Raw genomic sequence first — 143,206 nt, forward strand, 5'->3', positions numbered from 1 at the left:
CCTGTGATGTTGGACTTAACAACCGGATTAGGTCATAGTACCTTTTTGAAACCAGGTCTTCCTCCTGACTCCCAAACAGCTAGCCTTAGTGAGATTTTCAAATATTTCAAACGGGTCTGCTGGCTGAGAGACAATAAATGATGATGCGTTTTATCTTTCAGTTGCTCCTGTTGATCCTGAAATGACCAAAGATGCCAGGCACTTTAGCTAAAATAGACCCTGAAGACATCACTGCAGGTAAAAAGCAGAGCCAGTGAATAATACAAAAAAATAGTTTAATATCATTGACAAAGACACTGATATGCAGTTAATGCACCCACATTTTACACACACTTTCAAGTGCAGTCAGAAATATCACAAATATACAAAAACAGCCTGTAAAAGTACACGAGACACCAAACAGTTTCACAGAAGAGCCAACCGCACCTAAAGGCAACCGGGATGGTTTTACTGACAGCTTTCTGAAAGGAGAGTTTACGAGAAGCCCTTGCAGGCAGCACAAAGACATGACTGCTGCCATATTAAAGGAGCAGTCCCCTCATTTTGATTCCAGCCCTTTAAAGGAAAACACCAAATCTGTTTCCAATCAATCCATAGCTAAGAAATGTACACATATACACACAGATCAATAACCAATCTATAATCAATCTTCTGTGCTTGCTGTCAGCTGGAAACCTCACATCTCCGTCTACAATATGAACGTAAACACATTACGAGGTTTTCACATGACAGCAGACTCACACTGGCAGTGTGTTGGTCCAGTTAGAACTGGTTTGTTTTGGTCTAGTCCAGTTTGATCCGGTCCGGTCTGGTTTATTTTCTCGGACGCTGAGAGTCTCTCAATGAGTCTCAGTCCAAGAAGTGACCCAGTGTTTTGGGGACTTCCTGTTTCGACATGAGGAGACCTGGTCCTGGATCAGGAATCCGTCAGCATCCATGTGCTGCTGTTGCAGGTCGTCTTTACCCATAATCCTCCCCTGATGGAGCGCCACCGCCCGCCACACCCCCTGACGCACAAAGAACCCACACTGCAGAGAAAAGGAAGGATCAGAGACCTTGTATGTCCACAGAGACACAGAGGCAGTGAACAGGTGACACAGGTGAGTTTGCTGGGAAACCAGTGATCTGCTGAAAGGCAGATTCATACTGGTGCTATTTTGGGGTGATTTCCCATAATTCCTTGCGTTGACAGCAAACTGAATATTTTTTGGTTTAAGGAGTCTGTCGGGATTTGTGTGTGTGAAATTTGATTTGATTGGCTGCAAAAATCTAGCAGGTGTGGCCACAGACACATTAAAGGGTGAGCCCGCTTAATTTTTTTCTGCTGTTTTCCCGTTAATGTGTCCTTTGTGGCTCCTTTCAGAATAAAAGCTCCATCAAATCTGCAGAGAAAAGCCAACAAACACAAGCCATCACATTTTTTGGTGAGCTGATCAATCAGAAAAGGTAGAGCAGATGGAAACAGGAGGTTACTGAAAATCAAATGGTTCCTGAGGTTCTGGATGAAACAGGTTTTATTATGGCAGATGAATTTGTGGGGATGTCGTTATTAGTAAAAACCTAGAATTGATCAAATTTAAGACAAAATTTCAAAGAACCTCAAAGGATCAGTGCTAACTATTTTAAGCAAGTACAAACTTTTTAACTTTGATCGACTCAGCACTTTTCATAGTCTCAGTAATCAGTTGGTAACCCTTCCACCTCTGGTCCTTACAGCCGGGCTCTCTGGCTGGGGTGCCCCAGCCTCAGAGCTCCTCGGTCAGCCTGTCGTTCTCAGATGGCTGGCTCTTCATCTGGGCCTTCTGGGTCTTTGCCTGGTATAGCTCCCTGGTGCTGGCTCTCCTGAAGAACCCACACTGAACAGCAGGGGGCGACACACAACACTTTACAAAGATAAAGCTCACGATACAGATGAATGATGAATGGTGATGAGTAGTGATGAGGTGACGCTGCTCTGGAACCTAAAACTGGAACATGGACTGGAGCCATCTTTCAGAAGCGGACACTCTTGAATTTTCAGAGATGGTTTGTATTTCCAGCTCAGGAACAATGATTTCACTGGAATCATTTAAGACTTTTTCTCCCAGTTTCTATGCCAAATGAACAATTTAAAGACTTCCTCTGATCAAAATCATCTTTCAGTTTACACACAAAACACCAGACAGCTGAAATTAAGCTGTTATTATAACAATACATGAGTACTGTGGAGACGTTGGATAATATCCACTTGTAAAAGGTTTCCCTGGACTATGACGTTATCTGCTGCTGTTTCTGTATGTTAACACCCGGGTTACCTTCCAGAGCAGCAGACAGATGAGAGCCAGCAGCAGGACACCTGCCAGGGCAGACAACATGATGATCCACAGGGGGGCGCCAGAGTCCACCTGGAGCCCCAGATCTGGATAGATGTAGACCTCAATCTGCAGAGAATACCTCAGAGATTCAGCAGGAAACTGCAGCCACATACAGCGAACTGTGAAGGAGGGTGCAATGGTCCTTAGGGGGCGCTAGCTGCAATCTGTTACCTGTGAGCTGTGAGACTCGATGTTGACGGTGGGTTTGTTGGTCTGCAGCTTCAGAGACGCCTGGCCTTGAACCAACACGCTGCTCGCATCGCTGTAGTCCTGAAACACAACAAGAAGCGATAACTGGCCATGAGAGGATGGAAAAAACAAAAAGTCCTGATATCTGAGCACAGGTGTCTGCAGGTTTGGGGACAGAAATGCTTTCTGAGCTCACAGGACGTCATTCTTTGCATTTCAGAGGTCTTAAGAGTTTTCATGCAGTATTTAAATGATAACGAGGGTTAAGTTCGACAACACTTTTACACACAGACAAAAAAAAAACCTAGTTTAAAAAATATAGAGCAAAAGAAACCAAAAATAGAAACTATCAATCTAAATAAAATGTAACAAATAGAATAAAAATCACTATCTCTGTAGTTGTGATGTGGATGGTTTAGTCTCTTTAAGCTCTAGTTTTGAACTCTTCTGGTCTCCGTTTGCTTCTTTAGCTGCCAAATGTTTGCATGTTTGCATTTTAAACTGGCAGGAAGTGAACCAGAAGAATGAAAGTGGGCATTAAATGAGGGTATAAGACTGGGGCTGCCCTTTGTACCTCGATCATGGTGGAGTTCCACAGTCGGGCTTTGATGGTCAAAGTCGCCGAGTTGTTCATGCTGACGAGAGGACAGACGAACTTCACGCACCTCGCTCCACGGACACAGTCCTGCAACACGGTTTACTGTCGTTACTTTGAAACACAACTGTGTGTCCTCATAAAACTGTCCTCATGTTCTTCAGAAGCCCTCAGTTTTCTAAACCATGTCAAAATGTTCCTCAAATTCTCCTCTCTCCTAAATGTCCCCACATTTAAAACTGTCCTGTCCTCCAAGATCGTCAACAAGCTTGTAGAAACAGTGTGTAAGTAAGTAAAATTTTATTTATATAGCACATTTCTAGATAAAAGATCACAAAGTGCTTCACAAGGTATAAAACAAAAACAGACAAAAGTTAACAAAATGCAATTCTAAAAAGATGTTTTTAGCTGTTTTTTAAAAGTGATCACTGAGTCCGCAGATCTTAAGTTCTGAGGAAGAGAGTTCCACAGTCTGGCGGCCACAGTGGCAAAAGCTCCATCACCCTTGGTTTTCAGCCTTGTATGCTGAATAACAAGTAGGCCCTGATCACATGACCTCAGGGACCTACTAGGGACATAGGGCTGTAAAAGTTCAATGATGTAGGCTGGTGCTTGTCCTTGAAGAGCTTTAAATGTCAGAACTAATATCTTAAAATGGACTCTGAATTCAACGGGGAGCCAGTGCAGCTGTATCAGCAACGGTGTTACATGAGAGTACTTAGATGTTTTTGTCAGAAGCGTTGCTGCAGCATTTTGGACAATCTGCAGGCGCTCCAGGGAGTTTTTGTTTAGACAAGTAAACAGTGAATTACAGTAGTCCAATCGTGATGAAATGAATGCATGAATAACAATCTCCAGTTCAGTGTCCCCATGCTTGTGTCTGTACCAGACTGTAGCGCTTCTTCTTTCTCTGAAGACGGAGGACCGTTGGAGTTCTGTCAGTCTGCTCCTCTTCCTCGTTTACTTCATCCAGATTCCTCTTCATCTTCTTCTTCTCCTCTTTTGACAGCTGAACCAACAGGAAAACAGGCTAACTTTCAGAGACAAGTTTAAAACCTTCAGTAAACAGTTCAGATTTAATAGGCCTTTATTCTGGAAGAACGACTTTTATTTTGAAATGAGTGTATGAGGCTGATGTTGCTATGGTTACCGTGAGGTTGAGAGGGTTAATGATGTTGCCGGGTGGAGAGCAGCGAGGCTCTGAGGTACCGTTTATTTGGATCTCTGTGAGGTACAGCAGCCACTTCCCATTGGTGGCTTCCATCGGCCAATCAAACTCCACCTCCAGGGTGCCCAGGTGGCCCAGCGGCTTTCCCTGGACATGCACCTGATGGAGAATACCCGTTCACACCTGACCTGGTGAGGGTCACACAGAACTGTAAATGTTTTCAGACTAACCTGGAAGGTCAAGAGCAGCAGGCTGCCGATGTCCTCTGTCTTCTTCATCGCCACCTCACCGATCACATGACCACTGAAGGAGGTGGGGCCTGACGTCGAAATTCTGTCGGGGTACCAGATGAAAGGTTACCATGCCTTCTACATTTAAAATACTCAGAAGTATGGCTCTGTGATGGTGTTTCTGTGGACCACTGTGGCCCTTCTTTTCACCTGTCCAACACTCCCGAGTGCAGTGTGTTGCACTCTTCATCCTCTTCATACCTGCCTCACTTCCTTGTCCCCCATTAAGCATATAAGTACGGGGCGTCTGTAGCTCACAAAATAGGTCACCTACTAACTGGAAGGTTAGTGGTTTGATCCCTCACTACCTTGGGCGAGATACTAACTCCAAGTTAATGACTCGCTGCCCTTCAAGGCCACCTGCGTCGGCTAGAGGACTGTTTACTTTCACTTAACTGGGTGAAAGGACACTCTCTCAGCTGAACACACACACACACACACACACACACACACACACACACACACACACACACACACACACACACACACACACACACAGACACAACTGGACCAGGGCAGAGATGCTGCAGGACCAGATGCTGCTGTCTACACCGGGTCACTCTTACCCCATTTACCCAGCCCTATTGCTTGTCATGTCTTTTCATGGTGTTACAGTGTGAAGGCATAGGGATAGCTCACTAGGTAGCGTGGTCGCCCCATGATCGGAAGGTCGGTAGTTTGAATCTACCGAACGGCTACCCTCAGATACCCCTGAGCAAGGTACCATCCCTACACACTGCTCCCCGGTGCGCCTGCCCAGTGCCCACTGCTTCACTGAGTGACTGGGTCAAATGCAGAGAGAGTAATTTCCCCACGGGGATCAATAAAGTATACATTATTATTAGATTCATTAGAGTTTTTGTTTCCTGTTCTCATACTGATCCCCTACCAGGAGCTCAGTCTGAGTTCTCTGTTGTTCTCCTCCACTCCCTATTGTGTTGTACATATCATTGTTTTTCTTCAAAGCTACCTGTTCTGACCTCTCCCCGATGTGATGTTTGTGTAATGTATGTACAGTAACAAGGAGTCCAATTTCACTGCAGCGAACTGCAAGTGACAAATAAAGGCTTCATCATCATCATCATCATCATCATCATCAAGTTGCTCTGAAGATGCTCCATCTGAGTATGAATGTGTGTGAATGTGAGCTAGAACACACTCAAGTGTTTGTATGAATGATGCGAGTTATATAAAGCACTTTGAGTAGAGCCAGTCTACCAGCATTTACATGGATGTAAGACATGCGTTTATTGATACTGTCTGTTATCTATGTGCTGATGTTCATCATCTTTTTTATTAATTTTGACGCTGTGAGCTGAGGTCAACATTTTCGCTGTGCTTCGGTTTGTTCCGTGTGTCGACTCACACTGGGGCAGGGTTACTGTCCTCGTCAGTCTGGATTCATTTCATAACAAAGAGTCGTCACTCAGACGTTTCGTCTGCCCTGGCTGTGAGCTTAAAGCTCAGACGGGCCACCTGATGTGCATCTGTACTTACAAACTGAGTGATGTCTGCAGCAAATACTCCACCACCATGGAGACGGAGATCGGGGACAGATCCCGCTGCTCACTGAGCCTGAAGACACACAGAAATCCCACTCAGTAACCTCCAACAAACACAGAGAGAGAGCAGCATGTGGTGAAGGCCGTACGTGGACAGCTGCAGCACAGACTGGATCTCTCGTGTGTCCAAACTGATCTCAGATGGCTGAAATTTGATCAGAACCTGAACCTGAAACACAGGAAGAGACAATACATCAGAAAGAGCTCAGCAGGGTTACTGCAGTACAGACAGCAGCAATGCTAGTGCCCTGGGTCAGCAGTAGTATTCCCTACCTTGTTGTTGCTTCTGAAAGGGTTCCCGAGCTCACACTGAAGAGAGGTCCCCTCCACAGAGCACTCCACCACTGCCGAGGCGTCACCCTGAAACACAAAGAAAAAGGGGTGATATGGTACTACAAGGTCATTAAGGTAAGATGGGGCCTGATTATTTAAGACCTTGTATGTGAGGAGCAGGATTTTGAATTCTGGATTTAACAGGAAGCCGATGAAGGGAAGCCAATACAGGAGAAATCTGCTCTCTCTTTCTAGTCCCTGTCAGGACTCTTGCTGCAGCATTTTGGATTAACTGAAGGCTTTTCAGGGAGTTTTTAGGACATCCTGATAATAATGAATTACAGTCGTCCAGCCTGGAAGTAATAAATGCATGAACTAGTTTTTCAGCGTCAATCTGAGACAGGATATTTCTAACTTTAGAGATGTTGCACAAATGGAAGAAAGCAGTCTTACATATTTGTTTAATATGTGCGTTGAAGGACATGTCCTGGTCAAAAATGACTCCAAGGTTCCTCACAGTGTTACTGGAGGCCAAGGTAATGCCATCCAGAGTAAGAATCTGGTTAGATACCATATTTCTAAGATTTTCAGGGCCGAGTACAATAACCTCAGTTTGATCTGAATTAAGAAGCAGAAAGTTAGCGGCCATCCAGGTCTTTATGTCTTTAAGACATTCCTGCAGTTTAACTAATTGGTGTGTGTTACCTGGCTTCATGGATAGATAGAGCTGGGTGTCATCAGCATAGCAGTGTAAATGTATGCTATGTCTTCTAATGATGCTGCCTAAGGGAAGCATGTATAATGTAAACAGAACTGGTCCTAGCACTGAACCCTGTGAAACACCATAATTAACCTTAGTGTGTGAAGAGGACTCTCCATTTACATGTACAAACTGGAGTCTATTAGATAGATATGATACAAACCACTGCAGTGCAGTACCTGTAATACCTACAGCGTGCTCTAATAAAGTCACCGTGGTGTTCCACTTTAGATGGTCTGAGCTCTGCTCTACCTTTGTTTCTACTCCAGAGTAGATAAGTGATGGTGGGATGCTGATGCTCAGAATGGTGTTGTGAGCGTCCTCTGCTGGTCGACCTGTTGATGGTGTATTGCTGACGTTAACCTCCAGAAACAGCCTCTTGATGGTGGAGTTGAAGTACAACACCTGAGTACCCTCAAGCCTGAAAACACACAAGAACACAAACATTGGCCAAACTGCAGCAGCTGTCTTAGTTAATAATCACCTGATAGACTCACAGACTCTAAGCCAGTCTTCTGCTCTTTTGTCTGTTATTGTTTATTCTTAATGTTTGTACAGTTTTTGTTAAAAGTGAAATATTTGAATTTTGTTTTAGTTTTTCATTATATCTCAGTTTTTATTGAGTACCTAACAGTTAGTAGGAGACACTGGCCTTCAGGCCTTCTGGCAGAACACCTTCAGGGAAGTAAGTGGGATATCAAAGTCAATCATCAAGTAAGTCGTTGTAGTGAAATGTGGTCTGTGGCTTGGCCACAGGGAAGGGGCGGTGCATTGGGTTAAGGGGGCGGTGCCGGACGAGGTTGGCCAGCTCTGCCCTATTTCAGTAGCACGCCAGGACATGGAGAAGGAAGGAGCTGAGAGCAGACAGCTGCACTGGGATCAAATGTGCTAAAAGGAACGTCAGCCTGAAAAGGCAACTTGTAATTAAAACACTGTGAAACAATGAACAGCTGTGTCCTTGTATTGTTGGGTGAATTAACACTAACACATGTTACAGTGGCCCCCAACTGCCCAGCAGGACAATGTCAGTCCCCTGACCCATCCAGCAGAGGGGGCACTGGCAGAGATGGTGGCAGTGCCAGACTGAAGTGTTGGAAAACCGTGGCAGCGCTGTGACACTGGCTGAGAACCAGCTAGCAGCAGCCCCAAGAAGAAGGCCCCGTGGCACTTCCCCGTTTCGACTGTCCGCTTAAGGACAGCAACAATGCTCTTCAACTAACCTCTCTCTTCTTCGCAGTCACCACAGGTCTCGGCGACAGCGGAGGCTACACCTTGCTCACTGGGAGTTCCACAAATATCGGGACAGCAATGCTGGTGGTGCAGGTAACCGGGACACATGCACCAGGAGTACCCACTGATGGAGGTGGAAAAAGTGTTCCAACACCCTCCCCCAGTCTGGTAGAGACATTCAGTGTGCCGGTAAGGTGCCAGTGGGTCACCTTACCAGCAGGTCGGTGGACTTGGGCTGCACACAGACTGTATAAAACCCCTGTGATTTGTGTATATAGACTGTTCCACGCACCCCCTCTAGCTACTGCTAAGATGGTACATTCCTCCCCTCCTGGTTTTGTTTTAGCGCTGGTTCACCGTGGTAGCGCTGGTGGAGCTGGTTTGTTGCACTGAACATGTGTCGTGCGTGTGCGTGGACGATAAGTAAGTGCCTTGTATTTGTTCTATGGTTGTAACTCATCCTGTACTCTCCCATGTATGTTGTATGATGCTTGTATAGAGTTTGCCAGTGGTTTGTGTCGCCACGAGATACTGTAGTTACTCGTGTTGATTTGACCAAAATGGCGCCACCCTTGTGGACTGAGCTGCCCAAAGTAAAGATGAAGTCGATCCCTGTGCAGCAGCCCATTTGTGTCCACCAGGGGGTGGTGTTTAGTCATTTTTGAATTAGATTTTTCTGTTCAACCCTTTCTGTATTATTTAGACCAGTTTGATTTACTTTAATTGTTTGCTAATTGTAATTTCTGTTATTTTACAGAACCACACATACATATACTCACACGAATTCACTTCTGAAGATGTTTTGAAATAAAAGGAACCCAAATTATCATTGCCGTGGACCCTCTCTTTCATCATATAAGTCACCTGCGCCTATCCTGCTGTAATTTGCCAGTTTATTAAGCACACACATGTCCAGTTCACAGACTCTGGTCCACCAAACCCTGGTTTGCCCGGAGCACTGGGGGAAACAGAGCATGGGGACATTCCTAAATATCCCATAGTGCTGCTGGAAATTAAATATAGGGGCAAAACCCACCTGCCTGGCACATTAGATTAGATGAAACTTTATTAATCCCTCGGGTGGGTTCCTCCGGGAAATTCAGTTTCCAATAGCACAGCACCGACAGAAGTTACAGAATGTCCCTTAATTATTGGGATGGACTGGCCTGGGTTTGTGTTGGGATGCACTGATGACCGTTACTGACATTACTGACATCGTCAGTGGTGACGAGGGGTGAGTGAGGTTGTTTAATGCTGACTCTGATGAGGAGGAAACAGCGGGCCTCCAGTAATTCGCTCCACAGAAATGTTTCCACTGAGCATCGAGTGTTGACTTGTGACAACACTCGATGCTCAGCCTGATGTTCACATGGTGCGCCCAGGGATGGGAACTGATAAGAATTTAGCGATTTCGATTTCATGATTGATATCACTTATCCATTCTATTCCTTATGGATTCTCATTGGCTCCACCATCAACGACAACACATTCATACAAATTAATTACATGCTGCTTGGTCAAATCAATCACTACATCTTATTGCTGCTAAAGGAGGGTCTGAAGCTGCTGAATCATGGAGTGTACATCTGTAACAATGGTACTACAGTCTCAGACCTGTACGTGTAGTTGCTTTATTTTCTTTTTCAAGTACAGTGGATTTCTCAGTAAACAAATATAAATGAGATATAAATAATGATAAATAATAACAAAGACTTTGAACCCCAGTGAAGTACAGAGCTTCTTCTCTGCTTCATCATATCTTTAAATTGGCTTCTGATCACATGACCTGATGCTTCCTGCTGAATGTTTCTGTCCAACCATCTTTTGTTGGACTCTGAGCAGTGTGTGTGTTCTGTTCACTCACTCGGGGAAAGCTTGCTGGCTCTCATCGGTGAACCGAGCCGTCATCTGCAGGTTGCTGTGGCAGCGGTTATCAGAACCACAGGCCTTCTGGATGTGGATCTGAGGGACAAGGACAGCATCGGTCAGACCAGCAGCGGCTTTTCTATAAGAAGGTTCTGATGGGTTCTGACCTGGGTTCTGATGGGTTGGGGGGTCTCACTCAGCACCGGGAGGCGTTTCAGGTCCTGCACGTTCTTTTTTTTCTTGGGAAACTTCTCATACAAGGAGGCGTTCAAGGAAAACACCAGAGGCTCCACTTTGTCTCTGATCATACTCTTCAGAACATAAGAATACAGAACAGAAACAGAGCATCAGCTCAGTGCCAACATGACGTGGACTGCAGGAGCTTCTTTGCAGGATCTGTCCAGGCGGACTGATGTGAACTGGCCACTCGGAGCTGAGGAAATCAGGCTGAAAGCAGGTGGTGATCAGCAGGAATGTGAAGTAAACATGAGTCAGAGTCAGTGGACTGAAAGTATGAGAACCAGCAGGCTCGCTGACAGACTGAAACAACATAACAGAGAGAAAACAGGACGAGAGCCGAGCGAACGCGATCAGAAACACAAACAGAAGACATGAACGAACGTGACTTTTGCTTCGACCTGCAGAGATTTAACCTGCCTACACACCACCTCAGATGCTCGCTGTGGTTTTCCTGATGAGCTGTGGTGGAGAAGCAGGATGTGGAGTCTGTCAGCAGCCGAATGAATAACACGGCAGCAGAAAGTCACGATGACTTTGATCATTAGAATCAGTTAGTCATATCTCACACAGCAGAACATCCTTCATCTGACTCTAATTAAAGGAAAAAATATCATTTAAGATCTTTCATGCAGAAATGGAGGACCACGTTCGGTCATTGCTCTGGTTATGTGGTGCGCTGGTTTGGGACGATTCTCAGAGTGAGCTTGTTTTAAATAAACGTTGACTGAGCTCCGACACTCACTGCTCACATCGACACTAAATCGTCTGTTTCAGTGGACGTGCGCATCAGATTTCAGCATCCTGTAGGGGGTGCTATGCCTGTGTTTGTCTCACCTGCAGTCCCACTCTCAGCGTCCTGCACTGCTCCCGTGGCATCGACAGGTAATCAGAGTACACACTCTGCCCGTTGTCACGAAAATTGAGGCGGGGCTTGACACTAGTGATGTCAGCTGTCAGTGTGAAGAGGATGGCTGTGACACAAAGATAATGGTTCAAATATAAAACACACAGGAGTAAGATAATCACAGGTTGTGATGCGATTTATTTGTTGACCCCTAACCCTGACATGTGACAAACTCCAATACAGTCAGTAAACTGAAGTTTAAGACTTTGTTCTGTGGGCGTGGCTGTAGCTCAGGTGGGAGAGCAGGTCACCTTCTAATCAGAGGTTTGGTGGTTCGATTACATGCCAACCCCATGCCCTCCGACGTAGCGTGGATGTGTGTGTGAATGGTGGATAGAAAAAAGTGCTTGTGTGAATGGATGAATGAGGTAAGTTGTGTGATGTGCTCAGAGTAGCAAAGCACTCCATCTGTTTAGCATTCTGTGCATTTTAGATAAAACTCTAAAATATAAGACTGTTTTATTTTCTTTAAAGTTAAAACTCCGGGAAGGTTTTTATGAAATCTAGTAGGACCAAGAATTGAGCCTTGAGGAACTCCACATTAAAATTCATAAATAAAGATAATCTACATTTTAGACTGGATTTCAATGCACAAAATTTCATTTCTGATACTTTAGTTTCTCTGTCAAAATATTAAGAACAAACATGTGAGGTAGCATCAGATCGTGGGAGTTTACAGCCACAGTCAATAGCTTAGATTGAAAAACATGCGCTGAACTAAATTTAAATGAATACACTGCCCAGGTAGCGCATCAGAAGTTACTTTTACAACATCAGCTTTGGTGGGACATATCAGTTTCATTTCATTCAAATGAAAATAACTCCAGCAGCGTTAGCTGATATACTGTAGAAGATGGATATTTAAAGCTTCACTCAGTCATTTTTTAAGTTATTTAATAGAATAAAAGAATACTGTATTCATAAACATACATACAGACAAAAATAGTGTTATTACATCATCCAAGAAACTGATGCATTCTCATAAACGTATAATTGATGTATTATTATTATTTTAGTACAGTGGCTGGGAGGGACAGCTCCCTTCTGACTAATGTTGGGGTTTTAAACATGTGTCCATCATCAGTCAGAAGTGAGCGTCTCTGACTCACTGACTCGTATCAGACTCTGTTCACAAACTTCTACAGCCTCCTCCAGAGTAAATAAAGGTGGACGCTTCTCACTCGGCATTGACAGATATCACTCTGGATTACTGTCATCACACGCATTTTTCTGTCAATACTACAGTTTGGGGTTTGAGTTGGGGTTTAATTGTAGCAGAAAAGGTATCAGATGTATTACTGACAGTTGGCTGAAGCCTCATGAAGCTTCTGTAATGGAACAGGACGTCTTTAGAGGAGATCAACTTGCAGGAAAAAAACATCTTTTTATTAATTTGAAATGATTTTCAGTTTCAGTTGATGTGATCTGCGATGACTGATGAATTAGTCTTTTTATGCTGGGGTTTATCAATAGTTTATCAATATATTTATATTTGTAGACCAATGCTAAATTAGCCAATACTTGAATGGACTCTGGTCTTCTCTTCCTGTGTGTAGTCGACATATTAACAGTTATCAGCTTCTCTGTGAGACAGAAGACACACACACACACACACACACACACACACACACACACACACACACACAAACACAGACACACACACACACACAAACACAGACACACACACACACACACAAACACAGACACACACACTGAGAGAGCGAGAGTCTCAGATGTAATAATATCAGTTTTTGTAATGTGATTTATCATTCAGAGAAACACTCAGGGGACAAGAGGACACACAAGGACATGGCATGATGTCATCTGTGCATGTGTGTGTGTGTGTGTGTGTGCGCGCGCGCGCAGGCGTGTTATAGCAACAGTGTGGCCTCAGCTCTGATTGGTCAAGTTAATGAGACACAATAAGGAAACACACACTCAGAGTGTGTGTGTGTGTGTGTGTTGATTAAAAACTGGAGCTAATTGACAGCAGTGTCCTGTCAATCACACACACACACACACACACACACACACACACACACACACACACACACACACACACAGAGGAAGCTGATGTCATTAGCGACTCCTGCCTGTAACCTCTCGTTAGCGGCAGTGTGGTCGATTGCTGTGCTCGCTTAGACTCTCCTGAGGTGTTACCTCAGGTCACCTGACCCAGGTGTGTGTCTACAGGTCAGAAACCACTACGGACTGTTTCCATGGTTACACATTGGTGGGCTGAGAGTCACTGACACTCCACCATCTCACTCCACTGCCCGGTGCTGAGAGTGATGCGAGATGCACAGTGAGAGTCCTACGGGATTATTGGTGAGATTAAATTAAAAATGTAAAAACTTAAGTTTTAAATTTACTGTGAGCAGCTCTGTTAGATTCCTTTGAATGTTCTCATCCAGGCACCGCACAAACAACCACCGACCTCCAAAAGTGAAAAATGAACCCCTGCAGTTCCTCTACTGTCCAGCAGAGGCTCCAGCTTGGAAATAAACATGTTTACAGCCTGATACAAACAGTTTTGCTCGCTATAGCTCATTTTCCCCTTCATAACACCTGTACAGGGGGAGGGGGTTTGTAAAATTCAGCTATTTAATTATTTTGAGGTTTAAAATTCGCGTTATTAGGGGCGTGGCTGTAGCTGCTAGCCACTTCCTGTGATCGTGACGTGAAGCTGACGCTGTGATTTTGTTTGTGACCGTTGCGAGTTGCGCCGAACCGAGTAAGTGGAAAAAAGTGGAAAAAAGGGTGTTTTTCCTGATATCGATATTTTTGACACTGGTTAGCAGTTTACATTACAAAGCTGCAGAAAAACTAGCTAATCACTAGCAACTGCCACAACTAGCTAAACGTAAGCTAAAGTGGCAGTTTTTCGTTGTTGACGCTGTCACCGCTACGAGATTTCGGAATGGCACCACTTACCTCAACATCCAGTTGTGAAAGCTGCGTCAACCTGAGCCAAAAAGTGATCCAGCTGGAGCAAAAGATATCCACGCTATACCAAATCCAGGGGGCTGAACGCGATCTTGACACGATCCTCCTTGGCAAAGCTCAAACCACCGCTACTAGCGCTGAGCTAGCCGACACAGTGCACCACTCAGCTGTTGTGTCCCAAGATCCCGCCAACAGTCAACCCAGGCTCCAAACTTGTGTCGCTGGTGTTTCTGCCACGGACGAGAACTGCTGGTTTCAACTAGGGGCCAGACCCAAGGCTCTGGTCAGCTCCACTCCACTCCAACCAGCGCCATGGACCATGGTTGGGACGCGCGGTGGCTGCAGAGGGGCCAGGAGGATCCGTCTCTCGCACCCTCACCCCTCCGGTGCGGTAGTGCTGGAGAATAAATTCAGTATCCTGGATCCTGTGGACTTTCCTCCTCTGGCCGCCAGCCCTCGCCATCCCGCTGTGTCGCTGAAGTCTGCACCATCTCCACCACTACGTCCCCGGAGCCGTGGCGGGCAGCCCGGCGCTGTGGCGCAAACTCGCCGCGGAGAACTGTTCTTCACCCCGGCTCCTCGGAGAAGAGGACCCACGGCGCAGCTACCTGGGAGTCACTCACGCGGTCCGGCTGGTGCATCTCCATTTGAACACCCCCGGTGCCGTGGCGCAGGCGTCTCAGATGGCCAGCAGTCCCCGGTGGCATCTCCTCTCTCCACGCTGGTCCTCGGAGATTCCATCGTCAGGAACGCTGTCGTTCCCGGGAGCCACCGTTGTCGACATCGTGGACAGAATTCCCAACATCCTGGCGTCCCACCCACAGGCCAACCGGCTCATCATCCACATCGGCACCAATGACATTCCCAAACAGCAATCTGAGCTGCTGAAGCTGGACTTCCTCCAACTCTTCAGCCTCCTTGGTCAGTTGCAGGTGAGTGCTTTTATCTCCGGGCCCACCCCCACCTGCGGCAGAGGGATAGGCCGTTTCAGCCGGCTGCTCAGCCTTAACACCTGGCTTTCCTCCGCCTGTGTCTCCCACGGCGTGGGTTTTATTAACAATTTTGATGCCTTCTGGGAGAGGAGAAATCTTTTTGGGGCAGACGGACTCCACCTCAACGCCTGGGGACGCCGTTTGCTGTCCGCCAATTTGGTATTTGGCGTACAGCACTCCCGCACACGGCCCTGTCATTACCCCAAACCGACACTACCTGCTGATCTGTCCGCCACTGACTGATGTCCCCCTGGTCCCAGCTCCTATATTTGTTCCACTTTTAACAGTAATACACAAAACTCTGGACTCGGACCTCTCTCTCCCACAGTCAACACAATACCCGTAATAATCACAAACAGAGAGCAACAGAATTATCATAAATCCAGTAACTCCAAAAACATTAATAACCTCCGGCCTCTTCAAAAATCTCAGACTTCATTGAACTCTACTGTCAAAAATCCACCAGTCTCAATCAGTATGGCACTTTTAAATGTCCGCTCTCTGTTGAATAAGTCTTTTATTATTAATGATTTAATTTTAGATAATAAACTTGATTGTTTATTTTTAACTGAAACATGGCTGGGTTCGGATGCACCAGTTGTTCTCACTGAGGCCTCCCCACCAAATTTTAATTTCTCTTTTTCCTTTAGAAGTGGTAAGAGAGGTGGTGGGACTGCATCTTTAACCAACAACACACTCACCACCAAACAAATTTTATTTGATCATTTTACCACTTTCGAATTCCACGCTATTGTTTTTAGCAGCCCTCCAGTTTTATCTGTCACAGTTTATAGACCACCTAAAGACAGTGCTGCTTTTATCAAGGAATTCTCAGAATTTTTAACAAACATACATTCAAAAGATAACATGATAATTCTAACCGGTGATTTTAATCTGCACATAGATAATCCTTCTGACCCTACATCAAAAGAATTCTTAAACATTCTTCATTGTATGGATTTTACCCAGCACGTCACGCAGCCGACTCACAACAGAGGACACACTCTGGACCTGGTCATCACCCATGGGCTGTCCACCAGTGTGTCCTCTGTTGTTGACTTGGCTGTCTCTGACCACTACTGTGTGTTTTTTAACATCACCGGTTTTATTCAGCGGGAGACCTCGGTGCGAACTGTGAGGAGGCGCTATCTAACCTCTGAAGTGGCTGCAAATTTTACCAGGGTTTTAGACGAATGCCCCCCTGTGATTCTACCTGCACCCTGTGATTTTATTTTTAGTCATTTTAACCTCAAACTGAAGAAAAGCCTTGACTCCGTTGCTCCACTCACCACCAAAAAGATTAACGTAAAACATGTATCACCCTGGAGAAACGAAGAAGTCAAAAAACTCAAAAGAAATTGCAGGGCAGCAGAAAGGAGATGGAGGAAAAATAAAAATGAAATCAACCATCAAATACTTTGCAAGCAACTTAAAATTTACAATAATACACTAAGGAATTCAAGAAATTCATACTTCGCCAAAATAATCAGTAATAACAAAAATAATCCCAAGGTCCTCTTCTCCACCATAGATCACTTATTTAACCCTGATTTTAACAGCTCCCAAAGACTCCCACAGACTCACTCTGTGAGCAGTTTGCAGACCACTTCAGGGGAAAAATCAACACCATCAGATGTGATATTTTATCTTCTCGTGTTATGATTTTAAACACATCTGAAGGCTCGATTGTACCTGAGGAGACACTGGACAGCTTTGTCCTGGTTAATGCTGAGAACCTTAAGAAAGTTTTCTCCACAGTGAGACCCACCACATGTCTTTTAGATCCAATCCCCTCTCCACTTTTTAAAACACTTTATGGATTTTTTGAAGCTGAGCTTTTATACATGATGAATTGCTCTCTTCAGTTGGGTGTCTTCCCTGCTGACTTTAAAACGGCGGTGGTGAGGCCCCTTCTGAAGAAGAGCAATTTGGATTGCAATGATTTTAATAACTACAGACCTGTATCCAACTTACCATTTTTAAGTAAAATTTTAGAAAAACTTGTTTTTACTCAGATTAATGATTTTCTGAATGATAGACAGATCCTAGAGATATTTCAGTCTGGATTTCGGGTGAACCACAGCACAGAGACCGCTCTCCTAAAGGTTTTAAATGATCTTAGATGTAACTGGGACGCCCAGAAGCTCTCAGTCCTGGTGCTACTGGATCTAAGCGCAGCCTTTGATACAGTAGACCACGCTATACTTTTAAACAGATTGAAACACATGGTGGGCCTCTCTGGTGCTGTACACAACTGGTTCACTTCCTATCTCTCAGACAGAACTTTTATGGTGTGTATGGATACATGCTCCTCTAAGATCCATAAAATGACATGTGGTGTGCCTCAAGGGTCGGTTTTAAGCCCTGTACTTTTTAATTTGTATATGCTCCCTCTTGGCGGCGTCATCAGGAGGCATGGAGTGAACTTCCACAGTTACGCTGATGACACTCAGCTGTACATCTCCGTGTCTCCTGATGACACCAGACCAATGGATGCCCTTTTTAACTGTATTCTAGATATAAAATCTTGGATGGCAGAAAACTTTTTACAGCTTAACCAGGACAAAACTGAAGTTTTAATCTTCGGTCCTGAGGCTCAGAGAGAGAAACTCCTGTCTAAATTACAGGCATTTTCACTATGTCCTTCACTACAAGTGAAAAACCTGGGTGTTATTCTTGACTCTGAGCTTGGTTTTATCCCACATATTAAACATGTAACCAAAATTGGATTTTATCATCTAAAAAATATAGCCAGAGTCCGCCCTATTCTCTCTCGGGCCAACACGGAGATGCTGATGCATGCTTTTATTACCAGTCGCATTGATTATTGTAATGCCCTGCTCTCTGGTCTCCCCAAAAAGAATATTTCACCTTTGCAACTTTTGCAAAACTCTGCAGCTCGTGTGCTGACGAAGACCAGAGGGCGGGCCCACATTACACCGGTTTTACAATCGCTGCATTGGCTCCCCGTGTGTTTCAGGATCGATTTTAAAGTTCTTTTATTGGTTTTTAAATGTCTTAATGGTCTTGGGCCTTCTTATCTTTCAGATCTGCTTTTACCATATGAACCCTCACGGACCCTGAGGTCCTCTGGTACTGGCCTTTTGATTGTCCCTAAAGTCAGGACACATACTCACGGAGAGGCAGCTTTTCAGTGGTATGGTCCTCGACTGTGGAACAGCCTGCCGGAGGAGCTCAGGGCCGCAGAGAACGTTCATGTTTTTAAGAACAGGCTCAAGACCCACCTTTTTAATTTAGCTTTCACCTAACGCTTATTTATTTTATGCTTATTTATTCTATCCTGTTATTCTATTTATATTATTAATTTAGTTTTACCTAATATCTATTGATTGTATTCTTATTCATTTTTTATCTTCTTACTCTGTTTATACTTATATTTATATTGTATCCCACTCTTATTTATTTTATCTTTTTATCCTGTTTATATTCTTATTAGGTTATATCTCCAGTGTTTCCTCGGAGGGGGCTCTCTGCACCGGGGCTGTGATCGACCGTGGCTGCTGGGGCTCTGTGGATCCTCTCAGCCTGGCTGGGGGGCTTCTTTGCCGCCCTCCTGCTGTGTGCCCAGCCTGGAGGCTGCGGTCTGTGACCGGCTCCCGGTGCAGACGGCTCCCTGTGATAGTGTTTCCTCACTTGGCTAATGCGTACCCAGCCCAATTTTACTCTTTAAGTGTGTGTGTGTGTATATGTGTGTGTGTGTGTGTGTGTGGGGGGGGGGGGGGTGTGTGTGTGTATCCATGACCGTTTCTGTTAATGAGAGTGCGGGGGATGAGTGGGAGGGTGGGGTGGGCTGCTTTTAACCATGTAAAGCACTTTGTGCTACAGTTTGTTTTGTATGAAAAGTGCTTTATAAATAAAGATTGATTGATTGATTGATTGATCTGAGACTGATCAGATTTAATGTGTGGGTACATTTTTTGAAAAAAGTAATTGAAAGTCTTTGACTCACTGATGTTGTCTCTGTCGCTCTTCTCTCCCCTGTTGAACATGTAGAAGAAACACACTTCCACCTGTATACTGAGAGAGTCAGGCTGTTAGCATGTTATCATGTGTCTGTGAGCATGTTAGCTGATGGTAGCTTTGAATCTCACCAGAAGTCACAGCTGTTCGGGTCCACGATGGTCGGAGAAACTTTGAGTGTTTTATTTAAATGGATGACCGGTCGACTCCTGAGGATCAACACATCAGTCCATTAATAAATGTAGTTATTCCTAAGCTCTTAATGCTAGCAGTAAGTGCTAATTTTCAGTACTTCGAGGACTTCAAAATGTACTTTAGATGAGCACTAGTTAGCACAGAAATTGGTACCTGAACAGAACAACAGCATCATCAAGAGACCCAACCAGCAGGTCCGGGTAATAGTTCCCATCAACATCCCCGCCTGCAGAAAGGGAGTAGCCAAAAGTCCCGAACACAGGGGAGACCGTGCTGCCTCGGATCACCTGTACAGAGGAGGAGGCGGGGTCACAGGTGTGTCTGCACACCAATTTAAAAACCATCACTGTCAAAACTTGTCCGGCCCGTGAGGACATGTCTGCACTCTGATGGTTCAGAGCTGGTTTGAAAGTTGTCCTGGGAATGTGGGTCAAACATAGAAAGGACCGTGTTTTTGTGAGACCTGGCTCGGCTCTGTAGAGATGCCCTCACTGCTTCCTGTCCAGATCATCACACTTCCTGCTTCATGAAAAGGAGCTCCGACTGCAAAGTCTGGAACAACCAAAGACCCGTCACCATGACTACTGATTACTGATCACGAAAACACCAGCATCACGTTGAGCCCTCACCCTGGAAGCCATCCTGGTTGAGGTCTCCTGCAGCGGCCACAGCCATGCCGAATGCCGACCCTGCCGGCCCCTTCAGCACTAGGCTGGGCTCAGAATTGAACCTCCCTCCTACGTTCACGTAGACATAAACTGCCCCGCCCACCTCTGCCTGACGGTGGAAATAAAAAGGAGCGCCCACCAGCAGGTCGTTCCACCTGTGGGACAGAAAAGCAGCTCAGTGTGTGTTCCTGAAACATGTTCCTCAGGTTTAGATTATGGTGCTCTGTTGTTCCCACTGAGTCGTTGTCATGAGAAAATTTTACTAAAGGTACTGACCGTGTTGCCTCATTGTGGGTCATGTGACCCAGAAACCATTCCTCACCCGTCATTATTGAGGTCTGCAATTGCCAAGGCGTTCCCAAAATACGAGCCCATCTGTTGACCGTGCAGCTTCTGGCGAATCATCAGTTTATCAGAGCGCTTGACAGCCAGCAGCACCGAGCCATGAGCGTCTTCCATACGGTCCCGAGGAGCTCCTGTTCAACAACACACCAATCAACACATCTATCAGTAAATCTATAGGTCAACCAGCTGCTTCCTGATTGGCTGCTTTTTGAAAGTCTTCACCTGTTACGATGGTTTCATCATCCTCAGACAGAAGGCGAGGAGCCTGAGCAACAGAATATCCTGCACAAATACACGTTTTACATTCAGCTTCAATTCTTTAAATGTAGGAAAGATTCACATTAAAAGCATACATGTCTGAACATTTATTGAAACTTCACAATAAAAGCAGCTGAAATCTGTGACACACAGACAGATGGATACATGCGAGACCGATGGAGGACTGATCCAGAGGAGATCTGCTTCATTAAAATAAGTCTGCCATGTAAAACAGTAACACAAAGCACGATTCAGATCCTGACTGATCCGCACGTCAAAGTACCGGCTGCTCGTCCATGAACGTAACTCTGCACTTAGCTTGTGAGGCTGCAGGTATTTATTTAAGTCAAAGGAAAGAGCCGGACTCACAGCCACCTGTGGCGACAAACACTTCCTGCAGAAACCAGAATTACACTTTTTGATTTCAGTCGTATTAACGATATGAAAGCCGGTTTGAGGCGTGCGTTTCTGAATGAAGACACACAAACAGAGAGTTTTCACTATGGACTCTTTTCTGCATCAGCGTGTGAATAAAAACCTGAAACACTGCTCACAGACAGCTAAGCCTGATGAGAGCTTCTGCTCTGCTCTGTGTTGAGGAACATTAACGTGTCTACAGGACACCGTCGCTCTGCTCCACCCTCATTAAATGATTGTCTCAAACCGCATGTGCTCATTGCAAACCTTATTTAGGCACATTCGTGGAGCTGATTTAAATACTGTCCTGCCCTGAGGAGGACACATGTGACCAAGCTCAGATCTGAGCTATTTAAAGAGATGGCACACCGATGTAGATGTTCCTGTGCTTCTGGTTGGAGAAGGAGCTCTTCTTGGTGTCAAACTCATCGTCAGGGTTCATCCAGGAGACGTGGACGTTTCCTACAACACACACGCACCATGAACTACATTAAATGCTTGCAGAGCTGAGATGCTCGCTCTGAATTTGGGTGAAAAGGAAGAAAAACATCAGAATAGAATAGAATAGAATAGAATCACCTTGCCATTCGAAGCTTCCAGGCGAGCCAACAATGACTTCGCTTTGAGTGATGGCCGCTGACATCCCCATCCCGCACATGACCTCACCAGTGAAATCACCCAGATGACTGAATACAGACAGGCAGCAGGTGAGGAGGCGGAGCATCACTCGTCACCTGTAGTGTGCAGTCATGTGACCTACCTGCAGGACTGTTCGGGGTCCTGCCAATTTGAGTCGTTCTCGTCGTACTGCAGGTCGTTTCCACGGAGGTAACAGCGGCCAATCATTTGCCTTAAATTGAACGCTCCATAGAGTTTTGTGAAGCGGTGACCGCATGCCTGCAGAGCAAACACGCCGCTCTTTAACTTCAGACCAATAGGAAAATAATCAGCCAATCGGAGCACAAACTCACCAGGACACGCCCCCCAGGCCGGCCCTGACTGGCTACGGAGACGCCCAACCACATGTCCTCGACCAGTTCATCAGCATGGATCTGGGCTGAAACACATCATCACAGGTGAGTCACAGACTGTAGGCTCCGCCCACTGACAGAGTAAAAGTAAAAAAAATAAATAAACTTTTGAGTGATTTATTCCACTGACTCTAACCCCACACGTCCTGTTCTGCATGTATGTTGTCCAGCAGCTGACAGAGCGGGTCGTATCCTGCACACGTGAGCTGCAGCAGTATAATAGCACAGCTCACCTGGACCTGTCACACAGGTGTCACACACCCGCCAGCTAACTTCAGCCGCGAGAATCAGCTCAGATCAGCGAGTCGCTGATTCATGACAGTTTCTCTCCATATAAACATTGCATGTGTGTGTGTGTGTGCATGTGGGTGTGTGTGTGTGCGTGTGTGCGTGTGTGCATGTGTGTGTGTGTGTGTGTGCGTGTGTGTGTGTGCTTGTGTGTGTGTGTGTGTGTGTGTGTGTGTGTGTGTGTGTGTGTGTGTGTGTGCGTGTGTGCGTGTGTGTGTGCGTGTGTGTGTGTGCTTGTGTGTGTATGTGTGTGTGTGTGTGTGCGTGTGTGTGTGTGTGTGTGCGTGTGTGTGTGTGCTTGTGTGTGTGTGCGTGCATGTGGGTGTGTGTCTGTGTGTGTGTGTGTGTATGTGTGCGTGTGTGGGTGTGCATGTGGGTGGGTGTGTTGTTGTTGTTGTTGTGTTTGACAGCAGTCGATAACGCAGACAGCAGCTGTCACTGCTCACTGAGGGATGGAGTTCCCATAATGCACCAGGACACTGATAGCATCACCCATTAGTGCAGCCAAACAAGCTCAGGAAACGGGTCGCTTCCTCCTGAGTGCTGACTGTCAGGCTGAGTACCTGGTCTGTGATTGGCCGATACAAGAAAAAGTAAATAAACCAGCCAATAAGGTTAAGGACACGTGTGACTCACTTGGATCTATGAGCTTCATCCTTCTGCAGTCTGACTGGTTGGCACTGATTGGACAGGTGTACACTCCTCCTGTGTGATTGGCTGGAACATTTGGCTCCGCCTTCTCTCTGGGGGCTCCGACTAATAGCCTGTCAGGATGACACAGACGGCACAGTTAACGTTTGAGATTCTGGGTGGAATAAATGAGGAAACGTCTGAAGGACACACACAGAGGACACGGGTTGCCTTCTTCTAAGGAGCTTCAGTCACGTGACGTGAATTATCTGAGGATGAGAAAACCGGCCCAGCCTTCCAGAGACAGGTCGGGGGACTCTGTTTGTGTCAGTGCCGTCTACATTTAGTCTCACAGTAAAGTTTTACTGAAACAAACGTGTCCTCCCAGCTGAGAGCTCATTCACAGCAGCCTGACCTGACTGTGCATCTGTACCTGTTTAACTACTGCTGTGGGGACCCACCTGTTTCACAGGTCAAACCCTATCAAACACACACATTTTAAGTCTGCCTGTCCTTAGGCCAGAAACATCACTACCTGCTTAACGTGTCTCCCAGAATCACCTGACTATCCATCTAGTGTCCTCAAGAACCCATAAGACCATGGCAGATGGCCCCGCCCCTCCCTGAGCCTGGTTCTGCCGGAGGTTTCTTCCTGTTAAAAGGGAGTTTTTCCTTCCCACTGTCGCCAAAGTGCTTGCTCATAGGGGGTCATATGATTGTTGGGTTTTTCTCTGTATTTATTATTGTAGGGTCTACCTTACAATATAAAGTGCTTTCAGGTGACTGTTGTTGTGATTTTGAATTATTGATCATGAGTGTGACAATCACACAGGGACACACCTGGGGGGAGGGGGGGGGGACTTCCAATCAGAGAAGACATTGACCTCCCAACCCCTGAACACTCCATGGAAGCTACATTAGAGTGTGTGTGTGTGTGTGTGTGTGTGTGTGTGTGTGTGTGTGTGTGCGTGTGTGTGTGTGCGTGTCACTAACAGCTAATCCAATTACAGAGTATAAAGAGACAGTTGTCATGGTGACTAGAGACAGACAGCTGGGTGACCTGTGTGTGACCGCCTTTCAAACAGAGACAGGAAATGTGCAGCTTTAGTGTGACCTACACTTCCTGTTAGACCCCCATCTGACCTCAGTTTACTCTCACACGATGCTCTGCAGACAGAAGCTGCGTGCAGAGACTTCAGCTGCTTTTATTTTGAAAGTTTAAGCTAAAAATGTGTGTGTGCAGTGTGAGGCTGCACCATGTGACCTGCCGGCATCTGCTCGGACTCACTCTGACGATAAACGGCGCGCTGACAGACGTGGGCGCTGTCACTCCTCTGCTCCCCGACATTACGGAGCCCCTGAAAACCTCCTGAAGTTCCACCTTTCTTAATACCGCCTCGTCCTTTATCTGCTGTTTGTGCAGACTTCAGGAGTTTTCAGACACATTATTAACGCTGCGGGGCATTCACCTGACTCTGTGTGTGTCTGACGCACACACACAGAGTATGGTGTGTGTTTGATGGGTCCAGTGAAGGAAGTGGAGAAGTCGGCCAGAATTCGGTGGACAACAGTCACCTGAAGCCAGACAGACCACTCCATGAAGCCAGAGAGCGGACAGAAATGTTACCCACGATGACCACCAAATGATCCAATATTTTAGACGTCCTCACAACTCCAAATGCCACGTTTATTATGCACACATGAAAGTGTTTCTGTGATATGACCTCACTTCCTGTTTTACTGCTGCTTTGATTAGCTGTGATAGATTTGGTTCTAACTGATGAAAAGTGGAAACAATGTCGCTTTGAACTCTGCTACATCAAAATAATCCAGCAGTTCTTCATCTATAGAAAAGGACCCACACAACCCCACTCTGTTATAACACTGGTGTTAATGGTCACTTTGAGGACAGTAAAGATCTACTGACCTAAGGTTCAGTCTGAAGTCAGATCATTTACCCGGACACACCTAAGAGCAGAAGTACAGCTAGCACACACACACACACACACACACACACACACACACACACACACACACACACACACACACACACACACACACAGATGTGTACTCACAGGTAACTCTCTGTCTTCAGGTCTTGGTGCAGAGCAACAGAAAATCCAAACAGACTTCCTCGTTCGCCCATCTTCAGCAGTGGAAATGATGTGTCGAGGTTAAACGCTGCACACACGCTGATACACACAACCAGCAAAATGCACACACCTGTTGCCATGGAGACACACACCTGAGGCGATGACAGCAAAAACAGCAGAAAAAGTCAGAAGTGAGATGAATGTGTCAGTAAGTTACCTTTAATGTCACATGGGTTTTATTCTACCTGGCTACATCGTCATGGTAACTGATGCTCAGTGGAAGACGTATGAAATGTGATTCTGCTGAGCCGTACCTTTGTCATGTCATCAAATGAGGCCTGAGTGAATCTCTCAGAGCGTTAAAATGCTGACTGTGGGTCTGGATAGCCATCCATCTCCTTCATGCAGACGACACTGTGTTATTGATGAGCCTCTTTATACCCTCACACTCCACCGTGAACTTATCCTGCTGCGTTTCAGGATGTTTTTGTATAATCTCAAAAAAGCTGAATGGGGTTTTATTTGGAAATGTAATTCACAAAGGTAGCATGATTTATAGCTCATGAAAATCAAAAGTCAAAGATTATTGGAGTCTTTTATTTGAAGTTTGAATCTCTGGAAGCAGGATTGATGCTGCTCAGCTTTTTCTGGGTTATGTTCAGAAAGAGTGCAGCTCATCCAAGCTGGAGTTGGTGGTGGTCGCTCTGCTGTGTTTGATTTGAAGTTGGTATGGACAATGAGGAGCACTTCAGCATTCCACCTGCTCACAAGCTTTATGGAGATGCTGATTTCTTTTTCCAGCAGAGGTTAGCAGGTGTCCACAGCAGCAAAACTAAAGGAAACGGTTTTCTGGTCACCCTGAATGCCACAGAGAATCTACGAAAGTCACTTCACCCAAAACTTCAGTTCACGATAACCAGAACTTCAGTAGCACCTCAGCAGCTACGATGTTTTCTCCTCCGTGCTATCGTTGTGTTCCTTATCCTTTTCTACTTCCTTGCAGCTCTTTACTCTTCTCTCTGTGTTTTCTGTTGGGTTTATGTCTTTCAGTAAATACTGAGAAACTGTCATTTCTGTGAACTGCAAACAGTATACCTGTACTGACTGTATTTTTGCTTTCACTTCAGGCTGTTCGTTCTGGCACTAATGAAACATTAATTACATGTAACAGCGCATTAAATATGAAGTGTTTTTATGCTCTCTTCTATTCCACACAGACACTTTACTCTCACAGCATCTTTACCCAGCAGACCTACAGTACATTAGCTTTAGATATGGAGTATTTTGACTCTGTGGCACTTCATTACAGTGTGAGGATACCCGTCTAACCCTGGAATGAATTTACTGAGATATTAAATTTGCTGCTGAATAAGAGAAATCTGGTCTGAAGTCTGTCCCTGTCAGATCAAATGTAAAGAAATAAGGGTAGAGGAAGAAATTCAGACCTGTTGCTCTTCCTGTTGGCTCGTTGGTTTGTCCTTTGCAGGTTGTCAGTTTGATTCCCGCTCTGCTCCGTCTGACTTCTCCTCCGTCTGCTCACCGACTGATCTGCACACGCTCAGATGCCTCCCTCACTCACTCCCTCATTCTCATTCTTCAGCCATGCTCACTCGCCCTGAAATGAAATCATGTCTCTCTCTCTGTTAACCACACCCCCACCCTCCCACCCACACACACACACACCGACACACACTATGTTTGTCTTTCTATCTTTGTGAAGACCCATGTTCTCATGTTGCTTGTAGAGGTCTGAAAGCCTGATCTAGAACCAGAACAGAACCCTGAAATTGGTTTTGAAGGTCCAAGACATTCAAAACCTGGAGCCCTCAAGCCCATGAAACCAAACCAAATGTCCTCACAAAGCCTAGAACTCACATGAATAGACATATGAGCACCCACCCATACACAGAAAGTCATAAAATGATTCAGGTTGTTTGGACATTTGAGGGCACCTTGATTCTCGCTGCACACACACACACACACACACATTCTGGGTTTATTTCCTGTCTTCGTTGCTGCTTCCTGTCTTGCTTTCGTCCCCTTTTTCTGATTTTAAAAACACAGTTAATGACACACACACACCCTGCATACCAGAGACCCATGCAGTAGGAGAGCATGCTCTCTGCTGAGGAGCAGTGCACCACTGAGAGCACCACAACTTGAACCAGCAGTCTCTGGTCCAGGTTCTTCTTCCTCAGGACATGGAGGAAGTGCAGCCACTGCTGGGCCTTCGTTACCAGGGCGATGGTGTTGTGGGTCCAGGTGAGACCAGTGGAGATGTGGGTGCCCAGAAACCTGAAGGTGGAGACAGATTCCATCCCTTCTCCCTTTATATTGAGAGGGGAGTGGACCTGTCTGTGCTTCCTGAAGTCCAATAAGAGTTCTTAGGTTTGAAGGACTTTTACTTCTATTGGACAGATTATCCAATAGAAGCAACTGCACCACAACTAGAGATTGATGAGATACAAAACAAATGCTATGGCAAGGGGGAGCCAGGACATCAGGTCAGGGGGAAGAAATCATGATCCCCATCCTCCGAGACTGGGTACCAACTGGTGCCTTGACTGTGAGAACATCTGACTCAAAAGAGAGGATCATTGCAAAGCTTGAAACCTGGACCCTCCGTGGTCGATCACTAAGACTATGTAACACACCCTCTGAAGGTCTTCTAGCCTTCCTGTCGTGTTTGGGTCAAATCTGACTGATTTACAACTTAAAACACTCATAAATATTGTTTTTTACATCTGCCTCGAGGCCTTATGACATCCTCCACACTATGCACTTGAACATATAACAGTGATGGTCACCTCTTTCATTGAATTTTGATTGTTTTAATCAACCTTGTTACATTTGTGATGTTCCTGGTCAAAAGTACCTGCCATAGGAAATGAATGGGAATCCACTCAACCCCTCCCCCATTGACTGAGCGACCCCCTGAATGGTATTTATGGTAATGTCTGCAAAAGGACTGACACTTTTAGTTACACACTTTGCGTCCTACACTCAACTATTTCCAACACATTCTCACTCCAGTCACTACATGGCTGGAACATGTATTACCGTTCTAATGGACTTCATCCATAACCCTACGCGTAGCATAAAAAGCAGACAGTCACCTTCCGCGTTCCTCAGAAATGCCGTGGGACGTGAGAAATTGTCATTATATTACGCCTCAGGAGTGAGAATGGGCTGCTGTTTCAGCTAACGCTCCTCTGCTCATATTGCTCTGTTTCCACAACGCCAGCTCAGTTGTCTCTTCTCCTTCTCCTGGTGTGCTACTGGTTTTAGGGGTAGGGGAGGCATAATTGACCAACTGCCCACAGCTGCATCAAGCATCTTCTCCTTAGCACTGCCCCTGAACCCACTCTACCACCCTGCCACAACCACACCCTGCTGCCACAGTGTCGTACTAAGCTGGAGCCAGAAGAGCTCAGACGAGTAGAGAAACATAAGATAGATCTAACATACTCCGGAGCTTTGTTTCTTGGTTTTTCAGTTGGTTTCTCCAGCTTGTCATCAGCAGTGTTGGTCAAGTTACTTGAAAAAAGTAATCAGTAACTAATTACTGATTACTTCCCCCAAAAAGTAATCCCGTTACTTTACTGATTACTTATTTTCAAAAGTAATTAATTACTTAGTTACTTAGTTACTTTTTAAAAACATGATTTACAACCTGAATAGGTGATAAAGCGATAGATCTTTCAGCACAATTCTACTTTTTCTGCATAATCCATCATACAAAATGTAATCAAATGGAAAAAGTATCTTTTTAAAACTCGTTTTATTAATTTTAATCTTTTAACTTTATGCATCAAGCAAACATTAAATTATATGCAACATTCTCTGACTGGAAGAAATTTGTTTAACATTTAAACCTTTTTTCTGCACAATCCAGCAAATAAAATATTTTTTTGTGTTTACACTCAGTCTTTCAAATCGATGCAAGTGAAACACAGCAGAAAATAAATAAAATCAAAGACTCAGCGGTCCTGTTGCTCTATTTTCACCTGTATAGCAGGAGTGGGGCAGGCGGAGGTTTGCCCTGGTGCAGGTGTGCCGCAGGGGTCAGTTGAAGAATCCACAAGTTTCTCTGTGAATTTCCCATTACGTTGTAGCGCACTCGGTGCTTGCTTGGAAGTTTAGGGGTTTTTTTCACTGTAAAAAGAAGTTTTCTTCCCACGCAGTGAGCAGCAGACGCTTTTTGTCACTTTTTATGGAATCAAACGCAAAGTAAGGTCAGTACTTCCACGCTTTAAACGCTGCATGCTCATACTCTCTCCCGCACTCGATATATTATCCATTGTTGATCTGCAGACGGCTGTTGTCACGAACGTCGCACTCGCTTACGTCACTGTCATGAGACATTCTTGCAAAAAAATCACGGTTTTAGTAACGCAGTAACGCAGTAACGCAGTAACGCAGCGTGCTTACGGGAAAGTAACGGTAATCTAATTAGCGTTTTTGCAATAGTAATCCCTTACTTTACTCGAAACTTGAAAAAAGTAATTGGTTTACAGTAACGCGTAGAGACAGAGCTCGTTAATAGGGGTGGGTTTTAATAATCGATTCATCGATTAAAATCGATTCTGGCTTGGATAACGTGAAATCGATTCATTAAAATCCTGAATCGATTTTTTAATATAAATTTATTTTGCCCGAAACGCCAGAATCTCAGGTGAAACCTCACAAAATTTCTACAACCTCTCTCTCTCTCTCTCTCTCTGTACTTCAAGAACAGTTTCCCGTCTAAAAATCTGTTTTCTGCATTATTCGCTTGCTTGTTACGCACAAGTCTACTGTTGTTTACAGAGCTGTCGGCCGCTGTTTTGTCCTTTTACTTACTTCCGAAAAGAAAACCTAATTTCTGCCGTTCAATACTGAACAAATTTAAACTTTTTAAAATTATGCAAAATGCACAACGCTTAGCCGTGTGTCTAATAAAACCGCTGTAACATCAGAGGTAACGTTCATATGTTGAGTAATGGTTTTCTTTCGTTTTTGATGTACTGCAGAATATTTTTATAAAGTCCCAGGCCAGGAAAACCACCTTCATGTTTTTCTGTGTTTTATCTTCAGCTACTTTGACACAAAGGCATCTGCTGTGATGCTCACACCTTTGATAAAGTCTTGCGTGTGTCAGCTTCCTTTTTATAGATACAAAAATATGTAAATGTACTGATCTGAATTATAATATTTCTGACTGTCAAAATTTCCCAGATTCAAATCGAATTTAATCGAATCGAATCGAACCGAATTGAATCGAATCGTGGATCGAATCGATTCGGGACCTTGTGAATCGGAAACGAATCGATTCTAGAAATCAGTGACGATACCCAGCCCTACTCGTTAAGCAGGCAGGTGTGAGCCTGGTTGCTATAGCAACTCCACCCAGTGGCACCACACACACACAGACATGCGTCTCGCTGCTGCTGCTTTAAATAAACAGAAAAATGACCCCAAAACAAATGCTTCCCAAGAGAAAACTACAAGTCGTTTTGACAAAATTGTCAGCATCAGCAATGAGCGCCAGCACCAGCAGAGTCCAGTCTACAAAATTCTCTGTTTTCTTGCCTGAGGATGATATTATATGGATGTAGTGACAGTGTAAAGACAGCCTGTACTTCTGATTTTCAAACGAATTTTGGGAGCCATTTTAACATTGGTTTCTATGGAAGAGTTACAGGGAGGAGGGTGTGTATTGGTGGCATTTATGAAGGAACCATAACATTTATTACAATAATAATAACATTGGATGGAAGAGGACAACGATGGCTATGTTTTGAGGGTAAAATGGTGGCTGTAGAGCAAACATGGTGGACACAGCAGCAGTTTAAATAGAAGATTTTAAGATAAATTTTCCCCCTGCTCCCACTCTAGCAGTTGAGCTGTCTCACTCTAAGCTCCAACATTCCGTCCCATACACACCCATTATAAACTCTGAAACGGGTGAAAAAAAAAGAAATGAAACTTAAAGAGGAACTGAAGAAAAAGTATGAACAATATTGAAAAGATAAATACAAGTTGAATAGTTCAATGTCTTGGCTTCATTTTAAAGTTTGAATGGTGGCTCTAGATCAGGGGTCAGCAACCTTTAAGACCCAAAGAGCCATTTGGACCCGGTTTCCACGCAAAAGAAAACACTGGGAGCCGCAAATACTTTTTGACATCTAAAATGAAGATAACACCGTTTTTTACCTTTATGCTTTGTGTGAACAACTAAGGTGTGTTGCTTATGAAATCCATGAAGTGCTACAGAGAAAATTACATTTTATTTATGTAATTAACACATTTTGAACTCTTAAAGAAATATAACCAAAGGAAAGACACCCAGCTGAACTAAAATGATCCATGTAGCAAACAAAAACTGTTGTGAGCCGCCACCCTTATATCGCCTTTGTGCTTTTGGAGCCTTGACCTGACTTTTAAAGCGGCACCCGCAATCACGCCTCGCCGCCTTAACGTCTGTGCTATCTATACTGTTGTGTTGGTGTGTGTCGGGCTGTGAGCTGAAAAGCTACAGCCGGCTGTATGCGTACAGCAACAGTGTGTGAAAAGTGGTCAATAAAGAGATGCTGAAAAGCATGTTCATGGAAACATCGTCGGGTCTGCCGTGATATGTTTACAATGGGACTTCTGCTCCTGAACCTCTGTGCACAGCGTCTGCAAATCGGGGCTGTACAAAGTCACTTTCATCTTTACGCCGGACTGTAAGCTGTCATCTGTGAGGCGTGAGCGGTGTTTGTTTTTAACATAGTTCACGGTGGAGCTGCTGACATAATGTGGATCCGAAGATCCATAATTGGCCTACCTGGGGTTGAAAGTCTCGATAAATGCACGGCGTTTCGCTGGCTATACCAGCTTCCGCGAGTGTGACACTTATTTTGAGCGATGAAAAAATAATAGAATATAATTATATTTTTATATTTCAATATCACAATAATCTTCCAATTTAGAACTACAAGTTAAAAAAGAACTAACATAAGTAAAATACACTTCAGCTAAATACTTCTAATTTATTTTCCCAAACCACGTGGAGCCGCACTATAAGGACTAAAGAGCAGCATGCGGCTCCGGAGTCGCAGGTTACCGACCCCTGTTCTAGATCAACGCATGTGGAGGTAGATACAGTTGAAAGAGGAGTAAGTTGAGTGAGGATTTGAAGGGTCTCCCCATTGAAATACACTATAAATTTTTGTTGAATAAAGTTGAATAATTTAGAAAATATAAAAGTTAAAAATGAGAAAATACAAGCAGTCATGTCCAAAAGAAGAGGAATCTAACAGTGGTTGAATGGTTTATCTAAGTTGAACGGTGTTGAAGGAGATAGATGCCGAAAAACGTACGGAATATGAAAGTAGAAGAACAATACTGTGGATGCTTAATCAGCATCCACACTAACTGTTCTGCGTGTATATAAAACAGGTCCGCGGCTCCGAACCGTAGTAAAGGGACCTCTGGCTAATACGTCGGGTTCGTGTCGGGCTCGTAGCTGAAAACTAGCTTTACTTTGTTGTCTGGGTCAACTTTGCTAGCGAGAGACAGAGAGAGGCGTTGAAAGGCTGCTCCAACGGAGCTTATTGTTTCAGAGGAAAACAGGAACACGGTGTACAGTCGAGTCTTAATAGCTTACTTACAACTGGGCTCGTCAGGCACTCTTCTTGGCTGCCGTGGTTGTTATTATATTTACATGCTTCCAGCTCCCGTTTCTGCTCGGTGACAACTCGTACTTTTCCCTTTTCTCCCTCCCTCGCTCACAGACACATCACGGGTATGGCAGTCCATTCTCGCTGCAGCACGGACTACACTGCCCATCAGGCTACATGCTTTAGGGCGATGCCTGTAACACTCTGCCTGTTGCCTTCATATTAAATCATTTTTTTGAGCAATAATTTTTAAAAAATAGTTCTTCATGTCTTCATGTGACATGGGACACAAGATTGAGACACAGACATTAGAGCCTCTTAATGTGTTTTGTTTGAGTTTCCACCGGCGTGAAATTACCAAAAATAGAGAGAGCATAGCCGAACATATGAAACAGGAAAAGACCGCTGTGTAATCCATTTATTTCAACAAAGTAACTGTATTCTGAATACCACCTTTTTAAACGGTAACTGTAATGGGATGCAGCACGGTGGCACGGTGGTTAGCACTGTTGCCGCACAGCAATAAGGTCCTGAGTTCAATTCAACATCAGGGGTCCGTTCTTCGTACCTCGCTTACTACATCCAAGATCAAATGACACATCCAAGATCAAATCATCGCGCTAACTTTGAGCTCGCTAATCCGGTTCTCCGAACACACCTGTTGTTGACGATTAGTATAGCTGGATGAAGTAATGTGAGATCACTGGGTGGCTTAAAAGGGGCTACGCATCGATAGTAGAAACATTGATTGGCAACCCTGTGATTGGTCGGCGAAGATGTCGAAGGAGTGCGCTCAGTATTTCACGGCAGCAGAGCAAGAACTCTTGATTGAGGGATTTCAGGAGTTTCAGAGTCTAATTAAAACGCAGGGGAACACTGCAAATGCTGCAAAAGCAAGGAGAGAGGGCTGGCAGAAAGTTGCTGACAAATTAAACTCGTAAGTGATCCATGATACTACATTATATCATGTGATATCATACAATACCACATTATATTATATGACATCATATCCTCTTTCACATTAGAGCCACAACAGGACCCACTAGAACATGGGAACAAGTAAAAGTGAAATATAAGAATATTCTACAGAATGGTAATATTTATGACTTATATTGCTTTTAGTCTCTTGAAAAGAGACCCTGAAATAATCTGTTTGTTTGTAAATAATACCCTCACGGGAAAATCGATATCTCTCTATGAGCACACTGTTGCGCTGAGCTAAAGGATCCTGTCTATCCCGCAATATACGCTGAATTCTGAAAACTCTCCTTATCAATCTTGCACCTTCCGCAATGGGTTGCTCGCGTACAAACGGACAGGACATGGCTGCGACAGACTTCCCAAATCCACCTTCGCTTTTATAGCCGTGGTCTCTCATCTTGATTACACGAAGTAATTTACTATTACTTCTCTAAAATATGAATTACATCTGAAATAATCAAATACATGAAATAGAATGATTAATAGTACATTTCCCTTTTTTTTAGGAAATGACCTGTATGTATCTGTATGACATCAATAAAAGAATCAAATACTGCATTATCTTTAGTTACATTGATAATATTTATTTATGGAAAAACAGTGGAGAAATATCGCTGTTGCTTTCGTATAACTGAAGTGGACATACCTGAGTGGCCGCGATCTAATCCTGTTTACATAAAGTAAGCCTGCTCCCAAGCAGGTTTACGCTTACGGATCTGTTGCTATGACAGCAAGTCCCGGATGAGCTTCGGAGAACCGAACGATCCAAGATCACGCGAAATCGTCAACAATCAAATCCAGCTAACTTACTTAGCGAGGTACGAAGAACGGACCTCAGGCCGGGGTCTTTCTGTGTGGAGTTTGCATGTTCTCCCCGTGTTTGCGTGGGTTGTCCCCGGGTACTCTGGCTTCCTCCCACAGTCCAAAAATATGCAGTTAGTGGGGATAGGTTAATTGGTTAATCCAAATTGCCCATAGGTGTGAATGTGAGCGCGAATGGTTGTCTGTCTCTGTGTGTTAGCCCTGCGACAGACTGGCGACCTGTCCAGGGTGTACCCCGCCTCTCGCCCTATGACAGCTGGGATAGGCTCCTGCGACCCTGGAAAGGATAAGCGGAAGCGGATGGATGGATGGATGTAACGGGATGCAGTTACTCATATTTAGAATTTTAAATACATAATGGCGGTACATGTATTCTGTTACTCCCAACACTGAATAATAATAAGAGTAGTTATGTGCAATAAACATTCACTCATTCTTTTATTTAATTATTAAGTCATTTCCTTTTTTTTTGCACATACCTCTCTTGCACTTAAAAAAAAAACACTTTAAGTTACTGTGTTGTGTTGTGTTGTGCGCAGTGCCAACGTGGGACAGTTTTTTATTTTGTTGTACTAAGTATGACTGTGTAATGACAAGAAAGATGTATCTTATCTTATCTTATTGTATGGTACGATATTGGCGCCTTCAGGCGACTGTTGTTGTGATTTGGCGCGTTATAAATAAAACCAAATTGAAAAAACTTGAATTGCGTTGAATCAGGGACCCTCAATGACCTTTCCCTGACAAAGGTTTAACCCTCCACCCCTGTGCTAATGTACTTATCTTACCTTAATCATAGATCTGTACCTAGCCACCAGCTACCATATCATTTACATTATGATTTCAGGAGCCGTAAAAAGATGTTGCTGCACTTTAGTTTTACCTCTGAGTTTCCATCCAAAGTTACAGCAGAGTGCACATTTTCATTTTTAGAACTTCCCCGGGCAGACTGTGGCCCTCGTTATATTCAATTCAATTCAATTCAATTTTATTTATATAGCGCCAAATCACAACAAATGTTGCCTCAAGGCGCTTTATATTGTACAATAGATCGCACAATAATAAATACAGAGAAAAACCCAACAATCATATGACCCCCTATGAGCAAGCACTTTGGCAACAGTGGGAAGGAAAAACTCCCTTTTAACAGGAAGAAACCTCCGGCAGAACCAGGCTCAGGGAGGGGCGTGGCCATCTGCTGCGACCGGTTGGGGTGAAAGAAGGAAAACAGGATAAAGACATGCTGTGGAAGAGAGACAGAGGTTAATAACAGATATGATTCGATGCAGAGAGGTCTATTAACACATAGTGAGTGAGAAAGGTGACTGGAAAGGAAAAACTCAATGCATCATGGGAATCCCCGGCAGCCTACGTCTATTGCAGCATAACTAAGGGAGGATTCAGGGTCACCTGGTCCAGCCCTAACTATATGCTTTAGCAAAAAGGAAAGTTTTAAGCCTAATCTTGAAAGTAGAGATAGTGTCTGTCTCCCGAATCCAAACTGGAAGCTGGTTCCACAGAAGAGGGGCCTGAAAACTGAAGGCTCTGCCTCCCATTCTACTTTTAAATACTCTAGGAACAACAAGTAAGCCTGCAGTGCGAGAGCGAAGTGCTCTAATAGGGTGATATGGTACTACAAGGTCATTAAGATAAGATGGGGCCTGGTTATTTAAGACCTTGTATGTGAGGAGCAGAATTTTGAATTCAATTCTGGATTTAACAGGAAGCCAATGAAGGGAAGCCAATACAGGAGAAATCTGCTCTCTCTTTCTAGTCCCTGTTAGTACTCTTGCTGCAGCATTTTGGATTAGCTGAAGGCTTTTCAGCGAGTTTTTAGGACATCCTGATAATAATGAACTACAGTAGTCCAGCCTGGAGGTAATAAATGCATGAACTAGTTTTTCAGCGTCACTCTGAGACAGGATATTTCTAATTTTAGAGATGTTGCTCAAATGGAAGAAAGCGGTCTTACATATTTGTTTAATATGTGCATTGAAGGACATGTCCTGGTCAAAAATGACTCCAAGGTTCCTCACAGCATTACTGGAGGCCAAGGTAATGCCATCCAGAGTAAGAATCTGCTTAGATACCATAATTCTAAGATTTTCAGGGCCGGGTACAATAACCTCAGTTTTATCTGAATTAAGAAGCAGAAAGTTAGCGGCCATCCAGGTCTTTATGTCTTTAAGACATTCCTGCAGTTTAACTAATTGGTCTGTGATACCTGGCTTCATGGATAGATAGAGCTGCGTGTCATCTGCATAGCAGTGAAAATTTATGCTATGTCTTCTAATGATGCTGCCTAAGGGAAGCATGTATAATGTAAATAGAATTGGTCCTAGCACTGAACCCTGTGGAACACCATAATTGACCTTAGTGTGTGAAGAGGACTCTCCATTTACTTGAACAAATTGGAGTCTATTAGATAGATATGATACAAACCACTGCAGCGCAGTACCTGTAATACCTACAGCATGTTCCAATCGCTCTAATAGGATATTATGGTCAACAGTATCGAACGCTGCACTGAGGTCTAGCAGGACAAGCACAGAGATGAGTCCACTGTCAGAGGCCATAAGAAGATCATTTGTAACCTTCACTAAAGCTGTTTCTGTGCTGTGATGAGCTCTGAAACCTGACTGAAGCTCTTCAGATAAGCCATTCCTCTGCAGATGATCTGTTAGCTGTTTGACAACTACTCTTTCAAGGATGTTTGATATGAAAGGAAGGTTGGAGATTGGCCTATAATTAGCTAAGACAGCTGGGTCTAGAGATGGCTTTTTAAGTAAGGGTTTAACTACAGCCACCTTGAAGGCCTGTGGTACATAGCCGATTATTAGAGATAGGTTGATCATATTTAAGATCGAAGAATTAATTAATGGCAGGACTTCTTTGAGCAGTTTTGTAGGAATGGGGTCTAAAAGACACGTTGATGGTTTGGAGGAATTAATTATTGAAGTTAACTCAGAAAGATCGATTGGAGAAAAAGAGTCTAAATGAACATCAATGGTACTAAAAGTAGCTGTAGATAATATTACATCTGTGGGATGATTATTGGTAATTTTTTCTCTAATGATAAGAATTTTATTAGTGAAGAAGTTCATGAAGTCATTACTAGTTAACGTTAAAGGGATTGTTGGCTCAGTAGAGCTCTGACTTTTTGTCAGCCTGGCTACAGTGCTGAAGAGAAACCTGGGGTTGTTCTTATTTTCTTCAATCAGTGACGAATAGTAAGATGTTCTGGCTTTGCGGAGGGCTTTCTTATAAAGCAGCAAACTATTTCTCCAAGCTAAATGATGATCCTCTAAATTTGTGACACGCCATTTCCTCTCCAGCTTACGAGTTATCTGCTTTAGGCTACGTGTTTGAGAATTATATGAGAACTACTTCACTACCTGCAGACTTCTAACTCGCTCAATCACAAATGCTTCTTTCTAAAGACCTAAATAACTGGTTTGAGATATGTGTGTGTGTGTGTGTGTGTGTGTGTGTGTGTGTGTGTGTGTGTGTGTGTGTGTGTGTGTGTGTGTGTGTAAACTAAGAATCAAACAGCTGAATTGATTCAAACTGAGGACGAGACCAAGCTCACCACCCATGGTCCCCAAATGCCAGACAGACAGGAACATACACACACACACACACTGTTAAAAGATTTTTATATGTATTATGCTCTATTGTAGTTAAAAATCCCTAGGTGTTTAGCTTCATTTAAAACTCCTATTTCACTGTGTTTCATGACAAAGCTTGCATGAGGAAGCTGCCACAGGAAGCCTCACTCTTGCTGAGTTTGTTGAAATAAGTTTGACCAGTTCCTGTTTTGTACAACTATCCCTTTGTGAAAGTACGTTGCAGCAAAGCGTGATGTTGTGACAGTTGAACGTATATGTTTTATGCTTATCACCTTGTAAGGAGTTATTTTTGTACTCACAAGGGGTGCCGCCCCGACATATGCTACGTAAGAGCTGTCTATAAATAAAGAGGGAACTGATGTCTCAGGGTGAGTCTCCACTGAGATCACCCATGCATATACATGTTTGAGTTGTGTCTTTCTTTGCTTGCTGAAATGATTCTTTGACACACACATTTTATCTCTTGCTGCATCAACATGAAACACAGATTATCTGATGCTGTGTCATGGATACAATAACCAATCAGACACACCAACAGTTACTGACAAAGAGCGACTGATCAAAGGGTTTAGGCGACACCTGTGTGATGAGAAGCACGTCAGCGTGCACAGGGGACCACCTCCATGTCCCTCCCCTCCCCTTCATATCTGATGAACAGCTGACATCCTGCCTCTAAGAGTTGAACTCGTGCTTTGTGTGTGTGAAAGTGTGAAAGCAGTTCTCTGACAGCGTTGTGTCTTTCAGGAACACGGGTGTATTTAGAGTTCACTGTTTGGACTTTGAGGAAGTTTTGACTCTAACCAACAATTTAAAATAATTCCAAGAAAAAAGCTTTTTTTGTTTTGAATTTGAAGCTCATTACAGACAAAATGGATCCAAATCGGGAACACGTACTCAGACTTGAAGGATTTCTATTTGCTGCACTTTCATGCTCACGATTTCTGTGAAATCAACGGTGTGGATCATCTCTGAATCTGAATGTTAAACACAAACTTTCATAGACAACATGAAAGCAAATCCAGGCGGTGACCAGCATCTATTATCAGTCCCATCAGTTTTATGTCAGACAGAAGAGGTCAGAGAAGACTCCATTAGGGTTCCTCCAGCCGGCGGCGCTGACTTATCGTCTTATTCTATAAATGTGAAGCAAAGCGAGTTTGTCTCTGAACCTTCAGAGGCTGTTTTTTGTCTATCAGCACAATCAGGAGGAGAGTGCATCAGCTGCTCAGGCTGGAAACACCACAATCAGTGATCCACCATCTCCATCATCATCAGTGCTCAGACTGCATCAATCATCATTACTCAGTGAACTCTTTCATATGCAGGACGCAGACTCGGAAAAACAAGCCTGAGATGTTTTCACAGAGGCTGACTCATGGAGGGGTGGGTTTGAGTGCTGCAGGTCAACCCAGGTGGTTACTGAGGGGTACCACCGCGCTGACCATGGTAACGGTAACAGTGTGTCCAGCGTGTGAGGCAAGCTCACCGCCATGATGTCGTAGCATCAGTGTGAGTTCCCCATGAAAGATGAACCTGCTGGGTGTGAAATATTCTTCCAAAGCTGAACACGCTTGCACCTGGCTGCAGTCAGGAAGTCAGCCGACGTGGAAACACCTGCATCACATTCAGGTTTCGCTCTCTAGCACTGACTGGAGTGTGAAACACATTAAGCTGCTGATAATACGCAAAGTGAAATCCAACACTGCCGAGTGGAGATAAGCAGCCAAACCATCGACCGTGCGTCTCACACACTTTCACCAAAGAGCCAATCACAGCCTTTGCTCCTGTTTTTGAACTCATTTCCAGCACAAAGGAAAACACTCTAAAACAAAGTACACAGTGCATTCTGGGTAACGGCACCAGATCTGCGGCAGCATTACCAATAATGAGCGCTGCGCCTAACAGTGACCTCTAACCTCCAACCGGAGCCAACGAGTGACAGTGACTCACAGCACAGTAAACCCCGTGTGACGGCCGATGCGAGACCATCCCGAGAGGCGCGGCAGGACACACACTCTGCTGTGATTGGATGGTGAGCCAGTCTCTTGATGACCGTGCGACTTCCTGTCAGAGTCAGACAGGAAGTCCTTTCTGCAGATAAAGAGGAAGAACAGGACCCTGATTACTGTTTGATAAACAAGGGGAGCCTGAGCCATTCCTTATCTCACTTCCATTTGGAAGCACGATGGGAAATCTGCTTCAAGTCAACGATGTTTGTTCTAATATGTGGGGGAGCCACAGCGCCACCTACAGGACAGAGTTCACACCTCACGCTGTAGAGTCTGGAGCCTCAAACGATCCAGCTAACTTCTCATTGGGCTATGTCACCATGGTAACTAATGCTGCAAACCTGCTCCAGATTACAGATGAAATCTCAACGTGCTGACCAATCAGAGCTCCTGATGATCCCTCAGAGCTCTGTGTGCAGAGTTAGTCGGTTTCTTTCTATTGGCTGGAAACAGGTTTATTCTTCTATGAGCGTTAATAACGGTCACTGTTGTACATTACTCTGTTCAGTTACACTGCTGTGCTAATATGGCACAAAGCACTTTAACATTTCATTTGCACAATGTTTCTATTTAAATGCAATTATTGTTTAATATGTTTGCAGAGTCAAGGAGCCGTTCAGGACACATTTCACTGTGTGTTGTACTCACATGACTTTGCATGTGACAAAGAGTGATCTGACCTCAGATCAGATTTGCTCTGGTTTTTATTCTTTCCTCTCGGAGCGATAAACTCCAACGATGTTGCAGCTCAGAGAAGCAAAACTCAGACTGTCTGTGAACATTCCTTTAATCAAACACTCGATTGTAGCCCACCGGATTGTCCGTGTCCGATCGGACAGTCTGCCCTCTCACGCAGGCGGCGGTCCTCCGTGCATCCAACATGTTAAACTTTATGCGTTAGTCTGACCAACGGAAGCGTTAAAAACTACACACACATTCATTCAGCCTTCGTAGTCAGAACCTTTACTCATACACTCACTCGTCTGTATTTAATCATTCTACTTCAGTTTTATTTGTAAAATCAGCTGTCCGTACACCCATGCTTGTTTGTGATTGGTCAGATGCTGTCAGCTACACCCTTCCTGTGAGCGTGCAGGGAAGCCCTGGGTTAGCGTCATGCTGACCTCTGAACCTGACTTTTGACTTTAAGGTACATGAGCTGGGTCTGCCAGCCTGGTTGAGCAGCACAGGGCTCTGCAGAGCTACAGGTGAAGTGTTTTACTGACCCCCAGTGGACAAACGCAGGAAGTACATTTTTAGTCAAACAGGACTAAACACCATGAACAGTTTTAGACAAAGTAAGATTTTGAAGGCTCAGTGTTTTGTCTCTCAGCTGCTGCCATTCTGGATCCTTGGAGGAAGGTCTTCATCTTCTACTTACACAAAGATCAGGGCCGTCCCGAGTCACCTGACCTAATGGGTGGGCTATCCTCAGATCCTGGCAGGAGGCACTCGTGCATCGCTTCTTGAATCCGAGATGATGTCTATGGTTCTGAACAGGTGTACAACAGGTATCTACAGACTGGTCTGGCGTCAGGTCTGAGCTGGTACAAGTGTGCAGAAGGCATCAGCTGCCAGTGAGTCCAGGAGCTCCTCTTCCTCATGGAGAGTCAAAGGAATTTGGAACCAGAGAGAATCAGAATCAGATGGGACAGTTTAGTCTGGGAACCAGAACCAGAACCCAGCCCACAGTCTGATAAAAGGTTACAGAGGTATGGAGCTTAAAAAGCAGCTTCAAGCTGAAAGATGCAAAATATATGCTTGAAATAAAAAATAAATAATAAAATGTTCATCTGATACTTTTATTTTGAATAAACTGAAACAGCTTCCCTCACAGAGAATATCACACAGGACCTTAATGTACAGCACAACAGAGGAAATGAAGGTCACATGTTGCAGAGACCCGTTTCAGGCTGGCACACCTGCTGCAGGTGTGTTTGTGCACCTGAGCTAAAAGGCACCCAAGAACCATCCCTGCCCCACAGCACCATGTTCATGTTTCAAAATAAAAGCTTTGAAACTGTCACGTGCCTACATTTTTTACCCCTATGTATTGGCCGGTGTTGTCACATGACCCTAAACCTTTCTCCTGTGGCTTGCCACCCATCACAGCCCACAGGTTACTAACCATTAATGGGACCTCGAGCACCGTTAGCGTGAAGACCCTCAGGTGGTCCCGGTGTGCACGTCTGCTGATTCTTGTGACTTGTGGAGAGGCAACTAACACTTCACCGTCCACTTGGTCCTTCAGGTAAGCTAAAAGTCACACAGACTACCTGAGATGGTGATCGAGTCAGGACGACAGCAGCAAGCACACTGAGGTATGTGCACCTTCACTTTCTCACACCAAGAGACTCTCGGTCAGGCTAGAAAAATGCATCGTGGGTAAAAACATGCAGGTACATCACAGTTTTGCAATTAAACACAAGCAGCAAACCCACACCTAACAGCCCAAAGTTTACCTGGATAGTTGAAGCTGAGCTTCCTGTCGGCTCCACGTGTAGGAAAAGTTATAAAAAAATCAAACACAAACATTAGGAAACACAAAGAAATCAGAATCGGGGGAACGAGAGGCAGTTCCATGAATTTGATCAAAGACCTCAGGGGGGCAGCGCTAACCGCTCCAGCTGTCTATAAAACCAAAACACAGGAACTAGGGATGGGATCAGCTGTTTTTCTTCAGCTGGAATCTTTTTAAACTCGAGTCCTCGCCGCACAGCAGGCTCACCTGACCCTGTCAACCCGGCCGCAGGTGCACTTTGACTCAGACGGTCATTTAGAACATTTAAGGTCAAACTGATGAAACTTCATTAGAGTCGCTGTTTTGGTTTATACTGCAGCTGGAGGCGGGGCTAGTCTGGAGCACCGATGTGGGCGGGGCACAGGACTGAGGGCGGGACATTTCTATGACTCAACAGCATAAATTGTTTAAAAACTGTACATGCTCAGTAGAGGAAATCCAGCAGGTCTGGGGGTGGGGTTAAAAAATGATTCCTGAGAGGGATTATGGGTGAAGGTCAGATGTGCGAGACCTTTCCCAAAGTCAGACACACACTGGCTCATTTCACCCAGTTCAGTCCAGTTTGGTCTGGTTCAGTTGGGTCGGATGTTGGCGTAGTTCTTGATGACCCCGGAGAACCTGATGATATGGACCTCTGGGTTTTTGGGTTTGAAGTCCTGCCACAGGTACTCAGGTGACAGCACCTTGCTGGGTTTGTTGATCCACATGTACCTGAGTAGAGAAGCAGGAAGTAGAATCATCAACCGATAACAACAAGGACCAGCACATCCAGCACCTCCCCAGCCACCTTTCCTACCTGTTCAGGTGACTCTCCTCCTGCCAAGCTGCCTCGATGCCCCTCTTGGCGTCGTCCTCAAAGTTCTTGCGGCAGGTTTTGGCGAGCAGGTGAACTTCCTGCACCAACCCCCCGAACGCCCCTCCACAGTAGTAGAAGTCCCCCTCCCCGGGAGCCACGTAGGCGTTGGAGGCAGGCCTCCGCTCGTAGGGGAACTTGCTGCGGTCATCTCTGTAGTAACCTGCAGACACAGGTGGGAGCGATGTCACTAAAAGTTCCAGGGCTGAACGAAGCCGCAGAAAGCAGAACTGAACGCACCTGAAATCTTTTTTTGAGTTTTTGAGATGTACTCAGAGGAGATCGAGCTATTATTTTAGGGTTGATGTCTCTGTACCTTTTCTGTTTTCATATCAGTATGCCACAAACGTAATGCCTGTTTTTGACCTTATGATTTGAAGCATGTGCCTTAAACTGAAATACTCGCCCCAACAGGAGGGATGATGTAATCTGTCTGCTTGTTAGCACTCGTGTCCACAGTTTTCAAGATATTATGTTCAAATTTTGTCTGATGGGAGATACCAGTAACAGCTCCAGATGATTCAACTTTGGTGAAAAGTCAAAATAAAGGTCACGCAGAAAAAAACTTTATACTACGCAGACTTTTTGTCTTCACAACAATATAGCAGGCCTGCGATGGTTTAAGTAGCTAGATGCACGCTCAATCATCCAGGAAAGTAAATCTCCAAAAGTTGATTCTGTTCATCTGGACGTAGCGTTTTGTGGGAGAAACGTTTCATCATCATCCAGGTGACTTCTTCAGTCTCAGCTGACTGCAGGTTTCAACCTTATAAACAGGACATTTGCATAATGACTGAAACCAGCCCACTGAAGGAACAATGGGCTGGGAGGTCAGTTTGTACAGAAGTCAAAGATTTCAGCCAATTCTGCTCCAATCATAAAGATAATAAAATAAAACACAGCTTTAAGGTCACAGGTCAAAGGTCAGACAGTGGCATGTTTCAGTAAAAACATCCTAAGACACCAAAACAGCCTTAACCTCTGACCCTAAATGCTGGCCTGGACCATAAGCGAGACATTTGGCCGGCGGTCACCATGGAGACCCACAGCCAGACTTTGTTTCTTTGGGAAGTGGAGGCGAGGGCGGGAGCTTCTCTGCTGATGTTTACAGATGTGGGAACACTCAGATGTGTGTGTGGTGTTTTTGATCGAGCTGAAACGTCGACCACAAACTCCTTATCATACGGTTTCGTGGCGGCGTGGGAGACCACACCTGGATGGATCACGGCCACGAGTCCTCCCAGCGACTCGGCCCCCCAGCGACCGTGGAACTTGGAGTCGACGTCCAGACAGAAGATGTAGTTGGCGCGGTTCTGAAGCTTCTCCTCGATCAGGTTCTGGATGATCTCCATCCTGCGAGCTGAGATCTCCTGCCAGCGGTTTGAGCTGGGCACCGAGCGCACCATCAGCTGAAGGAGGAAGAGGAGGAAGGAGGCAGAGTCAGAAAACAAAGAATCCACCAAGAGGCTGCGTTTGGTTACAGGATCCGTTTACCATTCTGCCGGCCGCCATGTTCACTTTGGGCACCTCGTTGGGGCGATCGGTGAACACATAAAAGTCCACCCTGAAGCCAACGAAGAAGTGCTCCTCAGACGTCTGCAGGAAGTCCTTCAGGAACATGATGTACCTGTGCAGAGGAGAGGTCAAAGGTAAAGCCAGAGACGCTGCTTTTAGGCCTGCAGGGAAACCGGAGCGTTGTATGTCACACTTACTTTCCGACAGCGAAGACGGTGATGGCAATGGTGACGTTCTTCCTTTTGTAGATGCTGTCCAGGAGAAACGGGTTGAAGGTTCCCTCCCAGACCACCGGAGCCAACCATGGCGTCACCGTTACCACGTCAGCACGACTGCCATTACAGAGACACACCATCATCACCTCCATCATCATCATCATATTTATCAAAAATACAAACATCATGACATAAAGAAACAGAGAGAGATACGGACCCGTGCACGATGCTGGGCTGGTTGTACTTCAGACTGAAACACAGAAACAAAGAGGTCAAAGTTCAATACGAGCCAACATCACCAGCCTGACGCAGCTAAGCGCATTCAGTTTGTCCAGCAGGGGGCGCTGCAAGAGGGACGCATTTATGACGAGTTGATGCACGCTCAATCATCCAGGTAAGGAAAAATCCTTACCTGGAAATCCCAAAAAATGGATTCTGTTCATCTGGACGTTTTCAGTGGGAGATTCCTTACATGGAAAGACCATCTCTGAATGGAGGAGGGGCCTGAGGGTACATCTGTCACCATCCTACAATGCTGGGATTGCAGCCATTCCCCAACTCTCTGTGAGTGGGACTCGTGGACACTGATCAGTGGTCATGACAATCTGCATGTTAATGATCATAAACTGACCTCACAGCCCATTGTAAATCAGTGGTGCTGGTTTCATGTCCTGTTTATAAGGTTGGAAACCTGCAGCCAGCTGAGACTGAAGGAGTCACCTGATGATGATGAAAAGATGAACAGAACCAACCTTTTGGGAACACATTTATGAGTTAGATCCAGATCCTGAAGGAAGTCCTGATCCAGATCCAGGTTTATCAGGAAGGTCAAGATGGACGATAGACGTGTGACGTCTCCACACGTCAGTGTCCCCTCCATCAGTTCTCTATCAGGCCCTCATAGACGTCAGGACGGGTCCGACTTTCGGATGTCAGCAGATGTAAAGCTGAAGTTTTTATAATATTTTTAGCCTTTTGCAGGTGACTGGACTGCATGGTGCATAAACAGAATCAGAATAATATTTTAGTGGCGTTTCTGCTGAAAACTGCACCCTGCAGCTTCTACTCGAATGATCAGAATGAAAGTAAAGATCCGTGATCTTCAGTCACATGCATGCAGTTCCTGCTCCTGACCAGCAGGTGTCAGCCGTCACACATTTCACAAATATGAGGACACAGTTTCAAACTGCCTCTTTCACTACCTTTCCATGACCTGATGAAAACTTCATCAGCTAGAAAAGTTGATAAGGAATAAGAGGCGAGCAGAGCGGTGCTCAGGTATCGGAACAAACTAACTTCAGCAAAAAATAGACTACAAAACACACATATGACGTCATGACAGCTGTTCTAACCCTGCTAATTTATGAGAACATCCAGTAAAAGAGTAACCCTTCATTCAAGAAAGAACGATCAGATCTACTCATGTCGGCAGCAGCTTTTGGTGGAAGAATATTCAGCCAGGGTTTCGGGTGAGCTCATTGTGAAACCTGGCCCCACCCTATCATGTGATTTCCTGAGGTCAGATGGTCCAGGATGTGAGTGGGCGTTAAGGCGTCTGGGGAGGGAACTCAAAACTGGATTATAGATGGCAGACAGTTGGTGTCGTAAACCACCGCCTCTGTTCAAAGATGGTCGCTCACAGTGGACATAAATGGCTTCTTTCACTCCTCTTTCAAACCATCTTCTCAGTCCAAAATGTGAACATTGGCATCCTTGAAATAGTGACCTTTGACCTTTAGATCCTCCCTAGCTGGTGTCTGGTCTGGTGTCTGGATAAGAAAGACAGACGCAACAACATTGTCATCCCCTATGTAGCTGGTGTATCAGAGAAACTCAGGAGAGTTTTCTCCAAGCACGACATCCCAGACGCCTTAGCACCCACTCACACCCTGGACCAGCTGACCCCAGGAAATCACATGATAGGGTGGGGCCAGGTTTCACAATGAGCTCACCTGAAACCCTGTCTGATTGGGACCCACACCCACTTTCACACCTTGGCTCATGTGATTAGGTAGAGGATCATCACGGGGTCCTTTTGTCCCTCTTTGGGGGGAAACTCCCACGGGGTTTAAACCTGGGACTCTCCACGATTTTACCCTAGAACTGAAGAAGCTTCTCAGATGAGAGGAGAAACGTCTTCAAGCAACTCAAAGAAGTCCAGATGCTTTTCTTTTCAAGCTCCTTAGACTACGATGACCTGGATGACTGAGAACCTTCACAGACAATGGGAGGAGGAGATGTTATCAGAATGATCTCAGCTCTGATTCTGCCCTAAAACTGGGCCTCAGCATCACTCTGAGCTGCTTTTGGCTGATTGCTAGTTTTTACTGAAGTGAACTGGCTGCTGTTTGTACAGACGGTGCACTGTTAGTAGATCAGCCTGCGACTGTAGTGGCACAGTAACCCGCCCCATACAGGTCAAATGATCCAGTGGAAGTCGTTCCCTCCTCCCTGTTTGTTCCTGTGACTCCATCCTCAGTGATCCCAGCTGAGCCACAGTAAACTCCCCGAGGCTGATGCTGCAGAGCTGACTGATTATACACAGCCTGAAACTCACTCCTATTGGTTCATACGGATCAGATTTAGATTTACAGAGTTCGTCCTTCACGTGAGCCAACAGGAAGTAAATGTTTTTCCAGCTGTGTGACGGTCAGAGTTCAGCTGTGAGTTTAAAACAATCTTTAGACGATATGTCGCTATGAATTATGGGATGGATAACAGAGGATGGCTGAGTGCCTCCTCACTAAAGGAGCAAATAAAGGAAGCGCTGAAGCTCCTTTCCTCAGCAGCAGCCGCCCACAGAGCAGTGATTTAGTCTTAGTCACAATTTATTCATACAAACTCTACTAGTGTGAGGCGGCTGAACCCAGCTGGGCTCCACAGCCTAAGCACCAGGCATCGGACGCTCGCCCTCGAGCCCATCGACCTGACTTCAGGGTAGGACCCCCGTAACCCTGTCCCGGGCCAGTACACCGGCCCCCTGATCTGTTACACACCCAGGATCAGTTTTCATGGGAAATGGGGAACTAGCAAGACCGTTTCCTGGAGGCAGATCAAATGTGCACCTTAAGATCACTTTCTACAAGTTAATGAGGTCCGATTGGGTCTCGTCAGAATAATTTTGTTTTTATTTGTTGACTATATCATGGTCATAATATTTGTCTTGCATACAGCATCGTTTTGTTTTTGTCAGAAAAAAAAGCTGCTGATGAAAACTGTGATGCCACAGAGCGAAGAAGCTGCTGATTAGAAAGGACAGTACTTACTGCTCAGGAGACTCCAGGTGGAGATCAATACCAGGCTGACTGAACTTGGTGGTTTCAACGGCAGATCTGCAGCACGCGCACACACACACACACACACACACACACACACACACACACACTATGTATTCAGTTTTAAGATTTATAGGCAATGTTAACTGTAGCCAGGCTAATGGTAGCTTATTTTAATCGTATGCTAAACTGGGGTGGCAAGAGATTATTTTAGGGTGGCACACGCCACCCCTGTAGATCCGCCCCTGCAACGTCCATTAGATACAGTGCTATGCAAAAGTTTAGGCACCGCTGATCATTTTCATGTTTTTCCTTCATTGGTTGTTCGGATCAGCAATTTCATTTAAATATATCATATAGCAGACAAACACAGTGATATTTGAGAAGTGAAATAAAGTTTATAGGATTTACAGAAAGTGTGCAAAAGTTACGTAAACTAAATTAGGCAGGTGCATAAATTTGGGCACCCTTGTCATTTTATTGATTTGAATACCTTTAGCACTAATTATTGGAACATAAAATTTGTTTGGTGAGCTCATTGACCCTTGACCTACATACACAAGTGACCGTGGTTCAGGGGGTTGGGAAGCTCATCTTGTAACCGGAAGGTTGCCAGTTCGATCCCCAGCTCTGTCTGTCTTGGTTGCCCGTTGTGCAAGAATCACGATGGCGCGATATGGCAGCCTCGCTTCTGTCAGTCTGCCCCAGGGCAGCTGTGGCTATAGCTTGCCTCCACCAGTGTGTGAGAGTGAATGAATAGTGGAATTGCATTTACAAAGTGCTTTACAATCCATTATTATTAATCCAGACATGAGAAGGGTATTTAGGGTGGCCAATTGCAAGTTTTTCTCCTCTTTGCATCTTCTCTCGAGAGTAGCAACATGGGAGTCTCAAAACAACTCTCACATGACCTGAAAACAAAGATTGTTCAACATCATGGTTTAGGGGAAGGATACAAAAAGCTGTCTCAGAGCTTTCAGCTGTCAGTTTCCACTGTCACCGGAAGTGACAGGTCAAGGAAGATCTCAGATAAGCAGAGGCGAAGGATGGTGAAACAGTCACAGTCAACCCACACACCAGCTCCAAAGACCTACAACATCATCTTGCTGCAGATGGTGTCACTGTGCATCTTTCAACTATTCAGTGCACTTTGCACAAGGAGATGCTGTATGCGAGAGTGATGCAAAAGAAGCCTTTTCTGTGTACATGCTACAAACAGTGTCTCTTGAGGTATGCTAAAGCACATTTGGACAAGCCAGCTTCATTCTGGAATAAGGTGCTGTGGACTGATGAAACTAAAACTGAGTTATTTGGACATAACAAGAGGCGGTATGCATGGAGGAAACAGAACACAGCATTCCAAGAGAAACACCTGCTACCCACGGTAAAATGTGGTGGTGGTTCCATCATGCTGTGGGGCTGTGAGGCCAGTGCAGGGACTGGGAATCTTAAAGTTGAGGGTCGTATGGATTCCAGTCAATATCAGCAGATTCTTGAGAACAATGTTCAAGAATCAGTGACAAAGTTGCGCTGGGGCTGGATATTTCAACAAGATAACAACCCTGAACACTGCTAAGTCTACTAAGGCGTTCAGCAGAGGATCAAGGAAAATGTACTGGAATGGCCATCTCAGTCCCCAGACATGAATATTATTGCAAATCTATGGTGTGACTTAAAGCGGGCTGTCCATGCTCAGAAACCATCAAACCTGACTGAACTGGAGATGTTTTGTAAGGAAGAACGGTCCAAAATACCTTCAACCAGAATCCAGACTCTCATTGGAACCTACAGGAAGTGTTTAGAGCCTGTTATTTCTGCAAAAGGAGGATCTACTAAATAGGGCTGGGCCATATTATACTGTTCACGGTAATACCGGTACAATGTTAGGCAACGATAAGAAAATGAAATACTGCGATAGAATATGGGTAAAATGCGCAGTGCCTTTGTTTTCATACACCCATGGCCGATTGTTGAGTGAAACGGATGAACCAGAATTGGTTTGTAAAAATGGTGCAACTTCAGTGATGTGGAACTGGTTTGGTGTTTGTCCGTCAGATACACAACAAAGCACATTTTCTTGTAGAACATGCAAGCGGGCCGTCGTTATTGCCGTATTTGCTGGACTAAGGTGCTCGTAAATCTGGGAGTAATCTGGGTCCTAAACTCCGTCCGCTTCAGGTCCCAAAGTCAAACGAACACTGCAGCATCACTGAGAGTTAAAAACTGTCTAAATTCTTTCATCTTTAATAAACGATCAGCATTACTGCTTTACCAGGTGTAACTATGAAGTTTAACATCCAGGCATCCATGAAAACAGAATTTATTACATTTAACGGAGTTAGAAGTTAGCAGGAAGCTAGCAGGAAGTTAGCTCGCTAGTTTTGCTAGTTACCTAAGGATGATGTAGCATGTTCTGACTGAGAGATTTCTGAAAAAATTTAAACGTACAGCCCTGCTATCACTTCCAACATAAATGAAGACAGAAAACTAAACAGCAGTGACGTTTGTAGGGTTACTGAAGTTGGGCTAGCTGGTATATAATGATGTGCTACGTGGTGGCTAGCTACACAGCTATGTTAGCATAACATAAACAGTGAAGCTGGAGGATGAACGCTAATACTTTTCCACTCGATAAAAGTTAACGTGAGGGTTCCTGATGGTTAGAGACAAATGCAATCGCATGGCAGGATGCTGTAAACGGACCAAACTTCAGTCAGGAGAACAACTGAGATAATCCATCCACAATACGAGGTTAGTCATTATACTGCAACAACTGCAACAACAAAGTTTGATTTATCTGACTGCTTTGTTTTGCTTAATGTGCCTTATAATCCCGTGTACCTTATGGTCCAAAAAATACGTATTTGACTTTTTTATTTGGCACACTGCAGTTTAATGTTGCAAAGCACCTCTTTTTAACTTCAGTAGACATTATACATGGTTATGCTCAGGATATGTCAGCCCATTTCTACTGGAAATGCCTTTTGGTTAAACTTTCAGCGAGAAATTTGCATTTGCACTGTTAAATTTTATATAGCTTTAATGCACATAAAAAACAACTGCTTGTTTAAGTGAAAATAAACGGATGGTGTTTTTTTGCGCTAGTAAAGTTGTGGAATTGTATTTTGTCTCGCATCAATTATATCGTCAGTTATATCGTTATCGCAAATTTTCAAATATATATCGTGATAAATATTTTTGGCCATATCGCCCTGCTCTACTACTAAATATATTGATGCAATTTTTCTGTTGGGGTGCCCAAATTTATGCACCTGCCTAATTTAGTTTAAGTAACTATTGCGCACTTTCTGTAAATCCTATAAACTTCATTTCACTTCTCAACTATCACTGTGTTTGTCTGCTATATGATATATTTAAATGAAATTGCTGATCCAAACAACCAATGAAGGAAAAACATGAAAATTATCAAGGGTGCCCAAACTTTTGCATACCACTGTAGATCTGTTTCAAACCACTGCAGCACCTGTAACACCTGTTAGCTGTGTGAGTCTTTCAAGGATCTGGCTTGTCATTAGCTAAGAGCGCTGGCTCTTTGGGTCTACCTACTGCCAGCTTGAAGGCCTGTGGTACATCTCTGATTCCTCTGAGCTTCATTCGTGACTGATTTTAACCAAATGTGAATGAGCGTCCACGTCTTACAGAAACTCATTTATACAACTTGATTTGATGATCTGTAACTGAGAGAACGACGACGAATCAGTGATATCCAGCAGATTAGTTTGGGGGGTTCCCATGGAAAACGCACTCCTGCTTGGAAGAACTTTTGTGAAGTACTTCAGAAAAGTTAGAAATCAGCTGATCTGCTGCATTATTTCCCATGATTCAAATGGTCACCTGCAGCACTCAACCCAGTAACATCGTGAACATAACCGTGTGGATTTTTGCTGTCTGAACTTTGGCACTGTGACATAAGCAGCAGGATTATGCCTTCAGTCGTCTGGTGTTTGAGTAACTTGCTTTAAAAACACTCGGCAGCCTTTTCCTCATTCCTGGAATTACTGGGATCTTTCTCGAAACATGTTATTCAACTTACTCGAATTACAGGGGTGGGATCATCGTCCCTGCAGAGAGCGAGAGCTGCTCACGCCACACATTCACCTCACCGATCGTTACAATCACTCACTCTGCTTTGGACTCGTTCACTGTACGTTTGCACGTTTCCAGGGTGGTTCAGGACTTTTGCACAGTTCTGTAGGTGGACGCTAACAGGTGGTCGCACCCCTTTCTGTCCTCACATTGAGGCTGATGAAGAGGATGCTGCCTTCTTCACTCATTCTAACAGATGGTGCTGAGGGCGGAGCTGATAAGCTGATATCAGTGCCGCCTTAAACACAAACACAGACACACACACAGTTCTTGTTACTTACCCCGCCTCCACTGTCTTCCACTTCTCCTCAAGGGACAGAGAGATTCTGCACGACACAGAGATCACAGTTAGCCCCGCCCACCTCCGACAGGTTACTGGTTATCGATCAGATCCCGGTAACCCGCTCCCGTCTTATTATCGGTGTTGCCGTGAGTGCTTTCAGTGATTTGTGCAGGAAAAAGAAGAGGAGCGCATGAAGCAAAGATGTTCCACACAGCCAATCACCAGCCAGAACAAAAAATGTGCAAGCCAATCATGTGTCAGCACAGCACGGGGCGTGGTCATGCACCATCAGACACGTCTGCTTGTTATCGGCGTGACAATGGAGACACTTCTCCAACTTCTGTATCTGCACAATGGCCTTGTTAACGACCTTTGACCTTGAACAGCCGTTTCTGTCAAACACCGAAGAACGACACGTCAGCTAACCCACACTGCCCCCTGCTGACAGTAAACAGCAGTGCACAGGAAGCCCCGAGGAGGCTTTGGGGTAACGCAGGCGTGAGGCCCGAGCGCACAAACAGACAGAGGACACAAAAAGGCCTTCTGTGTAACTCGACTCCATCAACAGGACACAATGCAGAGCTCACAGCTGCTCTTTCAGCTGCAGACGCCACGAGGAAGAAAATCCCAGAAAAACGAATCTGAGAAACGCAAATCAGGAGGTTTTCTCCGAAACGGAACAAAGGAGGGCTTGGGTGTCGCTGCAGCCAACGTCAGCCATCTTTCCCTAACTCTGCCCTCGCCCCCATAACCATCAGCCGAGTGTCACAGCACTCCCAGAGAGGAACACTGATCCCAGACCTGCTCTGTTTCACACCTTCATCACCCTCGGTGTGCCTGTGGATGTGAAGCTGATTGGTCAGGGTGCGCAGAGAGAACATGCTGGAATCAGACCACACACATCAAACACAGACAGGGGTGTGGCTTACAGATGTGCAGCTGCTGCAGCTACAGGTGAAACAGGTGAGTCACTCTTCCACGAAACACATAAGCCTGGTGTGAGTTCATTTCCATGGCCAGTGAAAGTGAGCTCAGAGTTTTCACGGAAATGCAAATCAGGTCATGGAAAAAGTTTTCACAGAAGAGAAACACATAAGGGACGTAACCAGTGAAACCATCAGTGGTAAAACACTTCACAGATCTGAGATCCAGGCGCTTCAGAGGCTCTCACGCTTGCCTGTGGGGAGCAGAGAGCTGCCAAACGTGTGGACGAGCTGCAGCTCAGGGACCAGCAGGTCCAAACATCCCCAGAACCCCGTTACACCCACTTTAGCTCATCGCTAAATCTCAGTTAGGTTTCCTTAGCCCTCGCGCTGACCGGCAGCTCTCACTTTACCCGCCCCTTTCTGCTGATTGGCTGCCCCGGCACACGGAAGTGTCATGTTAGTCATGTCCAAATTCATGGGCTGCTGCATCCTGAGGACCTGGCCTTCACGGTCTACGTGGGCCAGGTCCTCAGAAGGTCAGGTAGGCCGGTAGTAAACGGCTGTGAAATGGGACGGTCTAGCCTTCAGATTAGCGTCACCGCTGTCTCGGTGGAGTTTAATAAACTCGGCCGTCTGCTCCTTGCTATCTAAAATATAACAGGACACTGGTGTAAACTCTCGACCGTCTCACACTTCTGTTTAATCAGTTTTCTGTTTGACGTTTAGTCAGCTGTGTGAAAACCACCCGGGGGATTAATAAAGTTTGTTTTTTTTTTAAATCTAATCTGATCTAATAACTTTAATCTCAGCCAAACCGATTTACTCACAAGCAAATAAAACACTAAAAAAGACAAACAATAACGTTTTAGGTTGTCTAAGTGACTTATATATCACGTTTAACCTGAGTAGCGAAAGTCCGCGGGGGTCTGAAAATGGTGTGCCGGGAGTTGTGCCGTTCTCGGTGGCTTCAGTGACCCTCGAGCTCCTGGTCAGCTATCGAGCTGGTGGGTAACAGATGTCTCTGAAAACGTCGAAGCACTTTTGCAAATATGCGATATCTTGATGAACCGAGCAGATATTTGATGTTTACACAGCTACATTCTCGCCTGAAAATATCTTAGAAGCTTATTTTGTGACCCAGAAAGATTAATAAGAGTAATTTTAAAACTTAGTAGTGGCCGCCATTGTTGGAAACTGGAATTGGCTGGGCCGCGCTATGAATTCTGGGATATGGTGGGCCATGAAGGATACACCCGACCCATCCTTCAAATTCAGGGAAAAGGAGGACGCATTTGTCGGCTGCATTCGGAGGAGTCGACAAATTTGAACAGCCTTCGTCGTGTCGCTGTGACGTAATCGGCCTACAAATGCGTCCTCAGCAGGATGCAGCCCATGAACTTGGACCCCCCCCCCCCGTTGTCACACATTAATTAGGGCGACGAACTGTCCTCTTTTCTTGCAGTTGTAAAAACCTATGTGACTTTTTTTATTTCACCATTCATTAACTGCACAGAGAAGGCATCGTTTAAATATGTTAACGTTGTCTTTAAGCAAACACTATTAATAAAGTTTTTCATGACTGGGCCAAGTGTCCTCTTTTTTGGAAATCAAAGCATGGTCACCCGAACATTAATACACTTCCTGGCTGTGACATCATCATCAGATCATCCAATGAATCCAACACAGCTTCACGTCTCGTTCGGTTTGTGTTGATGCAGCTTCCAACATTCACGCCGATTCGTGCGCTCAGACTGGGTCACGTGACCGTTTCAGCTGCAGTTCAAACTCAGACAGGAAGCTCTGAGACTTTTATTTTGAAAGTCAGAGACTTAGCAAAGAGGAAGCTAGCAGGAAGGAATCATGCGTGTCTGTGCGAGTGTGTGTGTTACCTGTAGTGCTGGGACAAGTACAGCAGCCTGTGGGGTCAAACAAACACAATCATTAATCAATCAGCAGACCTTTAGCTCGTTAACATGTTCCTAACCCTCGCCAACACGCCAACACTCAGGCTCGACCGCCGCCTCGGTGGCGTGGCCATGACTGCCCACGGCCGTCTCTGATTATCTGATACAGACACGCCTCAGAAACACCCGGTCGATGGTCCTGACCGCCGCCTGCACATTCAGCCAGACCTTCACAATAAAAGCAGCAGAGGTCAGAGGTTACATTCTGTAAAACCAGACTATTACTGGACTGTACACATGATCATCAGGTGTTTATGATAGAGCTGACCAATAGGAGCGCACAACACACAAAGCTTCAGTCATCAGCCTGAACACACCTGAACAAACAGCCGTCACTCACAAGGCTTTGTGCCATTCTGAACCCTGAACGACGCGACGAGCTCAAACACAGAGACGAGATTAGCGCTGACGGGAACAAAGAGAAACGCCCTGAGCAGACCGAGCTGCAGACCTGGCAGGATCCGCCTGAAACCTGAGCTTCGTGTGTTTGCTCTGCTCAAAGCTGACATCGCAGAGACCGAACAGAGGCTTCAGTAGTAAACACCGCATTAACAGTAGTATTAAACGCAGTATTAGTACATGAACTCACCCCAGCAGCACAGTGACAGACAGGATCACAGTCACAGCTTTTGTGTGGAGCACGGCCATCTTTCAGACCGGGACGGGCCTGATCCTCGCAGGCCTCTCGGTCCAGATCAGGACCACATCAATCAGCTCCACCCAGACCACGATCCAGCGAGTCTAATAAAACCAGCTCGACTCTTCTGTGTCTGCACAGAACGCAGCGTTTCCAGATCAGCAGGTCGAAGTGTTCGGGCGCAACTCACATCCTGCTCGCAGAGGCGAGTGTTGGGGATGAGCGAGCTCCACACCCTACAGAGAGAGAGAGAGAGAGAGAGAGAGAGAGAGAGAGAGAGAGAGAGAGAATCTATACTGTTAATAAAGCTTCACAAGTTTTGAGGAGCAGCCAATCAGCGGAGAGATGAATGGAGCTGCTGCACCAACATCCACAGTCTCAGAAAGAAGATCAGCAGGTACAGCAGGTACACACCTATGGCTCAGGTTACCTGAGACAGCCCCTCTTCCTCTCACAGCTGCCTGCTCCCACACTGAACTCTCATTACAGCAGTGGCTGTGTGTGCGCGCGCGTGCGTGCGTGCGTGTCACGCTCCCTGTGACTCGGGTGTTGCTCACACACGACTGGGAATCCAACCATCAACCTCCAGGAGCAGCAGCTGTAGGATCAAATTTAAAGCCCTCCCTGACTTCCTGTATGCTCTGACCTTTGACCTCCTTATCGCATCGTTATACAGAGCTTCTTTTCATGACTGTAAACCGAGACGCGTGTTTCAGCGCCATAAAGTCTGAAGTTATCTCGGCCTAAAATAACACGGCTGTAAACGCAGCGCGGTCACCTGACACAGCTGTGCTGTTGTCACAGTAACATAAAGTTGTCAGATCAAACCTTCACACCGTGCTCAGGTGAATGTCACAGCAAAGCCCCGCCCACATTCAAGTACCGCTGCAGCGTTCCAAAATGAAGCTTTTTTTGCTTCAGTGTTTCATTGAAGACACAAGTTTTGCTTTCTCCTTTGAATATTAATGATTGCTTATTAATCACAAAAAAGATTCATTTCTGATTCTTCAGTTAGTCAATAAAATCCTTGAGACATCAGCTCATCATGCAGGTGTGGAGCTGTGTCCACTCACGTGGAACAACATGAAGGTATGCACACGCGTCACATGTCAGTCCTCTGTTTGTGTGAAAACGATGGTTGTTGTTGTGCAGGATCATAAGCCTGTGCCTGCCTCCTGAGCTGAGCTCCAGCAGATCCTCGCTGGTCTGGAGTCACTAACAGTACATCACATGTTCAGCACAAACAGGTAAACGGTGTTCCTGAGCTGCTCGGTCCTCCTCCGACACAGAGGCCAGAGCACCTGCAGTGAAGCAGAGGGGAACAGCTCAACGCTGTGTGGGCACAGATTTGTTCCTGTTTTAAGGTCTCGGAGCATTTCCTCATTCTGACATCACTTCCTGGCTTTGAAAGTAGCCACTAGAGGCGGTTTGGGCATCTGACAGGGATGCCTCCAGGGTGAGGTGTTCTGGCCATGTCCCACTGGGAGGAGGCCCGGGGCAGACCCAGGACACACTGGAGGGATTCTCTTTCTCAGCTTGCCTAGGAACGCCTCGGTGTTCCCCCGGATAAGCTGGAGGAGGTGGAGAGGGAGGGCGTTTATCAATATGAGTACTTGTGCGTACTTGCGTTCTCGTGTACTCGTGAAACGTCATCAGTCGGAGACCAAGTACTGTTCCAATTCGAAGTACGCATCAAGCCGAGAACGCGAAAAAGTCCCGGATGTGTTCTCGATCCGCCCGTTTTATCGAGCATGCATCGGTGTGGACTTGGGAGAGCTATATATCCCAGAATGCATTTCGTCCAAAACTCAACAGCGGACTCCCGGCACATCGTTTCCACCCCCCCTCGCGGACTTCTCACTACTCAGGTTAAAGAAACCCCAGCAGCTGTCTATAGTATTGAGTGTCCACTAGAATAGAAATACAAGCGTTCCAACATCTCACCTGCTTGTTTTTATTAAGGTATGTACACGTATGTACATGTACACTATTTTTATTAATAGAGGTTTCACTACTGAGGTTAAAAATGATATATAAGTCACTTAGATCACTTCTAAATGTTAATGTTTGGTTTATTTCAGTGTTTTATCTGTTCCTGAGTAAACCGGTTTGGCTGTGATTAAAGTTAAGCTTCATAACATGTTACTCACAGTTAAATTAAGAGGGGACGGCAGTAAAAACTCCGGACCTGTGACATCAACACGTACGCAGGTGTTCCAATTGTACATATCGCGAGTCCGTGCTCGCGTTCTCGGCGGGTACGTACTCCCGTGCGTTCTCGGCGAGTACGTACTCACCGAGAACGCGAGTACGTACTCGCGTACTTGGGCATTGATAAACGGCCGGAGGCTCTGCTTAGGCTGCTGCCCACGTGACCCCTAACCCCGGAGAAGAGGAAGAAGATGGATGACATCACTCCCACACTCTGCATGTGTGAGGCAGTTATGACAGGTCACACTACATGTGACAAACGTGTGTCTGTCTGTGTGACTGTGTGTGTTCTGTGCAGTAAAATAACTGTTCTGGGATCAGTTCTTATATTGTTAGAACCTCAACAGTGGACACACACACACACACACACACACACACACACACACACACACACACACACACACACACACACACACACACACACACACCGCCGCCGTCCCTGTCTCTTCCCCTCCCCGCAGAGCCATACTGTGACCCGATACCGGCCCCACACTTCATGATGTTTCCGCCTCTCCGTTTCCAGCCCGGAGCTCCTAACCAACCCGGAAACAGCGCGACACACACTCGCACACACACGGGCGGATAGACAGCACCTACCTGTGCTTGCGCTGGTCGTTCTTCTCCGTCTTCTTCGTCTGTCTGACCTTCATTTCCTGCTCCGCCGCACCCAGCGGCGAGGCCACGCCCCCTAACATCCCTCCGGTGCTGTGTTGAAACGCTTCCGTGTTTCTGCCTGATGCGTTTGGTCTAGTGATGGGATTTCCGACTCTTTTTAGAGAACCTGCTCTTTCGGCTCGACTCGGCTCACTAAAAAGAGCCGGCTCTTTCGGATCCCAACCATTTCTTCAGGTTGTTTTGTTGCTTTAATTAATTTATTATTAACAATAATATAAAATTATGCACAAAAGGAATTACTAATGTAAAAAAAAGTGGTTTATTTATATATTTTTATATATAAATATATACGGTGGCCTCTAGAGACAAAGCACGTCCAAACTCCAAAGCACATTTCTAGCGTTAACTGAATTTCCAAAACAGAGCTACCTAGATCACTTAAATTACACTATTGAAAGCATATGTGTATTGTTTGTGTATTTATACACAAACACGCATATATATTCAAATAATTAAAAAAAAAAAGTTAATTTACCTGTTACACCCACACACCAAATCCAGCCGTTGGTACTTGCTGGCTTGTGTAGCCACCAGGTAACAAAAGCTCAACACTGCGCTAGTGTCCTGGAGCACTTCTGTTGTCTTTTGTACGTGCTTCTGAGTTTTTACATGTTTTGGAGTTTGTACGTACTTTGGAATTTGTACGTGCTTCAGGGTTCGTACGTGTTTTGGAGTTTGTACGTGGTTTGTCTCTAGGGGCCACCGTAAATATACTTTTATTTATTCACTCCACATAAAATGTAATAAATAAATCATATAATACAAAAACCAACTATTTACATTTCAACTTTTAACTATTTAAACTTTCAGCTTTTTCCTTTTAAACAAATTTAAAGTGAAACAACACAAAACACTGCAAATCACAACACAATTAAATATAAACATGAAAAAATATGAAAACAAAAAGAAGATGCACATTCTCTGTCATATGGGCCTGCATGAATAAACTTTCTGAATCCTTTATCATGAAAATAGTTGTGGATGATTACTATACCTTTCTAATGTGACGTTGTTGTCCCTGGCTCTCTTTCTCTCTCTCTCCCTCCCGCTCTGTTCCTGTGCTACTGCGAGTGTCACTACAGCCCCTCTCCCCTCTGCCCAGCGCAAAGCACAAGGCTCGCGTGCGGAGTGAAGCGGAAAAAAGTGAGAGAGAGAGAGAGAGAGAGAGAGAAACCCACGGTTCGCGATAAGGAGTCGGCTCGCGTCGTTCACTTCAAAGAGTCGGCTCTAAGAGCCGTTTCGTTCGCGACCGACACATCACTAGTTTGGTCGTGAGCAGACTCAAGCAGGTGTCCGTGTTATTGAAGAACACGAACACAGAATATTACACGCAGTGCAATGTTTACACAAACACGCTTCCTTGGATGGCTGAGTCACGGGAAACACCCGCAGCAGATTGGTAAGGGTTAGCACCGCTACCAGTGAGGGAGAACCCTCCCCATGTACCCAGGAACTCCCCGTGGGTTTAATTCACCTAAAGGCTTCCTGTGGTTCACTCGATCTAAAGCCAGTCAACCTGTGGCTTTAGAAGCATCAATAAAACACGTGAGGACTGATGAATTTTTGGGCCTGTACAAGTTTCCTTGTATACACTGTCAGTACCATGCTTTCACTTGACGCCAAACTGATTTTCCAGGGAAGAGATACACACTTATCTAGACCCTTAGATAAAATTCTGGCCTATAATTATCCAGACAGCTCACTTTTCCAGCTTTGACCTTAATAACTGGGACAAGCAAAATACAGACACTGAGTGTGGGAGAATGTCATGGATCACAAATCCAGTGAAACAGAGGGCTGAAACAGGAGCTAGCCTTAAACTAGCATGTCTTAGATGTTCCTGTGATCCAAACCACAGGCTTTACTATCAAATACTTTATGAATGGCTTCATATACCTCATGTGTCAATACACTCATAGGTCCATTGTTGTACAGTGTAGTGTAATGTTGTCTCCATAGTGCTGCAGTATTATCTGCCCCAAAAACTCCTTCAACCGTACACAGTACAGATGGTTTGCAGTTGTTAACAGTGTTTACCTCTTTCCCAAAATCTTTCCCAAAGTCTGACATTTTCCCATGGATCCATCGGAGCAGAGACGGGGATCAGACCACCAACCTCCTGATTAGTAGGTGACATGCCACCCCTGTGCTTACATTGGACATCAAACAGTTTAGCACCTTCATGCAGAGCAGCCACTGCATCATCATATGGAACAAGTTTGTGTGAAGGCTGAAGATGCTGATGTTGGACATCCTGCACAAAATCGATTCTTTAGGCAAATAAATGTTGTTTAGATGTTTATTTGTATTATTATAAAAAACAAGAAGTCATCTTCACTAAATGCTCTAATCTTACACTGGCAGCAGTGTGTTATTAGTGACATGATTATTTGGAGTTGTTGCTGGCAGTTGTTCCACATTTACAGTAAAAGCCACAGGTATGTGGTCTGACACAGCTACCCCAGACTTGCAGTCATGTTTTCTAATCCTGCATGCCCCTCAGCTGTACTGATGCAATGATCCAGCCATGATGAAGTATAACAAGCTTCACTTGTGTTCGCGCAGCTGTCTTTGAGCAGTAACACTTTGGTAGACAGGATAAGAAGTGTGAAGGATCAGCGTTAAAATCACCCACAGCATGTGTGAGTACTGTTATCCAGAATAAATGAGAAATAAGAGCCAGCCTACTGAGACAGTCCTCGTCATTTTCACAAGTTTCATAAGGAGGACAACCAAACTCATGTTATTCTGTGTATATTGTACACCAGTCTGCATCCAGCCTAGTGGGCTTTACTGCAGCCTGGGTATTCTGCCTCTGACTACAGCTGTGCTGAGACCAGCTGTTGATTCCCCCACTCTCAAAGATTTGGGCTCCAGGTAGTTAAGTCTTGGTTAGGTCACCGTGTCTCCTGTAAACATAAAACGTCACATTGCGTCACAACAACACGTCAAGCTTTGTGCCCTGCACTCTGTCCCAAACGCAGGCCACCACAGTTAGTTACACACAGTACCCGAAGATGCTGACACCAGGGGACACAATTATCTCTGCTGCTGGATGCACTGTGTTTGACCTCACACATCCGGGCCTGCGTGGTTCATGACATCGCCGGCCAGAGCCCTTTCAGGCCAGAGTTCAGGACTGTGCTCCGTATATTGACAACTTTCTGGCAGGCGGCATTCTGTCAATACAGAGAAAGCGTTTCTGCATCTACATCTGGGGTCTTGTGGTGAACACGCTAATTTAGTCTTTACAGTTTTTATAGTACTCACAGCCCAGTGCCAATGAGAGATACACTTCCAGGCCTCTTGTTGCCTCCAGCGGTAACAGCGTGCAATCCCAAACCTGAAACAAGCTTCTCCAGGGCCCCAACCCTGAAGATCTCTGACTCAGCTGGAGCCTTTGTGGTTGCAGTTTCCATGTTAAGACCAGAGGCTGTTACCCGAGTCACACACCGAAATCTCTGGACAGCATGCTGACTCATCATTCGTCCAGATCCTCGAGATAGCCAAGCCTCCAGCTCCCTGCCTCCTGACCAGGCAGCCTTTACTTCGACCCCCCTGCAGCGCCCCCGAATGATTCCCCGGGGGCTGTTCCCGGTCCCTGAGCATTCACAGTAGCAGCCCCAGCCTGACACTAAAGAGCAGTCACACGTTGGCTGACTTTCACAGCGTCAGCCCGAACTTGATCACAAACGTGCGCCTGAAGTTTGACTTCATGTTATTTATGTTCATAATCGAGCCGCTATGTTGATACTGGTCTGACTGCAGCTTCTACACTGCGACAGACGTGTTTCTGACATTTTACAGGTCCAGTTTAAATCCCTGCACTTGTGTTTTCAGCACAGAGGCAACACAGCGTGTTCAAAACTTTCCAGGACTCCTTCAGTGTTTACAGCCTCGAGGCTTTCAGAACGTGAACATGAAAATGAAAGTGAGAGGGGAAAGAGAAAGCAATGACGTCATCGCTGCACAGAGATGTTTCACGGTTTCTGTTTTGCGTTTGTTAACCAATCAGAGCACTTCTGGTTGGTTTCAATAACAATAATAACAATAACAATAATAATAATGATAATGATAATGATATGAAGAGAGTCAGTCTACAGTCAGGTTCTTCTCTCTCATCAGATCCGCTGATTTCAGGTGTGCTGTCATTATTTCACTGGAAGTAAAATAAAGTGAAATGTGGGTGACAGGAACACGTTTGTACACGAGTCCGATGTCGTCCTCTCGTCCAAATGCTGAAAACTAACCAGTCTTTAATAATCTGAGCGCACCTTCAGCACCTGCAAGATCCACCAATCAGTGCCCGGCCTCGCTCACCGGTCTGCAGGTACTTTTGCCCAAGAGGGAAAATGAAAGACGGACTTTTTTTTTCAATATTTCTGTTTCCTGTTTGTAAAATAAAAGCCTGAACTCTGCTGGCAGCATGGACACACACTCTCAGCACCGCACAGCATCTTCATTGTCTTCATCATGGTCACCTGGACCGGCCTGCTCTTCGTCCTCTGCGGTGCCCTGACCTCTGCCCTCTGCTGTGATTGGCTCACACACTACAAACAACCGAGCAAAGAAGCCCGGGACCTCCTCACTCGAATGGTGAGTACAGCACTGACTCCAGGTCCTTAAACTGGTCTTTAAAACATTCCAGGACTCCTTAGACTGTTACAAAGAGACAGTTCCAGGGTCCTTTAAAAGTTTCCAGGCTGAAGACAGCTGAAGCGATGCATTCAGAGCCTGTAGGACATTTGTAAACAGCACAGGTCACATGTTTAGCGTGTAGACTGAATGGGTGTCCAAATTCATGGGCTGCTGCATCCTGAGGACCCGGCCTTTGCGGTCTACGTGGGCCTGGTCCTCAGAAGGTCGGGTAGGCCGGTAGTGAGCAGCTGTGAAATGGGACGGTCCAGCCTTCAGATCTGCCTCGGTGGAGTTTAATAAACTCGGCCGTCTGCTCCTTGCTATCTAAAATATAACAGGACACCGGAGTAAACTCTTGACCATCTCACACTTCTGTTTAATCAGTTTTCTGTTTGATGTTTAGTCAGCTGTATGAAAAGTATAACTTTGATCTCAGCCAAACCGATTTACTCACGAGCAAATAAAACACTGAAAAAAGCCAAACAATAACATGTTTAAGTTATCTAAGTGGCTTATATATCATGCTTAACCTGAGTAGCCAAAGACTGCGGGGGTCTGAAAACGATGTGCAGGGAGTGTGCTGTTATCGCCTCGGTCAGCTATCGAGCTGGTGGGTAACAGACGTCTCTGAAAACGTCGGCGCACTTTTGCAAATATGTGATGTCTTGATGAACCGAGCAGATATTTGATGTTTACACAGCTACACTCTCGCCTAAAAAAAATATTTTAGAAGCTTATTTTGTGACCCAGAAAGATTAATAAGAGTAATATTAAAATGTATTAGTGGCCGCCATTGTTGGAAACTGGAATTGGCTGGGCCGCGCTATGAATTCTGGGATATGGTGGGCCACGAAGGATACACCCGACCCATCCTTCAAATCTGGGGAAAAGGAGGACGCATTTAAGATAAGATAAGATAAGATAACCTTTATTAGTCCCACACGTGGGAAATTTGTTTTGTCACAGCAGGAAGTGGACAGTGCAAAAGTTATGAAGCAAAAATTAGAATAAAATAAAATAAGAATAAATACAGTACACAACTGTACAGATCTCAGTGGAGGAGTCTAAGAATTTGGACAGCCTTGGGGGCGCTGCTATGACGCAATCGGTCTACAAATGCGGCCTCAGGAGGATGCAGCCCATGAATTTGGACACTCCCTGAATGTGGGGACGTTAACAACACGTCATGGTCGGTAACAGCTCAGAGCGATGTGGTGAAACGAAGCGCCGTCTCTCTCTGTTTCAGGGTGATCAGCTGACTGAACAGCACCCTTCAGTTCATCGGGTTCGATTCCCAAAACATCTCTACAAGCAAATAAAAAACTCTGAGGTAGGTCACATGATTACATCGATGACATCACATCTGTCTGCCAATCAGATGCCTGCAGCTCACCTCTCTCCCTCTCTCTCTCCCTCTCTCTCTCTCTCTCTCTCTCCAGGTGGAGTCCAAGCTGGTTTTCATCAGAGACAGTCTGCAGCTTATTTTCTGTCTGTATCGCCATGGCAACCTGTCAGCCGCTCCCTGGGGCACCGACAAGACGGACGGCTTCCTGACGGTCATCCACAGACAGATCAAGGAACTGAGCGCGTGTGTGAGTGGACACGCCCACTTCACTGCTTTCAGCCTACTCACAGGAGCAAACGTGCACCCACACCCAATGTCCTTCACCTCCTCCCAGAGCCTCCTCTTCACCAGTGCTTCACTTCCTTTCACCTCCTCCTACACCAACACTCCACCTCCTCCCACACCAACGCTTCACCTCCTCCCACGCCAACACTCCACCTCCTCCCACGCCAACACTCCACCTCCTCCCACACCAACACTCCACCTCCTCCCAGAGCCTCCTCTTCATCAGTGCTTTACCTCCTTTCACCTCCTCCCACACCAACACTCCACCTCCTCCCACGCCAACGCTCCACCTCCTCCCACGCCAACGCTTCACCTCCTCCCACACCAACGCTTCACCTCTTCCCACGCCAACACTCCACCTCCTCCCACACCAACACTCCACCTCCTCCCACACCAACACTCCACCTCCTCCCAGAGCCTCCTCTTCATCAGTGCTTCACTTCCTTTCACCTCCTCCCGCACCAACGCTTCACCTCCTCCCACACCAACACTCCACCTCCTCCCAGAGCCTCCTCTTCATCAGTGCTTCACTTCCTTTCACCTCCTCTCACACCAACACTTCACCTCCTCCCAGACCAACGCTTCACCTCCACCCACACCAACAGTCCACCTCCTCCCACGCCAACACTCCACCTCCTCCGACACCAACGCTTCACCTCCTCCCACACCAAAACTCCAACTCCTCCCACACCAACACTCCACCTCCTCCGACACCAACGCTCCACCTCCTCCCACGCCAACACTCCACCTCCTCTGACACCAACGCTTCACCTCCTCCCACACCAACAGTCCACCTCCTCCCAGAGACTCCTCTTCATCAGTGCTTCACTTCCTTTCTCCTGCTCCCACACCAACACTCCACCTCCTCCCACGCCAACGTTTCACCTCCTCCCACACCAACACTCCACCTCCTCCCACACCAACACTCCACCTCCTCCCACACCGACGCTTCACCTCCTCCCACACCAACACTCCACCTCCTCCCAGAGCCTCCTCTTCATCAGTGCTTCACTTCCTTTCACCTCCACCCACACCAACGCTTCACCTCCTTCCACACCAACACTCCACCTCCACCCACACCAACGTTTCACCTCCTCCCACGCCAACACTCCACCTCCTCCCACACCAACACTCCACCTCCTCCGACACCAACGCTTCACCTCCTCCCACACCAACACTCCACCTCCTCCGACACCAACGCTTCACCTCCTCCCACACCAACAGTCCACCTCCTCCCACGCCAACACTCCACCTCCTCCGACACCAACGCTTCACCTCCTCCCACACCAACACTTCACCTCCTCCCAGAGACTCCTCTTCATCAGTGCTTCACTTCCTTTCTCCTGCTCCCACACCAACACTCCACCTCCTCCTGCACCAACACTCCACCTCCTCCCACACCAACACTCCACCTCCTCCCAGAGCCTCCTCTTCACCAGTGCTTCACTTCCTTTCACCTCCTCCCGCACCAACACTCCACCTCCTCCCAGAGCCTCCTCTTCATAAGTGCTTCACTTCCTTTCACCTGCTCCCACACCAACACTCCACCTCCTCCCACGCCAACGTTTCACCTCCTCCCACACCAACACTCCACCTCCTCCCACACCGACGCTTCACCTCCTCCCACACCAACACTCCACCTCCTCCCAGAGCCTCCTCTTCACCAGTGCTTCACTTCCTTTCACCTCCTCCCACACCAACACTCCACCTCCACCCACACCAACGCTTCACCTCCTTCCACACCAACACTCCACCTCCACCCACACCAACGTTTCACCTCCTCCCACGCCAACACTCCACCTCCTCCCACACCAACACTCCACCTCCTCCCAGAGCCTCCTCTTCATAAGTGCTTCACTTCCTTTCACCTCCTCCCACACCAACACTCCACCTCCTCCCACGCCAACACTCCACCTCCTCCCACACCAACACTCCACCTCCTCCCAGAGCCTCCTCTTCATCAGTGCTTCACCTCCTTTCTCCTGCTCCCACGCCAACACTCCACCTCCTCCCATGCCAACACTCCACCTCCTCCCACGCCAACACTCCACCTCCTCCCAGAGCCTCCTCTTCATCAGTGCTTCACCTCCTTTCTCCTGCTCCCACACCAACACTCCACCTCCTTTCTGAGCCCCAGTCTGAACTGTTTTTTGTCTCCAGGTTTCGACCAACAGTCCAGCCAACAGCAGACTGAGGAGCTACTACAGGACTCTGGCCAACAGTACTCTCTCTTGCTCTGTAAGTACAAGTACTGTAGTACTCAGTGTATTACTGTGTGCAGTGACAGTGGTAATAAGTGTAGTACTGTGCGTACAGGGCTGCAGTACTGCATCGTGGCAGCTGCTCAGGAAGGAAACCAAACTGCGCCTGGATCAGCTGGAGCTGCTCGTGGCCTCCATCAGAGTTCCTGCTGCTGCCAGCAGGAGGCGCTCTGCAGCAACGCAACAGCAACGCAACACTGACACAATATCCAAAGACTGTTTCTGATGTTCCCCTCTCTATTTATTTATTTATTTATATATTTATTCAGATTATTTATGTATTTATTTGGAATATTTATTTATTTTTCTACCTATTTGTTCAAACACTGTTTGTTTATTTGTTACTTCAGAGTAACTCAGTGCTTTAAGTACAGAAACTTTGTCTTCCAAATATTTCTGTGGTGCATTTTAGTAAATCTGAACTTTTACTTTAGATTGGTCTTATTTAAAGATTTTTTTGTATTAACATTTCATATGCTTTACTTTTTTAAAATAAGTTATTGAAATAAATTCTGTCTCATTTAAACTGAGCTGCATTCAGTGGTTGTAGGGAGGAAGAACTCCTTTTTAACAGGAAGAGACCTCCATCAGCAGCATGCTCATGGAGGGGTGCTCTCTGATGGGATGGAGAATGCAAAGAAGTATTCATGAACAATAAAACAATGATCTTTACTCTTAACGAGATCCATTTCTATGTGGACGATGTGTTTCTGTTTCTTTATGATGTTCCTCACAAGTTAAGCCCCAACTCATGACCATTGATCTGTGGTCATGACAGTTTGCATATTACTGATCACCTCACTGTTCCTCATTGTTCATTCAGTGGTGCCAGTGTCAGTCACTGTGTAAATGTCCTGTTTATAATGTTGGTGAAACCTGCAGTCAGCTGAGACTGAAGAAGTCACCCGATGATGATGAAAACGTCCAGATGAACAGAATCAACCTTGTGAGGTAAGGTGCTTTTGATTTTTATATGCAAATTAAACTTTATAAACTTTGTATTTATCATCTGAATTTACTTCAGACTGACTGCAGCAAGAAGATTTCAGCCTTGTCTTGTTTTAAAATCAGTGTTTACAAAGAGCAGGAGAAGCCCGTGTGTTCTGAGAAAGCTCTGACCAGACGAAGAGGCAGCAGGCAACCTGGTTACCCAGGTTAGTAGTTCTAAAACTAATGTACTTACAATAAAAACATTTAAACCACGAAATATATTTAAAGCCAACACTATATTTTCAGTGAACTGTCAGCCTCCTAAAATACTGCTAAAAATACGAGTACACGCATGCTGAGAGCCAGTGTGCGGTCAGCTCGAGCGTCCTGATTCTAAAAGCTTTTCTTGAAGTGTTTCAGCAGATCAGCATGCTCTGCATCAGTTGCTGGAGTCTGGCAAAGCACTTAATACTTCAATCTTTAAGCGGCCCTACCATTCTCTACTAATGAGCTGCTCACCACAGGCCTTCAAGTTACACCATGACTTAAAAAGCCATCTCTTGACCCAGCCGTCTTAGCTAATTATAGCTATCACGATTACAATTTTTGCAGCTATTGCACCCTTCCTCTGTGCTTTGGATAAAGGCGCTGTACAGAGATATCCACAGGCAGGAATGATTTCCTGCTGTGGTTGGTTTTATGGTAAATGGCCTGTATTTGTATAGCGCTTTACTAGTCCCTAAGGACCCCAAAGTGCTCCAGTCATCCACCCATTCACATGATGGCAAGCTACATTGTAGCGACAGCTGCCCTGGGGCGCACTGACAGAGGCGAGGCTGCCGGACACTGGCGCCACCGGGCCCTCTGACCACCACCAGTAGGCAACGGGTGAAGTGTCTTGCCTAAGGACACAACAACTGAGACTGTCCAAGCCGGGGCTCGAACCGGCAACCTTCCAATTACAACATGACCTCCCAACTCCTGAGCCACGATCGCCCATAATTCCTTGCATTACCAGCAAACTGAATATTTTTTGGTTTAAGGAGTCTGTTGGGATTTGTGTGTGTGGTTAATTTTTTCTGCTGTTTTCCCGTTAATGTGTCCTTTGTGGCTCCTTTCAGAATAAAAGCTCCATCAAATCTGCAGAGAAAAGCCAACAAACACAATCACATTTTTTGGTGAGCTGATCAATCAGAAATGGTAGAGCAGATGGAAACAGATGGAAACAGGAGGTTTCCATCTGTTTCCATCTGCTCTACCATTTGATCTGAAAGTCAAATGGTTCCTGAGGTTCTGGATGAAACAGGTTTTATTATGGCAGATGAATTTGTGGGGATGTCGTTATTAGTAAAAACCTAGAATTGATCAAATTTAAGACAAAATTTCAAAGAACGTCAAAGGATCAGTGCTGACTATTTTAAGCAAGTACAAACTTTTTAACTTTGATCGACTCAGCACTTTTCATAGTCTCAGTAATCAGTTGGTAGCCCTTCCACCTCTGGTCCTTACAGCTGGTTGGTCAGACAAACCCACGTTTCAGAGATGGTTTCACTTGCTGACAAGAAGATACCTGAGCACATGCGCTCTTTGCTAAACACTGTACTGCTTGTCTTTGACTCTGAGTGTTGCAGAGAGGATTTACCTGCTGTGGTCATGGGTGCAGTCACATTTGGGCACATATGAGAGATTATTAGGAACCTTTCACTGAGCAGAAACATTAGAACTATACCACCTAGTGAAGGAATACTCTGTTAGTACTTTTACTACATACAACCTCTGAATACTCTGTAACTCTGAGCTGTGACTGAGGACCTGGCACCACCTGCTGGGTCACACTGATCATCACTACTGAACATCAGTGAAGGGATGTGGACAAATACTCATTTGCAACTATGAGCATGTGTACTGCAAAGTCCTTAGTGATGCAGTCATTCTCCTCAACTGGATCACCTCAATCAGGCCCTTTGGCACCGCTGCATCGCATCTACTTTGATAGGATGGAATCACCATCACGTTTCCTTCACACACACATTCAGGTGTCGAGGACACACCACGATTGATGTCTGATCTTCTTTCCTGTGCGTCCTTGCTGATTTGGTGATGGTCCAGTTCCCACATGTATGAAGAGCTTTCTTTGCATGTGTGCTCCTTTTTCTTTCCCTTTTGGCACAGAGGGAACGTAAACCAGCAAACTTAATGTTGAGGTTTTCATTCTCCACATTCCAGAAACAGCAAACAGTTATCTTTGTGTCTTCCTGGTCAACTTTGTTTCCATCCACAGAGTTAATGTGAGCAGTGAAGGATTATACTTGTTGGGTTTTGATTTTGACCCAGGTGTTATCAGCACATCTGTACCAGTAGCTTGGCGCTGTCCTGGAGCCAAGAGCCTTTCTTTCCACTTCCTCCATGTAAAGGTTGGCTACAATAGGAGACACCGGGGAGCCCGTGGACATCCATGTTTGTGTCTGTAGAAACCCTCATTGTATTTAAAACATGTGGAGGTAAGGCAGAGGTCTAACAGTGTGCACGTGAAGAGGGAGACCACATCAAAGAACGCCGTGGTTCATCTGGATCCAGGGTAGGTTTCTGGACCTGTTGGTGCAGTCGGTGGAGTTTTTGATGTGATGGGGGGTGTGGCTGAGTTTATACTGCTAACAGTGGGTCTGAGTGGGACTCCTTTGTGGATTTTTGGAAGTCCTACACACAGTTGAGTTCAGGACAACAGTGGACCTCCCCTTGTCGGCTGGTAATATGGTGACGTTTGGTGGGTATGCCACAAGCAGTGACGATGCTGCTGCCATAGTTTAACATGGAGTCTGTGTACACACTCACACAGCCCATCAGAAAACGCTGCCTGGCTCTAAAGGCTGAACCAGCAGCTGCTCATCGGTCAGGCCAACAGGCTCAGTTTACCCGTCTGTTTAAGATCAACCAACAAGTTTAGTCATGGAACAGTTCAGCAACAGACCAACACCCTCCAAGTCTTCATCAGGGTTTGATAGGCAGGGCTAACAGCAGCCCAGGCTCACCATCAGCCAACACCTGACTCTTTGAACCCCTAGAGGGCGCCAAAGGTTAAAAAGACAGATGTCTGTACACAAGAAAACAATAAACCTCAACAATGTTGTATAAAAATATGCAAGACATACAAAACAATCTGTGAAAAGGGCCAAAGGTCATACACTAAATCCATCCATTGTCTTTCGCAGGTCTAAACAAAAGACAATCCAGACATTAAAATTCTGCTTGTGCACAAGAGTGGCATCAAAATTTGATCCTATATAATAAAAAACAATAAAAACAGAGCATAATAGTATAAACTGGGATATTTTACTGGAAACACAAACTGTGTAGAGAAACAGGGTGTGCAAAACTGTAAGGTCCCCCTCCTCACTGCATCCTGCTGGTTTAGTGCCCTGTAACGTTTTCCACTTACTTCGGGTGTTATCAGTAACATTGCTGCTAATAACGCCCCCTGAATGGACTGATAGCATCCCAAGTGGGTGAGTCTCTCCCCTAGCTTACTTCTAAAGATCTGGGGTCCCATGCCATGCTTGGTAACAGCGGACCACCCAAGTCTCACCCTCAACCCCCAACATCGAAAGGTGCTCAGGGCAATCGAGACGGCTTTCAACGTTTGTTTCATCCCGTACGTCCAATTAGGGAACAACAAGAATACGATTTTAATATGGCACATAAATATGAAGAGGTGAAGTTTTATCTGCAGTTATAAAAAAAAAAAGACATACGAGGTGGAACCAAAGAGAGTTCATTTTAAAACACCCACGTGTTCTCATTTCAAGTCTTTCTTATAGAATAGAATAGAATAGAATAGAATAGAATAGAATAGAATAGAATAGCCTTTATTGTCATTGTACAGGGTACAACAAAATTCGAGTGCCACTCCCTTGGTGCAAAATACAATAATAAATATAAATATAAAATATAAAAAGTACAATAAAACAATCATAAGTACTCAAACAATAGTAAGTACGATATATACAGGATAGCAGCATTAATATAATGACAGTATGAATAGCAGCATAATATAATGGCAGTGACAGTATGGTATAGTTAAGCAGGTTCAATTGTTTTTGTGCTTATTTACTACGGTGATAGCTCTGGGAAAGAAGCTATCCCTGAATCTGTTTGTCCTGGTTTTATGTGACCTGTACCGTCGGCCTGACGGTAAAAGTTCAAACAGTTGATTACTGGGGTGAGAGTACTCCTTGATGATATTGCCAGCTCTGCTGAGGTACCGAGAGTTTGCAATGACCTCCAGGCTGGGCAGAGAGCAGCCAGTGATCTTCTGGGCTGTGTTGATGACCCTCTGCAGTACTTTCCTGTCTGCAGCTGAGCACCCTGCATACCATGTTGTTATGCCGTACGTTAGGATGCTCTCTATGGTGGCTCTGTAGAATGTCACCAGCAGCCTCTCCTCCAGGTCATTCCTCCTGAGCACTCTCAGAAAGTGGAGACGCTGCTGGGCCTTTTTTACCACCCCGTGGTGTTTGCAGTCCAGGAGAGATCATCAGAGATCTGCACGCCCAGAAACCTCATGGAGTGTACCCTCTCCACACAGTTCCCGTGAATGTAAAGTGGGGCCGGGTCTGCTCTGCCCTTCCTAAAGTCCAAGATAAGTTCTTTAGTTTTCGTGGTGTTCAGTTGGAGGTTGTTAACTGAACACCACTCAGTCAGTCTGTTGACCTCATCTCTGTAGTCAGACTCATCCCCCCTTGAGATGAGTCCAACCACTGTGGTGTCATCCGCGAACTTTATGATGGTGTTTGAGAGATGGGTAGCGGAGCAGCCGGATGTGTAGAGCGTAAACAGGAGGGGACTCAGAACACATCCTTGTGGAGACCCGGTGCTGAGTGTGATGGTGCTGGACAGGTGGGGGCCGAGTCTAACAGACTGTGGTCTATTTGTCAGGAAGTCCTTGATCCAGAGGCAGGTGGGGGTGGAGAGTCCCAGGTGAGACAGTTTCTGGACCAGGATCTCCGGGATGATGTGATCGAATGCTGAGCTGAAGTCCAGAAAGAGCATTCTTACATAGCTTCCTCTGTGCTCCAGGTGACTCAGCGCAGTGTGGAGCGCTATGGTGATAGCGTCCTCGGTGGATCGATTTGTCCTGTAGGCAAATTGGTGGGGGTCCAGAGTGGGAGGCAGACCGGCCCTGATGTGCTGACAGACCAGTCTCTCAAAGCACTTCATCACTACAGGTGTAAGTGCAACAGGCCTGTAGTCATTTGGGCTGACCACAGCTGTCTTCTTGGCGATGGGGATGATGGTGGAGGTTTTGAGGCAGGGCGGGACGGTGTTTAATGACAAGGAAAGGTTGAAGATTTTAGTGAAGACTCCAGTTCGTCAGCACATGCTCTGAGAACCTTTCCATGTATTCCATCAGGACCTGCCGCCTTCCTGGGATTCACTGACCTTAGAGCACACCTCACTTGATGCTCCCTAAGTGTTAGTGTGCCGGTGCTGGGGGCGGGTGGAAGTGGTGTGACAGCTGAGGGCCTGGTCGTCTCAAAGCGGGCGAAGAAACAATTTAGCTCCTCAGCCAGCGAGGCATCAGTCCTAGATGTCGCCTGGTTATTGCTTCTGTAGTTGGTAATGTGATTGATCCCCTGCCACATTTTTCTGGGGTCGTTGTCAGCAAAGTGATCTTCAATCCTCCTGTAGGTGGGGGTGAGGGACATGCAGAGGTGGTCAGATCCAGCCAGGTGGGGGAGGGGTGTCGCTCTGAAAGCATGCCTAATGTTTGAATAGACATAGTCCAAAGTGTGTTCTCCTCTCATAGCAAAGTCCACAAACTGGACAAATTTAGGAAGCACAGTCTTTAGGCACGCTTTGTTAAAGTCGCCGGCTACAATAAAAACCCCATCAGGGTGGGCAAGCTGTTGTTTGTTTATGGTGTTGAGCAAGAGGCTGAGAGCCATGGCAACGTTAGCATCCAGCGGTATATAAACAGCTATCACAGTAACTACTGTAAACTCCCTCTGGATGTAAAAAGGTCTGCACGAGACTGCCAGAACCTCCAAATCAGGAGAACAGTGTGTGTGAATGATCCTGCTGTTACAACACCAATCGTTATGCACGTAAACACATAGCCCCTCTCCTCTGCTTTTACCTGAGTTGCTGTTTCTGTTGTGCCGGTATAGCGTGCGGCCTGCTAACTCGACTGCAGCGTCGGGAATCAGCGGGTGAAGCCACGACTCCGTGATAAGAATAATGCTGCAGTTACGTGCAAAGCTCGTGGTGGCTATCCGTAGCTCCAATTCGTCCAATTTGTGGGTGATGTATCTGGCGTTCGATAGGAAAAGGCTCGGAAGTGCTGGCCGGTGTGGTTGTTTGCGTAGCCTAGCATCTGAGCCCGACCGGCATCCCCTCTTCTGCTTTCTCTCCCTCCGTCGCCTCCTACGCTTGCTGGGCGGGCAGACCATCCACGGTGACCCTGGCGGTCTCGCTATCTCCTCCAGGATGTTGTGTGTTCGCTGATAGTCGCCGGAAACAGACAAACTATATTTGAAACCCAGGTCAATTAGGTTCTGGCGACTGTAAGAGATGGCGGCGTTGCAAACATTCAGAAATATACACAGTAAAAGTAAAAACGAGCACCAAACTGGAGAGCTAAGAGCCGCTGCACCCGTGCGCGCCGCCATCTTGGAGCAACAGATCTGGTTACTTTTAAAAAATACTTTATTTGGCCTTTGTCAGCTTTATTTGATGAAGTGAAGAGAGGACAGGAGAGCGGGGCAGAGAGAGAAGGGGGACAGCTCAACGCACTGAGCTAAACCCTTATCGTGTTACTTTATCAGATAATGATTAATCAGTAGATTACAAAAATACCTGACAGACAACTGTGAAACTGTGTCTCAGTCTTTGCCTCCCTGTGGCTCATCTACGCTTCTTAGTCTACCGAGCTGGACTCCATCAGAGCCGCTTCACGACTCCGATTCTTCAAGCTGTTGGCGACCTTTCCCAGAGATTATGAGCCATGTTGACATGACATCATCATGACATCATCACGACCCTCCACTTCCCAAAGCTGCTGTGTTGGACTGAGATCTGTGACGGTGGAGGCCGAGTGCAGCGGCACGTTCAGGAACTCGGTCTGAGATGATCTGAGCTTTGAGACGTGGAGCTTTATGACCTGGCATCAAATCTCAGAAGGATCATAACGGGACAGACGTGGTCTAACGGTGGTCTAAGCCCACACCATCAAACCAGCAGCCTGGCCGCTGATACAGGCAGGATGGAACGTGCTTCCAAACTCTGACCCGACCATCAGGAAACTTTTTTCACCTCCTGTTGTTCAGTGTTGTGAGTCTGTGTGTTTTCTGTCACGGTCCTGGGTCGGTGACCCCGTGCTTTGTGTTTCTTGGTTATTTGTTGTTCATGGTTGTTACTGCTGTTGTTACTGGTGTTTTGGTTTCTGTCCTTGTATTTCTAGTTGCTTAGTTCTGTAATATTTCCCGAGTTCTAGTTCTTAGCTTTTGTTATTTGGCTTCTGTGTGTTCTGTGTTAAGTTTACGTATCTTGAGTTCAGTCAGCGTGTTTCCTGCTTTACTTTGAAGGTCTGTGTCTTATGTCAGTGTATTCAGTTTTGCTTCCTCCCTGTCTCGTCGTGTTTACGTCCAGCCGTGTCTCCCTCCTGTGTGCAGTTTCCTCGTTTCCCTTTGTGCTCACTGACTGTACCTGGGTCCTTTATTCACCGTTTCACACGCCTGCCACTGCAGCTGTGATAGTTTATGGTTCTTACTGACAGCAGTGGCACCAGTGCTGTTATTTTCTCTGTTTTTAATTAGAGTGCTATCTAGAACCACCAGAGTTTTGATTCTATTCATGTTAGCTTATCTAATAATGTTCTTGTGTTCAGCTTTTCAGGTTTGATCAGCTCCGAGCGAAGGTTAAATAAAATAGCATTTTTATTTTTGTGACTATAAAAGTAATACACATACTTGTATGTACATTATAGTGAAATATACCCATGTACTATTTGATTGTTGTTTTTTATTAATGTTGGTCAGATATGAGACGATACAGGACAACTGGAATTTTTTCCATAGTGTAACCAGACAGTACTCAGATTACTTTCTCATGTATCCGCCGTGTTTCAGATCGGGACTCACTGTGGCGGTAAGAATGACAGTTGAAACCTTCAGGCTTTTATGGTAAAATGTTTTCGTAGATATTCAAATTCAAACATTTCCTCAGAGACAGAGCATTTTTCTAAACATGCATTTTGGTAGAACTGTATCTACGATGCTAACACACGCTCGTGTTCATTTCAGGCAGAACGATCCAAATGTTGCAATATTTTTTATTGTGTTTTTGTGCTGCTGTGGTTCAACGAGTGGCCTTTAAAAAGTCTTTAATTATTGCTCACACGTGGGAGGGAACATTTTATCAGTCTGAAGCCCCCGGGGACCGGGAGGCATCATATTTAATGAGGAACAGACTAACGTCACACAGAGTTCATGTTAGTCTGAGAATGACTCGCAGATGAGCCGCTCAAAGGCAGCTGCAGTTAGTTTGGCATCAGAGAGGGGGGTCACCCTCAGGGGTCAGGGGTCAGGGATGGTGACCTGTGTGTTTCAGGTCAGCTTTTTCAGTCTTAAAGGTTAATTTTTAATCACTTTAATAATTCGTCAGGCATCTGACCTCTGAAGTAAAAACTGATTCTACTGTCAGTAGATCATTTTCAGGTGCAGAGAGGACCGAGGACTCAGACATGTGTGCATCATCTGTCTACGTTTATGTCTTATCCCTGCACAGTTGGTGTGGAGGACCCACAACTCATTAAAGACATCGAAGGGCTATTCAATTCTATTCTATCAGAAACAGCACATCTTGTTTCATGTTTAAACGCACTGCTGATCATCGGTGATGTGTGATGGGAGCTTTCCGATGAAGCACAAACTTCCTGCCGCTGGAAGCAGAATCAGTCATTCGAGTATTTTAGGGTAAAAGCTGCCTCGGCCTCGGCTCAGTGTCGCTCTGACTCTGCAGCTCGCTTCAGTTTCAGCGTCACTCGCCCCGCGCTTGGTGACACTGAGCGACTCGTCGAAGCTGAAGTGGAAAACGAAACACTCGCCGAGGACTCATTTCTCCACAGAGGAGCTCCACGCTTCCTTCCTTCTTTCTTTTCTGTCAAAATGTGACTGAAGCTGCACTTCCTGCCTCTCTGCTGCTCTCTCTTCTTCTCTGTAAACTTAAACTGAAGCGTTAAACCGCTTCCTGTGACGAAACTCACAGGTTTTACTTTGATTCATAGACGCAAACACAAGGACGAGGACAGTTCTGTCCATGAACACTTACTGAGAAACTACAAGAGACATTATTGTTTCCATGTGACTCAAAGGGAACAAGCAGCAGGAAATCAGTGTTTGTTTGTTTGTTTCATGAAAAACAACAAACTGAATATTAATCCTTTATTTTCTGAAAGAGAAACATGGATCATCACAGAGCAATCGCTTCAAACAGCACATCTCTGAACCGCGTCTCCAATTCAAATTCAGCAAATAAGCATCCAGCACAACAAATCCTTTTTTTTTTTTTTTTTGCCTGTCCCGTTTGGTTCTTTTGCCATCAGAATTATTGTCTAAAGGCGAAGAAAGATGCCCAACAGATTTACTTTACCAAATGGACCATCTCAGCCTTGCCGTAATGGTCTATTTGATTCACCTTTTATTGTTTATTTTATTTTATTTTCACTTGCTTAATACGGGACAGACTTGACTGGGGAAAAGAAAGGGGAGAAAGAAAGAGGGAAAGAAAAACAGCGGGGAAGAGGGACGGGGATAAAGGGCAAAAAACAAAAACCAACAGAATAAGCAGACAAAAAATACATATATCGATCACCTGGATCACCTGTTGAGAAAGAAAAAAGAGAAAACAAGCAGAAGAAAAAAAAGAGCAACATAATAAACAACATCACAATGATATATGGGAATATAACAGTAAATACTAAATATTAAACATTATTGTGCAGCACGTAAGATCGACAGCGCACAGTGTGCTTTGAGGTAGGAGCCAAAAAGGGTGTAGTTTGTGTGTGTGATCACCCGTGTGCACACCTGTGAGCATGAGCGCGCTTGGATTTAAAAGGTTCCTTCATGTAATGATCTGCTAGAGGGTGTGGGGGGGGCACTGCCCCGTCCTCCAGGGCATGAAGCAGGTATGGAGGAGATCAAAACTCCAGACATCCAGAGGCCCCCAGAGCACAAGAGACCAAGGAAGACCAACAGAGGGGCAGCCGCGCCACTGTCCCAGAAAGAGCTGAGGAGAGTCCCAGATGAGGGGTCACTCAGCAGCCGCGGAGCAGGGGGGGGGGGCAGCACAACAAATCCAAAGTAAAACCACCAAAATAAAACAACCATCCATCGATCATCCATCCATCCATCCATCCATCCATCTATCCATCCATCTATCCATCCATCCATCGATCATCCATCCATCGTTCATCCATCCATCCATCGTTCATCCATCATTCATCCAACCTTTGATCTGTATTTTATCTCCTTACGTTTGACTTTCAAACAATCATTCATACAGCAGCAAAACTCAGATGTTCACAAACTTTTGTGTTTAATGAGGAGTCAGCATTCCAATCATCCAATCAGAATCAGGCGATGACATTGCACTTTATTTTTGAGTTTATAACTGACTGACCACTGGAGGAGTTTACAGGACACACACACACAAGGACAGAAAAGCGAGGAGATAAACTGCAGGATAAAGAACATTCCTAACACCAGCTGGTTGACTGTGTAACAGTAAATTACAGATTTTTCCTGGTAGGTTCGATAGCTCACTGTTCAAACAAAACTGAGGTTTTTTTGTGCAATAATGAGCTGATTCTCAATACTTGGTCCGTTTTTTTAAGTATTTTACCACCAAAAACAACGTTTAAGAGAAAATGAACAATAAGTAATTACAAAGGTCTTGCTGGCCAATGTGTTTGTCTAATATGTATCTGCTTTGACATCAGGTTACAGATTACTCACTTTTATATTTGACTTTTAAACCTTTTTTGTTACCTTGTTCATTTATATCATTATTTTAAAACTGTATTTAATTCTGTAATTTTGTTTATTTTGTAGTTTTTCATTTAAGTTTCAACTGAAGTAGTTTTTTATAAGACTTTATTGTTGAACATAATTATTGTTGCACTTTAACTAGTTGTGCACTTCTGTCACAGTTTATTTCAAAATCAAATAAACTAATGAAGCAGCTGACATATTTACAGTTTGTGAGTATCCAACAAATCGAACAGTTTGCTTCTGTTTCTCCTTCGTATAGATTTTATTGATATAATTTTCCAAGTTTATAAAATCGTTTCATTGAGTTTCATTGTTTTTAAAACTTTAAATGTATTTTAGTGTAGTAAAAAATGTTCACATCAAGTTTTAGTTTTAGTGAACAGTAATGATCTTGTGGAGCTAACATCACATCAGAGCTTTAGATTCTTCTGCCCATTTAAAACCTTTTTGCTTTGACACTGCACACTTCAGTGTTACTGCAGTAATATTATTACTTTTTGAAAGTACCCTTATATTTGAGACACGGAGCACTTCACTAAATTCTTTTTATTAAAGTGTCTGGGGCCTCCAGCCGACGACACATGTAGCTGACGTCAGCTGTCCATAAACTTTTGACCGTCAATGTTTCCATGTGTTTTGTGTATCTCTGCTGTTGATGGATTTCTTACCATGTTGAGTCAGCATTTGCAAAGTGAAGGCTCGCGCTCCACCTTGCACCCTGAGGGGGTGGCCAGGATGCAGTGGAGCCTGAGGTTGGGAAATTTCCAGAAGTTCTTAGAAATGTTTAATTTTTGTTGAATGCATCAGAGTTTCATTTACTGCTTTCCAGGATGAAGCTTTATTTAAGCCACAACATGACACAGACTCTCATCAGAACCACAACAACCACCAGAGGAAGAACCAGATCAGCGCAGACCTCCGACACCTCCGACACCTCCGACACCTCCAACCCTGCAGCACCCTCGCCAACGGTGAGTGTCTCGACTCAGACATCAAAGCACTGAAGCAGTTTTAGATCAGCTGTGGGCTTTATTGAAATCCTCAGATTAATCTTCAGACTTCTGGATTAAACTCATTTTATTAGAACAACAGCTTGAAACCTGATGCCATTATTGATTTTCTATTGCTCAGTCAGCTGTTGAACTTTCAGTTACTGTTTCCTAAAATCTTTGATCGTTTATGTCTGCGACAGCTTTATTTGTAATTTGATGAATGAAGTCTGCAGTTTGGAAAAACATCAGCTGGTTTTTAACCCTGTGAAACAGAAATGTGGCAAATATGAAACATTTTTGTGTCACAGGGTTTTCAGAGCTCTACATCATCAGTGCGACTTTCTCCAAAAAAACCTGATCTTTCAAAGAATACCAAGTAAAACTCAAATTTATAATGATTTTGTTCCTAATTTGTTAGAAGGTTTAAAAGAGGTTTTGGGGGTTTTAATAAAGTTTGAAGACTTTTTAGCGTTACGCCCTGGCTGCCTGCGAGCTCTGTGCTGTTGAATAAAGTTGCATTTTGAACAACTTGGCTTCGGGTCTCTCTGTGCCGGTGATTAAAAGCCCCTGATGATTAGCAGTAACGCGCAAACGAAGGCGCTTTAAGTTTCATTTCAGGGCCAAAGCTTCAGATAAGTGACTCATTGACTTTCAGGACTTTTCTTCTTCATTAGAGTCAGAACGTGAATTTTCCACTCATGATGCGAGACGAGAACGTCAGCTGACGGTTGGCGCCCGATCGGGTCTCGTAGCTCTGACGAATAATTCCACCACCGCTCCGAGGCGCGGCGGGAAAACCTGCTGACTGGAAAGAGTGTTGCGTTTTTATGTCTGATAGGAGCTGAGCGAGCGACACGTCACCTCGGCGCACTACAAATACCGTTCGCTCCAAGTGCCCGGTATCAGTCCGGCCGATCGCTCACAGGTCAGAGTTCAGCTTTGGTGACTGTAGCTACCTTTACTTCTCTCAGAGCTGTGATGTCACATCCTGTTTCAGGCATTCAGCTGGGTAGTAAGCGTCAGGGAAACTGTTTGGGATGTTTTACGTATCTGAGCTGAAACCAAAGATATGACCATAAATATGCGGACATGTCTAACTTCTCACCGATGTTGTTTTTTTTTTTCATAAATACCTGTTAATGAGCTTTACACCACTCCTCTAGTGACTCACCTGGCAGTAGAGGGTCCAGGTTGTGCTTTCAATCAGATTCTTAGTGGTTTGTGAGTGAGTCACACAGGTAGATGTCCTCTCATTGGCTGATGTGCTGACATCCAGCCCATCTGCTTCTCTGTGTTCCAGGTTACCTGCTGGCTCACACAGCACACACCTCAGACCAGACAAGGACCTGCTCGGCTCTCATGGCGCCCTCCATCGTCCTCCTCATTCTCTTGCCGCTCTTTGGTCTCCAGATGATGCTGGTTGCCAAGCCAATGCCTCGGTGCCGTCCTCTGACAGGAAACCTGGTTATGGAAGCCCACCGTCTACTCAAATCCATGGTAGGAACGGAAACCCTCACAGCTTAACATCAGCTGCTGTTAGCCGGTCATCTGTCCATAAAGATTTACTGATTCCTTTTTGTCCTGTAGGGACCAAAATTTCCTCACCACTGCCGGCCGGTCAACGCCAATATCTCCTTTCCAGACTCCACCCTCCCCACCACTGCAGCCAATCGATCTCAGGTAAACTTCACTGTGGCCTGTCGGCTCTCGCAGAGCTTTGTTTTCTATGTCTGAAAATGACCTGATTTCTCATTGGTCCGCTGCAGTGTCCCCGAGTATTGTGGGTCGTCTACAAGTCACTCGAAGGCATGTGGCTGACGTACCAGGAACACGAGCTACCTGTGGGAGATGGCGGAGTCAACTGGGACGAGAAGAAACTCGACGAATTCTTCAACCTGCAGGACCGTCTGCAGGAGGAGGGTCACTGTGTGAGTACCAGAGCCCATCTCAGTAGAACCCCCTCAGTCATTGTGGTCTTTGTGATCTCTGTCTGGTAGTTTCTGTAGAACTGGTCTAAGGTCTGATGGTCTCTGTAGAACCAGCCTGTGTAGAATCAGCCTGTGTAGAACTTGTCCCTCTAGAACCAGCCTCCTGTTGCTGTGCGGTTCTAAATGGCGGTCCGTGTCTCCGCAGCTGCCCTCGGACGTGGAAGCATCGGGTCTCCTGTCGTCGTACTTCAGTAACGTCACAGCAGTCATTGAGCAGCAGGTAAAAATTGATCTCTGCAGTCTGATTCATAAAACTTCACGAGTATTAAATATATTTTTATTAAATCGATTCAACATCAAATGAACGATATAAAATGATTAAATATTTTATTAAAGCTTCGTCTTAATAAATGACATGTGTGAGTCACTGTGTGTGGACCAATGAGAGCTGAGTGGGCGTATCTTGTCGTGTCTCACAGGACAGTGCAGCGTGTGGTTGGGAGGCTCTGAGGACAGATGTGATCCGGGTCCTAAAGTCCACCCAGCAGAGACACACGTCCTGCTTCAACTATAGCGACGCCCAATGAAAAAATCCTTTACCACGCCCACCAAGGAGTACTGATAATCATTTATTTTATTTATTCCTTTATTTATTTATATGTATTTATTATTTATTGTTTTTGTACTTTAAAAAATTCTTTATTTTTCTGATTTCATTTTTTCTTATTTTTTATTGTTCAAATGTTTCATTTCATCAGAATAAAGCATCAAAAAATGCACTCTCTTCTTTTCATTATTATTATTTTTATAAGTCTGGGTTAAACCGGGGTTTGGCAGCAGGGGGGGTCTGTAATATCAGATGTAGCAGTGCAGCGAGGGTAAAACAAGAACTTTGAAATGAATTAAATGAACGTGAGGCTCTGATCAGCTGACCTGTGCTGCTGCTCTGATGCTGTTTGTGGCTGACTGGAACACGCTCAGCATGAGTTGTGTGCCTGATTTTAAAGCAGTTTATGCTTTTCATATGAAGCTGAAGTACAGCGACCTCAGCTCTACGTCTGCACCATGAACGCATCACGGGGAGGAGGAGAAAGGATGTGCTGAGGCTGTGAGCGCCGGTGTGATGTCACTATTTTGGTATCACTGGAAGCATCACCAGGCTGCAGCACATGAAACACAGTGAAAGTGAACTAACCTGCCATCACACTGATCTGCTCATATCCGAAGGTCAGCATCACTTTACCCTCTGATTACGAGCAGTAGTAATTTTGGTAGTAGTAACAGTAATGACAGCAGAAGCAGAAGTATCATCTTAGATGTTTCCAGTGAAACTGTTGTGAGCTTTGATTGGAGCTTTCAGGCGAAGCTGATGGTGATTAAACAGCTGATTTTTAACCTTTTGTGACTGGAGTGAGAGGAAGGTTTAAAGACAGAGGTGTGACCTGCTGTGATGGATGGCTTGGAGACAAAGTTAGAAAGGCTGACATGGTTTGCACATGTGCAGACGAGGGAGAGTGGATATACTGGAAAAAGGATGAAGATGGGGCTGCCAGGCAGGAGGACAGGAGGACGACCTCAGTGGAGGTTCATGGATGTAGTGAAGGAGGACATGCAGAGGGCGAAGCTGAACGTGACACAGTATCTCCACCTACTCAGTCACATCATCCCTCAGCCTCCTCTGACATCACTGCTCATGTGGATAATCAAAGTTTTACTGGCTTTTCCTGCAGACTATTAATCTGTGGCTCTGCATGTCTTTTATCCTCTGCGAGAGTTGAGGCTCGGGTGTGAAATTTATGGTTTTCAGGGTTTCCCTGGGTCTTTTCCCATGTTGTAGTTGTGTGTCTTATTTTGAGAGATGAATTGAGCGTCTGTGGATTTCACGGCCTGGCTGAGCTTCTCTGGGACTGAACCCTGTGTCCTGGCTCCAGGTCACAATCAGTGACAGCAGTTTTTGGCTCTGCAACAATGACCTTGTATCTATTTTAGTTTGTGAACATCTGAAGCATCATCACAAACATTCCTGATGAATGAATGGAGCGCTGCTGAGTCAGCGCGTTGGCTGTGTTTACAGTCTGATCAGGTAATCGTCTGCTGACAGGTTGTGGCTTTCTTATTATACTGAGCTCTTACCTGAGGCACGAGCGCTTACATCCAGACATGCCACCACAAACCTTCAGCTGACTCCAGGTCAGAGGCTTCCAAACGGTTTGTGTCCAAAGATCAGGCTAAAGCTACACCCAGGCTGACAACCAGTTATCAGACCCTTTCACACACAAACGGTCTCTACCTCGGGTCCAGATCCTGCTGAAACAGGGTCAGAGGTCAGTTTTTTAATCTTGGTTGCTGAGCACTTTTTCAGCTTAACTCAGAACCATGAAGATGGAGCTTCATCTTCTTCTGATACTGTTCTACAGCTGAGACAGACACTATCTCTATTTTTAAGATTAGGCTTCAAACTTTCCTTTTTGCTAAAGCATATAGTTAGGGCTGGATCAGGTGACCCTGAATCCTTGGTCATGCTATAGCAGGTGTAGGCTGCTGGGTGATTCCCATGATGCATTTTCTTCTTCAGTCATCTTTTTCTGTCATCCGTCTGCAGACTCACCTGTTTGCATTTAAAGATGGCTGCTTTTCTCTATGAGTGTGGCTGTAATGATGTTCATGGTTAATATGTCCAAAGGTTTATTTATTCACAGCACACTCTACAATGTAGACGTGACGACTTTGTCTGTTTGCTGAGGGCAAAGATGACAGCGTGAATCTAAGGAGCTTGGAAAGAACGCGACCTAGGACTCTCCACCTTTTAGTTTTAAACTGAATAAGCTTCCTGGATGTCTTTGAAAAACCTTAAAGGGGCTGGAGCAGGGGTCCCCAATCCCAGTCCACGAGGGCCGGTGTCCTGCAGGTTTCAGATCTCACCCTGGGTCCACACACCTAAATCACGTGATTAGTTCATTACCAGGCTTCTGGAGAACTTCAAGACATGTTGAGAAGGTCATTTATCCATTTAAATCAGCTGTGATGGATCAAGGACACATCTAAAACCTTAGATGGTTAATAGACCTCTCTGCATCGAATCATATCTGTTATTAATCTCTGTCTCTCGTCCACAGCATGTCTTTATCCTGTTTTCCTTCTTTCACCCCAACCGGTCGCAGCAGATGGCCGCCCCTCCCTGAGCCTGGTTCTGCCGGAGGTTTCTTCCTGTTAAAAGGGAGATTTTCCTTCCCACTGTCGCCAAAGTGCTTGCTCATAGGGGGTCATATGATATGATTGTTGGGTTTTTCTCTGTATTTATTATTGTGCTATCTACTGTACAATATAAAGCGCCTTGAGGCGACTTTTGTTGTGATTTGGCGCTATATAAATAAAATTGAATTGAATTGAATTGAATTGCAGGACACCGGCCCTCGAGGACTGGGACTGGGGAACCCTGCGCTGGAGCCTATGCCAGCAACCATCGGGTGGGACCTTCAACCAGATTTTAGAGCCCTTGTTCACGCCTGAGACAGACTGGATTATTATCACTGAACTCTTAAAATGAACTAGAAATCAGTCATCCCTGTTAATATACTGCGAACTTCATTTTTTTGTTTTTTTCAAAGATTAAAACATTAAAAATTAAATAATGATTGTTTTCACTGTTTCCTGCTTCTAGCACCACTGTAGTCTTGTTCTGTTGATTACCAACTCATTAAAACGGACACGTTTGCATGAGATGTAGGGTTGCCAACTCCCTGAAAAAAAAAATAAGGGACGCCTCATGGCCAGGGCTGGGCGACCCGATTGTCTTCACCCTTCCCAGTGTGGGGAATTTCTTAGCTCTTTTTTTGTGTGTGTAATTATTTTTTTAACCATTTGACAAAGTACGTCCCTTTTCAGCTCAATACTTTTGTTTCTAAATACGGAACGATTCCGTTTTTCAAGGGACGGTTGGCAACCGTAATGAGAGGAAACAGACGCCAAGCAGGATGACTCCGACAACTCAGGTTTGTCATGTGGCCCCTTTTAAAAAGCATCGCCCACCCAGCATCTGACAACAACAAAACACATTTTGGGGGCAACTTGAAAAAAAAAAGCAGATCTTAAATGTCAACATGAGGTCAGAGGTCAAATGTGACACCACTATGAGACATTTAGAATCACCATATACCAGCATCATTTCATAAATAATGCCAACGCTGTCAGGGGGCTGGGCCTGTGACCCAGCATTTTTGAGTTGTTTTGTATGTGATTGCTTATTATATGCTGGGAGAATGTTCTAGTGTTATTATTGTGAGCTGGTCTTAGCTGAGCTTTAGTCTAGTTTATGTTTCTTCTGTCTCCTGGTTTCTTTTCCTGTCCTCTGTGTTTTACCTTTAGTTATGTCCGTGTTTTCGTCTCGCCCTACGTGTCTCTCTGCGCGTGTCTCACCAGTCTGTCATGTGTTTCATGTCTGTGTGTTGTCATGTCTACGTCCCATTATGTTTCCTGTTTTATTTTGAAGGTTCTAGTGTTTCCGTGTTCAGTGTGTTTATTTTTACTTCCCCTGTGGCGTTCATGTTCATTTGTGTCGATTGTGTTTCGCAGGTGTTTCCACTTCCTTCATTACCCTTTAAGTCCTCTGTCTCCCTCTGTTCAGGGTCGGGTCGACTGTTTGTATCAGGTCATGGACTTCAACTCTCATGATTACTTTCATGCTTTGCTTCAGGTTCATGTTTCTTGTCACAGTTTTTGCATACACATGTTCTGATTCCTGTTCATGTACCATGTCATAGTTAGTTTTAGTTTATCCCAGTTTAGGTTTTAGTTTACTTTTCCCCAGCTCGCCTTGTTGTCTGTTTGATATCAGCCTTAATAAACGGCTCGTTTTTCTTTTACTTTGTTTTCTCTGCCGTGTCTGCTTCTGGGTCCACGACACAACACCTCAGCTGCTCAGTTGTGACAAACACAGACGACAAATTTTAAGCAGCTTCAAAGATAAAAGACATTTCATGAAAGTTTGACCTTATCGGACCTTGATGAAGAGGTCAGAGGTCACATGTGACATGATATTTTAAAGCTCTATACAATGACAGGAGCGTGGATAGAAGAGCTGTACAGTACACCATCATAATTTGTAGGTTGTAAATGATGAGGTTGACCTTGAAGAGCTCCGTGGATGGAAGACAGATTTTAATGGTTGTTAGCATGAGACGCTCTGCAAAGTTCATCCCAAACTTGTTGTCATCCAAACGCTTCCAAACGCAGAAGCTCCTGGGTGCAGGGAATGATCTGAAATAAATGACTCGTCGTTTTAATGAACAGCACAGATCTACTGAAGGACCCCCACTCACCACCCGACACATGCATCGCTGACATATTCACGCACATGTGTTTATGCAGGCGTGTTACTGAAACATGTATGTGTGTGGGGTGTAGTGATTATAGCCGCTGACTCAGGTCGGTGCTTGTGATCCCACCAGACGCGCCGCAGCATGTTTCAGAAGCAGTGCTGCTAAAAATAGCAGCAGGTGTAATTTTCACTGAAGTCACGTCAGAGCAGGTGATGACAGGAAGGCAGAGCCAGGAGCAGAATCCAGGATAAACGCTCCGGTGTGGTCTGCAGCGATGGATGGTACAACAGTGTCAGAGATGTTCGTCTCACTGCTCAGACGCAGCGATGACTCCGACTCTGAGTCACAGAGCTCCGTCAGGCGTCCGTCCTCTGTCTGCCCGGCAGCACCCGACAGGTGGAAACAGGTGAGAAAACTCTCAACACATTGACTTTGCTGTCGTTGTAATCAGATTACAATCACACTATCTACAGGTGGGTCAAGAGTAATGACAGCGGAGTTATGCTGTGTGGTCACGCTGCAGTGTCCACGTGGTGCGATTGTTAGTTAAGATGCTAAACCTAAAACCCCGAATCTGAACAACAGCACCACGAGACGCAGCAGGGATCAGACAATCAGCGAGCTGCAAGCTTTAATATGTGAAAATGCTGCATCGCTGCACTTCAGTACCTCTCAATACATTTTAAACTTAACCTGAATTATCAGACTGCTCAGGGCCAGGAAAACGAAAAATATACACACATTTAATCACTTTCTTTGCTCAGTTATAGATGTTCATCTAGAGTTTATACTCGGGGGGGTTAAAGTAGGCTGTTTGAATGTGTCTGTAAGCTGTGTTTGTGGTACTTTAGAATACAGAAGAGGAGGCATGAAGGGAGGCACATTTTCAACTGTCAGGTCATTTGAAATGCAGCTCACTCAGAGATGGAGAAAGATAAGAAAGAAGGACGGGAGAGGAAGCAGAGAGCTTAGAGTCAAAGGAAGGATGCTCATTTAAAGCTCACATGGAAGTCCTCATGTTGTTAAATCTGTACGTGTCACATGATGTTTGTTCATAAAGCTGCTGCTAAACAAACTGAGGCAGACTGACTGTTATTTAAAGGCTGCAGGTTAGTGCAGGATAAACAGGTGAGTCTGCTGCCCTGTGATGAACAGGTGAGTCTGCTGCCCTGTGATGAACAGGTGAGTCTGCTGCCCTGTGATGAACAGGTGAGTCTGCTGCCCTGTGATGAACAGGTGAGTTTGCTGCCCTGTGATGAACAGGTGAGTCTGCTGCCCTGTGATGAACAGGTGAGTCTGCTGCCCTGTGATGAACAGGTGAGTCTGCTGCCCTGTGATGAACAGTGTGACTGCTGCACAGTGGCTGTCTAACATAAACAGAGTAGTATCAGTGTAGAGGACGGACATCAGCTGTGAAACATCTGCTGACATCTGGATGAATCCAGGTGTGCAATCCACAAAGAGCAGCAGGTCAGCTGATGTCTTCCCCACACTGAGACACTCCACACATCTCAGTGTTCCTCCACCTGCTGAGCTCAGACTCACGCTCCTGTTCAGGTGTGGAGGTCAGGTCGCCCTCTGCCGTGTGCTGACAGAACGTTTATTTCTGCGTCCCTGCAGGTGTGCTGCAGAACAGGTTCAAGCTGAGTACAGTCCTTACAATGAGAAGGTAGATTTGAATAATATTACTATTCTCCTGTACTCGGATTCTTTGATGATTATATTACTACAGCACCAGGTTCAGTTTCCTTTGTACAAACATGCTCAGTAGAATTGTCCTTCAGGGAGCTGCTTTTACTTTCTTACTGTGAGTACATTTCAGAGCTGGTACTTTGTCACTTTTACTTGAGTAAAAAGTTGCTTCAGTACTTAAAGTTTTACTGGAGTATTTTAACCCAGGTGTCTGTATGTCTACTTCAGTACACAAAGTCTGTACTTTTGCCACCTCTGATAAAACACATGATCATTATTTACAAACATAAGGGTCAATAAAGTTATCGCAGACTTCATAAAGTTTGTTTCTGTTTGTTTATTGTGAGACAAACACACACAGTCTCCCACTAACAGTGAATCAGACCTCACAGCACCAAAACACAAACATGAGCGACCAGCAGGAGGCGCTGCAGGCCACCAGCAGTCAGTCACCAGAGCAACCAATCACAATCCAGATTCAAACCTGAAGCGTGGTTAGTAGTGATGGGAACCGGCTCTTTCAGCTCCCAGCCGGCTCTTCAGGTTGTTTTGTTGCTTTAATTCATTTATTATCAACAACAATATAAAATTATGCACAAAAGGAATTACTAATGTAAAAAAACCTGTGGTTTTATTTATTTATGTGTATATATATAAATATATACGGTGGCCCCTAGAGACAAAGCAGAGAGAGAAAGAGAGCCATGGACAACAACAAGAGAGAAATATATTTTTATTTATTCACTCCACATAAAATGTAATAAATCAATTATAAAATACAAAAAACAACTATTTATATTTCAACTTTTAACTATTTAAATTTTCAGCTTTTTCCTTTTAAACAAATTTAAAGTGAAACAACACAAAACACTACAAACCACAACACAATTAAATATAAATCAAAATATGAAAACAAAAAGAAGATGCACATTCTCTGTCATATGGGCCTGCCTGAATACACTTTCTGAATCCTTTATCATGAAAATAGTTGTGGATGATTACTATACCTTTCTAATGTGACGTTGTTGTCCCTGGCTCTCTTTCTCTCTCTCTCCCTCCCGCTCTGTTCCTGTGCTACTGCCAGTGTAACTACAGCCCCTCCCCCCTCTGCTCAGCACAAAGCACAAGGCTCGCGTGCGGAGTGAAGCGGAAAAAAGTGAGAGAGAGAGAGAGAGACAGGAAGAAAAAAACCATGGCTCCCAATAAGGAGCCGGCTCGCGTCGTTCACTTCAAAGAGTCGGCTCTAAGATCCATTTCGTCGTGACCAACACATCACTAGTGGTTAGCTTGGTGCAGCAGCACGGGGTGCTGTGACTGCTTTGAAGCTAAAAATGGGCAGAAAAGTCTCTGAAAAGTTTAGTAACTGAGATCAGCCTTTTGTCGTGAAGCTGCTTGTATTGTGGTAGTGATTTTTCAGCAGGAAGTGGAGGATTTAGATAATTTCTGACCATGTTGCTTCTGTTCATGTTCTGGAGTGTGATTGGCTGCTAATTCAGCAGAAATGGTGTAGTTTCATCATCCTACTCTAAATATGAACTCACTTTCAATGAAAGTGTCTATGTTGAGTCCCTGAATGCACCATAAGAACAAAAATCCATCGAACAAAAACTACCCAGCACATCTGAAGGGATTTATTCAGTCGTGGGTGCAGCCTCCATGGGTTCGTGTGGATTAGGATCCATGTAGTCCTGGTTGAACATGACGGTGTTGGCTCCCAGTTTGAACCTGTGGATGGCAAGCAGGCTCTGCAGCACCTGCAGACACACAACATGCATGTTAGGGGTTGTTAAAAGCACCCACAATAGTCAGATAAAAAGTCTGAGAAATCAGAGAGAAACTCTGTAAGGCCCAGGTGGATGATAGATGATAACAAGTAAGACTGGTTTCTGAGTTTTACAGCTGGGGTGGACGAGGCTAAGCATCAGGCTTTCAAATGAATTAAAGTCTGTCTGGGTCTTTGGCTGATTAATAGGCTGGTGTGAAAAATTGCTGCCACACCGCCCCCTCGGCCTGTGCTTCGAGGTTTCTGGTAGTTAGAATGACTCGGGGGTGTTGATTCATTTAAACTAACATAATCATCCTGCTGCAACCAGGTTTCTGTAAGGCAGAGGAAATCGATTTGTTGATCAATTATTAAGTCATGTACTAACAGAGACTTGGAGGAGAGAGACCTAATATTTAACCCTTTATTGACCATGGGCCCACCGGCGGGCCCATTTTACAGGTAAATTTGAAGGGCCAGTCAATAAAGGGTTAATAATCCACATTTCACTGTTTTACTCTTTGGTTCAGATGTGGATTCTGTATTGTTCTTTCTTTGTGATTTTTTTTATGTTTAAGTTGTTTGTTGTTGGTTTTTAGTTTGTTTTTTGTCTTTTTGGGAGCTGACACAGTCTCTATGGAGATGGGTTTTTGGGGGGGTAGCAGGAGGAGAGAAGCTGCAGAGAGGCGTGTAAGACTGCAACTCTGCTTCCTGGTCCCAACTCTGGATAGTCATATTTTGGGGGGTTTAATAAATTGGTCCATATTTCTAGAAATGAGAGCTGCTCCATCCAAAGGGGGATGGATGCCGTCTCTCCTAACAAGACCAGGTTTCCTCCAGAAGGTTTGCCAATTATCTATGAAGCCCACATCGTTTCTGGGACACCACTCAGACAGCCAGCAATTTAAGGAGAACATGTCTGTGAAGGTTCTCAGTCATCCAGGTCATCGTAGTCTAAGGAGCTTGGAAAGACAAGTGTCTGGGCTTCTTTAAGTTGCTTGAAGACGTTTCTCCTCTCATCTGAGAAGCTTCTTCAGTTCTAGGGTAAAATTGTGGAGAGTCCCAGGTTTAAATCCCGTGGGAGTTTCCCCCCCAAAGAGGGACAAAAGGACCCCGTGATGATCCTCTACCTAATCACATGAGCCAAGGTGTGAAAATGGGTGTAGGTCACAATCAGCCAGGGTTTCAGGTGAGCTCATTGTGAAACCTGGCCCCACCCTATCATGTGATTTGCTGAGGTCAGCTGGCCCAGGATGTGAGTGGGGGTTAAGGCGTCTGGGAAGGATCTCAAAACTGGATTATAGATGGTAGACAGTTGGTGTCGTAAGCCCCGCCTCTGTTCAAAGATGGTCGCTCACAGTGGACATAAATTGCTTCTTTCACTCCTTTCTTTTCTTTTTTTTTCCGCCTGTCCCGTTTGGCTCTTTTGCCATCAGATTTATTGTCTAAAGGCAAAGAAAGATGCCCAACGGATTTACTTTATCAAATGGACCATCCCAGCCTTGCCGTAATGGTCTTTTGATTCACCTTTTATTGTTTATTTTATTTTATTTTCACTTGCTACACACGGGACAGACTTGACTGGGGGAAAGAAAAACAGCGGGGAAGAGGGACGGTGATAAAGGGCAAAAACCAAAAACCAACAAAACAAACAGAAAGAAAAACACATATCAATCACCTGGATCACCTGTTGAAAAAGAAAAAGGAGAAAACAAGAAGAAAAAAAGAGCAATATAATAAACACAACACCATCACGATGATCTATGTGAATATAACAGTAAATACTAAATATTAAACATTATTGTGCAGCACGTAAGATCGACAGCGCACAGTGTGCTTTGAGGTAGGAGCCAAAAAGGGTGTAGTTTGTGTGTGTGATCACCCGTGTGTACACCTGTGAGCATGAGCGCGCTTGTATTTAAAAGGTTCCTTCATGTAATGATCTGCTAGAGGGTGTGGGGGGGCCACTGCCCCGTCCTCCAGGGCATGAAGCAGGTGTGGAGGAGATCAAAACTCCAGACATCCAGAGGCCCCCAGAACACAAGAGACCAAGGAAGACCAACAGAGGGGCAGCCGCGCCACTATCCCAGAAAGAGCTGAGGAGAGTCCCAGATGAGGGGTCACTCAGCAGCCGCGGAGCAGAAGCCAGGGGGGGTTGCAGTGACGTGCCCGTGAGCTCTGCCGGCAGCCAGCTGTGCCTGAGTGACCGAGCCCCAGGCCGAGAGGCCGAGGGCACCCCACCCCCGAAGGAGCCCGAGCGAGCCCCAGGCTCCAGGCCCCGACAAGCAGCCACCAGGAGTGAGCCGGTGTGTACCTGGACGCCCACCCCCGGACACAAAGAACCACCAACGCACCGATGTCTGAGGGCGTCTGCCACCGGCAGGGGGAGTGGTGGGGGGGAGATAGTCCTCCATACCTTGGAGGGCCTGAGATGTCCCCAGAGAGATGGCGTCTGATACCCAACCTGACATATAGACACAGACATACAGGCACACACAGATACAAACATCCATTCCCACCCTCATGCTCTCATATACAATTACTCAGCACTCAACCAACGTGGAGACAGACATAAAGAGACGCTGTACACACAATCACACCCCCCAAGCGTACTCTAAGAACCGGGTCTAGGTACCCTTGCCCCTGGAGGGGGAAACTGCACCCAGACCCAGGTGGTGTTACCCTTTTCCCTGCGGTGGAGAGAAGCAGACCGCCCCGACTCCGCAGCAGCAGGGAGGCCCCACATTCCAGACCCCAGTCGGACGGCCAACTCCTCCTCCTAGCCCCCTCGCTCCAACAGGCTGCAGAGAACGGGGGTGTGAGAAGACTCCAAACCTCCCTCCACCCGCTCATATGTAGTGTTGATGCATGTGTGTTGTAAGGTGCATTTAAAACCCAGGAGGGCATGGAGCTACCTGCCAGAGAGCAGCAGGTAAGCGCATAGCCCCTCCTTTCACTCCTCTTCAAACCATCTGTCCTCTCTGTCCAAAATGTGAAGATTGGCATCCTCGAAAGAGTGACCTTTGTCCTTTAGATGCAGATGAACCTCCGAGTCTTGTCCCATGGAGGTGGCTCTTCTATGTTGAGCCATGCGCTTGTGAAGTGGCTGTTTGGTCTCTCCAATGAACCAGTTTCTGTCTGAGTGTGTTGCTGGGTCTGAAGTACACTGGGATGTCGTGCTTGGAGAAAACTCTCCTGAATTTCTCTGATACACCGGCTATATAGGCGATGACAATGTTGTTGCGTCTGTCTTTCTTATCCTCCCTCACTGGTGTCTGATCTTCTTTTCTGTGCATCTTTGCTGACTTTATAAACGCCCAATTAGGATAACCGCATGTTTTAAGTGCTTCCTTTACATGTAAAGGAAGCAGGGAGGGAGGGGACCAGAAAAACTACAGAGTCCGACATTGTTTTGGCAAAGTTGCACACCGATTCAATATTGATTTTAGTGACCTCCAATTGATGTAACCAAGTGTTATGTCAATCGGCCGACATGAATTATAATTTTACTGTATTTACGTTTACCCTTAGCCAGCAGTTTTAAATTTCCTTCAATGTCGCCTGCTCTGGCCCTTGGAAGACAATTGACTATGGTTGCCGGTGTCTCTAGCTTCACATGTCGGTGTCTCTAGCTTCACATGTCTGAGAACAGAATCACCAATTACCAGAGTTTGACCCCCGGCGGGTGTGTCGCCGAGTGGGGAAAAACAGTTAGACACATGAACAGGTTGGTGGTGTACCTGGGGCTTCTGTTTAGGACTATGCTTCCTCCTCACCGTCACCCAGCCGCCCTCTTTCCCCAGCTGCTTGGGGTCTGCCGGGGAACAGCTAGCAGGGCCTACGCTATCTTTGGGTACACCAGCTACAGGGGCCTGGCTAGCTACGGGTGAATGAAGGGTGCGAAGCCGAGTCTCCAATTCAGTAATCCTGGTCTCCAGAGCTGCAAATATGCTACATTTGTTACAGGTATCATTACTGCTAAAGGAGGCCGAGGAGTAACTAAACATCTGACACAATGAGCAGGAAAGTGCAACAGGGACAGGTGAAGTAGCCATGGTGCTAACAAGTCAGTTAAAGCTAAGCTAGCGAAACTCAAAAGAGGCAGTGAGTGAATGCTGTGAATGTAAATTAGCGAGTGAATGCACAGAGAGTGAGCTTTGGATAAAGCATGTTCCACCGTTACCTTCACCCTCCACATCTTCTCGAGCTCTTCTCTGAGCCCTTGGTATTTCTCCAGCTTCTCGTGTTCCTTCTTCCTGATATTGCTGTCATTCGGAACCGCTACATCGATCACTACGGCCGTCTTCTTCTGTTTATCTACCACCACTATGTCCGGTTGGTTAGCCACCACCATTTTGTCCGTCTGTATCTGGAAGTCCCACAGGATCTTAGCTCGGTCATTCTCCATCACAATGGGGGCGTCTCCCATTTTGACCTCGGAACTTCCAGGTTATACTCGGCACAGATGTTTCTGTATACTATGCCGGCCACTTGGTTATGGCGTTCCATGTATGCCCTGCCTGCTAGCATCTTGCACCCTGCTGTTATATGCTGGATTGTCTCTGGGGCATCTTTACACAGCCTGGGGTCTTGCCTGGTGTGATAGACCCCAGCCTCTATGGATCTTGCTGCTGATACAACCAAATTTCCCCTTGTGGGACAATTAAAGGATTATTCTATTCTATTCTATTCTATTCTTGTACTCAGAGCTTGTTCCTGTGCTGCCATGATTAGTGCCTCCGTGCTGTCTTTCAGTCCAGCTTTGTCCAGCCACTGGTAGGATTTCTGGATGTCCTCTATCTGTCCTCTGTCTGGTACATACGTGCAGGGGCCTGTCCTTCCATGATGGCTCCTCCTCTTCCTTGGGTTTCTGCTGCCTGAGGTATTCACTGAGCACACAATTGGTTGGGGCCATCTTCCTGATGTGCTCGTGGATGTTTGTTGTCTCATCCTGGACTGTGGTGCTGACACTCACCAGTCCCCGGCCTCCTTCCTTCTGCTTAGCGTACAGCCTCAGGGTGCTGGACTTGGGGTGAAACCCTCCATGCATGGTCAGGAGCTTCCTGGTCTCGATGTCAGTGGCTTCCATCTCCTCCTTTGGCCAGCTTAATATCCCAGCAGGATCGCTGGCAGGGTGTAGGTGTTGATAGCCCAGATCTTGTTGTTACCTTTCAGCTGACTCCTCAGGACTTGCCTGACCCTCTGCAGGCAGTGGTTGTGATTGCCCCTTTGCCTGTGGGATTCTCAGGTACTTGTAGGTGTCCTCGATGGCCGCTCATTTCTGACTGCCCTTTCCTCTCTTCGTTACCATCCAACTATACTCCATGAGTACATCAGGAAGATGGCCACTACTGACCACCTGTTCAGTGAATACCGAAGAAAGAAACAGGAGAAAGAAAAGAAGCAACGGGCAAGAGGAGGGGCCATCATGGAAGGACAGGCCCCTGCACGGAATGTACCACCGGCAGATAGAGGAGGTGGCTGACATCCAGAAATCCTACCAGTGGCTGGACAAGGGAATTATGTGGTTACAGTTGCTCCAAGACAATACAAGTAACAGATTGAACTAAATACTGCAATATATTACAAAGTTTAAAAATTAAAAGAAATAGCTCCAATATATACAAACAACTCAATTATAAATATCCAGAATATTACAGAGGAGCTCTAAGTACAAGATCAATAGAGGCTGGGGTTTATCACACCAGGCAGACCCCAGGTGCAGGCTGTGTAAAGATGCCCCAGAGACGATCCAGCACATAACAGCAGGGTGCAAGATGCTAGCAGGCAGGGCATACATGGAACACCATAACCAAGTGTTCGGCATAGTGTACAGAAACATCTGTAACATCTGTGCTAGGAACCTATGGGACTTCCAGATACAGATGGACAAACCAGCGATGGCTAACATAACGAACATGGTAGTGGTGGATAAGAAGAGGAAGAAGGCCAGGCTGAGAACTCGAGAATATGTGGAGGATGAAGGTAACAGCGGTCCCAGTGCTAATTTGGAGAAACAGCACACACACACACATATATATATATATGTTTATATATGTCTCTCTATATATATTGTGTAATGTATGTATGGTCGGAAGGGTAAGATGGCGCTGGCACGGCTGGCAGCCCTAACCCAATTTCCCTTGGGATGAATAAAGTGTTATCAATCAATCAATCAATATATATATATATATATATATATATATATATATATATATATATATATATATATATGATTTTATCTGACTATATTCTTTTTCCTTTTTTATATCTATTCTTGTTCTGTTCATTGCACGTGTTATAAGGACAATAAAGATATTCATGACCGAAGCAGCGTGGAATCACCCTGACAGAGAACAAAAGGCAGAAACATCCAAAGAGGAGCTTTGGATGTCCTTCAGGAAGCCTGGAGAACTATTTCTGAAGATCCTCATAGAAATGAGAGAGCTGCTTAGAGAGTTCAGATGGAGCTGAAGGATGAAGCTGCTCACACCAACTATTCACTTTCAAGCTCGTTACAATCATTCAAACTCATTTACTGTATTCCACGTATGTTTGCACAGGTTTCAAGAAATCACCGCATCTATTCTTAGCTATCCTAACAATGAGTTTTGCTTAGTACAGTAAGTTTGTTCTTTAGTGTTGCACATAAACCCGATCAGGTGACAGCCAGCAGCAGGGAGCAGTCCATTGTCTCTCCATGGACCATGCTTCTACTTTAATATTTTAATCTTAATGTCACTTTATTACATCTTCATACACCAAAGTACATGGTGATATCACATCACACACAACGACATCACTGCAAAAAGAAAACACACGACATAGTTCATGAATGACTCTGTTACCGCAGCAACAGTAAGGCACTTAGAATAAGAGTCCAGACTGAGCTATGAGGAGGAAACAGGAAGCACATGAAGGCTCGTCCCTGATTGGCTAAAAGAGACAAGTAAGGTTTGAGTTTCAGGCAAGAGCAGGGCTGAACAGTTTGTTGTATTCTTCCTCAAAGGAGACTCTCTTCAGACGCTCCAGAGACAGCAGAGTGAGACCTCCCTACATACAACACGTCACATCACATGACATGAGGCACGTCACATCACATGACATGGGACACAACACACATACGACAACAGAAACAGAAGGAAACAGAATCATATGAGTTGTTTGTTACATGTACACAACATATCTTATACATGTGCAAGAGTTTAAATATTTCTAAATAAACGTGTTTGTGCAGTAGTCTGACCAGCAGGTGGCAGCAGTGGAAGCCTTCACGTACTTACCCAGGTGAAGATGGAAAAGAAGGAGAAAACAATGGTGGCTCTCGCTGCGTCGGCTCCTTCGTTCAGAGGATTGTCCTCTTTTTTAGAGACCTGCCACTGATTGGCCAGAAAACAGAAGCCCACAAACCAGATGAAGGCCCATAGAGCTGCATACATCACGGAGGAACCACATTTAACAAAATGCACAAAACACACATGCCTAATCCCACCGACTCCAAAGCACGGGAGATGGACACTCACCTGACACCACGATGTCAGCCATGACGGCCTTCTTCCTGTCCTTCACGCCGCTGATCTGGGGGAAGTAAACATCCAGTGCCAGGAAAGCAGCGCTGCATAGGAACCCCAGTGTTCCCATGGTGATGCCATAGTTGCAGGCGTTCTGGTTGCGGTTGAAGATGCAATACGGCTCCACCTCCTCTGGCCTGTTGACATAGCCCTCGTTAGCAACGCAGCCGAGGATGACGATGGAGAAGAGCTGGAGTAAGGAAGTAAAGTTTATTCATGAGCAAGTTTAAACACAGCTTTTACTGATCAAAGTGTACTGACCTTGTTAGAGTGTAATTTTCTATTTAAGGCTATATATCTCATAATTTTTTCGTTTTGCCTCTGAAAACATTACATCCAAATGAACAGAATTTCCCTTTTGGGGCATGGTAATGAGAGTGTCATCTCCACATAAGGAGCTGTCCAGAATGGCGCAGAAGAAGAAACATGAGCCGATGTCAGACGTAAGGCCACGCTCAACAGTTTTGACCAATCATGTTAACGTTCTGTTTCTGTGACCCGCAGTAACACTGTTTACTGGCTGGGTGTGGGGCTCTTTCTTTCTTTGGGGTCTCCTGAGTGACCAACGAGACACAGCAGCCATTTCTATCTTGAACCTTCATCTGCTTAATAATTTTTTTTAAATGCACTTTAAGCATATTTGTCTTCTCTCTCAAAAATGAACCCAACAACATACACACGTGCATGAAATTACATATATAAATAAAAAAGCAAACGCAGACACGGAACCATTACCAGGCCATCAACAGAGGACAGCAGGGGGCAGACAGAGTTTCAGCGGGAACAGCCAATGGGAGATCAGTGGGCGTTTCTCAATATGCGTACTTGTGCGTACTTGCGTTCTCGTGTACTCGTGATACGTCATCAGTCGGAGACCAAGTACTGTTCCAATTCGAAGTACGCATCAAGCCGAGAACGCGAAAAAGTCCCGGATGTGTTCTCGCTCCGCCCGTTTTATCGAGCGTGCATCGGTGTGGACTTGGTACAGCTAAATATCCCAGAATGCATTTCGTCCAAAACTCAACAGCGGACTCCCGGCACATCGTTTTCAACCACCCCCCCCCCCCGCTCGCAGTCTTCTCACCACTTAGGTTAAAGAAACTCCAGCAGCTGTCTATAGTCTATATGCGGCCATTCTGGCTACCGAGGGAATTCACAGCAGTGATTATTACGGCGGTTTACATTCCCCCACAAGCCGACACTGACCGAGCACTCAGGGAACTGTACAGCGCGATCAGCAGTGAGGAAACCGCACACCCAGAGGCGGCGTTTATCACGACCGGGGACTTTAATAAGGGTAACCTGAAGAAAGTCTCACCAAAACTACACCAACACATCCATTTCAACACTCGTGGAGACCGGCTTCTTGACCACTGCTACACCTCTTTCCGGGATGCATACAAAGCCCTCCCCCGCGCCCCATTCGGCCAATCAGATCACCGCTCCATCCTGCTCCTGCCCGCCTACAGGCAGAAGCTGAAACAGGAAGCTCCAACCCTGAGGGCGGTGCACCGTTGGTCGGACCAATCGGAGTCTACGCTGCGGGACTGTTTTGATCACGCGGACTGGGAAATGTTTCACGTGGCTGCTAATGACATTGATGAGTACACAGACTCAGTCTGCGGATTTATCAGAAAATGCGTGGAAGATGTCGTCCCATCCAGAACAGTTAAATCCTTCCCAAATCAAAAACCCTGGATTAACGGAGATGTTCGCACAGCACTGGCGGCACGGAGCACCGCTTTTGCCTCCGCGAACACATCGGACTACAAACACGCACATTACCAACTCCGGAAGACGATCAAAGCAGCCAAACGTGAGTACAGGGACAAGGTGGAGCAACATTTTGACAACCCTCGGAGTATGTGGCAGGGACTAAACACGATCACAGACTTTAGAGGGAAAACCAGCACACCGCAGACCACGGCCTCTCTGTGTGAGGATCTAAACGTATTCAATCAATCAATCAATCAATCAATCAATATACTTTATTAATCCCGAGGGAAATTAGGGTTACAGCAGGCAGCACGCTAATGGCGCATGCGCACTTACAAAGGAACCTTCTGACCAACATTACACAAACATCACATTGGGGAGACATGTCAGAAGGTAGGCTGATAGGAAGAAAAAACAACGAAAATATGTAACATGAGGAGAGAGGAGGAGAAAAAAAACTCCACTCAGACTGAGCTCCTAGTGGGAGAACAGTTTGATAACAGAAAAAACACCTCAGCACAAAAAGCTTTATTTTCTATTCTTCTCAGTTTAGGTTAGTTCTGTTCTGTTGCTATTCAGCAATAAAGCTGTGCGTTTTTGAGTCCTGTATTTTGGGTCCTTTCTCCGTGCCTGCCTGCACACAGCCATGACAAAACTGCAGGATCTAGGACTGAGCAGCTCCCTCTGCAGCTGGATCCTTAACTTCCTGTCTGACAGACGCCAAGTGGTCAGACTGGGCAGCACCACCTCATCCCCCATCACACTGAACACTGGTGCTCCACAGGGGTGTGTACTGAGCCCTCTCTTGTACTCACTCTACACCTACGACTGCACGGCCACTAGAAACTCCAACATCATTGTGAAGTTTGCGGACGACACTACAGTGGTGGGTCTTATTACCAACGGTGATGAGACGGCCTACAGGGAGGAGGTCAGCGCCCTGACCCACTGGTGTCAAGACAACCATCTCACCCTCAACGTCGCAAAGACAAAGGAGTTGATAGTGGACTTCCGGAGGTGCAGAGGAGTACACACCCCCATCACCATCAACGGCGCCGCTGTGGAGAGAGTGAGCAGCTTCCGCTTCCTTGGTGTACATCTGGCTGAGGATCTTACGTGGTCAGTACACATAAACAAAACAGTGAAGAAGGCGCAGCAGCGCCTCTTCTTTCTCAGGAGACTGAAAAGATTCGGCATGAGCCCCCGCATCCTCAGGACCTTCTATCGCTGTGCCATTGAGAGCATCCTCACTGGATGCATCACCACCTGGTACGGCAACAGCACCGCTTACAACCGCAAAGCTCTCCAGAGAGTAGTGCGGTGCTCTGAACGGATAATTGGAGGTGAGCTTCCCTCCCTCCAAGACATCTACAGGAAGCGGTGCCTGAGGAAAGCGGGGAGGATCATCAAGGACTCCAGTCACCCCAGCCATAAACTGTTCAGACTACTTCCATCAGGAAGGAGGTTCTGCAGCATCCGGTCCCGTACCAGCAGACTGAGAGACAGCTTTTTCCATCAGGCCATCAGACTGCTGAACACTTCATAGACACCTCACCCTCACTACTGGAACTTCAACATTATGCACTCCATACTGTATATAAATACCACTGTTTTGCACATATCAACCTCTGTATATTTTATATATCTTATTTTATTGTTTACTTTATTTAATTTGTAAAACATGTATATACATACTATATACACACTCAAACACACACACGTAGAAAAACATATTTAGTATACACATTCAGTAATGTATATACCTTTACATGTTGTACATATATTTATTACTTTTTAGATTAGCCATTTTTATATTTTGCTTGTTTTACATTATTGTATTTTGCACAACTCATGTTGCTTGTGAAGCTCGCACACAAGAATTTCACTCACATGTACTGTACCAGTGTACCTGCACATGTGATGTGACAATAAAAGTGATTTGATTTGATTTAGTATTGAGTGTCCGCTAAAATAAAAATAGAAGCGTTCTAACATCTCACCTGCTTGTTTTTATTAAGGTATGTACACGTATGTACATGTACACTATTTTTATTAATAGAGGTTTCACTACTGAGGTTAAAAATGATATATAAGTCACTTAGATCACATCTAAATGTTAATGTTTGGTTTATTTCAGTGTTTTGTTTGTTCCTGAGTAAACCGGTTTGGCTGTGATTAAAGTTAAGCTTCATAACATGTTACTCACAGTTAAATTAAGAGGGGACGGCAGTAGAAACTCCGGACCTGTGACATCATCACGTACGCTGGTGTTCCAATTGTACAAATCGCGAGTCCGTGCTCGCGTTCTCGGCCAGTACGTACTCACCGAGAACGCGAGTACGTACTCGCGTACTTGAGAATTGAGAAACGGCCAGTGGTTCAAAGAGAGTAATGGTGGATTCTTTGAGGCACACAGGAAGTCTTTTTCCATGGCCTCACCGAACTCCTCCCACACCCGAGTTTTTGCGTTGGCCACTGCCCGAGCCGCTTTCTGCTTGGCCTGTCGGTACCTATCGACTGCTTTCGAAGTCCCACAGGCTAACCAAGCTCCATACAGCTCCTTCTGCCTGATGGATTCCTTTATCTCTGGTGTCCACCATCTGGTCCGGGGTTACCACCACGACAGGCACCAACCACCTTGTGGACGCAGCTCAGTGCAGCAGCTCCAGCAATGGAGGTGCTGAACATGGTCCATTCGGACTCAATGTCCTCAGTCTCCCTTGGAATGCTGCCGAAGCTTTACCGGAAGATGGAGTTGAAGGTCCTGTGGACCGGGGTCTGTCCCAAGCAAAATCTCGGGTGTGGGAGGAGTTTGGTGAGGCAATGAAAAAACATCTACTAAACTGGAACATAAAATAACGCAAGTCTATTAGCAGCAACCAACCAACCAACCCAGTGATGTCACACTGTGCTGTAACACAAGACGGCACTAATCATGTTTTAAAAATGTTAAGCACTTATTTTTTCAGATCCAGCTTCACATACAGAGTTATCTATGTCAGTTTTTGAGAGCAGGACTCCTTGGTGTGAATTTGCCTTTATCAGAGATGGCAAAAGTAGAACCATTCTTTATTTAAGTAGAAGTACAGCTGGAGCTGCTGGAGTATTTTGAACCTGTGTTAAAAAATACTCCAGTAAAAGTTTAAGTACTGAAGCAACTTTTTTACTCAAGTAAAAGTTTAGGTTTAAAGAGAAGCTTTAAAGCAGTCACAGCACCCCGTGCTGCTGCACCAAGCTAACCACGCTTCAGGTTTGAATCTGGATTGTGATTGGTTGCTCTGGTGACTGGCTGCTGGTGGCCTGCAGCGCCTCCTGCTGGTTGCTCATGTTTGTGTTTTGGTGCTGTGAGGTCTGATTCACTGTTAGTGGGAGACTGTGTGTGTTTGTCTCATGAGCAGACTCACCTGTTCATCACAGGGCAGCAGACTCACCTGTTCATCCTGCACTAACCTGCAGCCTTTAAATAACAGTCAGTCTGCCTCAGTTTGTTTAGCAGCAGCTTTATGAACAAACATCATGTGACACGTACAGATTTAACAACATGAGGACTTCCATGTGAGCTTTAAATGAGCATCCTTCCTTTGACTCTAAGCTCTCTGCTTCCTCTCCCGTCCTTCTTTCTTATCTTTCTCCATCTCTGAGTGAACGTAGCTCTCTGTCTTTTCTGTTCCTGTCAAATAAACAGCTGGACTTTAGCTTCAGCACACTGTGAGACAAACTGTTTGTTGAGCTGATTTGATTTGATTTGATAGTGTTTGAGGTGAGCTGAGAAAACGTTATCATCCGTGGTATCAGTCAGGATCAGCTCTCCATTATCATCTGACTATGATGTGAGTAGCAGGTCACTGTTAACAGTTCGGCGCTATGAATGGCTCTGAGGCCCGACTGAAGCAGTTCCTGTTTCTCGCCTGAGCTGAGACCTGACTGCTGTTGTAAAATGAAAGTTAACTTAGGGACAGGACGGTATGTTCTTGGCATCAAGGTTTGATGTTTTTGTGTCATGGCTGAATTCTAGAGGCAGAGTGGGCATGATCACACACAGAGTGGGCATGATCACAGAGTGGGCATGATCACATGTAGTCTGATGATTTCCTCAAAGAAAGCACTGCAGTCATTAAAAATGCAGCTCGAGTGGATACACGGCTCCTGTCACACTTTAATACATTTATACAAAGACGATCACAGTTTTGGAGAGTGTTTTATTTGTGGTCCTTGAATAGCGTCTGTAGATCTGCAAATATTTCACATCAGAAACCTGTTAATAAAGGAAGGTTTTCAGCTTTTAACCAACCAATCATGTGCAGCTGGACCTAAATTAGCTCCATGTGACCTTTAACCAGCAAGCAGCTGTTACCCTGCAGCATACACCTCCCAGCTCCACAATTACCTCTTCCATCCTGCGCTATGGAGACGTGGAGGACTGCATGTTTCTATCCAATCACGGCAGTCTCTCTCCTGAGCTGTCCAATCAGAGTGGGTGCAGAGTCAAACAGTGAGGTTTTGTTTGAGCAGTCTTGTGTTGAGCCTCAGGAATGTTAACACCAATCTCATGACTGAATCACACAGGACTCTCAGGACCCAGCAGCCAGTAAAGTGACAGCAGCTGACCCCAAACAGAGAGAGAACCGACCAGAACCAGAACCACTCAGTCACACATTAACACACAGGCTGATCACTTAAACATCAGAACAGGCAGACATTTGTGAAGATGCTGATCTGTGAAGTTTTACTTCCATCATCTCTCAGGTCAGAGGCACATCAGAGGAGGATGGACATCAGCAGACCAGGTGGACCCAGACTCACCTGAACTGGATCAGAACCACAGATCTAAGAGGTTCTGTCAAACCCCAGACTTCATTCAGAATTTGGACAATTCGGGACTCCATTTGAATTTTTTCTGCCTAACTTTGCTGGATTTACTCTGACCTGTCAGACATTCATCCACCTGCTGGAGGGAGCTTAAAACACGTGCTGGAGAACATGTTTTGAGAGGAAGGCATTCAGGGAGGGGGGCAGGCACCAGAGCGGCTGTGAGACTGTGCGTTCAGCAGATGAGACTAAGAGAATGTGTTGCCCACATCGTCAAACTCACCTGAACGCTCTAAGATAAACAGGTGAGCCTGTCACACCACAGCTTCTTGGATCTGATTGGATGGCACTGTGAGACCTCTCAGGTTTGTCCATAACACTAATGATTGGTTTGTTTAGAGACCCATCTATGACATAATTATGACATCACAGGACTTACCCAGCACAGGATCCTCACGACGGTCTGCGGCTGCCTGATGAAGGTCGCAGGGTCGAACGCTCCGCCGGCCTTCCCCGCCCCGTACGCCTGGAAACCGTCCATCCACTTCCTGTTCCTCAGACCAGCTCAGACCACTGCAGTCCACCTCAACCCTCCAGAACCCAGCCAAGTCCAGTTAGTCTCAAACAGACTGGTCCCAGTTCACTGCATCAAGACAGGCCCAATCAGACCAGTGGGCTCAGTTGGTCTGGGTGTGCCTCTCTCTTCTTCTTCTCTGCTGTTATAAACTGCTCTGTAATCTGCAGTAATCCTCTTCATCCTCCCTCACTGCACAACAGCCTTTAGCTCCAACCGCACCGACTCACAGGGTGGGCACCGCCGCCAATGCGCTGCACCAATCAGAGGAAGAGGCCACAGCCATCCAATCATAGTGAAGGAGGCGTTACTCTGCCTGAGAGGAGGAGCTGCCTGTGAGGCAGAACTCAGGGCGGAAAACTACTCATGTCTGTCTCCTCTTTCCTTCCTTCCTTCCTTCCTACCTCCCATCTTCATTGTCCAGTCTGGAGATCGACCATCAGCTTGATTGTCCCTGATGGTGTGGTTGAGGGGTGGGGGGGTAGCTGTGACCCCTGTGAAGGCCTCATTAATGCTGAAGTACATCTGCAGAGCAACATCTGCTCCTGTCTCAGGGAACTTCACTGAGCTCCATTCCTGACCTGAGTAAAGCCCAGACCATCACCCACTGAAACATCTGGAGCTTCACAGAACCCAAAAACCACAAAAACATCTGGTTTCAACCTGCAGCAGCTGGTCTCCTCAGTTCAATCAGAGCTGTGGCCTGAACTATGAAGTAGGACTTAGTCGTATCCAGGTAACTTCAAGGTGAACTCTGTGTTTCTGAGCTACAAAGGTGGTTCACATCTTACTGGGCTAAATCTCCATCGTAACTTATGCTGTGAACTTTACAGATCAGCAGGAATGACATCACCACCTACTCCCCAATCACATCTCCAGAAAATACCGTCACCATCCCTGGAAGATCCCTCAGAGCTCTGAGAGGAGGAGGGTCTGAAATCTTTGTGTTTCCCTGATGAGCATCAATAATCAATAATAATATATTTTATTCCAGTTGTACAGCAGCTTGATTCTGCTATATCTGACCCCCGGACACCTGCACTGTGCCTGCTGAGCTCAGAGCAGGTTTGTTTGAATTCAGTTTTTTATACTTAATGATTGTTTTGATCTTTAGTCTTTGACCCTGAACCAGCAGCAAGTCTGCAGCTGAGAGAATAAAGACTCCGAGTTTCCTCTCATTCGTTCATGTGCAGCTTGTTCCTGAAAGCAGGAAATGAAGCTCCAGCTGCTCAGACTGAACATCCATGTGATCGTGTGCTGATGCAGACCATGGTTCTGATCTGCTGCAAACACACACCTGAGTATCTGTTCAACCAATCACATTCATTCACTCTGATCTGCGACATACTGCAGGGAGTTCCACTTTAAAGTCTGAGCGCTCTGATGGGGGACGCCGTCAGAGTGGCTGTAAGCGTCACAAGATTAAACTTTTTTCTGCCTTTTTCTGTATCAGCTGTTCCTCTGATGATGTCGCCTCATTTTATGTGAGCATGCTCACCACGGTGACCCCTGTTAACCCCTGAATAAGGCTTTAGGTTCGGTCAGACGGCACAAAGAAAGTTTCAGTTCACGGTGACTGAGTGTCCTCACAACAGAGGAGAACAAGTAAGAGTGTGTGTGTGTGTGTGTGTGTGTGTGTGTGTGTGTGTGTGTGTGTGTGTGTGTGTGTGTGTGTGTTTTAATAGGATCAGTGGGAGCTTCGTGTCTCATCTCATTCTTATTTCCTGTTTGTTTGTTTACAGATGGAGACGTTTGTTGTTGAGTTTTACTGAAAGTGAACTTTATTGATAAACATGTTGCAGTGCAGACATTTATTAAGGTGTCGATCAATAATCAGAGCACCTCCCGCTTCATCAGTGATCATATGACACTCGGTGTTATTCAGTCATGTGACCTTCAGACAAACGCTGCTCATCCTCATCATCGTCTTCATCTTTGGGGAGACGAGTTCGCCTGAAGAAACCAAGCTGCACACACACACGCACACACGCGCGCACACACACACACACACACACACACACGCGCGCACACACACACACACACACACACACACACACACACACACACACACACACACAGAGTTTTTAAATGTGAAAACAAAACAAAGACGAAAACCAGCGGAGGCGACTTCAGCGTGGTCGTCACGGTGACTGAGGATACCTGCACAGGTACAAACTGAATTTAGTTCAGTTTGCATTACATTATGTGACACGAACCGCTAATTAATCACAAACATCCTCTAAATCAGTGGTTCCCAAACTTTTTTTGCTACGACCCCTTTGTTTTACAAGAAAATCCCTTTATGGTGTAATTATTTTACATATAGTTGTTTTTGTTGTTTTTTTACTGTGTAAGAATATTCAACACATTTTTTAAATAATGTCTCTCTGTGCAAAATGGGTTTAATATAGTGCTGTCAGCGTTAACGCGTTAATGCACCTGTTAGCGCATCAAAATGGTCAAATCCCCGTTAACGAGTTTACGCAGCTTAGTCCATGTGAGGGTTACTCGTCGTTAACGCATTAATGCAGCTTAAGCGCATTAACGTCGTCATCACAACTAACGCGATTAACAATTAACTCGTCTATAACGCAGGCCGACTCAAAATCCCTGGAATGTCTCTGTTAACGCATTTCAGGCAGTTTGTCCGAAGTTTGTTCATTCTGCGCTCCAGACGGGTTAAGCGCCTTAAAACTTTTAATCGCGTTAATCGTGATGATTGCGTTAACGCATTTAGCTGTGTTAACGCCATATTAACGTGTTAATGTTGACAGCACTAGTTTAAAAACAGAAACACCTGTGGGATACTGTTTGTCCGTGATTGTGACAGCCCAGTGTGTGCTCTCGACGCAGGGAAAACCAATTCTGCAGGGGACACCTACCTTCGCACGACAGCTGTTGTGCAGGTGAAGCCAAAGGTGAGATATGCTTCATCACATGTTCTAGTCTTTGGCTTGGAAGCATATATGGAGATGCTTCATCCTCTGCTTTGCATTTGTGTGGGAGCCCCTGTCAGAAACCTGTCCATTATGCTAGCAGCGTCCGAGATTTCTTTTTTTATTCATACTCCCCAAGTGTGTCAGAGCTCTAACACACACCTGACACACAGGTAATGCTCAGTCAGACCAGCTGTGTCTGTGTTGAACGCTAGACTAGTCTGTACATGACTGGCTGAGTAATGATTGATTGATTGATTGATTGATACCTTCCAGAAGATGAAACAGAGAATGCAGAGGAGGAGGAGCCCACAGATGACTGACAGAATGATGTAGCCAATGGGAACACCTTTCTCACCGTCTGGAGGACGCCACAATACTCTGAGCTGAGTCTGCACACACACACACAAAGTTACCAAATTAGCACCTCAACTACGGAACTGGTGTGTGTGTGTGTAGTACCTGTGTGTGTCCACTGTCCAGCAGTAGCGGTTGGACCTTTGATGATGTGTTGATGACATCATAAGATGCAAAGGAAACGAGCTCATAGTTCTGATAAGGAGTCTGTAAGGAGAAATGCAATAACATCACCACCTTCACCTGTGTGTGTGTGTGTGTGTGTGTGTGTGTGTGTGTGTGTGTGTGTACCTACCTCTATAAGTGTATTTGTCCACAGTCGGGCTGAGATTCGGATAACTGCACTGAAGCCCCGCCCCAAGTCTGTGACATCACACACAAACCTGACGCAGCCTGCGTCGCTACTGCTGCAGTTCTACACACACAAACACGATCAATCGATGATTGATTAGTGATGCTGAGCTGATCAGGTAATGTTATTGTTGTGAGATGGTAAAGGGCCTGTATTTGTGAGATCAGTAATAAAGTTTCTTCACCACATGAACAGTCTGTCTGTGTGAGTTTGGCTCCTCCTGCTGGACTGATGGAGAAACTGCAGACACACCCGAGGAGTTTCCAGCCAGCTGCAGGCGTGTGGAAGGACAGAGAGGTGTGAAATAAGCTGTTTAAAATACAGAGTCCAGCTACAACACTGAATATCAAAACTGGGAATTTTTAAAGTTTTCTGAGAAAAGTTCTCTTATTTTGGATTTGATGCAGTGACTTGTTTCAATAAAGTTTCCAAGACCAGTGAAAGGTCTTAATGCTAAAAACCAAAAACAGCATTGAAGGAAATATAAACAGGAAACGGGAGGTCTCTGGGTAAAAACATGGACGAGCTGTGCGCTGGTTAGAAACCAGAGGTCATATCAGGCTGCACCAGACCTCAGCACCTGGACCCATTTTCTTCACTGTTCAGGCCAACAGAAACACCAAGCTAAGCAGTTACGAGAAAGGCGGAGGGACTGCATTGTTCGTTTATGCAACATGGTGCAATCACATCCTGGATGAACAAGGGCCAGTTGAGAAGGATACAGCGTGAACTCGGGCATCTCTTCAACCTGAGCCTGCAGCAGGAAAAGATGCAGACGCTGCTGAAGACATCAACATCATGCTTAGTGCTGGTACCAAAGAAAGCCTCCCCTTCTGGCCTTAACGACTTCAGAGCAGTTGCCTTGAGGTCACATGTCACCAAGGTGAACCTAACACCGGTTCTTGCAGGTGAAATATGCTCTCGACCGTCTTCAGTTTGCTTCAGCCTCTCATGCAGGTGGATGATGATGTTATCTACATGCTGCAGTGTGTTCACTCTCACCTGGGTAGTACTGCCTTTAACACCGTCCATCCACTTAGAATGTGCGTCTAGAAAGACGACCCAAATGCAGGACTCGCAGGATATGTGTATATGTGCACGGTGTTTATCATGAAGACAGGATGAGCAGAACATGAAAGGCTGAACTAAACTGAACGACTGAACTGAAAAAGCAAAATCGCCGATGACGAAGCAACTGAGGGGAACCGAGGGCTTAAATACATCGGATAATGATGAAGAATAGAAACAGGTGACAACACGGCTTAACCAAGCCTGACTAACGACACAGGAAGTAGAAGTAACCAGACAGCACACAGACAGATGACCGACACAATAAAACAGGAAACATACATGTGAAAACAGACACAGGAACCCTGACACACCACTTCTGCTGTCTCCTGACCATCTGTCAGTGCACGCCTGTCCTGCCTGATGTAATACTGGTGCCCCACAGGGGGCGGGCCTCTCTCCATTGGTGTTTACCTTTGTACAGGTCACTGAACAAACTGTTCTCCACCATGGACACCCATCACACTCACTCCACATTTCTGAGGCAGCAGAGCTCCCCCTCCCTCAGACACATTCATTCTTACCGTTCTCTGTAAAGCTGGTTAACAACTCTTCATTCTGTCAAAGGTGAACTCACCTGTCAGGCAGAATATCCCAAACATATTTTTTAATTATACTTCCATGGAGCTACCTCTCTTATGTTTACAGTGTCCAGTGTTCTCTCTCACACAGCGTCAACCTGACTTTGCACTGGTGTAAATATGTAAATTGCTGCACTGTGTCCCAGTGCAAGGCTGTCACTTGTGGCACTTTATTTAACTGTGTTGTTTATCTGTTGTAAATTACAGACTATGTACTATTTTAATCTGCGGTAACACAATTACCGCAGTGGGAACCATAAAGTATCTGTGTCATGGTCCTGGGTCTGCTGGCCCGGTGTTGTGTTTGGACACTTTGACTTTCCAGGGTTTAGTTCTTTGTGAGTCTCAGTCCTTGGGTTTTGTTCCTTTGCCTTCCATGTTTAATTGTTCTTGTCTCCATGTGTAATGTCCCCTGTCGGTCATGTCTCTGAGTCTGCGTCTTAGCGAATGTCTCGTGCTTCCTGTTTTACTTTGATAGTCCTACTCTTACGTCTGTGTATTCTGCTTTGCTTTCTTTGTCTCGTTACATCTGATTGGTCCCAGCTGTCCTCTCCTTGTGTATTTAGGCAGTGTGTCTTCCTCTGTTTGTTGCTGCTCCGTCTGCATTTCTCCATGTTTTGATGCATGCTCAATCATCCAGGTGAGTAAATCTCCAGAAGTTGATTCTGTTCATCTGGACGTCGTCACTCATCCAAGTGTCTTCTGGTTTCAGTCATTATGCAAATGTACTGTTTATAAGATTGGGGAAACCTGCAGTCAGCTGAGACTGAAGAAGTCACCTGGATGAGTGACGAAACGTTTCCCCCACTGAAGACGTCCAGATGAACAGAATCAACTTTTGGAGATTTCTCCATGTTCCTCCTCTCAGGTTTTTGGTTCCTTTGTATACTTTCTGTAATTATCTCCCAGTTTAGGTCATGTTCTGCTTCTGTTTGTACCTCCCCCACTCTAAATAAAGCTCCCTCACAGTGAAATCAGTGCCTGCACTTGGGTCCTTCTCTCCCCGCTCCGCACGTCTGTCTGTCCGTCTTAATAAGGGCGAGTGAGAGTGTCACAGGTACAGGTGACGGCTCAGTGAGCGAGCAGCCCCCATTGTTCATATTTTAGGCTTTTTCAGATTTTTCTACCTTTTGTAAAAACAACTAAGATGATGAATTATTATTTTACTAATGTGTGATGACAGCACTGCTCTAAGCTGGCTACGAGTGTTTCTACTGATATTTACCTGTGACGCACTCACTCTAACCACAGCAGGAACACTCTCTGTCCAAACATTCACATATTTCAGAAGTAAACGGTCACATATGTGACAGAGACAGGTGAGAGACAGGTTACAGACCTTGAAAGGGTCAATTTGCGATGTGTTCAGGGTCCAGCAGCTTAAAGATTCTTCAGACGCTTTGGACAAGATATAGAGCAGGAAGTGATGTCGCCAGGTGGAGGGGAAGTCCACCGTCAGCCGAGCATTGACCGCACTCGGGCCCTGATTCCTCAGCTACACAACAGCACAATCCATGTCATCAGTACGACACAGTTTTACGCTCTGACACAAAGGTGAGGTGGGACTGCTGTCAGAGAGACTCGGGCTCACCTCGTAGACATGTTCCACCAGTGGACCCACTTCCTCTAAACTCCCAGGGTGCACTGCAGGCTGCCAGTCAGGGAGGGGCAGCACAATGTCTTGAGGGGAAGAGCCTCTGAAAGATGGCGACGTGGTCATGATGTGAATCGACTCGGACGTTGAACAAAGAAACAATGTGTTGATTGTTTTTTACCCTCTAATCTGCAGCGTCACCTCGGCCTCCACCTGAACTGCCACCGTCACCTCGTTACTGCTCGAGTTCACCGAGTTCTTACTGGGACATAGATGAGCGGGCGGATGATGACATAATGACCAAACGTGCGTACAGTGAACCAACAGGAACTGTGCATACCTGCGTATTCTGAGGTTAAAGGTGATGTGATTCTCCACCTCCTCCAGGTAACCGACGCTGAACAGGAGACCAGTCTGCAGCTAAACACACAAACACACAGCTCTGCATCATTTCACAATCAGGTCAGCAAAAGTAAAGAAGACCCGTTCTGCTCACGCCAGCAGACATTTGGACCCGCTGCACGAGTGTGCATGTTCAGGATTCATGATCAGACATGGATCTATCAACTGAATCCTCAACTGATATTTCACTCGCTGGGACCACAGCGTCAGTTACGATGAGCGATGATGGGAGAGGGTGAACTGGTGCTGCGGTTTGGGGAAGGCCTCGATTCAATTCAATTTTATTTTATTTATATAGCGCCATACCAGTCATACCAGTTCATGGTGACAGGGGCATATACAGTGGCTTGCAAAAGTATTCGGCCCCCTTGAACTTCTCCACATTTTGTCACATTACAGCCACAAACATGAATCAATGTTATTGGAATTCCACGTGAAAGACCAATACAAAGTGGTGTACACGTGAGAAGTGGAAGGAAAATCATACATGATTCCAAACATTTTTTACAAATAAATAACTGCAAAGTGGGGTGTGCGTAATTATTCAGCCCCCTGAGTCAATACTTTGTAGAACCACCTTCTGCTGCAATTCCAGCTGCCAGTCTTTTAGGGTATGTCTCTACCAGCTTTGCACATCTACAGACTGAAATCCTTGCCCATTCTTCTTTGCAAAACAGCTCCAGCTCAGTCAGATTAGATGGACAGCGTTTGTGAACAGCAGTTTTCAGATCTTGCCACAGATTCTGGATTGGATTTAGATCTGGACTTTGACTGGGCCATTCTAACACATGGATATGTTTTGTTTTAAACCGTTCCATTGTTGCCCTGGCTTTATGTTTAGGGTCGTTGTCCTGCTGGAAGGTGAACCTCCGCCCCAGTCTCAAGTCTTTTGCAGACTCCAAGAGGTTTTCTTCCAAGATTGCCCTGTATTTGGCTCCATCCATCTTCCCATCAACTCTGACCAGCTTCCCTGTCCCTGCTGAAGAGAAGCACCCCCAGAGCATGATGCTGCCACCACCATATTTGACAGTGGGGATGGTGTGTTCAGAGTCATGTGCAGTGTTAGTTTTCCACCACACATAGCGTTTTGCATTTTGGTCTCATCTGACCAGAGCACCTTCTTCCACATGTTTGCTGTGTCCCCCACATGGCTTGTGGCAAACTGCAAACGGGACTTCTTATGGTTTTCTGTTAACAATGGCTTTCTTCTTGCCACTCTTCCATAAAGGCCAACTTTGTGCAGTGCACGACTAATAGTTGTCCTATGGACAGATTCCCCCACCTGAGCTGTAGATCTCTGCAGCTCGTCCAGAGTCACCATGGGCCTCTTGGCCGCATTTCTGATCAGCGCTCTCCTTGTTCGGCCTGTGAGTTTAGGTGGACGGCCTTGTCTTGGTAGGTTCACAGTTGTGCCATACTCCTTCCATTTCTGAATGATGGCTTGAACAGTGCTCCGTGGGATGTTCAAGGCTTGGGAAATCTTTTTGTAGCCTAAGCCTGCTTTAAATTTCTCAATAACTTTATCCCTGACCTGTCTGGTGTGTTCTTTGGACTTCATGGTGTTGTTGCTCCCAATATTCTCTTAGACAACCTCTGAGGCCGTCACAGGGCAGCTGTATTTGTACTGACATTAGATTACACACAGGTGCACTCTATTTAGTCATTAGCACTCATCAGGCAATTTCTATGGGCAACTGACTGCACTCAGACCAAAGGGGCTGAATAATTACGCACACCCCACTTTGCAGTTATTCATTTGTAAAAAATGTTTGGAATCATGTATGATTTTCGTTCCACTTCTCACGTGTACACCACTTTGTGTTGGTCTTTCACGTGGAATTCCAATAACATTGATTCATGTTTGTGGCTGTAATGTGACAAAATGTGGAAAAGTTCAAGGGGGCCGAATACTTTTGCAAGCCACTGTATAGACTTATGCTGGAAGGGGCGTGAGTGAGGTGTAGTCCCGCTCCTGAAATTCAGATAATATCTCCACTTAAGCTGTCGAGTAATAAATGAATATATGCAGAGTATTCTGTATAAATACAGGAGAGACATCTGTAAAGATAAAGTAGTCACAGAGTCCACATCCTCCCAGCTCTGCAGAATACGCTTGATAAGAGACAGTTTCTAAAAACGTCACTAACCCAGTGATGACACGGCAGCTGTGCTGTCTGTGCACCCAAAGTAACACAACCGAGGATTATGGGTAAATAAATGTAATAATTGGTCATGCAACCATGGTGGATTGGGGATGTGCTCACCTTGTGTCCTTGCCTCATGGGGTTCCCGAGGTCGCAGGTAACAACCACAGTCTGGTTCTCCTTCCTCTGCATGCACACCAGCCTGTTAATGCCCTGTTCACACAGAAATCAACGCAACACACAGCTGGCAGTCAGAGAGAGAGAGTGTGTGTGTGTGTGTGTGTGTGTGTGTGTGTGTGTGTGTGTGTGTGTGTGTGTGTGTGTGTGTGTGTGTGTATACGGGTTCATACTATCCTGGTGGGGACTTTCTGCACCGTGGGGACCAAAATCCAGGTCCCCTCGGGGTTGAAAGCAATTTTCACACTCAAAATGCGGTTTTACTGTCAGGGTTACAATTAGGTTATGGTTAGGTTTAGGGCAGAGGTTCCCAAAGTGTGGGGCCCGCCCCCTAGGGGGGGCGCAGAGCCATTGCAGGGGGGGCCCGGCATGAAAAGAAAAAAAAAAAAGAAAAAAAAAAAAGAGCGCTTGGACACTGCTAGCATAATGGACAGGTTTTTGACGGGGCTCCCACACAAACGCAAAGCAGGAGATGAAGCATCGCCAGATATGTTTCCAAACCAACTTCCTTCCAAGCCAAAGACTAGAAAATATGGAAGCATATCTTCCCTTTGGCTTCACCTGAACAAGTGCCAAGGTAGGTCTCCCCTGCAAAATTAGTTTTCCCTGCGTTGGGAGCAGCGCTGGGCTCTCCAAATCACGGACAAACAGCATCCCACATTCTTGATTTTTAGTTCACAAACACTTCTTGTAATGACTAACTACTCCTGACATTTTGGAGATGTTAGCTCTTTATACAGTAAAGTTACAGTGGGATACAAATAACATCAGGCTGATCCTGCCGTAATTTGTTCCCCCGGTTCAAATCACGGACAAACAGTATCCCACAGCTGTTTTTGTTTTTGAACCTATTTTGCACAGAGAGACATTTTTTGAAAAAATGTATTGATAGCAATGTTGAATATTATTACACAGGAAAAAAACAACTACACGTAAAATAATTACACCGTGACGCCTCTGCCTTTCTAAATGGAGGGACAGTAACTGCCTGTGTATGTGTAAGCCTGTAAAACCTGAAGATAGAGACAAAATACTGTTAATCTGACTATCTGCCATTCTGCAGTCCAGCTCATGTAAACAATAACGTGGCGCACAGCGTGACGTGAAAAGAGGCACATACCTTTGACGTTGCGTGACGAACTCTGTATTCCGCGTCCACATGTAAACGCAAAAAAGGAGTTTTTAAACAATCTCAGTTTTCGGTGAATCGTAACGCCGTTTATGTGTGGACGAAAGGCCCAAACGCATAGAAACAGCTGCGTTTTCAAAAATACTCGTGTAGGTGTGGACGTAGCGTAAACGAGCTAGTAGATTATTTTCTTACTACCTGTAATTTATTGCAGATTACTTGTATTTGCTTAATTGTTTACTAAATGTTTGAGGTGTGAAATAAACCGCAATGGAGTTTGTAAACAAAATATGTTTGGAGGATGTGTTTGTGCGGGGGGGGTTAGGTGGTAGCGGAGCGCGAACATTTTTCTTGTAAAAAAGGGGGGCCTGGCAAAAAAAGTTTGGGAACCACTGGTTTAGGGTAAGGGTTAGGCATTCATTTTTAATGGTTAGGGTTAGGGTAAGGGGCTAGGGAAAGCATTATGTCAATGGGATGTCCCCACGAGGATAGCAAACCAGACGTGTGTGTGTGTGTGTGTGTGTGTGTGTGTGTGTGTGTGTGTGTGTGTGTGTGTGTGTGTGTGTGTGTGTGTGTGTGTGTGTGTGAGAGAGAGAGCGAGAGAGAGTGTGTGTTACCTGACTGCTCTGGAAGTGTGTGTGTTCAGGGATTTGGACCACGAGCTCTGTCTCGTATGCTCCCTCACCGCTGTTCACGGCCGACACCAACAGCAACACTGACTGATCACCACCAACAAGCACAGTGTCCGATGCACTGACACACACACACACACACACACACACACACACGCACACACACGCACACACACGCACACACACGCACACAAGCCTCAGCTCACTAAAAACATCTGGAACAGGTGTTAAACATCTGTCCATGTGGGAACAACAACAGCTCCAAAAAGATGGTCTGATAGAAAACAGACGTGTCCACCTGCTCCATGAGCTTCACCTTTTCGCTTTATGCATGTGGCCACCTGCTGGAGCCACACCTGCACGCGTCCATGTGTGGACACTCAGTGAGTACAGATCAGCCAATGAGGGAGGCACACTGAGAATTCTGTTCACGTAAAGAAAGTTTGACTCACGGTTCAGCGCTCAGCTTCAGCTCAGGAACACAGACGTTATCGGCCCCGCAATCCAGGATGATCCTGGTCTACACACATGCACACAGACACGCACACATTCCAAGTAAAAAGTTTACTCTATGTGTGCATGGCTGTGTGTGTGTGTTAAACTTACCTGTGTTGCAGTGTGTGTCTGTCCATGTAAGAGAGCGTGCTGGGTGGTGTTGAGGAGGCTGAAGTCAGCAGTGATGAAGATTGGACTCAACTTATCCCGAACTTCTTCTTCAGACTGCGCGCACACACACACATATGAACAGTTGTGTCTGTTTTCTCCCTTCACTGTATTTTTTTTTCTTTTACTTACTCTCAGGTATGCTGTGCGATTCACACAGGCCACACCCACTTTCCTTTTAATTGTTATCTCCATCGTCTCTTGTGGCTGATTGGCCAAGAGCAGAAGGGTCCGTCGGGCCATTGGCTGCTTCATCTTATCCAGCTTTAGTTCCACCTCCAGAGCTGTGTTAGCCAATTAGCAGAGAGAGAAAAATGAGGTCACCAGTATTAAAGTCCTACATGTCCAAGGACACATTTACCTGAGGATTTTACCTGTTTCCTCTGGAATTCTGTGACCTGATAGGTGGACACACATCTGAATGACGAAACTAAAGAGACACAGAACATTTGGACTGAAACTTTGGTGTGAAGTTTATATGTCTATATGCATTCTCAATCATCCAGGTAAGTAAATCTCCAAAAGTTGATTCTGTTTATCTGGATGTAGCGTTTTGTGGGAGAAACGTTTCGTCACTCATCCAAGTGACTTCTTCAGTCTCAGCTGACTGCAGGTTTCAATCTTATAAACAGGACATTTGCATAATGACTGAAACCAGCCCACTGAAGGAACAATGGGCTGGGAGGTCAGTTCCTTAATCATAATTATGCAAATGCTCATGACCATTGATCAACAACCACTGACCAAAACCCACTGATCAAAGATCACTGATCAATGGCCATGAGTACCATTCACAGAGAGTTGGGGAATGGCTGCAATCACAGCCAATGTAAAGTTTATATTTCTTTACATTTTCAGGGATATTTGCCAATATGCAGATGACACTGAACTTTTCATCAACACTTTATCCTGATGCCTCAAACTCCCAAAGACAGCTGGACCCTCTCAATAGTCTAACACAGCTGACTTTAACAAAAGTGTAGCATCTGGGGGCTCGTTCAAACCACTGCATCGTATCCAGCAGCCAGAGAACAACCGTAACCCTGCAGAGCCACCTCAAGCTGCTCATGAACCGCTGGACCTCACTGAAACCACTGAATTCATATTTTTGAATCAGAATCACGTTTATTGGCCATGTATATGCGCAAACACATACAAGGAATTTGGTTCCTGTAGATGGTGACTCTCAAGCACAGCAATGTAAATCAAAACATCATGTAAATGACACAATACACACACACAAATGTGTATATCTCTGTCTATCTATATATATGTATATACATACATGTACACATGCACACATACATACACAGAGGTGTATAAACCAACCATAAATAACCAATCTAAATCTTATATGCATAAAATACAGGATGACAGAAGTGAGTCGATACCACAAGGTGAATAATTACCAGGTGAGTAATTATGATTTAATTACTCATCTTTTGAAAAAGATAAATAACAAGCTTGGTTGTACATTCTTTATGGCTGAAGTTATTGAAGGAAAGTTTGATCATTACCAGGACACGGATTGCTTTTCTCGATGGCAGAGTTTGACATCTGGATTAAGGAAGTCTGGCAGCAGAGACACATAGACTCTGGACCGGATCACTGTCCAAGACCTGAACACACACACACACACACACACACACACACACACACACACACACACACACACACACACACACACACACACACACAGTTAAAGTACCATCAGCTGTTGCAGTTGTTGCAAAGGGTTTATGCAAACTTCATGGCATCCTGTTGTTATTTACGCTGTTTTCAGTGGGAGAAACACTTCGTCATCCAAGTGACTTCAGCAAATGGACTTCATGGAAGAACTAAGTACGTTTACATAAAGACTCACACTGGCACCACTGATTAACAATTGACTGTAAGGTCAGTTTCATGGTCATTTATATGCAAATTGTCATGACCTTTGATCAATGACCATTCACTCCGCGCTCAAACCAGCGTTCCTCCCTGTCCAGGATGTGTACATCCTCATTATTGAAAGAGTGTCCACTGGCCTGTAGGTGTGAATAGACTGCAGAGTCCTGGCCTGACGAGGTGGCTCTTCTGTGTTGTGCCAGAAGTTGACCAGTACCTCCTCTTTGACTCCCACCACCCTTTGGAACATAAACTTGGAGTAATCAGAACCCTACAACACCGGGCAGCAAATGTTCACTATGTTCACTACCATCTATGTCCACTGTGAACGACCATCTTTAAACAGACACCAACTGTCTGCCATCTATAGAGCTCGAAAATGTGACGTCAAAACCGCAAAGGATTGTATGTACGAGTGGCAAGCAGTACTAGCGCACGCAGACTTTCACAAGAAAACAGTTACACAGCGATAAAAAGAAACACAAAGAATGGCAAGAAGCTGTTGTATTATTAACTGCAATAGCCGGTCGCATGACAGCCACGGGAAGCCGACGGGTAAAGAGATCGGTTTTTATCAGATTCCATCGTGGAAGAGGAATGGTTGAAGCCGTGTTTCTGAAGTAACAAAGAGCCGACGGATGGCCTGGATTGCAGCCATTGGAAGACCAAATATAACGTCCCAGAACACTCCAGCTCACATGTTAGTCTGCTCCAAGCATTTCCACAAAGGTAAGTCTTCTGTTGTAGTTATTACGTAATTTATCATAACATAATTGTTGATGTAGGTTACAAATAAGTCTTATATTGATTTGAATTGAATTCGTTGCGCTATGCTGCTTTGTTCACTGTGGCTTTATGGGCTAATATTTGTTGTGTTTTGTAGGAAAACCAGCCTACAAAATGCTGGAGTGCGATCCAGACTGGGCACCCTCTATCAACCTGGGTCATACTGAGTTTAAAGCTGTTACCACAGTGAGATTTGATCGGTTAAGAGAGAGAGAGCGATATCAAAACAGCCACGAAAAGTCCGTCATATATGCGCCCAAGTGTTGTATTGAGGCAAGCAAGTGATGAATAACTGTTTTCCACTATGTTGTTTTGCAATGTTGTTGTTGTTTTTGTTGCATTGTTGATTTGTTTTTCACCAAAGCAGCTAATAAAGCATAACAGAATATAATTTTGCATCTTTCCTGTAAGATTCTATAATAGAATGAAACAATAATGCCAGTAATAAATAAAGACAATAAATTGAATGAACTATGAAACACTCATTTTATTTCTATTGGATCTGAAAATGTTGTGTAATACTACAACCTGAAACGACAAATAGATTGCGTTGGCCTGTACAGGAGGAAAAAAACAACAGCTGTGAAATGGAATAGTCCGAATCACCAAAGTAAACTGGACCTGGGCTTGTTGCAGGGATCTGAAGTTACTAAACATTTTATGAGTGTATGCGCCCACACTTATATGTGAGTGCATACACTAGCGTGTATCTTTAATGTGTGTGATGAAAGTTGGGCAGCACGCTAACGTCCTTACTCCACTCTGCATGCTCGTATGGGTCTGACCCTTTCACTCCTTTGATTTTTTCCTCCTACTTTTTGTTGCCTTTTCGTCACGTCTGTCTTTGTACGGACCTGCCGTGTTCTCCTTCGTTTTGTACATAACTGTTTTTGGGGCAAATAAAATGCAAGTAGGGATTAAAACTGTAGAGTTAATGATTACCGGTGGTGTAAATGCTAGCGCTTGATGCAGTGTTTTGATTTTGCTGCCACTCGTACCTAAAATGCAATGGGCGAAAGTCACGTAGTCTGTCGAGCTCTATAATCCAGTTCTGAGATCCTTCCCAGACACCTTAACGCCCACTCACATCCTGGGCCATTTGACCTCAGGAAATCACATGATAGGGTGGGGCCAGGTTTCACAATGAGTTCACCCGAAACCCTGGCTGATTGTGACCTACACCCGTTTTCACACCTTGGCTCATGTGATTAGGTAGAGGATCATCAGGGGGTCCTTTGTCCCTCTTTGGGGGGAAACTCCCACAGGGCTTAAATCTGGGACTTAAAGAAGTTCAGACACTTTTCTTTTTCCAAGCTCCTGAGATCCAGAGGTTGTAGGGTTTCCCCGATGTATAAATCCTGGCAATCCTCCTGACACTTAACAGCGTGCCCTACATTATAACCTCACCCTTGGATTACTGCAACTCCCTTTTAGTAGGGGTTGGCCAGGGCACTCTGTCATGCCTGCAACTGATGCAGAACGCTGCGGCACGGTTTTTAACTGGTAAAAGAATATTTGACCATATTATTCCAGCTCCTTTTTACACTGGCTTCTAATTTAATTTAGGATCTACTTTCGAATCCTTTAACTGGTTTTTAAATCCTTAATGGTCTGCTGAAGCCATCTGATCTGCTGCCTGGGATAACCACTCAGGGCCTTCTTGATGTGATGTTCTTCCCTGGTCATTGTGTCTATGGGGATGGTGTTCACTCCGTGTTGTAGCGTGCTGACGAAACCCAGTTTGTGGTGGTGCTAGTTTGAGTTATTGTGCAAAGGTACTGTTTATAAGGTTGGGGAGACCTGCAGACAGCTGAGACTGAAGAAGTCTTTGGATGAGACGTTTCTCCCACTGAAAACGTCCAGATTAACCGAAACAACTTTTTGGGATTTCCTTATGATTGAAAATGCACTGGTTGTACTTCAGATATGTGAATATAAGTCAGATTTATCGATTCTAAATCTATAATACACTATAAAGACTGTAAAGATTTGTAACAATATAGGTCAAGGATTAATGGAAGTCTTGGGTCTCTGGAGTTCTGTGGACCTTGAAGGTCTGGAGACCTGAGGCAGTTTTTCATTACCAGTACATTGGATGATCGGGCTTTTACCTGTAGACAAATGCTCGGTCCGCAGCCCATGCTCCAACCAGCAGGTCTACAAACACAAAGACAGTGCAAGGACACAGATTATTGACTGCTGATTGGCTGATTGCTCCTTATTTATCTGTATTATGGATATAATAATTATATTTATTTTTTTAACTTGTTATGTGTTTGTTGTAACTTTTGCTGCCCTATTGGCCAGTTCTTTCTTGGAAAGTAGATTTAAATCTCAGACTTTTCACTTGGATCAATGATGGATAATAAAACTGAACAACATGAACATACCCGGGTATCCATTCCCATCAATGTCTGCACCGGACCTCAGAGTAAAGCCAAACGCTGTCCTGCTAGGCAGCGGGCTGCTAATCACCTGGGAGGGTGTGCCTGACAGTCCATTACTGTTTCCCAGATAGATGAACACCTGGCCCTGCCCACTTTCCCCTGACCAGGGGGCACCAACAGCCACATCTGCAAATAAACAGCTGATATGACCCACATCTCACGGGGACATTTATTTGCATTTACTGTTTCTACAGTTACCTTGATAACCATCCATATCCAGGTCACCCAGTGCAGCGAGGGCAGAGCCAAAACGCCCGTACAAGGAGAGGCCAATCAGTGATTGGTCTGGCTGCAAGGAAAAGGTCTTTTTCTGCAGGTACAAAACCACCTAGACAACAAAAAAAATCGAAAAAAATCTGTTTGATCGATGAATAAATTGAATATTGATATGATCAGAAAAGTATGCAAAAATATTTAAAGATGTGCTTCAGACAAGTGCACTCGTTTCTCTTTCAGCAAGTACCTACAAACTGTTTCAGTACCAACTCCTAAAGCTGGACTAGGAAATAAAACTAATGAGAAAAATTTAAAATATTCATGCTCAGATGACTTTGACCCTTTGTGATGATCCACAGTCGGACTGTATGAAAATATTTATGAACTGTTATTAAGAATTAGTCCTGGCAGGCCATGAATTCAATCACACACAGCTAATCGATTACAGCGGTCCCTCGTTTATTGCGGGAGTTATGTTCTAAAAATAACCATAGGTGAACTCCGTGAAGTAGCCAGCTTTACTTTTTACAGTTATTATAGATGTTTTAAGGCTGTAAAACCCCTCACTGCACACTTTATACACTTTTCTCAGACTGCATGAACATTTTCACACTTCTCTCTCTTGTTTAAACACTCAAAGTTCAAACCTTCGTAGAAACATAAGTCCAGTATTATAGAATGAAACCAAAGGAACCCACAGGAGCCTTTGACGGTGCAAAACGTTTCATCGACATTGTTGTGTTTGTTGGAGGAAACTTACAAACATACAGTGCAGCACTTCAGAGTCACACTATTTAAATTTGAATGCTGAACGCATTCTGTCCTGTACAGGAGACACGGCATGAGATTGATTGACAATGGTCTACAGCCAATCAGGATGCAGAACACAATGCACAGTACAAAAAAAAAATGAAAAAAGAAAAAAGAAAGAAAGCATGCAAAATTGCACCAAAAAAAAAAAAATAAAAAAAAATTAAAAAATCACGAAACAGCGAGGTCGCGAAAGGTGAACCGCGTTATAGCGAGGGATGGGGAACCATTTTTATATGAACGGCCATTTAAATTTTGATAGTTCTGAGGGCTATACTATTATGAACACCAAGGGATTCAAAAAAGAAAGACAAAAAAAGTCTAACTACTGTGTTACTAAGCCTCATTAGGTTTCACGTTCTTGGTTATTAATGCACTCAGCACAAAGCGTAATATTCTCTGTCGGTGGTCGTCTGAAAGCTGCTTTCTAAGGACTCAAACTCTGACGAAGAGAGTTCATTCTGAGTTGGGAGCGCTTCAGCGTGTTTCGAACTGTAATGGCACCAGTGCCTCGCCACAAACTAGGCACAGTGGCTTGCCTTTCACTTCAACAAAGAAAAAATAATTCAGATCAATCAAATCAAATCAATCATTTTTTCCTGAAACACGCAGCATTCTGCATCCACCTTCCTTTTCTTGACAGCTGCCGTGATTCATGCTTTGTTATCTGTGTCAATCACGTAATGACGCCTCATTTTGACTTGGACATATCTGTTTTATCTCAGAAAACTAATGACTGATGATTTTTTCCTGATTTTTTTATTTGTTCATTATATAGGCACATTTATAAAATATATGCATTTTATTGCTCTGTGGTCCGACTGAAATGTTCTTGTGGGCCATGTGAGGCCTGGAGGCTGGATGTTTCCCTCACATGCTCTGCTACAGTTGCTCCACACCTAAAAGCCACTTTACAAGCCACCAGGTCCTCCATTGTGCTGTTTCTAACTTAAGTCATAAATACAAATCATATTTGTCATCACTGCTCCTGCTTGGTTCTGAGTGGGTTTTTGCTGTGTGTCTGAACAGATCGATGCCACCAAATACAAATTACTGCAGAAAAAAACCGAACCAAGGAAAATGCTTTTCAATGTTCATACCTGTCCTCTCTCCTGTAGCTGCTCCTTCACTCTGTCCATGAAAAGCGGAGCTCCAATCAGCACATCATCCAGACTGCATTCAACCGAACAGACAGAGAGATAGTAATGTAAACCGCTCTGATGTCTGAAAGTGTCCAAAACAAACGTCTTCTTACCCATCACTGTTGACGTCGGCCACAGCTACACTGTGTCCAAAATATGACGCCACCTGCAGGAGATAGAGACACCACAGGTCCACTTTCAGACTTCCAAATTTTAGTCCTGCTATTTATGCAGCAAATGGAGGTTTTATACCTGAGCTCCCAGAAAGGTGTGGTGAACTCTGAGAGATCCAGTGCTTCTTCCATCATATATCTTCACCTGTTAACACACAGATGGATGAAAAAGTCCAGGTGAACCACAGAAAACAGAAAGTCAGGCTCACCTCAACACACGGCTTCGGCTCTGGAACCAGTCTCTTGGAGAGGGGCAGGACTCCGTTTGGAGTTGCCCTGGTGAGAGGCGACGGGCTGGGATGGCTATCCTATATCCCCTTGTCTTGCTGCCTGGAGGTTGGGGTTTCTCCCAGTGGATGAGGGGTTTTGTTCCCTGTGCCTTTGGGTTGGGGAACGGGTCCTGACTGTTGTCTGCGCTTATACGCCGAATGACAGTTCATAGTGCCCAGCCTTCTTGGAGTCCCTGGGCAGGGTGCCTGAGGGTGCTGTACCGGGGGACTCTCTTGTCCTACTGGGAGACTTCAATGCTCATGTGGGCAACGACAGTGAGACCTGGAGGGGCGTGACTGGGAGTAACGGCCTCCCGGATCTGAACCCGAGTTTGTCCACGACAAACACCATGTTGCACCAGGACGCTCTAGGCTGCAGGTCAATGATCGATTTTGTAACTGTATCACCGGACCTGCGACCATATGTTCTGGACACTTGGGTAAAGAGAGGGGCTGAGCTGTCAACTGATCACCACCTGGTGGTGAGTTGGATCAGATGGCAGATGAGGATGCTGGACAGAACTGACGCGCCTAAACATATAGTGAGGCTGCGCTGGGAAGGTCTGGCAGAGCCCCCGGTCTGCAAGATCTTCAACGCACACCTCCGGCAGAGTTTCAACAGCATCCCAAAGGAGACTAGGGACATTGAGTCCGAATAGACCATGTTCAGTACCTCCATTGCCAAAGCCGCTGCACTGAGCTCCAGAGGTGAAGGGAGCAACCAGGCTGAAGAAGGAGTCCTATCAAGCTTGGTTAGCCTGTGTGACTTTGGAGGCAGCCATGGTCTGCAAGTGGTTGAAGCAAAAACTCGGATGTGGGAGGAGTTCAGAGAGGCCATGGAAAAAGACTTTTGGACTGCCTTAAAGAGATTTTGGCAAACCATCAGGAGACTCAAGAGGGGAAAGCCATGTGTATAGCGCCCCCTGCTGGCTTAAATTAAGAACATTGTTGGGTGGTGGAAGGAATACTTTGAGGACCTCCTTAATCCTACTGGCATGTTTTCCGTGGGTGAAGCAGAGTCTGGGGACGAGGGAGACCCCTGGATTGGCAAACTAGGTTAGTGGTTCCCATTCTTTTCACACCACGCTTGCCTGTGAGCATGTGTCAGAAAAGGATGCCCCACCTTCAAATCATTTATATATAGATAAAAGCAAAGTACGTGTGTGTGTGTGTGTGTGTGTGTGTGAGTGTGAGTGTGAGTGTGAGTGTGAGAGAGAGAGAGAGAGAGAGAGAGAGAGAGAGAGAGAGACTTTGAGTGAATGGGACTGGAAGTGCTTTCAGTGCTCAAAATTAAGTAGAAAGGTGCTCTTTAAGTACTTGCTCTGTTTACAATGCATCACCAGTCTAAACTGATGAAATCCATAAAAAGCTGGAGAATAAAGTAGAAAACAGTAGAGAGTAAAAAAAAAGAACCTTACTGTTCCTGCTGTGTTTCTGTCATTTGGAACACCGACGAGATAATCTGAAACATAAACAGTGAGCCGACCACTTACATTATGTCACATTATACTGTGTTAGATTGTATTATGTTGTATTATAACCTGGTGTGGAGTCTCCAGTCAGCAGGCCACTGGCCACTGAGTAACCTGAAACAAATTTGAACCGATTTCCAGTGAATTCTGGGAAGTGCAGTAACACCTGATAACAGCCAGGGCTGAGCTTTTACTCTCTAAATTTGAGTTACCTGTCAGAATAAAAGCCTTCTTCAGCTACTCACCGTGGTAAACATCATAGCCTCCCCTCTCATCTGATTGGCTTATGCCCGCCACATATGTTATAGGATCATCGCTCTTCCCACTGTTGATGATGTCATCAACACCAACAGTGATCACCTGACCTGAAATCAGCACAGTGTTCATCAGCGTTGATGTCAGCAGTGATGTCAGCACTTACCTGCAGGTGGTGGTAAGCAAGTTCTTTAAAAACAAGAAACAGACTGAGGCTGACGTTTATTCTTAGCATTCTATGAATGTCAGTGACCTTTTTACCATGTTTTCTTTCTTGTAGAACAGAATGTCCTGATTCTGCGTTCAGGTCTGTTCAAAGTGTAACATGTAATTACAGTAAGTGGCCAGCAGGGGGCCCTCACCCTGAAAGAAGAAGCTTCCGGGAGCTCCAAGCACTAGCCGACCGTCCTAAAACAGGACATGAAGCATTAGCGCCACCGTGTGGATCAACATCATCATCATCATCAGGGTATTCTGTGATGGCGCTCCCACAGAAATGACTCCACCCACCACCGTCTCACCTTGGTGACATCAGCGGTGAAGCCAACCTCACAATATCGCTGGTCATTTCCTAGGCAACAAGAAACAGTTGTAAGAGAGGACCCAGGAAGTAGTCAGGCCCTTTGTCTCTGTGTGTCTTCTTACTGTTGTGCATGCGTTTGTAGTCTTCCTCCATCATGAGCCCTCTGCAGGGGGAGAAGGGGGTGGAGTTTCTTGTCTTGTGTTCCAATATGAGACAGTTCCCCACAGGTGTTATCCCTGACTCCGCCCCTCCCCTCTGAACATTCCAGTGGAAGAGCGGCGCACATGCCTAAGAGGTGCACAGCGAATGGTGAATGAACTTCACAAAGAGCTCACCTGCTGCTAGTGTGTCTGTAATGAGCTGGGCAGCCTGCAGAGGGCGCCAACAGACCGTGATTTACCAGCAGATGTGTGCTGCCGACCGATCGCACCGCTGCGCCGAACCACTGCTGGCTCTTTAAGCTGAGAAACATCAGATCTGAACTGCGGTGGACCTCATCACCTGCGGCAGGTAAGATAAACACAGCATGGTGTGTACGAGGTCAGGACCGTGAGGTCAGGTGAGGTCAGGATGTGGAAGCAGGTGACGCTGCTCTGAATGCAGGACTGAAAGTTATGTTTTTGTTTTTAGTGTTATCAATCTCTGTCTCTCTTCCACAGCATATCATTATCCTGTCTTCCTTCTCTCACCACAACCAATCACAGCAGATGGCCCCGCCCCTCCCTGAGCCTGGTTCTGCTGGAGGTTTCTTCCTGTTAAAAGGGAGTTTTTCCTTCCCACTGTCGCCAAAGTGCTTGCTCATAGCTCATTATTATAGGGTCTATCTTACAATATACAGTGGCTTGCAAAAGTATTCGTCCCCCTTGAACTTCTCCACATTTTGTCTCATTACAGCCACAAACATGAATCAATGTTATTGGAATTCCACGTGAAAGACCAATACAAAGTGGTGTACACGTGAGAAGTGGAAGGAAAATCATACATGATTCCAAACATTTTTTACAAATAAATAACTGCAAAGTGGGGTGTGCGTAATTATTCAGCCCCCTGAGTCAATACTTTGTAGAACCACCTTCTGCTGCAATTCCAGCTGCCAGTCTTTTAGAGTATGTCTCTACCAGCTTTGCACATCTACAGACTGAAATCTTTGCCCATTCTTCTTTGCAAAACAGCTCCAGCTCAGTCAGATTAGATGGACAGCGTTTGTGAACAGCAGTTTTCAGATCTTGCCACAGATTCTCGATTGGATTTAGATCTGGACTTTGACTGGGCCATTCTAACACATGGATATGTTTTGTTTTAAACCATTCCATTGTTGCCCTGGCTTTATGTTTAGGGTCGTTGTCCTGCTGGAAGGTGAACCTCCGCCCCAGTCTCAAGTCTTTTGCAGACTCCAAGAGGTTTTCTTCCAAGATTGCCCTGTATTTGGCTCCATCCATCTTCCCATCAACTCTGACCAGCTTCCCTGTCCCTGCTGAAGAGAAGCACCCCCAGAGCATGATGCTGCCACCACCATATTTGACAGTGGGGATGGTGTGTTCAGAGTGATGTGCAGTGTTAGTTTTCTGCCACACATAGCGTTTTGCATTTTGGTCTCATCTGACCAGAGCACCTTCTTCCACATGTTTGCTGTGTCCCCCACATGGCTTGTGGCAAACTGCAAACGGGACTTCTTATGGTTTTCTGTTAACAATGGCTTTCTTCTTGCCACTCTTCCATAAAGGCCAACTTTGTGCAGTGCACGACTAATAGTTGTCCTATGGACAGATTCCCCCACCTGAGCTGTAGATCTCTGCAGCTCGTCCAGAGTCACCATGGGCCTCTTGGCTGCATTTCTGATCAGCGCTCTCCTTGTTCGGCCTGTGAGTTTAGGTGGACGGCCTTGTCTTGGTAGGTTTACAGTTGTGCCATACTCCTTCCATTTCTGAATGATGGCTTGAACAGTGCTCCGTGGGATGTTCAAGGCTTGGGAAATCTTTTTGTAGCCTAGGCCTGCTTTAAATTTCTCAGTAACTTTATCCCTGACCTGTCTGGTGTGTTCTTTGGACTTCATGGTGTTGTTGCTCCCAATATTCTCTTACACAACCTCTGAGGCCGTCACAGAGCAGCTGTATTTGTACTGACATTAGATTACACACAGGTGCACTCTATTTAGTCATTAGCACTCATCAGGCAATGTCTATGGGCAACTGACTGCACTCAGACCAAAGGGGGCTGAATACTTACGCACACCCCACTTTGCAGTTATTTATTTGTAAAAAATGTTTGGAATCATGTATGATTTTCGTTCCACTTCTCACGTGTACACCACTTTGTGTTGGTCTTTCACGTGGAATTCCAATAACATTGATTCATGTTTGTGGCTGTAATGTGACAAAATGTGGAAAAGTTCAAGGGGGCCGAATACTTTTGCAAGCCACTGTAAGGCTCCTTGAGGTGACTCTTGTTGGTGCTGTATAAATAAAAGTGAATCAAACTGAACTGTTCTTTTAAAGGTTGTGAGATTTTTGCTGACTGTGCAGGTCTTAAAGGTGTGCCAGACTCACCTGTCAGATCAAAGTCAGTTATGTTACAGTTCCCACCTCCAGATGACCAGGAGCAGAGGAACACACCCCCTCCCTCAGTCACTCCTGATTGGCTGGTGTTGGCTTTGGGAGCTCCAATGACAACATAGGACCTGCAGAAAGATTCTGCTGCTTGAGTGTTATCGTGGCAATCAGAGCTCAGCAACATTTAAAGCTGTGTCCCAAAACGTAGGCTGCATCCTCCTGAGGCCGCATTTGTAAACTGATTACGTCACAAAATAAACTTTTAACATATTTTCAGGCAACAGTGTAGCTGTGTAAACTTCAAATATCTGCTCGGTTTATCAAGACATCACATATTTGGAAAAGTGCTCCGATGTTTTCTGAGACGTCTGTTACCCACCAGCTCGATAGCTAGCCGGGGGTTCAATGGTCACTCGAGCCGGCGAGAACAGCAACATTGTTTTCAGACCCCCCGCGGTCTTTCACTACTCAGGTTAGACATGATATATAAGTCACTTAGATAACTTAAAAATGTTATTGTTTCCCCTTTTTCAGTGTTTTATTTGTTCCTCAGTTTGGCTGAGATCAAAGTTATTGGATTGGATTAGATTAAGTAAAACTTTATTAATCCCTCGGGTGGGTTCCTCCTTGGTTTTCACACAGCTGAATAAACGTCAAACAGAAAACTGATTAAACAGAAGTGTGAGATAGTCAAGAATTTACTCCAGTGTCCTGTTGTATTTTAGATAGCAAGGAGCAGACAGCCGAGTTTATTAAACTCCACCGACACAGCGGTGATGCAAATCTGAAGGCTAGACCATCACATTTCACAGCCTCGCACTTCCGGTCTACTCGGTCTACGAAGGACCCGGTCCGGGTCCTCCAAAGGATGCGGCCTAGGTTTTGGGACACAGCTTGTACCATATGAAGCTCCTGCATAGAGCAGGTGAGGAAAGCAGAAAGTTACACAGCTAAGAGAATCCTGTCAATTTTCAAAATAAAAGACCCTATGCAGCCCAAACACACTGCTTCTGAAGCACTCCAGGTGTAGTTTGAACCACAACAGATGTGCCAGGTGTATTTCAGCTGTGCATCCAATGAGCGAGGAAAATGTGCTTTAGGGTTTATCTTAGTTTACCCTTTATTTAATTTTTACAGACAGGAAATTCTAAGTTATATCCATGAAATAAGATCAGGGTCTGGGGAGTGGAACCCTTCCTGTCTGAGCTGAAACCCCAGGTGTTTTTACCAACTTACGTGTTATTGATGGTCTGAAAGTCAGCGGAGAATCCAAACAGACTTCCTGTCGGTCCTCTGAACATGACTTTATCCAGCAGGTTCAGACTCACACTCAGATTCACACACAGCAGCACACACACACACCTGAACACACACATCCTGCCGTCTCACTGCTGCCTGCCCGACTGTGAGGAGTCTGAAGTAGCTGCTGTGTTTGAACTTATAAACGCTGTGTGTGTGTGTGTGTGTGTGTGTGTGTGTGTGTGTGTGTGTGTGTGTGTGTGTGTGTGTGTGCGTGTGTGTGTGTGTGTGTGTACATTGACAGATCATTGACAGCTAGCTGTGTCAGTTTAACTGCTGAGCTGCTGCTTCCTGTTGATAGGACCTAAAAATAAAAGCCTCCTTATCTGAGTTTCATGTTTCTGTGTTTGTGGTGAGCTCAGCGACATCCAGGAAATGACTCTGTCTTCTTCATCTTTACACTTGGCTGTTGTTTATTATCCTTCTCAGAGTCATCAGTAACTCCTTCACGCTATCTTTGTGAGGCCTGAATCATCTTCAGTGATGACAAGAAGCTGACACTTTGTATGTTTAATTTTGTCAAAAGTCTTTAGGGGACAACAATAATCTTCACTTAATTTATTACAGACAGAATTAGTCCATGTCATGTTCCAGTGTTTATAAAAGCTTGACGTATTGTGTCACCACTATTGAATTTCTTGACTCATTCAAAAGGCACATAGTTCCTCAGTAAGGCAGGAGAAGTTGGGACATTAGTTGAAACTGAACAGCAGCCACTAATGAACTACCTACAGTTTGGCGAGGGAACTGAGGCATGAGTGACATAAAGGAAATGCTGTAGGTGACGTCAGACATCGGAGATGTGGCAGAAAAAAAAGAATGGTAGCTCAAAATAAACAAACTTTTTTTAAGCTTTAATTATACCAAAGTAAACTAAACAACTGACAAATAACTAACCATATCTATTTAATCATATCCAACACCCTGGAGATTACATCGACGGGTGCTTCGAGGCAGCAGTTATGAAGAAGGCCCAGAGCGCATCTTCCTCAGGGAAGACTGAGACGCCGTCATCGAAAAGAAGACGCCTGCCAGACTCCCCCAGTACAACGTTGCCGGCTGGTGGAGACTTTGCAGACAGAGTCAATTGATAAGCGATTGTCCAGCTTCCATGCAAGGTTGTCCTTTGTAGAGATTTTACACCGGGAATTTAAATCTCTGAGGGAATCCCTGGAATTCAGCCAGCAGCAGTTGGAAACACTCTCTCCTGAAAACACCTCGTTACGTTAAAATAAAAGACACTGTCATTGATCTGCAAGCCCATAGCATGAGAGATAACCTTGTGTTTTCAGGTATCCCAGACTTTGCTGCAGAGGACACGGAAGCAGCCGTTAAAAAGAAGCTCCTGGAGGACACCATGAAAGGGATCAGCTGCGATCGTCTCGGAACCTGGTGCCCGGAGACCGTGTCCTATTGTGGCCAAATTCGTACTTTTCAAACAGAAGGAGCAAATGAAGAGTCACGGCAGGGAGCTGAAAGGAACGGGCTTCAGCAAACGACCCGTTCCCTAAAGAGATCCTGGAGCGACGCAAGGTCCTGTTCCCAGTCTGATGCAGCTTCCTTTGGAAGGGCTTCGTCCTGTCATCGTCATGGACCGGCTCTATGTGGACGGGCAGCTCTACCGTGATCCCGGCACCACTTCCTGGTTATATTAACAACACTCCAGATAAGAATCCACTTTGTTTTTCTCTCCTCCTCTTTCATCTAACTTATTCATGAATTAATGAATTCGATGTGATGTCATAATAGATAAATCACCGTTAATCTCTGTAGCATAACAGCGTTAATTACAATGTTCTCTTTTAGTTAAAATATGTAAAACAAAACTCAAAGTAAATGAAATTATTGATAAAAAAACTCAGTTCTTAGATTCTTACACTGTCATGACATGTACATATAGGGCCTTGGGAGTGGACACTGCACGGCATCCAGAGGACAGTCTGTTTATTCAGCATCACCTCTCAGTTTGAATTACATGTAGACATTGAGGATTCTCCAGCTTCTTCCGGGCAGAAAGCACCGCGCCCCTCTCATGTGTTAAATGCACTTTAGAACAACACGCCGTAACACCACATGTGTGTGGGCAGAGAGAGGTATGGGGTGTTCACATCCCCGTTCTCTGCTCGCCACCGGGGCGAGGGGCTGGGAGGAGGAGTTGGGCGTCTGGTCGGGATCTGGGATGCTGGGCTTCCCTGCTGCTGCTGTGGGACCGGGTGCGTTGTGTTTGTCTCCACTCCAGAGCAAAGGGCAACATCTCCTGGGTCTAGGGGCAGATTGCCCCTCTGGGGGTGATGGTACCTGGACCTGGGGTATAGAGTATGTACAGGGAGTGTGAGTGTGTGTACAGCGTTCATTTCTGTGTGTCTCCATGTTGGGCGAGTGCTGAGTATTTGTATATGTGTGCATGAAGGTGGGAATGCATGCTTGTGTCTGTGTGTGCCTGTTTGTCTATGTTTATGTTTCAGGTCGGGTCTTAGACTCCACCTCTCCTCAGGTGTGGGGACCTAAATCCCCTCCAACATACTCCCTGCCAGTGGCTGGTGCCCCTACCCACCGATGGCCAGGACTGGGCGCTCGGGTGTGTAGTGGCTCACTCCTGGTGGTTGCCTGGCGGGACCTGGCCCCCCTGGCTCTGTGTGCTGCTCAGTAACATTCAGTATTTATTATTTCCTGTTACTCTGTTTGTTTCAGCAGGTGATGAAGCAGCTTTTCAGTGAAAAGAAACAACATGCTGCCAATGGAGAGATGCAAAACTGTGTTTAACTTTTCTGGTAACAGTGACAATAAAGATCGATTCTATTCTATCAAGAGTAACAGTACAGCAAAAGTCGTAATGACCCACTTGGTAAAATAAATCTGTACAGTGCTCAACAGGTATTTGACGTGCAGACGTCCGTAGTCATTCTGACTCACACACATTCAAAATTATTTTGTTTTATGTTGAGTCTTTATGATTAAACATTTCACCTGAAACACAGGCTTACAGTAAGTTCAGGAACACTAACTCCTCACAGAGGTAAAAAGCTTTGGTGTCGCACACCCCACCATATGATTTTGGTATAACATATAACATATTGCAATATGCAGAGTAACATATATTGTTAATTATTATCTTTAAAGTGTAAATTACGTCATCAAGGTGAAACTTTGTCAGTTTGTGTTTCAGGAAGATAAAGTTATCTAACTTCAGTTATTTTGTTGCCAAGCATGCCAACACTGCAGCCTGATATAAATGATGCTAAAGTCAGTCTGCTATCAGTCAGCGATCGGCAGGAAGTCTGTTATTGATCAGGCTGTCCTGTTGCTGCTGGTGTAAGTGAGCGATGTGTCGAGCTGAGCGTGTCCAGTACTGGAAGCTTTTTCATTTGATTGAATGTCAGTTTGCTAACATCCAGGAGACGAGCCCTCTTGTTTGTAGTTTTCCTCGGTTATTTTCATTTATTTAATAAAATATCCATATTTGTCCTGTATCAGGACAATATGGCCACGAAAAATATCATGCTGCCTTTATTTTTCCCACAGCCCATTTATGATTTATTTACATGTACATGTGTGAAGATCTGAAGCAGGAAAACCTTCCTGTTTGTGATGTGTACTGAGTGCAGTTTTTACCTCCCCCACATGACCATCACAGACACCACTGTCTGTCAGAACTATCATTCTGCCTGTTGTTATGCAGTCCTGTGTCGAGTGTCTGTAGCACCGTGGTACCGCTGCACACGGTGGGAATGACAGTGAAGCCGCTTGACTTGAAACAGCCTGATGTCTTTACCACTGTTCCCAGTTGGTCAGACAGTCATGATGTCAGCACAAGTCATCAACAGCTGAACAAAAAACTGCGTTAACTTTTTGTTCACTCCAACATGTAACTCCCACCACTGCAAGCCATAACTGTTCAGCTTTTATTGCAGGGCTCTCTTGGAAATGAGGTTTGAAACAAAGGATTAATAAACGTGTCCCGCAAACATTTTACTCACAAGTTTCAGCATTTTTACTGGATTCGTTTATGCTGATGGTAAAAAGCAATGTGAGACCACAGCTCAGCTCTGAAACAGGAAGCTAATGCATGATAACATGACCTGAGTCACATCCTGAGAAAATGACAAATAATACAATTTAACAGCCACATTACTCAGTGAGGCAATAAATGTACCTGATGAAGGCTGGAAAAAACCCAGCATCAAATATGTGGTTAAAAGACACAAAGTTTAAAGGCTGAGCTGACTGAAACAGCACGGTGCGTGTCCGTGAACAACCCTTCCACTCTGAGGAGTTTATGTGGATGAAGTTCAGTTGATTCTGCACGGACAGTTTTTCAGGTGTTAAATGTCATCACTGAAGGTGCTGCAGTTTATTTTTGCTGTGAGATGATTTTATTCATCAGATTTCACTGAAAAACATTTGACATGGTTGTGAGGACTTCAGAGCAAATGTTAAAGTGTTCAGACGAAGCCGTGACACACGTGTTTACAGATGCACATAAGATAATAAAATCAGGTCTTATATTGAGCAGAAGCAGAAACTGGACCTCAGACCGTCCCTGTTTGCTGCAGTTTGTCCTCAGTCCTACAAAATGGTGCGTTAGTTACGGTAAGTGAGATGCCACCTGCTGTTGTTTCTCTGTTAACACATACAGCTGCTTTAGCTCCACCCACCAGTCTCCAGGGCGATGCCAGCGAGGCCGTAGCAACAGGTCATTCAGGAAAGCAGCAAGACACGCCCCCAAACTAGGCCCCACCCAGAAAACCTGCACAAAAGCAACCAATCAGATCTGAGTATGAGTCTGCATTAGTGTGTGTGTGTGTGTGTGTGTTGTTACCCAGTGGTTGTTGAAGTTGAGTGTGATGACCGCCGGACCAAAGGAGCGAGCTGGATTCATCCCACAACCTGTCACACTTACCTGAGAGTGAGAGACATTTTTATCTGCATTACACCTGCAGATAAAAAGCTAAATGAATGTTTGTGTGTGTGTGTGTGTGTGTGTGTGTGTGTGTGTGTGTGTGTGTGTGTGTGTGTGTGTGTGTGTGTGTGTGTGTGTGATTACAGTCAGAGACTAGAAATAACAGCATGCAGGTGCTTACAGCCACCAGGTGCCCCAAACTGATGGCTAGGCCCACTAACAGCGGAGGCACCACATCCGGCAGGGGGGCATCAGTGGTCACCATGACGACCAGGACTACCTGCAGGGTTACCAGTGTTTCCACGGCAAACGCCTGGTGGAGCTGGACACCAGAAGATACCTAAACAGAAACATGTGACCTTCATTCACAGACTGATTGGCTGTCAGGACTCGTTCAGAATAATCAGGCCCCATCTTATCTTAATGACCTTGTAGTACCATATCACCCTATTAGAGCACTTCGCTCTCACACTGCAGGCTTACTTGTTGTTCCTAGAGTATTTAAAAGTAGAATGGGAGGCAGAGCCTTCAGTTTTCAGGCCCCTCTTCTGTGGAACCAGCTTCCAGTTTGGATTCAGGAGACAGACACTATCTCTACTTTTAAGATTAGGCTTCAAACTTTCCTTTTTGCTAAAGCATATAGTTAGGGCTGGACCAGGTGACCCTGAATCCTCCCTTAGTTATGCTGCAATAGACATAGGCTGCTGGGGGATTCCCATGATGCACTGGGTGTTTCTTCTTCACTCACTATGGTCGTGTCCAAATTCATGGGCTGCATCCTCCTGAGGACGCATTTGTAGACCGATTACGTCACAGCGATGCGCTGAAGGCTGTCCAAATTCGTAGACTCCTCCGAATGCAACCGACAAATGCGTCCTCCTTTTCCCCGAATTTGAAGGATGGGTCGGGTGTGTCCTTCATGGCCCACTGAAGCCGCCGAGAACGGCACAACTCCCGGCACATCATTTTCAGATCCCCGCGGACTTTCGCTACTCAGGTTAAACGTAATATATAAGTCACTTAGACAATCTAAAAATGTTGTTGTTTGGCTTTTTTCAGTGTTTTATTTGTTTGTGAGTAAATCGGTTTGGCTGAGATTAAAGTTATTAGATTAGATTAGATAAAACTTTATTAATCCCACGGGTGGGTTCCTCCTTGGTTTTCACACAGCTGACTAAACGTCAAACAGAAAACTGATTAAACAGAAGTGTGAGACGGTCGAGAGTTTACTCCAGTGTCCTGTTATATTTTAGATAGCGAGGAGCAGACGGCCGAGTTTATTAAACTCCACCGACACAGCGGTGACGCTAATCAGAAGGCTAGACCGTCACATTTCACAGCCGTTTACTTCCGGCCTACCCGACCTTCTGAGGACACGGCCCACGTAGACCGCGAAGGCCGGGTCCTCAGGAGGATGCAGCCCATGAATTTGGACACGACCCATGGCTGTATCCCAATTCAGGGTCTGCAGCCTTAAAGGCTGCATTTTAAGGCCGATTACGTCACAGCGATGTGACGAAGGCTGTCCCAGTTCAAAGGCTGCTCGAAATGCGGCCCTGAAATGCGTCCTTCATTTCCCTGAATTTTAAGGATGGGTCGGTGTAGACTTCATGGCCCAACATATCCCAGACTTCATAGCGCGGCGGTGGGTGTGGGTAATTTTGCTGAAAAAAACACCGGAAGCGGAGCGGCCGAAGAGTAAACTTTGAAAAGTAAGTACTGAATATTATGTCACTTATTTATGTGCGAATGTTGAATAATGAAGAACATTAAAACATTACTGTTGGCCACATGTCGGCAAAGTTATGTGACATTAGTGATGTTTGTACTAATTTGGTTTTAAAGCCTTTCAAATATACGCCGTTCAATAGTCGACCTTAATCTTACAGAGAATGTGATGATTTTATGGATAATTAAAGTCAGTCATATATCCACAAACACAACAAGCTGAAAGTCAGTGATGCTGCTCGGTTTGCAGTCCTGAATATCACGGCACAAGCAGGATTCACTGCACTGTTAATGTTAGCTATGTTATATTGCTGCCTCTGTTCGGTGGTGTCGAGCCAAACGGACTTTAACGTGTGTTTGAACGAGCTGACGGTTCACTCGTTAAGCTGAAAGAAAGATGCTTTAATCACAGGAGTCACACATGTGTCCACTGTACCATCTGGGAACTCTTCTTGTTTAGCACTCGTAATAACACAAACACTAAATCCTCCTTCTCTTGTGCTGTTTTGTAGCAGTGTATACACCTGAGACTGTCACCTGTCTGTCTGTCCTGCACTCTCTCTCTGTTTCTTTCTCTCTGATTGTGGAATAAAAGTATGAACATGTATTTATAAGTTACACTTGTGTTTGAATCCTGCAGCTTATCACACATTTGATTTCCATGTGTGACAACTGCAAGTGTCCAGAGTGAGGACAGACTGGGGACCCACTGCTGCACATCATCTGTGAGGCTTTGCACCCCTGATGATCCACCAGGACAAACTCAGCAGTGTGTGAGGAAGAGGAGGAGGAAGAGCCAGCAGCAGCTGACAGATGGAGAGAATAGACAGACTGTTCCCTGTTTGTGAAGGACTGCTAGGAAAGTTTAACATAACTAATTGTCTGTCCTGAATCAGTCTTATTAGGTAATGTTCAAATAATGTTATCGTTCCAGTGTTTTCAGTGTGGGAGAAAGTACTCAGGGCCTTCAAGTTACACACTATGAAAGGCAGCAACAAGTTTAATATTCAGAAACCTAAAGTATGTATCAGCAGCAGAATGGAGCTAAAAATAAATGTTTGTTTCAGTTCTATGAAGCTTTGAGTATTTTGGATTAGTAGCACTGCTGTGTTTGTTGCATCATATTGCTGTAATTGTTTATATGCTTTATATATTCTGAGGTAAGTTGATCTATAGTGTTACATCATATTCTATAAGGATGTTATGTGTTTGTTTACTTTCTGCCCAGTTTGACCCATTTAGCAGAAGTCAGCCTGTTTAAGGCTCTGATATCTATTCTGTATGACTTAAAGCAGTTATGACATGGTCTGATTTTCTCACCCAATAAAGGAATATTTCATATATCAGTCTACTCTTTGTTTATCAGAAACAGTTATCACAGCTCGTACATTTGCTTTTTACACATATATGTAAGCATTGAGCCAAATTTAGTAATGCCAACATATTAAAAGTACAATATTTGTCTCTTATATATAATACAGGGTGGGCCATTTATATGGATACACCGTAATAACATGGGAATGGTTGGTGATATTAAAGTCCTGTTTGTGGCACATTAGTATCTGTGAGGGGGCAAACTCCTCAAGATGGGTGGTGACCATGGTGGCCATTTAGAAGTCGGCCATCTTGGATACAACTATTGTTTTTTCAATAAGAAGAGGGCCATGTGACACATTAATTATTGGTAATGTCACAAGAAAAACAATGGTGTGCTTGGTTTCAACGAAGTCTTTGTCTTTATCCTGTCTTCCTTCTCTCACCCCAACCAATCACAGCAGATGGCCCCGCCCCTCCCTGAGCCTGGTTCTTTTTTTTTTTTTTCTTTTTTTTTTGCGCCTGTCCCGTTTGGTTCTTTTGCCATTAGAATTATTGTCTAAAGGCGAAGAAAGATGCCCAACGGATTTACTTTACCAAATGGACCATCCCAGGCTTGCCGTAATGGTCTATTTGATTCACCTTTAATTGTTTATTTTATTTTCATTTGTTGTATGCGGGACAGACTTGACTGGGGGGAAGAAAGGGGAGAAGGAAGGAGGGAAAGAAAAACAGCGGGGAAGAAGGACGGGGAAAAAGGGCAAAAAACAAAAACCAACAGAATAAGCAGACAAAAAATACATATTGACCACCTGGATCACCTGTTGAGAAAGAAAAAAGAAAACAAGCAGAAGAAAACAAGAGTAATAGAATAAACAACATCACAATGATATATGGGAATATGGCAGTAAATACTAAATGTTAAACATTATTGTGCAGCACGTAAGATCGACAGCGCACAGTGTGCTTTGAGGTAGGAGCCAAAAAGGGTGTAGTTTGTGTGTGTGATCACCCGTGTGTACACCTGTGAGCATGGACGCGCTTGATTTTTTAAAAGGTTCCTTCATGTAATGATCTGCTAGAGGGTGTGGGGTGCCACTGCCCCGTCCTCCAGGGCATGAAGCAGGTATGGAGGAGATCAAAACTCCAGACATCCAGAGGCCCCCAGAACACAAGAGACCAAGGAAGACCAACAGAGGGGCAGCCGCGCCACTGTCCCAGAAAGAGCTGAGGAGAGTCCCAGATGAGGGGTCACTCAGCAGCCGCGGAGCAGAAGCCAGGGGGGGTTGCAGTGACGTGCCCGTGAGCTCCGCCGGCAGCCGGCTGCGCCAGAGTGACCGAGCCCCAGGCCGAGAGGCCGAGGGCACCCCACCTCCGAAGTGGCCCGAGCGACCCCCAGGCTCCAGGCCCCGATAAGCAGCCGCCAAGGAGTGAGCCGGTGTATACCTGGGCGCCCAACCCCAGACACAAAGAACCACCAACGCACCGATGTCTGAGGGCGTCCGCCACCAGCAGGGGAAGTGGTGGGGGGAGATAGGCCTCCAAACCTGAGCCTGGTTCTGCCGGAGGTTTCTTCCTGTTAAAAGGGAGTTTTTCCTTCCCACTGTCCCAAAGTGCTTGCAAATAGAGGACTGTCCGATTGTTGTTAGGTTTTCTCTGTATTATTGTGGAGTCTTTACTTTATAATGTCACCAACACCAGCGGTGATCACCTCATCTGCAACTGTTTGCAGATGATTTGGTGCAAGACATATAAAACTTAACTGAATGAAGCTTACCTGGTTGAGTGCACGTGTGACATCTCCAGTCAGTCCCAGCAACAGCGCTGCAGAGGCCACACCCCCCAAGAGCTGACCAATCACATACAACACCGCTCTCCAGAGCCGAAGCCTTGAGGTCAGGGCCATTGCTAGGGTAATCGCTGGATTCAGGTGAGCACCCCCTCCCACACAAATGGCTGCCATAGCAACAGAGACACCAAAGACCAGCACCACATGCAGCGGGCACACAGGTGAGACAGGTCCAGACTGGTGCACACCTGCTGGCAGGTGGCTTGAGTGGGACGGCTGCATCACGACAGCTGATAGGCTGACAGACAGGAAGAGGGTGGACCCTAAGAACTCCAGTAGGAAGCGATGTAAGCACGATGGGGTGATGATGTCACTCAGGACAAGATGCAGGTAACGAAGGACGAACATCGTTAAATCAGTGACCTAAAGCAGATCAACAGGTGAGACACAGGTGGAGTCAGAGGGGGAGGTCATTAGGTTCTGTACTTTTGATTCTTTTTATTTTACTCCCCACAGGTAAACACAAATATCTCCTCACAGTCTCAAACAGACTATAACACGTTTCAGGTAAGTCTTTATTCCCTGCACCTTCAAACATCAAACTGATGTGAGCCTAAACTGAGGGAACAGAAACGCCGTCGCATCAGCCTGTCCATCAAAGAAACGAAACAGACAAAAATATCTCCGCATCATTTATACTCAGGGTTAAAGTGGGCGGAGCTAGCCCAAGCAGCATTCATGTTGCACACGTCTGTAGGTTGTGATCAGGCTACTTTAGCTAGTGCGCATTAGAGCAGCGTGTCAGGTAATTTACATTTCCCAGCAGCCTCGTACTGTGCAGGTGTGAAATCAGCCATGAACGCTTGAGCAACATCTGCTTAGATCTTTATGGATTCAGTTAAAGCCAAAAATAGCAGCAGCGGGTCAGCCGATCACAGTAGAAATTACTGTTCCTCACGCCGCACCACTATACCCGATCTCAGAGCTCCTCCCCCTGCTAAATCCCACCGTGACCCCTGACTGGACTCGTGCTGCCGTTCAGGTGTGGAGGCAGAGGCGAACATCTGGCACAGGCAGCTTTTATTTGCTTTTTCCTGGATCACAGATGTTCAGCTGATATTCATTAGAATTAGAATTGAAGTTGGACAAACTTTCCTGCTACTTCATTGTTATATTAATACGACATGAGGTTCAGTCTCCTT

At 45.4% G+C, this 143,206-nt stretch overlaps 6 protein-coding genes across 8 annotated transcripts; 1 reads left to right on the top strand and 5 right to left on the bottom strand.

The window, feature by feature from the left end:
• Window positions 1-317: 317 nt before the first annotated feature.
• Window positions 318-26,807, bottom strand: LOC134625662 (integrin alpha-3-like). The gene is made up of 28 exons (XM_063470920.1): window positions 26,721-26,807; window positions 25,258-25,427; window positions 23,189-23,316; window positions 22,205-22,290; window positions 21,994-22,130; window positions 21,813-21,919; window positions 21,603-21,695; window positions 20,781-20,840; window positions 20,536-20,689; window positions 20,175-20,368; window positions 20,009-20,097; window positions 19,699-19,832; window positions 19,482-19,559; window positions 19,340-19,407; window positions 11,362-11,498; window positions 10,455-10,598; window positions 10,286-10,383; window positions 7,444-7,612; window positions 6,432-6,518; window positions 6,248-6,327; window positions 6,094-6,171; window positions 4,537-4,639; window positions 4,289-4,465; window positions 4,025-4,147; window positions 3,118-3,228; window positions 2,526-2,624; window positions 2,295-2,420; window positions 318-1,028 (listed from the first exon to the last, which is right to left on the bottom strand). The coding sequence occupies exons 2-28, from the start codon at window positions 25,413-25,415 to the stop codon at window positions 840-842; spliced, it is 3,207 nt and encodes a 1,068-aa protein (XP_063326990.1). The 5' UTR covers window positions 25,416-25,427; window positions 26,721-26,807; the 3' UTR covers window positions 318-839.
• A 15,340-nt stretch (window positions 26,808-42,147) lies between these two features.
• On the bottom strand, window positions 42,148-59,562 carry LOC134626637 (globoside alpha-1,3-N-acetylgalactosaminyltransferase 1-like). 2 transcript variants are annotated; one of them, XM_063472625.1, is made up of 11 exons: window positions 59,464-59,562; window positions 56,608-56,891; window positions 55,944-55,970; window positions 53,127-53,171; window positions 48,730-48,795; window positions 45,681-45,713; window positions 45,446-45,580; window positions 45,228-45,360; window positions 44,947-45,142; window positions 43,677-43,896; window positions 42,148-43,591 (listed from the first exon to the last, which is right to left on the bottom strand). In XM_063472625.1, exons 2-11 carry the CDS (start codon window positions 56,664-56,666, stop codon window positions 43,453-43,455), a joined length of 1,053 nt encoding a protein of 350 aa, XP_063328695.1. In that variant the 5' UTR covers window positions 56,667-56,891; window positions 59,464-59,562; the 3' UTR covers window positions 42,148-43,452. The 2 variants fall into 2 exon arrangements, with proteins under 2 accessions (XP_063328695.1, XP_063328696.1); XM_063472626.1 differs by lacking the exons at window positions 48,730-48,795; window positions 53,127-53,171.
• A 4,452-nt stretch (window positions 59,563-64,014) lies between these two features.
• LOC134625663 (interferon a3-like) lies at window positions 64,015-68,296 on the top strand. Its single transcript, XM_063470921.1, has 5 exons — window positions 64,015-64,137; window positions 65,426-65,509; window positions 65,619-65,771; window positions 67,970-68,047; window positions 68,126-68,296. Exons 1-5 carry the CDS (start codon window positions 64,015-64,017, stop codon window positions 68,294-68,296), a joined length of 609 nt encoding a protein of 202 aa, XP_063326991.1.
• Window positions 68,297-90,295: 21,999 nt separating this feature from the next.
• Window positions 90,296-106,567, bottom strand: syngr1a (synaptogyrin 1a). 2 transcript variants are annotated; one of them, XM_063472630.1, is made up of 4 exons: window positions 106,276-106,567; window positions 99,264-99,501; window positions 99,024-99,169; window positions 90,296-91,732 (listed from the first exon to the last, which is right to left on the bottom strand). In XM_063472630.1, the coding sequence occupies exons 1-4, from the start codon at window positions 106,375-106,377 to the stop codon at window positions 91,610-91,612; spliced, it is 609 nt and encodes a 202-aa protein (XP_063328700.1). In that variant the 5' UTR covers window positions 106,378-106,567; the 3' UTR covers window positions 90,296-91,609. The 2 variants fall into 2 exon arrangements, with proteins under 2 accessions (XP_063328700.1, XP_063328701.1); XM_063472631.1 differs by lacking the exon at window positions 90,296-91,732 and adding an exon at window positions 98,444-98,793 and having other exon boundaries at window positions 106,276-106,566.
• Window positions 106,568-108,180: 1,613 nt separating this feature from the next.
• Window positions 108,181-132,372, bottom strand: itga2b (integrin, alpha 2b). Its single transcript, XM_063472628.1, has 31 exons — window positions 132,211-132,372; window positions 130,972-131,102; window positions 128,826-128,926; window positions 128,548-128,713; window positions 128,424-128,473; window positions 128,265-128,310; window positions 127,893-128,012; window positions 127,717-127,761; window positions 127,594-127,637; window positions 125,986-126,051; window positions 125,847-125,899; window positions 125,692-125,764; window positions 123,764-123,893; window positions 123,509-123,691; window positions 123,230-123,275; window positions 119,963-120,064; window positions 118,820-118,875; window positions 118,578-118,729; window positions 118,389-118,502; window positions 118,235-118,302; window positions 117,768-117,903; window positions 115,965-116,057; window positions 113,639-113,718; window positions 113,480-113,560; window positions 113,296-113,401; window positions 113,044-113,199; window positions 110,240-110,326; window positions 109,999-110,118; window positions 109,809-109,910; window positions 109,616-109,738; window positions 108,181-108,377 (listed from the first exon to the last, which is right to left on the bottom strand). Exons 1-31 carry the CDS (start codon window positions 132,348-132,350, stop codon window positions 108,288-108,290), a joined length of 3,060 nt encoding a protein of 1,019 aa, XP_063328698.1. The 5' UTR covers window positions 132,351-132,372; the 3' UTR covers window positions 108,181-108,287.
• Window positions 132,373-136,858: 4,486 nt separating this feature from the next.
• Window positions 136,859-142,412, bottom strand: LOC134626824 (aquaporin-1). Its single transcript, XM_063472744.1, has 4 exons — window positions 141,993-142,412; window positions 137,355-137,495; window positions 137,093-137,173; window positions 136,859-137,020 (listed from the first exon to the last, which is right to left on the bottom strand). The coding sequence occupies exons 1-4, from the start codon at window positions 142,410-142,412 to the stop codon at window positions 136,859-136,861; spliced, it is 804 nt and encodes a 267-aa protein (XP_063328814.1).
• Window positions 142,413-143,206: the final 794 nt, after the last annotated feature.

The sequence above is a fragment of the Pelmatolapia mariae genome, linkage group LG4, assembly GCF_036321145.2.
Source record: "Pelmatolapia mariae isolate MD_Pm_ZW linkage group LG4, Pm_UMD_F_2, whole genome shotgun sequence".
In the NCBI taxonomy this organism is placed as follows: domain Eukaryota; kingdom Metazoa; phylum Chordata; class Actinopteri; order Cichliformes; family Cichlidae; genus Pelmatolapia; species Pelmatolapia mariae.

Excerpts from the sequence above, each read along its gene's own strand:
- LOC134625662 (XM_063470920.1), bottom strand. The coding sequence starts at position 25,415 with ATGGCAACAGGTGTGTGCATTTTGCTGGTTGTGTGTATCAGCGTGTGT. Across the intron at positions 20,369-20,535 it reads GCAGACCTCAATAATGACGG|GTGGAACGACCTGCTGGTGG; the intron begins GTGAGGAATGGT and ends TCTGTCCCACAG. Across the intron at positions 19,560-19,698 it reads GATGCTGTTGTTCTGTTCAG|GAGTCGACCGGTCATCCATT; the intron begins GTACCAATTTCT and ends GTTGATCCTCAG.
- LOC134626637 (XM_063472625.1), bottom strand. The coding sequence starts at position 56,666 with ATGGCCGTGCTCCACACAAAAGCTGTGACTGTGATCCTGTCTGTCACT. Across the intron at positions 53,172-55,943 it reads TACTTGTCCCAGCACTACAG|AATCTCTCTGTCCCTTGAGG; the intron begins GTAACACACACA and ends TGTGTCGTGCAG. Across the intron at positions 43,592-43,676 it reads GAGGAGAGTCACCTGAACAG|GTACATGTGGATCAACAAAC; the intron begins GTAGGAAAGGTG and ends TTCTCTACTCAG.
- LOC134625663 (XM_063470921.1), top strand. The coding sequence starts at position 64,015 with ATGGTCACCTGGACCGGCCTGCTCTTCGTCCTCTGCGGTGCCCTGACC. Across the intron at positions 65,510-65,618 it reads AGCAAATAAAAAACTCTGAG|GTGGAGTCCAAGCTGGTTTT; the intron begins GTAGGTCACATG and ends CTCTCTCTCCAG. Across the intron at positions 68,048-68,125 it reads ACAGTACTCTCTCTTGCTCT|GGCTGCAGTACTGCATCGTG; the intron begins GTAAGTACAAGT and ends CTGTGCGTACAG.
- syngr1a (XM_063472630.1), bottom strand. The coding sequence starts at position 106,377 with ATGGACGGTTTCCAGGCGTACGGGGCGGGGAAGGCCGGCGGAGCGTTC. Across the intron at positions 99,502-106,275 it reads TCGTGAGGATCCTGTGCTGG|CTCTTCTCCATCGTCATCCT; the intron begins GTAAGTCCTGTG and ends TCCTTACTCCAG. Across the intron at positions 91,733-99,023 it reads TCTTTTCCATCTTCACCTGG|GTGCTGCAGAGCCTGCTTGC; the intron begins GTAAGTACGTGA and ends GTGTGTCTGCAG.
- itga2b (XM_063472628.1), bottom strand. The coding sequence starts at position 132,350 with ATGTGTGTGTTCAGGTGTGTGTGTGTGCTGCTGTGTGTGAATCTGAGT. Across the intron at positions 128,474-128,547 it reads CTACAAACGCATGCACAACA|GAAATGACCAGCGATATTGT; the intron begins GTAAGAAGACAC and ends CTTGTTGCCTAG. Across the intron at positions 118,303-118,388 it reads AGACACACACTGCAACACAG|ACCAGGATCATCCTGGATTG; the intron begins GTAAGTTTAACA and ends GCATGTGTGTAG.
- LOC134626824 (XM_063472744.1), bottom strand. The coding sequence starts at position 142,412 with ATGTTCGTCCTTCGTTACCTGCATCTTGTCCTGAGTGACATCATCACC. Across the intron at positions 137,496-141,992 it reads TCACACGTGCACTCAACCAG|CTCCACCAGGCGTTTGCCGT; the intron begins GTAAGCTTCATT and ends TCTGGTGTCCAG. Across the intron at positions 137,174-137,354 it reads GTTTGGGGCACCTGGTGGCT|GTAAGTGTGACAGGTTGTGG; the intron begins GTAAGCACCTGC and ends TCTCACTCTCAG.